We start from the raw sequence: 113,399 nt of genomic DNA on the forward strand, positions 1-113,399 counted from the left end.
GTCATTTTGCTTCCCTATGCCTCAGTTTCCCCACTTGTAAAATGGGGAGAATGGTACTCCCCCTGGCTTGTCACTGATTTGAAATCTGTAGAGGAAAAGCACTCTGTAAAGTGCCAAGTCTTATTAGAGTACCTGCTTGTTCTAGATTAACATCTCTGCAGCACACATCCCTGTGTCTCTAGACCTTCAGTGGACAGACCATGTCATCCCACTGCTCTCTCTTCCCGGGATTTATTTTTAACTAAGTGCATTAGTCTGCATCTCCCCTGGAGGTACCAACAATAAAGTGAAAGCAGAAAGTTCTCTGCTGTGCAAAACCCTCCTTTAACCCACTTTCTCTCCCGGGGCAGAGAGCTGAACGAAACTGGCTGAGTCACTGGCTGTTGTTTCGCAGCAGCAGGAACTCTCTCTTCTCCTCTGTCCCTCCAGCGTCTGCTTTGCAAAAAAGCAAGGGGTGCAGTCGCCTGACTAATCTGTGCTCCATCATTAGCCTGAATCTTTGATGCGCCTTTCAAGTGTCAGGAAGGTGCAGTGCACAGGCGGTGGCTTTGCAAATGTTGTGTACATTCGTGCATTGATTCCTGGTATTTTGTTGCTCAGAGTTCCAGTCCCAGCAGGCTCTTGGTATAGGATAGAAATAGCCTTGGCCCGAGTCAGGTGCCGCGTATTATGCTGAAATGTCCGCTCCTCCTTAAACATCCATTGATCTCTTCTGGGGAGCAGGGCAGTATCTGGGATACACTGCCTCTCATTAATCATGCAACTCAGGTGCTCTTGTCCAGCTTTTTAGCCACGGCTAGTGTTTATTCAAGCTGTTACAAATGTTTCTGCCTCTCTCGTCTTTCACATGGCACATTTTGCTCTTCCTGTTTAGGAGCTTCGGCTGCTCACCACGGTGGGAGCAATAACATCACGAAGGGCCCCTCAGTAACAGCAGGTTAGCCATCTGGCACTGGAAATACAACACTGTGGCACTGCGCTCTCCCAAGATGAGCTAGCTGGCCACACCGCCTCAGGAAGACGATAGGCTCACATTGAAACAGACAAATGCTTTGCTCAGCCCCCATGCTGACATTCCCAGCACCAACTTCTGATGTGGTTTGAATCTCAGCCACTTCCTTTCAGACAGAGCCTACTGGGAAACAACAATGACCCTAGTGGCCTGAGTCATCTTGGACGGGGCAATAGACAATCGGGACCTCCAGGCCTGCCTCTGCCATCGACTTGAAGGGTGATCTTGGGCAAGTCACTGCAGCTGAAATGTTCAAAAGTGGCTCTGAGTTTGGGTCCTTCTATATCTGATTGCCCAAATCTAGTCACCTAGGGCGTGATGGTCAGCGGTGCTGTGTTGCTAAATTTGGGTACCCAAGAAGCCAGACACCACAGAGGTGACCATTAAAATTACACTGTGGTTCCAGTCCAGTTCCAGGTGCCAATGCCTCAAAAGACACCGTTCTAGCTGGTGTTAACTGGCACCCCGTCAGCAGTCTCCTCGCAACAGGCCACATACGCACCCACACTCTCCCTGCCCCATGGCATGAGGGTGCCTCTGGTTGCTTTTCATAACCACTCCAAGCCCAGCTGCAGGAACCTGGCAGATGACAATGTGCAGGGAATAGGAGCTGCCCATGCTGTACCTGCTCTGTGGCTAAACAGAGGACTTGAGGTGCTAGGGCTGGTTGCTCTGGCATCTTTTATCAGGACTGAATTCCCACAGTCATTTAGGCAAGGCAAGCAACTGCCATGAGATGCTATAGCCATGGACTAGCTTGCTGGTTCAGTATTGATGGTGGTCGCATGGGCCTCACAATGGGAGTGCTGGCACCTATGTAATTGTATGGGGCAGTTCGTCTGGTTCGTCTTACATCGCAGTATCAGTGTCACTTTTACATCTGGCCTCTCTGCAGGATGCTGTTTGGTAACTCCCTCCAGTGCAGAGTCAGGCAGTCCGCGTGTCCCTGCAGCATCCATGGAAGCACAGGACTGAAGCCACGGTCCCCATGCGGTGGTGGAAGCGATCTCCCGGGATGCCATGTGCTGCAGCAGACTCTCCCCTTCTTGTGCTTAGAGTGCTGACCGAGTGGCTTTTGGAAGCCGGCTTGAATTGGCTTTGCTGAAACATGCGCTACCCCAAGTGTTGAGCTAGTCCTGGGGCTGGCGAAGGGCCTCTCCATTCAGCCTCCCAAGTCCTATGGTTTGGAATCTTGGTGTTTTCCTGCCTGGCACAGAGAGCTCCCTGGAGGAGGAAGGTGAATCATCCATGCGGTAAAGACTGCTTTAGGTAGCAATTGTATTAGTTGTAATTAATATTTCATATAGGTAAAAAATCTTGCTGCTGCTGCTGCAGCAACTTCAGGCATGCAGGCAGAGAGAGAAATGAGTACAATGAGAGAAGCTGGTGGGAAGCAGAGCTGAGCGGCTGACTCACCACCACAAGGGAAGCGGGGGCTGGATTGAGCTCTGCAGCCTGACAGTTTAGGGTTTCCATCCCACTGGCCAAGGCAAGGATTACAGGCAGGAAGGTTTCCAGGCCATCATCCCACCTGCCAGCAATTATGGTCTGCCATTGGTCAGGTTTTTGAGGGCTGACCATGCCCCAGAGAGGTGCTGAACCCCCGTGGAAGGAGAGCTGAGGGGCAGGCCCTTAGTGGGTGCAGTAGTACGGCGAGAGCACTCGCAGAAGGAGGCAGAGGGAACTGGGAAGAGACTGCCTGCTGCTACTTCAGACCACAGGGAAGATGGGCTTTGAGATCAGCAGCCAGGCCCCATTGTCCTGAGGGATAAAGGGGCCTCTGGGCATTCGTAGTTTGGAGACAGCATCCTCGGCATGTGGCACTTAAAGGGAGAACTGGAAACAGCCCCCTTGTCATGGGCGGCATGTGGCATTCTGACAGCTGCGAGGGGCAGGATCATAGCAACGCTGGGTGGCTCATGCACCTTGAGCTCGCTGAATGAGCAAGAGGCAGTAAGTGTGGGACGCAGAAGGCTGGGATAGCTGAGGTGCCCCTGTCCCACACAACACATCCTCTTCCCCCCCCCCCCAACACACACACACACACACACACACACACACACACACACAGCTGTAGAAAGCTCTCTCTGGTTTTTCAGTGCTGTGGATTATAAGTATTTAATGAATTGCCAGGTCACTTCCCAAGTAGGTTATGAATTATTCACTGTCACAACACTCTGGCAGATGCCCCTTGCCTTTGACTCCTAATCGGTGTCGAAATGATAAAACGCAGAAGACCTCCCCCCGCCCCCGTATCTCGCACTCCTCCTGCGCACTCCACCCCTCTCTTCCTCCCCCCACCTCCCCCCCAATTCCTGCCTGCTTCTCTCTGCTGATTTGGTTTTGAAATGTGGAACTTGGGGGCGGGGGAGTGAATCGCTCCATGGCCAAGGATCCAGCCTCTGCAGAGAGCGCAGCTCTTCAGGCACCATCTTCTGAGCCCTCCCAGACCTCAGTGCTGGGCCAGGAGCCTGCCCGGAGTCTCTCAGAAGGATTTCTGTAGCCGGAGGAACTCTTGTAAGTGACATATTCCTGCATTTGCCACAGAGAGGCTGGGAGGAAATGCAGGCCTTCCTGCCCAACCCCGATCAATCACATGCATTTAGACATCCTTCACACACCAGCGTGACAAGCCTACAGAGCCAGAGGGGCAGCATGGGCCATTGGTAGGGCGCTACCAAAATCACCATCCATTTTAGTCAATTTCACAACCATTGGATTTTAAAAATTGTAAATTTCATGATTTCAGCTATTTCACGGTGTTGTAATTGTAGGGGTCCTGACCCATAAAAGAGTTGTGGGGGGTCACAAAGTTATTGTAGGGAACACTGTGGTACTGCTACCCTTACTTTTGCGCTGCAGCTGGTGGTGGTGCTGCCTTCAGAGCCGGGCAGCTGGAGAGGGGCGGCTGCTGGCTGGGAGCCCAACTCTCAAGGCAGAGCCGCTGCCAGCAGCAGCGCAGAAGTAAGGATGTCTTGGTATGGTATTGCCACCCTTACTTCTGCGCTACTGCTGGCAGGGTGCTGCCTTCAGAGCTGGGCGCCTGGCCAACAGCCGCCTCTCTCCGGCCACCCAGCTCTGAAGGCAATGCAGAAGTAAGGGTGACAATACCATAACCCTCCTAAAATAACCTTGTGATCCTCCTGCAACTCCTTTTTGGGTCAAGGACCCCCATTCGAGAAACATTGGTCTCCCCCATGAAATCTGTATAGTATAGGGTAAAAGTACACAAAAGACCAAATTTCATGGGAGGAGACTAGAATTCACGATCCATGCCACGTTTTTCATGGCTGTGAATTTTGGTAGGGCTCTAGCCCTTGGGCTGGACTGGGCTTGAAGACCTGGATTCTAACGCTGACTCTGCCACTGATCTTGGGCAAGGTGCCTCTCTCCTCAGTGCCTCATCGCTGCGTGCCTCAGTTTCCCTTCCTGCCCTTTGCCTTTTTGGAGTGTAAGCTCTTCTGGGCAGACTGTCCCTTGCTGTGTGTCAGTACCATGCCTTGCATCATACAGGCCTGATCTGGATTGGGCCCCCTCAGTGCTACTGTAAAGCAAATCATTTGTATGATGAATTTTGGCTGATCCATATTGTAGGCTGTTCCCCTGGGGCCTCGGAGAACTCAGGGAGCGGCCCCTCAGGAAGTTTCCACCAGATCATTCTTCAGGGGGCACTGGTTTAAAACCACCCTGGTAGTGGAACAGTTTGTGGGGCTGATCCTGGCATGTGGCTATTAGGGGAATGCACAAAGGCACAGGTCCATCTGCACCCCTCAGTTCTCTCCAGGTCCCAAGAAACAGGATTCCTCAGCCAACCACTGCCCCTGGGTGCCCCTGAGACCCAGCAGGCGGCTCCGTGGGAGGCAGAGGAGGGTGAGTTAGTGCTGACCAGGCTCCCAGCAACTTCCCCTCACACAAAATCCATGGGCTGAAATGGAAGATCATTGGATCCTGCTTGTTGCAGATCCTAGCAGGCGCCCCTTCCTGGCCACCCACTAAGGCTGCTGTGAGGGGCCCCATCCTCTGTGCTCTGAATCCCCGACCTGTTTCAATCTCCTGGAACCTGAACAAAGCCCAGCCACTGCGCCTGTCTCAGGGTCCCTAGGCACATTCTGAGGGCACAGACCTTCCATCCAGTACCCCTCCCCCCCCCCGTATGGGTCGGGACCCGCTGTCTAGCCACCTGGCCCCTCAGGCACCCCTGTAACCACCCTTTAGACTCCCCAGTGGATGAACCACATCCCAAGGGGTGTTTAATGCAGGGGCGCGCACAGCAGTTGTGAAGCAGCCAACACGCACTTTGGACAAGCTCACCAGTGTATGCTGCTCTTTACAGTTCATTGTGCAAAGCACAGGCCAGGACAGATCACAGGGAACCATCTGTGATGGGTTCTCCCTGGGGTGCCACCTGGAACTGGGGTACCAGTGAGCCCCCTGACCCACCAGCCTGGGCTCCCTCTCAAACTGTACTGCTGTGACAAGCTGCAAAGCCCTCCAGCCTGCATTTTCACCAGCATTCATACAGGTAGGGACACACCCCGCTGCCATTACCTGCAGGCTCTCTGACCAGCCCCTGCTTAGGAAGGCTACAGCCAAGGCAACTTCCAGCTCCATAAGCACACACCCCTTCTGGAGTATAAACCCAAAATTATACTGTCTTGTCCTGCACAGGAAACTGTATAGCATAAGATCATAAAGTTCACCTCCTCCCTCAGCGTGGAGAGGAATATGCAACAGCCTTTGACCCTTGAGCTATGATTCCCACACACTTCACTCTGACTCATTGGTTTAAATAAAGCAAAAACAAGTTTATTAACTACAAGATAGATTTTAAGTGATTATAAATGATAGCAAACAGATCAAAGCAGATTACCTAGCAAATGAATAAAAATGCAAACTAAGCTTAATATACTAGATAGATTGGATATGAATTAGCAGATTCTCACCCTCAGAGATGATACTGCAAGTTCTTAAGGGACAAGCTACACTTGCTTTACAGCTTGGAGTCCCCAGGTGTTTCATTCACAGGCTAGAAATCCCTTAAGCCTGGGTCCAGCACTTTCCCCAGTTCCATCTTTGCTCCTCAGGTGTTTCCAGGAGTCTTCTTGGGTGGGGCGTGAATAACAACAGATGATGTCACTCTCTGCCTTATATAACTTTTGCATATGGCGGGAACCCTTTGTTCCAAAGCTCGGTTTCCGGGCCGGTTTGTGGAAAAATACTGACATCTCAAGATGGAGTCCAGCATCATGTGGCCTGGTCACATGTCCTTGTAGAGTCATAGCAGCCATTATTTACAGGCTGTTTGGAGTGTTCACAGGAAGGCTCACCAGGTGGGAGATAAGCTTCTCCAAAGGCCTATTGTTTTCCCTAATGGCCCATTGCCCTGAATAGGCCCTTCCCCACCCACTATCTAGACTAAAAGCATCTTGTCTAGTGGGCATCACCCAGGTTTAACTACATTTGAAATACAGATACATAGTGAATATTCATAACTTCAGATACAAAAATGATACATGCATAGAAATAGGATGATCATATTCAGCAAATCATAACTTTTCCAATTACATGACTTATCTTGTACAAAATGCATCATAATTATGTCATAATCGTATTATAATAATATGACTGTGAAGAATATGGGGTGCAGTGTCACACCACTAGTGTAAGTGCAACAGCCCTCACTGCTCCCCCATCCCTTGGGGGATCAGCCGTGTTCCATCAGGCAGGCAGGGGCCTCTCACCACTTACCTGCCTTAGCCCTGCAGCAGCCTCCCTCTCAAGCTGGTGCAAAATGGCTCCTTTCCCAGTCTCCACCCCAACCCAAGTGCTTTTATAGACCTAACTGGGGTCAACCTGCTGCTTTGTTCTACCTTCTGGTAACTTTCCAGTACTCCCAGCCCCCTTCCTTCAGGCCAGAGGAGGAAGTGTCTTCTCCCGGCTGGAGCAGCCATCTGCCCAAGGTGTTTGACTCTGCCTAGGCCATCCTGGCATGCTGATCGCTCTGGGTATGTCTACGCTGCAGCCAAAAGCCCACTGTCCCGAGTCCCACAGCTCAGCTCAGTTAACTCAGGCATGGGCTGTGGGGCTAAAATAGCAGGGTAGCTGTTCAAGCTGGGGCTGGAGCCCAGCTTGTGAAACCTGGGTAGGGGGCTCCAGCCAAAACATCCGTACTGCTATTTTTAGCATGGAAACTGAGTCAGTTGCCCCAGGCTCTGAGACTTGGTGCTATGGGTATTTCTTTGGAGTGTAGATACACCCTCCCCACCATTGGCTCTGGCCTGGCAGAGACATGACACAACCTGCCAACTCACAGAGAATCCACATCCATATATACTTTCCGTGCCCTAGTAACTTCCTGACACAATTCCATAAACTCATGCACAATCCCAAATGGTCACGGTGCCTTGGCCCCATGCCCACAGCAAGAATGCCTGACCCACCTGGAGTCTGGAGAGCAATGGAGGGGGTTCCGCATGGTCACAGAAGGGGAAGTGACAACACAGAAGTACCTCCCTATCCTACTCCCTGTTTTTCTGATTCCCATAGCCAATGTAAGTGGAGGGATGATTAGAGCCCAGTATGTTGTGAGAGGCTAGATGCTGGTCCCTGGATCAAACACTGAGCACAGGAGGAGATACAGAAAACATGTATTAAGGCCTGGCTCCTCAAAGGAATGTAGGCTTCTAACTTCCACTGAAATCAGCCTAAATAGCTTAGAAGATCTGGGCCAAAAGACCAATCAACCGGCAACTCCCCCGCTCTAATGTACATGCTACCCTAGCCCTCCAATCTCACCTCATTTCAACACACCTTTCTGCGATACACATTCAAATCCCATAGGAGTTCTTGAACATCCAGTGGCACAAGAGAGACATAAAGAAGACTCAATAAATTGGCACTTGCTAACCCACTCCAAGGAAAATATGGGTCATCCTATGCAAACTCTGGAGAGCTTTGAGCTAGCATTCCTTAAGCCATGGAACCTCTGCTCAGCTCAGTTCATGAAGCCATGACTTTTCGGTCTTTTGGCTTTGGTACAGACAAACATACCCACAGCCATTCAAAATAAGCCAGAGGTTTCACAGGATTCGGTACAGCCCCTCACATTCCAGCATTAAAAAATGCTGCTCTGTTGGTTTTGAAATGTTATAGAATCATAGAATCATTTTCAGATTACACTAAACTGGGAGGAGAGGTAGATATGCTGGAGGGTAGGGATAGGGTACAGAGGGACCTAGACAAATTAGAGGATTGGGCCAAAAGAAATCTGATGAGGTTCAACAAGGACAAGTGCAGAGTCCTGCATTTAGGAGGGAAGAATCCAATGCACCGCTACAGACTAGGGACCGAATGGCTAGGCAGCAGTTCTGCAGAAAAGGACCTAGGGGTTACAGTGGACGAGAAGCTGGATATGAGTCAACAGTGTGCCCTTGTTGCCAAAAAGGCTAATGGCATTTTGGGCTGTATAAGTAGGAGCATTGCCAGCAGATTGAAGGATGTGATCATTCCCCTCTATTCGACATTGGTGAGGCCTCATCTGGAGTACTCTGTCCAGTTTTGGGCCCCACACTACAAGAAGGATGTGGAAAAATTTGAAATAGTCCAACGAAGGGCAACAAAAATGATTAGGGGCCTGGAGCACATGATTTATGAGGAGAGGCTGAGGGAACTGGGATTATTTAGTCTTCAGAAGAGAAGAATGAGGAGGGATTTGATAGCAGCCTTCAATTACCTGAAGGGGGGTTCCAAAGAGGATGGAGCTCGGCTGTTCTCAGTGGTGGCAGATGACAGAACAAGGAGTAATGGTCTCAAGTTGCCATGGGGGAGGTTTAGGTTGGATATTAGGAACACTATTTCACTAGGAGGGTGGTAAAGCACTGGAATGCATTACCTAGGGATGTGGTGGAATCTCCTTCCTTAGAGTTTTTTAAGGTCAGGCTTGAGAAAGCTCTGGCTGGGATGATTTAGTTGGGGATTGGTCCTGTTGTGAGCAGGGGGTTGGACTAGATGACCTCCAGAAGTCCCTTCCAACCCTGATATTCTATGATTCTGTGATTCATGTAGAGAACATTTTTGGCAGTTTTAATGCTGCTGCTGCTGCAGCCCCAGGCCCCAGTGAGTCAGAGGGATGGGGCTTTTGCTCAGATCCCCAAACCCAATCACTTCAGTGATCCCAGAGTGTGTCTTCACTATCAGCTCCCAGAGAAGCCTAGCCCAGGTATGAGCAGCCACATGGCAAAGCCCAGCCCAAGTCACTGGGTCCTCACTGGTGCTGCGCTCTCTGTGCATCGCTAGGACTTCTGGGGTCCTTTGTGCTGCAGCCGGCTAAGCCGCTCTTGAGGCTTTCCTAGTGAATTGTGGGGAACCTGTCTGTCCTTCTGGGTACATGGGGGGAATTGTGGGAAGGCATCGGAGGATTAGCCACACTCAAATGATTTAGCCTGTGTCCTCACTGCAAAGCAGGTGGGCTACCAGCCTGAGGGAAAGCGGAACCCAAGTTCTAATCCAGCCCCCAGCCTGGCCAGCAGCTAGGGGTGAAAGCATCACTCAACTCGGCTGAGAGGCCTGTGTGTGGGAGCCAGGTTAGGAGCAACACCTGAGTAGGAGCCTGGGCTAAACTTGCACTGGAGACATATCCTCAGCTAATATACAGCCTTGTGTCCCTAGCACGGCCCTGTCCTCCCCTACTGCCCACTCCCCCCACCCCATGCGTCTTGTCCCTGTTTAGACTGTAAGCTGTTTGGGGAAGGGACTGTTTTCTGTCACAGAGCCCAGTGGAATGGGACCCACTCTTGCCAGGGCTTGTTGGCTACTGTTGTAATCCAAACACATGCTATTTAGGCTGCAAGCCTGGTGCTGTCTGGCAAAGGGGATTTGCAGAGAAAGACACATTTCAAAACCAGCAGGGCAGCATTTTCTAACATGGAGCATTTTCTAACATGGAGAAAGAACAGTAATGAACTAACACCAGGCCACCGGCTGCCAGGCAGAGGCAAGTTGCCATGGGTGTCATGGCAGAGGGAGATCGCAAGAAGGGATTTGGAAGAGGACAACACGGCTGTGGCAATTGATATAGAGAGGGTGTCCGGTCCATGCACAAGGGGCAGTGAGATGTCAGTGAGGAGGGGCCTTGGCTGCTTTCTAACCACAGGCAGTCAGTCCCAGCAGTCAGGGCAGGGGACTGGAAGCTGCTAGCCATGAGCCATCACTGATCTCTATCAATGGGCTGCCGTTGACTGGCTCCTTGCCATGGGCAACAGAGGCTGCTGTCTGAAGCCCCACACATTCCAGGATCACACCGTTCCTGAGGTGTAGGGCAGGTACAGGTACAGGCCCATGGCCTATCCCAACACCTGCATGTGGCCCTGCTCCATCCTTTGAGCACAGAGGCAACCAGAAGTGCCAGCAAGCAGATGAATGCAGCCTTAATTTCCTGCTCAGACTCCCGATTCATTTCTGTGGTCCCATTATAAAGGAACTTGGCTGTGGCAGCCTGTTTGGCAGCATTTACCTTAGTAATTCCAGATGCAGTGAGAAGGCTCCTAGGCCTTGTAAAGGCCCCTTTGCCAACGGCTTTCCTTGGTAGCCTCTGCCCCTGAAGGATTAAATTATTTATTGAGACAGGGAAAAAAGGATACTGCATTATAAATCAACAATTTGCTCTCGCAGCAGCTTAAGATGCAGGATAAAAGTCATATTGTGAAGAGTTGCTGCCTACACGCATGCACCCATGTGTGCACGCACAGAGGAAGGTCATTTAGATGATTGTTTCAGAAGCAGAAATGGAAAATTCCTGCACAGCGCCCAATCTAAGTGAGCCACCATGAACTCGTTTTCAAAAGGAGGGTGTTACCCACCAGATACGATGCCAAGGTGGCAGGATCCTCTCACAAGGATGGAACTTGGGTTGCGGGGGAGAGAGGCAGGAGCTAGGGTTGCATTCCTTCGGTGGGGATGCCGAGCTGTGACTCCAAAGTGCTGATCTTTCATGGTCACTAAAGATCCCAGGGTACTTTGTGTTGTAGGAGCAGCAGTGATCTGTATGCTCTGTATGACTATTCTCTGTATAACCTGTAGGTTCAAAAGGTCTGTTACACCTTCCCCCACTTTTTTTTTGTCTCCTCTCCCTCTTTGAATACCTGTGAAGTGGTTTTCCCCCTCCCTCCTGAAATGCTTGTGGGATGAATGAGCAGCTTGAAGATCAGAAGAGCTCCCAGGTAGACAAGATGTGTGGGACTCTGATTAGGCAGGGATCACATGCTTAATGCATGGACACTGCCCGAGGGGAGTGTGACCAACCAGAGGCGGCCAAGTCATCTCTAGTCACAGGCCATGAGGAGCAGGTCCTTAAAAGGGGAAGGGGCCATGTGCTCGGCAGTGCACTCACAAGATTGTACCTCCCGTGAAGGCCCTTCACCCGGACTGCCTGGCCAGTGGTTCAGCCTATTGCATTTCATTGTGCCTCGGGAAGACTTACCTTCATTGCACAGTCCATCGCTGCGCTGTGGGACACTTAGCTTGAAGGATCCTGACATCTCCAGTGCTGTGCCTGTCCTGGGAGTGTGAGTATGAGAGTGTGTGTGACACCCCCCCGCCCCGCCCACCTTCTTTTGAGCTTAGCTATCAATATAATAAACGTGCTGCTTTCTGCCAAACTCTGGTGAGTCATTAGTCCTCCCTAAGCTTACTAGCTGGCCCAATTTCAGGTACCATTAAGCACCAGCATTGGGGATTGGGAGATTGATTCTGATCTCACGCCCGTGTAAATTAGGAGTGATGTTACTGACATCAGAGGGGCTGCACCGGTGTAAACCTAGTGGGAGAGGAGAGTCAGGCCCAGGGCATGAAACCTGATGTGCCTCCTGGTTGAATTCCAGTTGGATTTGTTACATTGCTCCTCCCTAAATTCCCCTGGCAGTTTCAGTTTGAGGCAGCAGGCCAGCTCTTCAGCTGGTGCAAATTGGTTCAGCTCCACCAACTTCAATGGCATTCTGCCGCTTTGCACCAGCTGGGATTCCGGCCCAGGATCTTCTTCACTTCCTGTTCGAAAGTGCTGCCATGAGCTAGCAATCAGCTGTCACATTCCACCTCAGACTGGGCTGCCCTCCAGCCCTTGGGGATGAAAGGCACTCTGGCCTCATTCAGGAGGGTACTGAAGCATGAGCCTAACTTTAAGCTTACGAGTAATCACACTGAAGTCTTTAAGTGCCCTTCCTTCTGGTCACCTACAACATCATTTTGCACTTGCAGCACATCACCCCTTTCAGCTGAGGATGAGCATCTTTCATTTCCCTTCCCCTATAGCAGCGTTAGTTATATTTGTCTGTCATGTTCAGCTCCCCCTGCCCAACCGCCAGACTCCCAGACAGTGAGTGAATTGAGACAAGGGTGAAGCAAGTAACTGTATTTTAATGTACTAAGGAAGATTTTTATACAATATATAAATAGGAATGAGATATAAATCCTTTTACAGCCTCACCTATCTGTCTAGCCTTCTCCTAGACAAAGCTAGATAGATAGCCAACTGTCTGTTCCGTGGTAGCTGTGCATTTATGCCATACTGATCATAGTTGCATCTATGTGCCTAAGTCACTGGTTCTAATCCAGCCAGGTTTGTTAGTGACTGGTGATAATTATTATCCAACACCTGCGTGGTGTCCTGTGTAGAATGAGTTTGGGGAGGGGCTCAGTGCAGTTCTTGTGCACAGATCTCCCCACCCAAAAAGCACCACAATTGTCACCTATTAGCAACTTTGTTGGCAGAAAGATCAAGGTTTAAACAGGCCATTGGTTCAGAACTTCCCTCTGCTCCCTCCAGGTGGGCTGTGCGGATCACTGCTGAGGCACATTGGTGTCAGAAGTGGGAATGCCCGCCATGCTGCTGCTCCCCCAGCTGGGCCTGTTCTGGGAATGAAAACAGGATCTCAGCCTGCAGGGCTCCCAGTCGGAGATGTGCTTTGAAAATCCCTGCTGCTTGGCATTCACAGCTTTAATTTAAACTTTAAAGAGCAAACCCAGGCCCCCTGGTGAGCCAGTGAAATATCATGTGACCGGGAGCCCAGACACCTGACCCCTGGAACATATGGATATTGATAGATGGAAACAATTACACCGATCACAAGTGGTAAATGAGAGGAAAGTGCTTGGTTTGGCAGCAGGTTCCACTCCCTCCTTAGACCTTCCTGGGTTTCTTTTCCATCCCTGAAGTAACATTTCCAGACCAGGCTGTACCATCCTGGGCTGAGGGGAAGAATGGGGCATATCCCCCACCGGGCCAGCCAAACACAGCAATGTGTGAAAACGGGGAGGTGAAGCTGACACGGAAAGGTGCTGCTCCAAGCCAGTTCCAAGCAGCACGTAATAAACGTGACAGAACAGGGGGCAGGACCCGCCCAGCCTGCCCAAAGGAGCCCCAGTGCCCCTCACCCAGCCAGGCATAACTGGCTAGATCACTCACTGGGAATCATCCAATGCTTCAGGCCAATGTTTTCTCCCCCAGAAAAACAGGATCTACCAGCAGCGGTTTGATGATCTGTGAAATTAACTGAGCGTGCGTGCTCCACTGCCAAGGGAAGCTGTGTCCACCTCCCAGGCCCCCATCATAGCTGGGGCCCCTCCAGGTCAGGGATGCGGCACGTTGGCACAGCGAAGGAAGGATGGCCTCATAGTAAGGGGCTGCTTGGGGACTCCCAAGGCCTGCGTTAGCTTCCTGGCTTTGCCACAGGCTCCAGGTGTGACGTTAGGCAATCCCTTCATCTCACTGGACCACATTGTGCAGCTGTGACTCACATGAGCAGTCCCTTTGAACTTGGCCGGCCCTACCAGTGTGAGTAAGTGCATACCAAAGCATGCAGAACATTGCATAGCTCAGCCCTGCGGTTCCCAGCTGTAAAACAGGGACAATGGATCCCTGCCTTGCAGGGTGTGCGTGGGGATAACCGCGCTGATGGTAGGGAAGGGCTCAGAGGGCAGGAGCTGGAGCAGTACAGAGCTAGATAGGGTAGGGGCAACTTGCCCTGCTTGACCCTTGTGACTGGGGGTGATATGCCCTGCCGTCACACATCCAGGATCCCTACAGCTGTCCTCTGCAGACGTTGTCTGAGGTACTCTCCCCTGCCATCCTCTGACTCAACACCCTCCCTGCACGCTCAGTGTTGCTGACCCTTGTTGCTTTTTCATGAGTCTCTTGACATCTGAGATTTGACTTAAAGCCCCTGCTACTGGAGTCATGTTATTTTGTGATCACCTCTGTTTTCATGAACAAAAACAGAACATTCCTGGCAGAGAAAAGCTTGAAAGTGTGACCTGTAGCAGCTCTAAAGCCCAGGAAGCAGAGAAGAAAAACCTGTATGTGTTAATTTTAACAACCTCATGATTTTGGGGGGGGGCCCAACTCATGATTTGGGATTGGCAATACAATTGTCCCCCCACAATCTCTTCACCCCAGTTTCCTTTTAGTCCCTCCCTTTTGGGGGAGCGTGGTCAATTTCCCTTCCCTGGGCAGGGCCTCCCAAGACATCTACTGCCGCAACTGAGCTCCAACAGGCCAGCGCTCACCAAAAGTGCTAATGCTGCTTTCAGCAGAAGAGGGAGGAGGAACCTCTTTCTCGGTGGGGGACTGAGCCCTTCAGATGCTGCAACTTTATGCCACTGCCCCGAGCCTGCAGTGCATGTAGCCAGCCAATGTTACAAGCCAACTGCAGTCCCAATGAGAGGTTTCAGAGCTGTAGCTCACGAAAGCTCATGCTCAAATAAATTTGTTTGTCTCTAAGGTGCCACAAGTCCTCCTTTTCCCAATGTTACCGCAGTGAGTTTCCTAAACTCCCCCTCCCGCCACAGTAAATCTATAGGGCTGACCCCTAATGTTATTTTGAGTTAATGCAGCAGCTTTACGGGAAATCACCAGCCACTTTCAGTCTCTGCAAATGCAACGAAACAGCCTGTTAATGCTCCAAGCCAGGGCCTGAAATGACAAATAAAGTGACCTTGATGGGAATGCTGATGAGGCAACTATCGCCATCAGGGTTCGCAGCTCAGTTGTCTCCCGGCCAGGGGGAGTTTTCTAGATGGCAGTAATCATTAAGCATGGCGGGGCAGCCTGGTGGTGGAGCGGAATTAGCCGGTTTTGCGAGCTATAAAAGGATTAGCCCAAATCCATTGTTTGTTGTGAGATTTGTCACTGACACTCCTGGGAGATGAGGCCTTGAGTACACAGGCCCACCGCTGCGGGACTGCTCCTTCGGGAAGGGGTTACTGCTACCCGGGGGCCTGCTCCTGCTCCCCTGGCGACCAGGGGCAAAGCTCCCACTGAAGTCACTGTGGAAGAGTTCTGTTCTGAGCAGTGGCAGGAGCGGAGGGGTTGGCCTGTGGGGAAGAGGCGCAGTCATTCAGAAGATAAGGCTGGGGACTGAGTCAGGGACCAGCCTCCTGGCCCTGCTCTGTGATCCAGGCCACATATGCCCACTGATTCCGGGTACCTTGATTTTTGGCTGCCCAACTTGAGACACCTTGGGCCTGATTTTTAGAAAGGGCCGAGCACCCGCAGCTCCCGTTGGCTTTGAGTGGAGACACTATGTCTCCACAAGAGGGCACGAGCCATACGAGGGGGCATGATGCCATTACGGGGAATGCTCTGTCGCACGTGTAGCTTTCGCCTGTGGCATTTCCACTGCCACCTCTCAGGGGCATGAGTTGTCTCTGTTGTGAGGTGCTGGCTGGATGCCCTGGGCACCCAGCTGTAATCAGAATAATCCCACAAAAAAACAGATGGGGACAACACTACTCTCCAGACTAGCCCTATTCCTGTCTGCCCCTTCCCCAGGGGCCACCCAGTCCATGGGAATTATGGCAGCCCTAGGGCCGGATATCACGCCCCCACAAGGGAGAAAACAAGCCAGCTCTCAGCCTCCCAGGACTCTGCTTGCAAAGCACACAGAATACAGCTCAGAAGCAATGGACAGGCCCTTTCTGTGCGTTCCCAGAGCCCAGACAACAACCTCGCTGTGAAATAACTGGGAGTCAGAAGAGCATTCTGAGTATTGAAATGCAAATGAGCTCACCAAGGGAAAGGGAAAGGTAGAGGCTTTGGGGTACAGCTGGGGTTTTAAACAGGGGAGGAAACATTCCATCTCAGCTGGAAGGGTGGAGGGGGTTCTTTTTGCTCAATATAATGCCTGTGCTTAAACCTGCAGTGTAACCCAGGCCCCAGATAACCTGCAATTCTGAGGCCAGGGAATCCATCACAAACTCCAGCCTTGCTGCAGAATCTAGCTCCAGAATGGAAGCCTTTCCTTGTTTTGTAAAACTAAAGCTCCAGCCCTCATCAGTGCAAAATAAACCTCTGAGATGTGAACTGAGTGCAGCAATGCAGAAACATCTGCCAGAGTCTGCAGACAGCCTGAAACAATAGTGTTATGAACTGCCCTATTTATCTCACTTGGTTGTTAACTCTGAAATATAAGGATGACATTTGGAATGTCTGCATTGTTAGCTATTTCATTGCAGATCATATTAGCAGAACCATACAGTTATTATACTTACCACACAATCCCAAAGTCCCATGAATCTTCAGATGCCATGAAGCCCCAAGCACCTCCTATCCAGCTGCCCCAATGTCCACCTTCCCCCCTAACAACTTTAATAAGGCAACTCTGCACTCTCAGTTCAAATCCCTGCAGCACACTGCACATGGAAAATACAGGACTGCACCAAATAGATTCATTGCAATAGGAAACGAATTAACATCAAGCTACACTAAGCAAATGATTCATTTCCATATTGAATTTGATTTTTAAAAATCAGCGTTCAATTTTTCTGGAGCTGTGTCCGACTCTCCAGCGTGGAGTGATGCAGGAGTGGGGCTTGCCTCAGAACTGAGGTGGTGCTTGCTACGGAGTAGCTGGGGATGTCAGTGGAATGATGATCACAGCTAGTTTCCTCCCTCCATTTCCCTCAGTAATAATTCAATTCCCTCCTTGCCATAATAAGACACTTGGCCTTGGATTATTGCCTGGTAAGATGAATGCCAACGATTCCCCTCCAATTAGCCTTTATCTCATATTGGCTTACGGTAATAACAGTATTGCACTAATGTCCAGTGCATTAGCCTGCTGTATATAGTTGGTTTCATTCTCATACTTTGATGGATTCTCCATCGCTTGCAGCCTTTACATCACGGCTAGGTGTCTTTCTGTAGCTCAAACAGAAGTTATGGGCTTGATGTAGAAATTACTAGGTGAGGTTCTCTGGCCTGTGTCATGCAGCAGATCAGACTAGAGCAGTGAGACTCAGACTGAGGCTCCGGAGCCGCCAGTGGCTCTTGAATGTGTCTCCTGCGGCTCGTTGCAGCACAGAATTCTAAAACACTGCGTGATTTAATTATTAACCAGTCTGAGTTATTAACCAATCAGGATGTTTTTTCTATGTTATTAAGCGACTGTAGAATACTTGGCCAGCCATTTTGATGCGAGGAGAAAAAAATAGAGAGATATAATAGTAAATGAACCAATGAATTCTCACTCCTGTAGCCTTTTGGGTAATGCTGATTGCTAATTTGGCTCCTGAACCACTGAGGTCTGAGTTTCACTGGCCTAGATGATCATAATGGTCCCTTCTGGCCTTCATATCCCAAAGAATCTTAGGGTGACCAGACAGCAAGTGTGAAAAATCGTGATGGGGTGGTAATAGGAGCCTATATAAGAAAAAGACCCAAAAATCAGGACTGTCCCTATAAAATCAGGACATCTGGTTACCCTAATGAATCTGTGTGTCTAGTGTATGCTGCAATTGGGAATTTAACAGTGACGTCCAGCTAAGAGACAAGCATAGCATTCTCTGCAGAGCCAGACAGGGGCAGGCTTCTATACAGCTCATCTACTGCTCAGCTGCTGCTCACAAGCCATGGCCCTTAGAGCCTCTGGCAACATGCAGGGTACACTCTCCTGCCAGTTCATGCCATTGCCACTTCATTGGAGGCACTCCTGAGTCACACTGGTGAGAGGAGAATCAGGTCCAGCTAGGAGCTGCACTAATTAGGCTGGATCCGATGAAGTGAGCTGTAGCTCATGAAAGCTTATGCTCAAATAAATTTGTTAGTCTCTAAGGTGCCACAAGTCTTCCTTTTCTTTTTGCAGATAAAGTGTTCCCTACCCCCTTTCCCATACAGATGGCCTGAGTACTTGGCCTGTAAATTCTTTGGGGCACGGACTGTCTCTTTGTTCTGTGTCTGTGCCGTGCCATGCCTTGCACCATGGGGTCTTATGCAGTGACTGGGGCTTAAGACGGTGCTTCCACAATGCAAATAAATAATTATAATAGGAGTAGCAATAGCAAACTTCATTTCCTTCCTTCCAGCTCTCCCTGGCAGTTTACTGTTCTATAAAGTGAAGAATATTGTTAGTCACCTGCCTCCACCCCAAATATTTCCACCCACGCCCCTCAGGCTGGTTATAATCACTTTGGTTTTCACATGGTGGCCAACCACCATTTCAGTTGTACATGGGGAAAGACCTCACATTCTCCTGCTCCAAGGGCCCCAGCCACTGGAGCTGGAAGAGAATCACCTACTAGCACTAGCAGTAGGGGACCAATGACACACTCCTGAATGTGTCTGATTTCCATCCAGCAGGGATCAGTGAGGGTCATATTAGCAATTATATTACACTGTCTTCAATATCTAAGCCAGCCCCCAGGACCTCATTCATACTCCTGTGCTCTCTCCAGGCTCCTTGTTGTATGTTTCCCCTGCTTGAATCTAAAGAACAGAAATCTCACAGGGGATGATTTTAGCCAAATGCCTTCTCTGAGTGACTTAAATTTCACATCTCTGGATAGTTCCACCTTCTCCACCTGTGGGCGGATCCTTAGAGACCAGGTAAATTATCTCATCAGCATTTCTCACCACTGCACCTTCTGTCACCTCCGAAAACTTGACATGATTCAGCCTGACCTACCTTTGTATGAGTCCGTACTGACTATCCTGTATTAGTTCACAGATTCCTAGGTGTTCCCATGTCCTCCGCCTAATCAGCATTCTCAGGGTCTTCCCCACTGCTGACTGGCATCTAGTTGCTTTGATCTCCCTTAGGATCCCATCTTAAATTCAGGTGTGGCCTCTCTTCACAACACCAGTCCCCCCCGCCCCCGTTGCCAGAGAGTATAGGGACCTATCTCTTATGCCACCCAATTTTCTCAGGCGTGGCATCATCCAGCCCTGAGGTTTTACCAGTTTACCAGCCTTAATCACTTAGTGCTGTTCCATTCTTTAAAAGGACTGTGTAAAAATGTAAGAGTTCTGCTTCTTCTGTGTATAGTGAGGGGCAGATCCAGGTACATTAGTGGCATAAATATGTTTTTCACTGTGTTTCAGCCTCACAAATCTGGCCTGGAGTCTATTCCAGCTGGTGCCTCAATAACAGCGTTGTTTACTACATTGCAGTTGTGTGGCCAATGGCTTACACTTGTGCAATGCAACTGAAGACATAGGGTTGCACAGTGTCACTGAGAGCAGAGTCAGGCCTTGCAGATCTTACATCATTGGTGATGATGCATTAGATGGAAAGCACATAGCTTGATTCTCAGTCAGAGACCAGATGGGAGTGTGCAGAGCCAACAGTTAGAAGAAACAGCTGTTTACTTGTAAATTATGTAAGCTTAACGTGGAGACATTGAGACACAATGAACACGAAACCCCGCGATCAATACCATTTTTACAGAATCACTTTTCACAACAGAGCTGAGTTTTAAGTGCCTGAATCAAACAAAGACTGTTGTAATCAGTGGACAGACTTTCATGGCTTTGGATCAGGCCCTAGATCACCTTCTCTGGTATAATCTCATTGTCCAGCAATATCCCTTGGTTTTGCTATTCAAAATACGTGTCTGTTTCACATCTTTCCTTCCTTCCTCTTCCTCCTCCCTCTTTTGTGCAAACTAGGGTCCTGAATCAGCAAAGCATATTCGCCTGCACTTCACTTTAAACATCTCCTAAAGTCCTGAATCCAGCCCAACACACAGAATTCATATGTTTTTGTTTTTTAACCCTATCTGTCTCTTCTGTCAATAATTTCCACCTCAGGTTGGAAATTAATCAATCAAGTTGATTGTCAACTTCCTTGATTTCTTAATCCTTGCGCACTGAATAGACTGGAATATGATTGATAGGCAGCTAGTACCTTTCTCACTGAAGGAATTGTGACAGAAAATACTGTAGTTACATTAATGGGAGCTGTGGCATTTGATCCATTACAATACTTGGTATTTATATAACTACATCTGTATTCTTCCATGCTTTCCTTATTTGCTTGATTGTGATTTCTTAATGTCATTCTGTAAGTTCTCAGTTCTTCTTTGTCCTGGATAGATGCCTTTTTTGTTTTTTTTTACCCAATATTGCCAGCCCAAAACTCATGAGTCAGGCCCCTAACAATCATGAAATTATCTTTAAAATCATGAAAAGAAAAGGAGGACTTGTGGCACCTTAGAGACTAACAAATTTATTTGAGCATAAGCTTTCGTGAGCTACAGCTTACTTCATCGGATGCATGCAGTGGAAAATACAGTGGGGAGATTTTATATACACAGAGAACATGAAACAATGGGTGTTACCATACACACTGTAATGAGAGTGATCAGGTAAGGTGAGCTATTACCAGCAGGAGAGTTGGTGCGGGGGGGACGAGGACCTTTTGTAGTGATAATCAAGGTGGGCCATTTCCAGCAGTTGACTATCACTACAAAAGGTTCGCCCCCATTCCCCCCCCCCCCCGCTCTTTCCTGCTGGTAATAGCTCACCTTACCTGATCACTCTCGTTACAGTGTGTATGGTAACACCCATTGTTTCATGTTCTCTGTGTATATAAATCTCCCCACTGTATTTTCCACTGTATGCATCCAATGAAGTGAGCTGTAGCTCACGAAAGCTTATGCTCAAATAAATTGGTTAGTCTCTAAGGTGCCACAAGTCCTCCTTTTCTTTTTGCAGATACAGACTAACACGGCTGCTACTCTGAAACTTTTAAAATCATGAGACTTTAAAAAAAAAAGGTTTCAGAGTAACAGCCGTGTTAATCTGTATTCGCAAAAAGAAAAGGAGTACTTGTGGCACCTTAGAGACTAACCAATTTATTTGAGCATAAGCTTTCGTGAGCTACAGCTCACTTCATCGGATGCATACTTTCTGCATCCGATGAAGTGAGCTGTAGCTCACGAAAGCTTATGCTCAAATAAATTGGTTAGTCTCTAAGGTGCCACAAGTACTCCTTTTCTTTTTTTAAAAAAAAAGTGTAGTCATTTTTATTTATCCCTTGAATTTAGGATACATTCAGGTCACATTTTCAAGCTTTTCTCTGAAACCGTCAGGGCTAGAAACGTATATTTTTAACAAAAGCTTAAATTCTCATATAATCACTAGACTCCAGAAGCTGGCGCTTTAAGACAAACACCAGATATGTTGGCAACACTGTTAGGTTCAGCCACATTACCCATGTTTACACCCCATAGATATAATGCACTAGCTGCATTCCTCTGCTTCAATAATAATAATTAATCATCATTTAATAATACCTTATACGATGTGTAATTGCATTCATAAACAGGAATAAAATTACAGCATTTAATCTAGAACAATTTCCATTTCCTGTCTATGTCCTTCCCCTTCCCGCCACCACATCAGCAGGATTGTAGTGCTGTGATTGAATGACTGTGGGGACCAATAGAATAACATATGGGCCCAGATCTTAAAGGTATTTAGGTGCCTAACTCAACTCCTATTGAATCAATGGGAGTTAGGAGCCAAAATACCTTTCAGGGTCTGGGCCGTCCCTTTTCTGATTCCCATGCAGTAGGACACTGATGCAATCTTGAACTGCAAATATGTCCACATGTTTAAATCAAATTAATTATGAAACTCTTTTACTTGACATTTAAAAATATCCTAACTAACATGTATGCACAATTTGGGTCTAAAGGACCAGACAGTTCTCCTTTAACTATACTCACTGAGGGTATGTCTACACTACGAAATTAGGTCGATTTTTTGGAAGTTGATTTTTACAAACCGATTTTATACAGTCGATTGTGTATGTCCACACTAAGTGCATTAAGTCAGTGAAGTGTGTCCTCACTACCATGGCCAGCATCGATTTACAGAGCGGTGCACTGTGGGTAGCTATCCCACAGTTCCCATAGTCTCCGCTGCCCATTGGAATTCTGGATTAAGCTCCCAATGCCTGATGGGGCAAAAACATTGTCGCAGGTGGTTTTGGGTACATGTCGTCAGGCCCCCCTCCCTCCGTGAAAGCAACGTCAGACAATCGTTTTGTGCCTTTTTTCCTGGGTTCCCGTGCAGATGCCATACCGCGGCAAGCATGGAGCCTGCTCAGCTCACCGTCACCGTACATCTCCTGGGTGCTGCTGGCAGATGCGGTACTGCATTGCTAAACAGCAGCAGCTCCTTGCCTTCGCGGCAGATGGTGCAGTAGGACTGCTAGCCATCGTACATCTCTTGGGTGCTCCTGGCAGACCTCGGTGAGGTCGATCAGGGGTGCCTGTACAGACATGGCTATTCTCCTCTTAGAGCACCAAATGGGAGCCAGAGATTCCAGGTCATTCTCTTCTTTAAGTTTCGTCTCATGGAGATTCAGTCCTGCCTGGAATATCATGCAAGCTGGAGGCTTCTGCCACAGGCTGCTCTCCCAGCCGGCAGCACCGCACGGTCACACCTACCCCAGCCTACCCCTTGCTCCCATGGCTCATGAAGCCTGGACAGTAGTAAGGAGCAGTTCAACTATAGGCTGAGCAAGTGCAGAATGGTGGTAGAATGTGCTTTTGGATGTTTAAAAGTTCGCTGGTGCTGTTTGATGACTAGGTGAGACCTAAGCGCAACCAACATTCCCATTGTTATTCCTGCTTGCTGTGTGCTCCATACTATCTGTGAGAGTAAGGGGGAGACATTTATGGCAGGGTGGGAGGTTGAGGCAAATCGCCTGCATCCGATTTTGAGCAGCCAGACACCAGGGCGATTAGAAGAACACAGCAAGGCACGCTGCACATCAGAGAGGCTTTGAAAACCAGTTTCATGACTGGACAGGCTTCGGCGTGACAGTTGTGTGTGTTTCTCCTGGCTGCAAACCCGCCCCCTTTGTTGATTTTAATTCCCTGTAAGCCAACCACCCTCCCCCCTTCAAAATAAAGTAACTATTGTTTTGAAACCATGCTTTATTTCTTTATTAATTAAAAAAAAAATGAGATAATGGACAAGGTAGCCCAGGTGGGGTGGGGGAGGAGGGAAGGACAAGGCCACATTGCTTATTGTAGCCACAGTAAAAATCAAACTGTTTGAATGACAGCCTTCTGTTGCTTGGGCCACTCTGGAGTGGAGAGGCTGGGTGCCCAGAGCCTCCCCCTGGCGTTCTTGGTCATCTCGGTGAGGAGGCTATGGAACATGGGGAGGAGGGTAGGTCGTTATACAGTGGATGCAGTGGGGGTCTGTGCTCTTGTTGGCTATCCTGCAGCTCCAACAGACGCTTCATCATGTCCGTTTGCTCCCCCATTAACCTCAGCATCACGTGCTGCTGCCGCTCTTCGCGCTCACTTAATTCTTTCCTGGCCTCTGCCACTGAATGCCTCCATGCATTAAGCTGTGCCCTATCAGTGCGGGAGGACTGCATGAGCCTGGAAAACATGTCATCACAAGTGCGGTTTTTTCGCCTTATAATCTGTGATAACCTCAGGGACGGAGATAATGGGGGAGCATAGAAACATTCTACGCTCTACGATTCTGGGGGGACTGCATGGCCAACTGTGCTGCTGAGTTCGCCACGCTGACCAAACAGGAAATGAAATTCAAAAGTACACAGGGCTTTTCCTGTGAACCTAGCTAGTGCATCAGAGTCCAAAGTGCTGTCCAGAGCGGGCAAAATGGAGCACTCTGGGATAGCTCCTGGAGGCCAATACTGTCAATTTGCATCCGCACTACTCCAAATTCAACCCAGCAAGGCTGATTTTAGCGCTACTCCCCTCTTTGGGGAGGAGTACAGAAGTCGATTTTAAGAGCCCTTTAGGTCAATGGAACAGGGTTGGTTGTGTGGACGCAGTCATTTTTAAATTGACCTAACGCAGCTGAATTCAATCTACCCAGTCGTGTAGACCAGGCCTGAGACTTGGTTTCTGGTGGGCTCCTAAATCATCCCCAGATTTTAACTTCCCAGCTTCCAGAGGGAGACTCACTATTCCCCTCTTTTTGTGAATTTACAAACATTTGCTTTATGATACTTTTCAAGCCAGATGGACTGGGCTTAGAATTCAGACTTTAGTGATGGAAATTTGCCATCTCCTGAAATTTTCCACTGGGGACAAACACATCTGAGTCTCACGGCTGCACAGCACTGGTTCCCAGTCACGTGCAGAGCTGTAGGGCTCCCAGCCTGGCCTGTGAGCAGCTTTGCAGTCTCAGAGCCTCCCTTCTCCAGCTGTAAAATGAGGTTCATAAAACTTCCCTTTCCCAGCTTGAAGGCGCCCCAGTTGCGCTGCGGCGGCGGCAGCGGCTCGCCCTGCGCGTCAGCAGCCTTGCAGCCCAGCATAGCTGCCACCCTGGCCGCAGGCAGCTGTGTGGACCCACAGTGCTACACAGCTATTAATCCTGTTTGATGGCTCAGCTGAAACTACAAATCCCCGCATGCTGCGCTCAGCCCGACCCTATGACCTGGAGCAGGGTGCCGCGTTGCATGCCGGGGTCTGTAGTCATGCCCTACGCTCTCGATGGGCTCAATTTCCCGCAAATGAGGTAGAGTCCTCTGGTTCCTGATAGGATGATGCCGGAAGAGGGCGGGGAAGTTCGGAAAGGGGCGCGGATAGGGCGGGTGTGCTGTTGATTGGCGGGGGCGTTGGCCTATGGGCTTGAGGCAGTGGGCGGGCGCTACGAAGCGGCGGTGAGGAGGAGCGCCGGGGCTGGCGGAGCTTGTGTTGGAGCTAACAGCCGCCTCCCGCGGCTCGTGTCAGCGCGGTGGGCCCGACTGGACGGTGAGTCTCGGCGGGAACCCCCTGGCCCATGTCGGCTCGGGGTGGGGACCCTCCAGCACGGCTGCGTCCCAGACTCCGGCCCCCCCGGGCTTGCCCCCAGCCGCTCCCTGTACCCCTCGGCGCCTTCCCCCCCCCCGACTCCCCGGGGCCTGCCCCCCACCTCCCTCTACCCCTCCTCCGCCTGTACCCTTGGGGCCTGCCCCCCGCCTTCCTGTACCCCTCCTGCCGGCCCGGAACTGCCCCCCACCTCCCCCTCCCCGGAGTCGCGCCCCCCACCTCGTTTTGCCCCTCCCCGTTGGGCTTGGCCCTCCGCTACCTCCTCGGACCTCTCCTCTGTCTAGGTCCTGCCCCCCCCCCCCCCAGCCCAGCCTGATCTCGGGCCTGGCATTGCCTCACTGACGACCCCCTTTCCAGCCAGCCCTGGGACCTGGCACCCAGCGGCCCCACAACGGCATCCGGCCATGGCCACATCAGCTCCCCCCCCCCCCCCCCCCAGCCTCCCGCTGCCCTGAGGCCTGGTCCCCGGGACCCTCCCATCCTGTCTAGATCAGTCTCAGGCCTGGCACCCCAATCCCCAGCTTGCCCAGACCCTCTCCGCCCTAGGGCCTGGCACCACCGGGCCTGGCTCCCTGCTCCAGAGTAGAGACCCCCATCCCAAGCCCTGGGAGCACCCCTCTTGTTATACTTCCCTCCATTCCCCCATCCCCTGGGGTTGGCACTCCCCATCCCTCTGTCCTTGGGGGCTGCATGCCAAATATCATTTTCCCCCTGTGTCTTGCTACCCCAGGGGCTGGGTGCCCCTGGTCTCCACCCATCTCTGTGGGGCCTGGCATTGCCCCGACTGAGCTGTCCCTGGCATCCTCAGCCCCGCTGCGCTAGCTGGGCCTGGCACCCTCAGCTGGTGTCTGCAGTGGCTGACTCCCCTTGGGGCTTGTCTTTTGGTGTCCTCATTTTTGTCCCAGGTATGGCTGTGCCCCCGTCACATCTACCTGAAGGGGAGGTGTGAAAACTCTGCCACTTCATTTCAGCTTCCTGAGTGCCTGGCCTCCGGTCTCCTGGCTCAGATTGATGTGTGTAGAGGGGACCCTCTGTTTTGGAGTGGGGGATTAGGCACCTTTAATTGTGGGAGGGAAGAGAACAATGAGGTGAGGATAGCACAGCTGCTGGGAGATGGGCATGAATTTAAATTAGCCACTTGATTGATCTGGGCAGTTAAATCTTAACAGATCTGATTTCCCTCAGCATTTAAAAACAACCACAGCAGGTTTCCTAAAGGTGGGTGTAGGCTGGAGAAGGAGGTAGTATGGAGAGGGTGGGGGAGAGATGGGAAAAGCTTAAGAAGTTAGCCATCTGCTTGTCTATTTCTACCTATGCAAATTGCCGTTTTATTTTTCTGGTGAAGCTTAGCCCCAGTGGTCCAGGAATGGTTTCTTTCCACGCTAGGGAGCGGTCACACTTGCTCCCCATATGCCTGACTGTTTTGTTTGTATCAGAGGATTTATGCCTTTTCAGAATAGGTAAACCTCTGACTCAGAGGCTTGGAGCAGTATTAGCTTCTTGTGTGAGCGTTTTTACCAATAATTGCACTTTGCCCCAAAGGGCTGTAGCAGTCTGAAGGGAAAACAACCTTTATGCTAGAACCTGGCATTCTAAATTAGCTACCTTTCAAAAAAAAAAAAAAAAAGTGTGGGTTCTTTGTTGGCAGCTTTGAGAATTTAACCATAATTTGTGTCTGGATATTGAAAAGGTGCTAAAGGCAAGCAAAGAAATGAGGACCCTCCTTTTCTTTTCTTTCAGGCTCCCAGCGTATCTTGGTACAGAAGACCAGACATAAGGTGGAAAGGATGAAAGGTTCATTCTGAGGTTGACTCATTCTTCCTTAGCCTTCCTGCCCCCCTTTGAAGGGGGAGACAAAAACCTGTGCTCCTAAGAGCCTCTCTAAAAGTGAGGAAGCTGGCATTAGTGCTCTTTTCAGTCTGGCTGCATGTTTAGTATGCGGATTGTGCCTCTTCACTAATGAGAGGGAGAATGGGAACCCAGGGAAGCCCTGTGAAGAGCTATGATTATCTGCTCAAGTTCCTGTTGGTAGGAGACAGTGATGTTGGGAAAGGAGAAATCCTGGAGAGCCTTCAAGATGGAGCATCTGAATCCCCTTACGCCTATAGCAATGGTAAGGATTTTGGAAGGGGTGGTGGGAGGATGCTGTACCCGGTAAAACTGCAGCCATAATTATAAAGAAGCTATTTGATAAACCTTTTTTCTAATTATTATTGAGTTTTTCTTACAAATTGACTTATTGAGGAAAGGAATTGTACAGTACATGATGCTCAATGGATGTGTCCCATGTTTTGCGTTGTACTTTGCTACAGTTTGGCTTGGTGGCTTATCAGTTCAGCTTCATGGGACTTTCTTTGGTGCTAATGCAAAGGTGTTGTGACTTAAAATCATAAAAATCTACCTCCTAGTGTCATAATGGAGAAATGATCAGAAACGTGTCCTGTTACCTGACACGTTCGTTAGATGTGCAAGAAGGACTGTTCACAAGCATGGCACTTCTTGTACATCGTTTAAAAAAAATTTTTATTTTGGAGATTGTTGGAGGGTTAGTACAGGCACTGAACTATACTCATAGTTAGTACTCAGGCACTTGTACCAAAAGAACTATGAGATTAGCTCATATCTAAAGCTTTTGGTGAGTTGCTACTTGGGTACTCAGGAGCCTAAGTTTTTACTCTCTACCTCCTGCAAAATCAAGGTTTATAATGGAAATCCTGACAGACCATTAACTATAGTGTCACAAGACTATAATTAAGAGCCAAGGAGTGGTGCTGCTCTCTCTCTTGCATCCCCTCGCAGTAGGTATAATGTAATGCTGCCTGGCAGGGTGTAGGTCCTGTGGTGACTTGCAATCTGTCATAGTTCTCGCCATTTTCAGTGAAAATTGTGGCTCCAAGGGCTTGACAGAAGCAATCTAATTCAGATCCCGGAATTCTGTATCTTCTCCAGGACCAGCCTGGGGGCTGTAATAGTTGGCCCTTGCAGTTTAATCTGCAGACAGGAGTCTGAGAGAATCAGGTGCTTGTTAACATTTGGGGTGAGACAGATTGAATTCAGAATTTGGAGGAGCAGTACAGCTTGACTCCTGACAGTTTTTGCATAGTCTTTATAAGAGTTGCTGTACGAGTACATGCAAAACCTGTGCAGCAGATAGATGGCTTGGAGAGGGCAGGATAGCTGTGAGATCTAGACTTATAGTAGCAAATTAAGAGGCTGTAGACAAGACTTGACATGAGCACTAGCATTCATATATTAAGGGTTGCTTCTGTGAGGTACTGGGTACCTGCAAAAAAGGCTCCACACCCAGCTTTAAGTGAGAGTGCTGTGTCATCGAGAACTGGTGTACTTTGCACCTAGTGTTGACTGACAAGAAACAAATGAAAAATACAGCAGGAATAATTTCAACAGGTGCTTCTAAGGTCTGAAAAATGTAATTAAAAATCTTTTATTTGATAAGGCAATTCAAATCAGTTGGAAGCCAGGAATGTAGGAAAAGAACTAGTGACTCAGTAACTTGGCCTGATTTTTACATTATAACCATTACAGTAAATGTATGTAAGAAACCAATATATCAGGAATCTATCAATATGGGCTGTGCCTCCCGCACTCTGAACTGTGTACCCCAGAAAATACTACAACTCTCTTTATTTTAAAGAAAACTCAAAATACCCCTAATAGCTTTAAAATTTCCCATGGCTGCTTTCTGTGTGCTCTTGAACCCATTTTTATGAAGCTAATTTTACTGTCATATTTTGAGTCTTACTCAGTGCTATTGCATTTTTGGTATTTACACTGCTTAATGGTTCATCTTGGTAAATTACATACCCTGTGACTAATGGGATTGGATAGCCTTGCAATTTGAGTGAATTTCACTCCTAGAAAATCTTAACAGTCCTGGCAATCAAATTCCTCTGGCTCCATAGCAGCTAGGGTGCACCCACAAAACCCTGCCAACATGCCTCAGCTGTGACCAGGCAGGGACCATCTCTAGCTGTAAAGGAAGTTAAGCTTCCATGTGCGTTCAGGGCTTCTCTCCTGAAACTGGCAGCTAAGGTTAATTTTGTATGTTTGTGGTGTTAGTGCTTGTCCATTGAGAACTTGGCTGAGATCACTAAATACTCCATATATGCCCCCTGAAGAGCAATCCAGTTTGGCCAGTACTGGTCCAGATGCAAACCAATGATCTGCAGGTGAAACACTGCATATTCCATTACCAGCCCCTCAAACCATCTGTCATAAACTCGAGACACATTTCTAATACTGTCCAAAACCCACCAAACTGAAACATTATGCAGAGGCTCTTGTGTAAAACCTAGCAATTTCTATACACATGCTCTTTTTCCTATAAGCAGATGTTCATATTGTGCCATCCGTTTCTCATTTTAATTGTCCAGAAAACAGAACTTACCATTATCTGAGAAAAAGGAATAAGCTTTGATGGGCTGGCCTTGTGGTTAGCACAACAACTCATTTCTCCTAGCCCCGGCTGGGTCCTGGGGGGAGTTCTGCAGTGCCCATGTGCTTAACCTCTGGTGGGGAGTGGCCTTCCTGGTGGCTACTGTTCCTGAGCAAGGAGCAACGGGCAGTTCCACATCCTTGGCCAAGGAAAACCTGTGGGGAAGAAGGTGGGGAAGACACTCAAATATTGAGAGAGAAACTTTTAGAACTTAAAAAAAAAAAAAAAAAAAAAAATTCTAGAGCTGATCATTCCTTTTTGTGGCCTAGGACCAGGGCCTTCTATGCAGCTGAGCTTTGGTTTGTCCTTGCCCTTACCCTATCTGACTTGAGCAAAGGCCTGCACCAGGAGAGTTCTTGGCAGTCTATAGGAGTGACTTGACATGGGGCCCAACTGAGCGGGGGGTGTCGTCTTCTTTCATTGCAGATGACTATGCAGACCATGAGAGAGAGAACCTCAGAAGCTGCAATTCCTGCTTATGTGCAGCAGCTAAAGGGCCTTTGATATGTAGAATGGACTGCATCCTTCCTGGAAGCATGTATGCAGTGACATAGTTGTTAAACTCTGGAGGCTGGCCTCTGTGAAATGAATTGGTGGATCTGACTCTAGCTGTGGACAGGTGGCCCCATGGCAGGTTACTGCTGTGCATTGGCACTGACACACACCCTTGAGCAGTCTACGACTGCAGGAGCCAGGGCTACTGAATAGCCTTGCTGTGCCTAGAAGGTGGCAGCTTGAAATCAGGGCTGAGGCACGGTGATGTGGAAGCTTCCCCTGGTGTTCCCTATGCTGTTCATCTTCAGTTAATAGTTGACGTCAGCCACCAGGAATGTAAAGGCTGATGGTGTCCCTGATGTTTGCAGCACCCCCTGCTTCCTGTGGGGCAGTTACATTCCTAGGGCCCTGGCCTGCTCCTGGGGTGTATTTACTGGCGTCTGTCACCAGGGCTGATTTCATAAAGGAAATCCTTTAAGGGAGGATGAGTTCATAGAGCTCCTCTTCTGTGGGTGTGGACTGCATTCTGACAGACTGCTTGGTCTGGTCCAAACTGAAAGGCTTTCCTTCCAGGATGGGCCGTTTGGATACAAAGGTTCTGAAGCAATCACCTCCCTGGAATGTTTGGGCAAAGAAAGCCCAATGCAAACTGGGGAGGGCATACGTCTAAACAGTCCCAGGTTTCAAGGGGCTGAACTGCTTTGACCCCCCCCCCCCCCAAACCCATTATCCCAGTTGAAGTGGCTCCTGTCCTGAGGGGCTGGCTCGGCTCAACTCCCTGCCTCTGTCTTTGCAACCTGGTGCGTGGGGACACAGTGCCACTCCAGTTTCGCCTGACCCCCTAGGGTGAGGTTATGGAGTGGGAAACTGAGCCCAGCCAGCCTCACAGGACAGGAGTTGCCAGTGCAAGGTGGGCTTACTCCGCAACTCTGTTCCACCCTCTCCCCGGGTCTCTCACCCCCTGTGGGCAGTCCCACTTTAGCCACTTGAAATGCTGGGAGGTATGGAGGGAGTGTGTGGTCTTTCCTCCTGTTCTCCCCGATTTACACCCCACGCCACGATTACAGGCTGCCTTCCTCCTACTGCAGAAGCAGGACTCCCTGGGAGCCTACCTGTCCTGTTTCCTTTCAGCTAGAGGGACCTGCGAAGAGGGGTACAAAGCCTACCCTTTCCCTCGAGGCTACACATGCTCTTTCCTCTCTGCCTTCTGTTCCTGCTACCTTGGGCAGAGAGAGGCTAGCATGGCACCTGCACTCTGAGCCCTGCTTAGCAGCCTGTGCTGCAGATAGACTAGCTAGACTAAAAGCAAAGCTGCGTGCCTTGTCCTGCGTAACTGATGTGTGCCCTGAACATCTGTCACTTCATAGAGTTTGAGGTCAGAAGGGGCCATGAGATCATCTAGTCTGACCTCCTGTATAGCACAGGATCCCAGTTCCCGCACATGAAAGCCAACAGCCACAATGAGACCAAAGTATTACAGCCCACAGGAGACTAGACTGTTCTGTGCCACAGGAAAAGAACAGGAGGAACCAGGGTGCACCAATGCCTGAAGCCCCTATAGTGGCAGGGAAATGATTAAGTGAGATATACCCAGATGATCCTGGCAAGCGACCCATACCCACACGCTGCAGAGGAAGGCCAATGTCCCTGCCAGTCTGACCTGAGGGCAAATTCCTTCCTGATACCACATATGGTGATCAGTTAGATCCTGAGAGAGAGAGAATATGCTCAGCACCAGAGAAATGCTCAGAGTCCTGACCCTCCCTGTCCAATGTCCCATCTCCTGCTATGACCATCCCTGATGCTTCCGAATCAGGAGATTAAACAAAAACCTAGAAGACATTGGTGGGGGAAGATCCCTTCCTGACCCCTGCAGATGACTGGCTGCCACCCTGAGGCAGAGTATTTAGGACAGTGGAGCCCAAACTTTTCCTGTCGTATCCCCCTTACTGTAGTGGAATCTGTCCACGTCCCCCTCCATTCCTGCACAGTTGGCTCAGCAGAGGAGCTTGGGCTGAAAGCAGGGCTGAAGGCTGAACTGGAGATGGGGGAAGAGCTGGGGCTAAAGGCAAAGCTGGTCTGGGGGTGGAAAGGGAATGAGGACAAAGCTGGGCCAGGGCCAGAGCTGGGCTGGATGGCATTCCCTTCTTGCTCCCCATGGGGGCTGCCCTGGGCCCTGCTGTACAGCCCACTGAACGTTCCTCCGTGCCTCCCTAAGGTGGCGTGCCCCACAGTTTGAGGATCACTGGTTTAGGAACATAAAACTAACTGGAAATGAGTCCCATGGCTGTTGAGTCCTGCCCCTATCATCACAAGCAACTTGTCATACAGTGCATTTATAAATTTGTCCAACCCCCTCTTAAAACTAATTAAGTTGTTTGCATTACTCGAATCACACAGTTGTCTTGTCCTTGTCCTCCCCACAAATGTTGCAGTAGCCAGGAGTACTAAAGCACAGCAGAAATGCCCCGATTGCATTTCTTGGCTGTTCAGAGCTGTCAGGCGTCTGGGCAAGTGGATGCAGTGTGTGTATAGCCCTGAGCCAGGGTGTGAAAGGCAGATCTGTTCAGCTGGGAAGATACTTGTTCCTTGCAGGAATGCATGTCATTTAGACAATGCTGTGTCACAAATCAAACCTCTTACTGAAATTCAAGCTGCTCATGTGCTTGCACTGAAATAATCTTGTCCAGCCTGTTCCTTTGGCTGAGAAGACTGATCTGTTATGTGCTGCGTCACAACCAGATGAGTCTTGTGAATTTCTCTTTGGATTACTTGACAGTGTGCGCAAGTGACAGTGCTGCCATGTGAGCAGGTGATCAGCATCCACAGGAAATAGTTTGTCTTAACGCTGGTGAGGACCTGCCTGCAGCATGCTCTCCTGGTGGGCACGTGCTTCAAAACATTTTGCATGCTCCCGTGGAAAAGGGTCCTTCTCGTCCCTGCTGCTAGCCCCCATAGGGAACCCATTCTACTCTGTACCTGACTTATCCTTTCCTACACAGATGGGTTTGGACTGGAATGGGATAAGAAGCTTTCTTTTCCTACTGGATCAGAGTGTTGAGCATCAGTTTGAGCAGGTTTCGGGAAAGAGGTGTCTGCTAGATATAATAACCCTTACAGTACAGAGAGAAGCACTGTTTCTACGTGCTCTAGAACCCCATAAGGCATCTCACGTTTATTCAGAGGGCTGTAGTGAGCTTTCCAGCAGGGTCTTTGTTATAAAATGGCCAAAGGTGGGGGTATGTGGAAAAAACTAAAATAAACTAGAGTCAGATTCTGACCTTCCACAATATAGTTGTTCACGGGCTCCATTGCTCTGAGAAACTGTTCAGTCTTAAATGATTAGACTTAATAAAAAAGAGATTTAATTGAGCTTAGGGGGTGTGCTATTTTTGATACCCCTCTTCTCTTTCCTTCTCTCTGCGGGCTTTCCAGTTTAAGTAATTTTCTAGTAAAACTCAGCTAAACAAGTTAAGGGGACTTAAAATGAGATTTCCCTGTTTCCATCCCATGCTATGTTCTCCACTCTTTTTGAGGTATCCAATGTAGGGTCTGGTCATAGTTCTATACAACTGTGTACACTGCTGGCCAGGACTAGGGTACGAAGAGAAGCAGGATATAGCGGCGGACTTGCCAATTACAGAAATAATAAAACTCAGCACAGGGTGGACACGGATGCTACTGGCTGGAACTTTGACTTCACTAGGTGCAAGAATCTAGGCCAGTGTTACTCTAATGTGCTGTCTCTGGGTAAGAGGGCAGGCAAGTAGTAATGCTGTAGAGCAGGGGTTCTTTTTCTTTCTGAGCCTCTTCCCGCCCCCCCAATGGTATAAAAACTCCACGGCCCAGCTGTGCCATAACGACTCTTTTTCTGCATATGGAAGCCAGGGCTGGCCTTACGGGGTGGCAGGCAGAGCAATTGCTCAGGCTTCGGCTTCAACCCTGAGTGGTGGGGCTTGGGGTCCTGGGCTTCAGTCCCATGCAGTAGGGCTTTGGCTTTCTGCTGTGGGCCCCAATGAGTCTAACACTGGCTCTGCTTGGCGGATCCACTGAAACCTGCTTGTGGCCCCTCAGGGGCCCTGGACCCCTGGTTGAGAACTGTTGCTATGGAGAATAGATGGATGTGCTGGTGAATCCCCACGAGGGGGTAGGGCACTTCACTGTGATATGAGGTTTCCCCCAATACCTGCAGATTCCACCACGCTATCTTTAACCCCATACGCTCTTCAATTAAAGTTTCCTCTCATTTAATCAGCAGTAATCCATTCAGGTTTTTCTCCAGAGCAGATCTTGTCTTCTGCCCAAGTCACATAGAATCGCAGAATATCAGGGTTGGAAGGGACCTCAGGAGGTCATCTAGTCCAATCCCCAATTTCTGCCCTAGAACCCTAAATGGCCCCCTCAAGGATTGAACTCACAACCCTGGGTTTAACAGGCCAATGCTCAAACCACTGAGCTATCCCTCAGTGCTCCCTTTGTCCCCTTCTCTGACCCGTCTCCATGTAATTCCCTACTCTTGGAACTACCCTCTTTACTAAGTCTTATGGGCTTTCACCCTCTGCTTCAAATCCTCCTTTAAAATATCCTCTAAACAAACATAATCTAACCTACAGTACCCCAGTATCCTTCTACCTTGTCATCACTCAGTGCATTAGCTGCATATTTTGATTGTTTATGTAGCAATCCTCAAATTATCCTATAGGTCCCTAGCCAAAAGACATATCCTTCTTGCAATCAGTGCATGCAGGAGTGGAAAGGAGGGAAAGATTGTCTCCTTACAGTAAGGTCCGAAGAGCTTCATCCTCTCCTCCACACGCCTATTCCTGCCAAGCTTCTGAGATCCACGAGAGAGAGGCAGCATCCTTCTCCTCCCATTGTATGTGTTGCCCCCCCACCCCACCCCCATGAGGTCTTCCTGGGGCAGAGTCCTACAGTGAGTGGGAGTGCTGCTCTGCCACTGTTTGACTTGAGAAATATTGGAAGCATCTGTCTGACTTACACCCAGTGTTTACTAAAATCTTGGAATGGGGCAGTCAAGATATAGTGCCCTCTTCTCTGACCAGCACCAGTTCTCTAGGCATAGATGCTGTTGCATTGGTTGGGCAGACTTGTACGTCCAAGGCCCCGATTTTTAAAAGGTATTTAGGTGCCTAATTCTGATTGATTTTTTTTTCAGTGGAATGTGGGCAACTAAGTACCTTTTGGAAATCAGGACCCAAGTGGATTTTTCTTTACGATATTGCAGTGATGCATCAAGGACCCATCAGCAGCATGTTGGGGAAGTGGGAAGGAACAGCTATCTTGACACCTGTTCTCTGCTGCTTCCCCTCTTTTTTTTTTTTTTTTCCTGGCTGAATGCGGTTGGATGTGTTTCATGGTGTCTTGACAGAACAGTATTTTCCATATCAATATAGACATCAGCTGTCAGTTTGGGCTGGCCCACTAACAGGCCAGTGGCTGCAGTTTTAATAGGCAGGGAACTCTTCAGTGCAGCTGCATTGGCCATGCTTCTAGGCATCTCCTTCTCTTGCAATCACTTGAAGTACAGGCCAAGTGGAGAGCGATTGTTACAGTAATCCCTTCCTGATAGCTGAGCTGATAGCACTCACTCCAGTTCCCTTCAAGGAAATGTTTATCTCCACTACAGTAGGGGAACAGAGCTCTAATCTAATCAGAGCAAGCATTGAATCCAACCACTTCCAGCACCTCTAGTTTTTCCTTGTCTCCTTTTTTTAGTTCTTTTTTGTGAGCAAACGTTCCTCAGATTTTGCACTCCTTGTAAGATCTATTTTCTGCTTGATGTGAGTTGGGTGGGGCTAATTCTAAACAGAGGTTATAGGCAATCCTGTTCCCACTTAAGTTATTAGGAGTGTGACCATGCAAGGTGCTGAACATCTGCTAAGATCCTGAACATCTTCAACTCTCATTGAGGGTTTTTGAGGGTGCTCTGCACATTATAGGACTGGGCTGAGGTTACCTCTTTGGAAGGGACTGGTTGGAGGTAGGTTTTAGAGTTACGGAACAGATTTATAATGCAGGGGATGGGGGAAGTGCTCCATGGATGCTTGGAAATGCTAATACAATGAATCACAGATTATAACACACCTCCTTTTATATGTCTGTTTATCTGTGATTAAGACTCCTGCATCATATCACTATGGATTTATAGCTTATACAGCTGAAGTTAGAGGTGTATATTTAATAATTAAAAGGAAAAGTGCTGTTCTTTTGTGTGTTGTTTTTGCTATCTTGCTCTTACAACATCCCTATTAACCAAGCAGTGCTTGTTTGATGAAAAAGCTAAACCTTTGTCTTGACACAGCATTGCCCAGTTCTTTGTGGAAAGGCTGCAAGCTCAATACAAAAGTTACATGTACTCTGCTATGGAAAATCTTTGTCTTCCTTCTCAGTCAGCTTCTGTTACCAAGCAATTCCTGACACACTTTCCTCAAGTTCTACCCTTTGCAGAGGGAGGGGGAAGGCATCTTCCTGTTGCATCTGTAATGGTACTTGCAGTAGCCATGCAGAAAGTTTGAAATACATTTGTGGGTAGCAATAAGTGTGGCTCTCAGACTTCCCTTCAGCTCACTTCTGCATTTCCTTCCCCTGATAAGTCAGTCTGTGCCTCTCTCTTTCTCTTCTACCTTCCACTGCCCTCCAGACTTATTTCTCAGAAACTTTCTGTATGTTATCTGTTTTCTTAGCAGCAGCATTACGTCACCTGGGCTTCTAGCCTATTCCAGGCTTTGGGTGAGTAGGAAGAAGCTGTCTAACTTGGAAAGCGTTGGAACTGGTGTCCCTTCCCTTCCTATAAATATTCTGGCGCATGTCGGGGGGCACCTGAAACCCCATACACTAAAAGGAATTTCCTTAGAGAATGGTGGTCTGTGCCTGAAGTCCAGTGATTGCATTTGGGGCGAAGTTCTGTTTTGTGGGAGGCTTTTCTTTTTTGCAGATACCATTCCCCCCATTAATTAAGGTATTAAAATATAATGCTAAAACATACGTGATTCTTAAAGATCCTTTATTTCTTTGTTTACACTTCTGAATAGGCATCTATTGCCATGTCTAATATTTTGATCTATTTTGACATTAAACTTGTACCCTTTTTACAATGTTGGGAGCTGATGTTCGCATTAAGATGTATCATGAAGTGATTTGTTTGTCATCCATACTATGTGATGTGGTGGTTATCTCAACATAAGACCTGGTATTTATTGTGACAGGATTTTGTTAAGATTGACACAATATATTTGCTGTTGGGCCATTTTAGGGAGGGAGGCACACTAAAATAAGAATTGAAAAAGATACATTAAACAAGTGACAATGTTTAAATGGAAGGCAGCAATGCAATTCTGGGTTCATGCTTAGTTACTCTGTCAAACCCTTCAGACTTCTGTGTATTCCTAAAGGGACTTCAGTTGAATCTAGTTTAAGAGCTAAATACTTCCAGGTTCTACACTAGCTAGAGTGACCAGATGTCCTGATTTTATAGAGAGAGTCCTAATATTTGGGGCTTTTTCTTATATAGGCACCTATTACCAACCACCCCCTGTCCCGATTTTTCACATTTGCTATCTGGTCACCCTAACACTAGCCCTTGAATCACCTGCCAGCACTTGCGGTTTTACAATCCCACTTTACTGTCTTTTAAAATGTTGATTTTATTTTTTTCTCCCTTCTGCTGTTTGAGATCGACACACAGGAGAAGCTACAAAGTTTTCGATTTACAGAAGAGTCCAGAGACTCCAGTTGGCATCAGGACCCCTTTAGTCAAGAGTCTAGAACAAACAGCGATATGCACACTGCATCCCAAGGAGCTTGGGGAAACTGACTAAATACAAAGACTTATTTAACAGCAATGCACTTTGTTTCCTCTCTTTCAAGTTTGTTTCATCTTAGACTGTTTCCACTGCCAAAAAGAGGTGGGTTTTTTTTTTTTAGAGAGAACTAATATGCATTAGTTACCTTGCTGGAAAGTCCAGTGGAAACAATGCGCAGGTAGTTTTTACAGTGATGTAGCTGGGTGAGGTCAACACTCCCATACGCAGATGAGCTCGCATAGCTTCATCATGGTAAAAATTAGAGCCTTGTTTCCACAAGGATTTTACAGCGAGATAGCTTACATGTTAATTATCTTACTGTAAAAACACATCTTTTTTGGCAGTGAAGCCATAGCCTCTGTCCTCTTAGGTGTTGCTTTTAATGTTAGGTTAAAAACTCATAGTACAATTTTAAAATATACAATGTTCCTTTAAAACTTAAAACACTGGCATCATCTAGACTTACAGCCAAACAAATGTTTAGCCTCTCAAATGAGGGAAGTAGTTAGGGAAGTAGTTCCATGATTGCAAGTATGAGTGGCTCTTTTTCTCTTTGTCTGCCCCCATGCATCTTAATTCTCTCCATTCTTTCTCTTCCTTGACACTACTGCATCCCTAAAGAGACCTTACACTTTTATTCTTTCTTTTAACCAAAGAAAACTGAACTGAACTCTTCACAGGCCAGAGCTGTGCCCTGACTATAGATCAAAAGGAGGGCTCATGGAGGTCTTAATTAACTGTGTAGTCTCTGCTTGAGAGTAGCTTGCTTGGAAACAAAGTCTCTCCTATTCAGATATGAAGCAATATTGCTGGAACACTGCAGAATTCATAAAGGAGAATACAAAGGAGTGTACCTCTAATTTTAGAGCAAGTTGGGGGGGTCAAATACCTTGAAGTGGTGTATGCAATGTTGTAGCCTATGTCAGCAATTGGAAATGCAAACTGATGTGTGAAACTTCAGCACTCACACCCCTGTTCCCGTAAGCCAAGTGTAGAGGTCACAGTCCTCCAACTGTGGGAGCCACTTGAGGGTGCTATAAAGAGAACTGCAGCCAAGAGTAGGGGTCCCAATCTCTTCCTGTATTCATTATGAACACACTGATCTCTCCATAATTATGATTGTGCCATTGTAAACCTGATGTTTTTGATACTTTTCCAGACCTAACCAATTTACCTGAAATTCCCCAGGAAACTTGCATCAGCTGTGTTGCCCAAACTAGGCATTGATGCCATACACAGGTTTTGAAGCGTACATCTATGAATTCTGCATGGTGCCTGTGCTCCACACTTCCAAAGTACTACATGCTGTCCAGCGTTCAGGGTGTTTTGTTGTTTTTGTTTTTTTAAGAAACACAAACTTTATCTCTAAAGTTTCAGGCTTTGGAACATAGCTTTTCCCCAAAACACAAATATTTGTGTTCCCCTGAAATTATTTTGACTATACTGAATATTTGTCTAAGAACAGATCTATAATTGCATCTGTATTGTAATCTAACAATGCAGATTGTTATGATGTTCTCTGATTTCACTCAGTCTGTTACCAAATGCAGCTGTATAATTTTATGGCGACCTGAACTGTAAATCCTGGAAAAAAAAAACCTGTGTGTTGCTTCTGTGCATAAAATCAGTCTTGATTTTTTTTTTTTTTAAAGACCAAATCCACTTACCATTCCCAATTCTAGACTGAGTCTTGACTGTTTCTCTGGCTTCCTGGGTGTTCACTGAAATTGTTTGGAGCTTTAGGAACAGATTTGCTTCTGGCTCAGAACACAATTTTCAGATGCAGTTGCCATCCTTAAATGAGGCCTTGAACAAAGTTCTACTGTGAATGGAAACTGTAGCAGCTTAAGTTCTCTCTGCTGGATTGCAGAGAGAGAAACTAAAGAATGAGGTATTCCACAAATCTGGACTCTTTACCTGGTGTGTCAGAACATGCATTCTGCTGCTGTCCGTGTACAAAACCCAATTTGCAATACTTATTTGTATTGTACAGTACCTGGGAACCCCTGCCATGAGCCACAACCCCATTGTGCTCGGTGCTGTACTCTCATCAAACAAAGACAGTCCATGCCCCCAAAGTTTAGATTTTTAAGTGGAAGATGAAAAAAATTGTTGGATACAGACAAGGGGAGAGTTCAGAGCATGTTTTGTTTAAAATCTTTCATAACTTTAGTAACTCCAATTCAGCAAGTAAGTTGCTATCCCTCATTTCCAGGATCTTCTGATGCCCCTGATGCTAAGCCTCTTGTCAGTTTGTTCTGGGTGCCCCAGTTTCCCAGACCCAAGCCCACTTTGTGCATTGCAGTCCAAGCCATTCATACTTTAGTTGGAGGCAGCTAATATGAGGCTTCTGCAGATCCTTCCAAAACATGGGTATGTTGCCGCTTGACCACTTCTAGGGATAAATTCCTAGGCTCAAAAGAGGAAGAGTCGTAATTCCTAATGGGCACCTGTAGTAACAAAGAATTGAATAGATCTTGTATTTGATGTTCTGGTGAGCAGGAAGTGCCACAGGCTTTAGAGCAAATGGCTACAGGATAGACCAGGCAAGAGACCGAAACCAACATGCTGCACGGTAAGAGAGCGTAATTGCCATAGTCACTGTGGTTCTTCCAGAATGCTTGGTGTAGACTGAGACCTTCCCTTGCTGCTATCAAATTAAAGAGGCTTCATGAACTGTTTCCAGTGTAGTGACATTATCGGTAAATAGTTTCCACTCCTTCTAATCTGACTGCTATTTCAGTCCTAGCACTTCATGCACTATCCTGGATTATTCTGATATTATCCTACCTGGGAACTTTACTGTATCTTTTAAAAAGAAAATATAACCTTGGTTGTATTTATTTTGACCATAGAAAGCACAGGCCTGAGTTGACTGGTTGTGGTTGTTAACCTGTTTAAAAGACACAAGGTGGGAGAGGTAATATCTTTTATTGGACCAACTTCTTTTGGTCAGAGGGGCAAGTTTTTGAGCCACACAGAGCTCTTCTTCAGGTATTACCTCACCCACCTTGTGTCTCTAATATTCTGAAATCGACATGGCTACTGTTGTACCAATAAATTAAAAACCAGCAGGATCTTATTAAAGGGAAAAAGGCAAAATACCACATTTATTGTGAATACAGAAAGAATCATAGTAAGCAGTTAGTTATAGCTATAACATTCCATTCAATCTCATATTTCTTCACACATTCATTCATATACACACACACACACACACACAGGTTCTGCAAGGTTGTTATCATAGTTACCAGCCTTAGAGTTGCTCATGCCAAGCCACTGGCCAGGTGGCCTGGACATGAGGAGGGAGCAGGGCCTTGTCAGATGCTCATCTGATGCTCCTGGAAGTTGGTTTGCAGAATCAGACCCCAAAGTTCTCACTTTTTAGAGTCTCTTTTTATAGGAATTTCTTCCTAGGCCAGTCTGTGGGAATTGCTTCATCATGCTGTTGCTGAATCAATCAGCAGATGGCACATTCCTGACGGCTCCGTGCTGCTAGATGTTATCTTGTTCTTTGGTTCTCCCATTCTTGAGGCTGTTGGGTGGATTCCAGTCTGCCCTCCGGGGGTCCTCTGGTTATTTCCACTTGACGCCTTCTTCAGCCGATGGACACTGGATTCTTAGGCTGGCACCTCCCTGATCATTCAGTTATTATCCACACCAAGCATCCATCCACATACATCCTCTATCTCTATTTTAATCACAGTTGTTAATACAACAAAAGGGCGGGGAGTCTCTGGGTGCTGTGTCTGTTGTTAGAGTATTGCTTTGAGTCTCTCTCTGTGAATTGCTTTGAGAACAGACTCTGTCTTAGAATGTACTAACGCAATTAGCAGCTTGCAAGTTTCACATACAGAGGGAGAGAAACAGTACCAAAAACCAAGAGACCTCTTAATTAGTAATACCCTGGAATTTAAACTATGGGGAATCAAACTCATTTGTGATTTTAATACAGAACTTCTTTAATATGATCCAACATAATCCCCCTTTTGACACTAAGATTTATAATCGTCAGTGTCACTTTCTATGTAGCCAATTCAAGAGAAGGTACTGTGAGGCAATTTGAGTTTGTGATTCCAATTCATGCCACATACATGATCCTAGTGATGTATCTTTACTACAAGGTTCTGGGGCAACAGGCAAGGTGAGGCACACCCACTTTTGAGGAGTCCATTCGGTACAACCTCTAGTGTCCAATAGCTTCCCTCCCTCCCCAGCCCACTGGCTCGAGGTCCAGGGTAGCCAGAAGGATCCCACGTGTAATATGGGGAGTGGGCTAACCTTCAATACCTTTGCCTCCAGGGACTGTTGGTGTGCAATTTTGACAACAATTTCTCCCATTAACAAGTCTGGTTTTACAATACTGGAAACATATTGCATCCATTCATATTGATAAGTGTCAAACAATGATCTCTTTCTTTGTTTTAACAAATGCATCAAACCCTTAATATTTCCCAATATGACCCAGAACATTTCGTGTTCCAAAGTAGCTAGTGCAAGTATCTGCATTTCAGTGCATCCCATAGCTATGGCTGTGTGGTTTCCTATTTCTAATATTTTTTTTTCTTATGCATAAGCCATGTGGTAGTATTAAGCCATTGCCAAAGATTCCATCGGGCTTTTAGGTTACCCAGACCAATTTGGACCAAGTCTACATTGGCATGTACTTGTTTTTGTGTCAGGCTGTCCTGTAGCTGGGTCAGAGAGCTTAATTTATTTTTAAGTACCTGCAGGTCTTTAGTATTTTTTTTTTTTTTAAACACACAACAGTGCTAGCAACAAGACAAAACATAGAACACAAAACACAATTTCTATTGTGACAGTAGATTCATGGTATTGGGTTGCTTTTCAGCTGGCATCAGCTTTTCCTGATTTTCTGAAAGACAAAAAGAACATGTTTCTACCCCTTTTTGGGGTGGCAGATTATTGCTTAAAATATTTCTTTTACAAATACCCTTGCTGATTGCAGGCAAAACAGAGGAATTGCCCCCGTATTTTCCTGTTTTTGTTCTATAGGCAGGCCAGGTTTCAATGGCTTTTATCTTTTAAGGGTTATGGGGAAATTATCCCACTGTTTAGTCATTAAATCCCTGAGTTTTCCTTCTTATACAGAAGACCAAGTTTATAATGTTTTTCCTGCTGTGTTAAGCTTCAAGTTTTATTTACAGGTAATAACTGAGAAGCATCATTACCATACGACCTTAAAGGGTTTTTCCAAAAATCATACACACTATATGTTGTTACAGGGATACTTATTATCATTAAATTTATTAAAATTATCTTGTTATCCCATGTCTTTTATTTAGACAATTTGTTTGCTGACCAGGTGTGTCCTTTATCTGCAGCTCCTTTGTGCTGCTAGTTCTTTCCTTCCTTTATCATTTAGGTAATTTGCATTTTCACAGACACTTCCTGCTTTTGGATTTAAAGCCATCAGCAGCTCAGAGACTCTATCTTAAAAGGGACACAATCAACTTTCACCAGAGTTTTGATTACTTTTAACTTCTGCTTCCAAAACACACAGCAATCTGAAAAAGAAAACCCAACCTATTGTGGCTCCCTTTGGAGCCCTAATAGCATTTTAATTAAGTAGCATGGTACGTTTGCATTTCTTTTGCCCCTTCTACAATATACCCTGCGCATGTTCTGGGGCAAATGCACATTCCTTCCATAGTTTAACTTCTATAACATTATCCATATCAATTTTTACATAAGGTGTAACTATTTCTTTTTTTTTGCTTACAGAGTTTTCATGTACCTTTATCAAAGTGACAGTCTGATTACTCAGAGCCATTTTAAGACTCAGTGTTTCTAACATTGCTTCTTTTTGTTTTGTGCACCTCACCCCTGCTGTTGCTTCAGAGGGCCACTGTCTTTTTTAAATTTCGTATTTATTTATTTTTTTTTTTACTACAGCTCTCATCTGCTATTTTGTTACAAAATCAAACAAACAAACAAAAACCAACCAACCAAACAAAAATAATCCAATTTTTTTTCTATTCTCCAGATTTTGACTGCCCTGCTGCAGCCACAACTTAAAAACATTTTAAATTTTGTAAAGCATTGAGTTACCTTTTAAGGGTTAAATGCCAAATCCCAAAGCCAAACAGCACTAATTACCTGTGTCTAGCAAAAAGGTCTGTCAGTTTTGCAACTTTGAATTAAAGAGTCAAATGGATTTTTAGTGGCATTATTTAAAACAAAAACAAAACCAACTGGTCCTTAGAACTTTACATATTTACACACACACAGATAGATACATACACATTTTCTTTTCTTTAACATCCCTTCCACGTTGCTCTGTTTTTTTTACATCTTACATTCCCTTTATACATTTGAGGCAGTTAAGTTCCAATAGAACCCCCTTATGTTCTTTTAGCAAATTTGACTAAATTGTCCAGTCAAATGATTTTAATCAGTTTCTTTTGCCTGGCTAATTTATAGACATTCCTTTGGAAAAGGGCCCATTTTTCCCTCAGAATGGCTGCAAAGAAACCAAGAATGCTCTTTCTCTAACACTTTTTTTTTTTTCCTTTTTAACATTTTCACAAAGTTTAGCTGCTTAATTCCCTCCAGCCTCTGCAGAGTTAACTTTTTTTTTTTACTCTTTCTCTTTGTAATTATGCCTGGGGGTGCCATACATAGGACCTTCTCCCCCTTTACCTGCCTCCCTCCAGCCTCTGCAGAGTTAACTTTTTCACTCTTTTTGTATTCCTGGAGTGCCTCTTTCACTATTTTCAGCTGGCTTTGGGTATTTGTAGCCAGCACCTTCCAATTGTCTGCTCCCTTTTCCGTTTGTGCCTTTTCCTCTTTACATGAAGACAAGCGGAGGGAAGAATCCTTACATGCCTCCCACAACAACCAAATTACTGCTGCATCTCTTTTGGCAGCACTAGAAGGTTTGTATATGAGGATATACTGAGCCAATCTATCCTCTAGGTCCGAAATAGTGCAGAGATCAGCTAGGGCTTGTTTAGTCCAAGGACTGTGCCCAAATTTTTGAAGGTTTTGTTTAAAAGGTGTAATTTCTTTAACAAAAGGTGAGGTTGGAGTTCCTTCTGACTCCATTCCTCCCTCTGGTACTGGCTTACCCTGTTTTCTTTTAAACATCTTAACATGGATATTTCAATCTCTTTGTCACTGCTGGTATTACTTAGCAAGTGACACAGCCTAGATTCTGAAATCATAGCTTAATCTATGCGTTTTTCCCCTGCTACCTTCCCGGAGGCCAGCAGGTCCCCTGCTACCTTCCCAGAGGCCAGCAGGTCTGGTTAACCTATTTCTCCCTGCTACCTTCTCGGAGGCCAGCCGGTCCGGTTAACCTGTTCTTCCCTGCTACCTTCTCGGAGGCCAGCAGGTCCCCTGCTACCTTCTCGGAGGCCAGCAGGTCTGGTTTAATCTGTTTTCCCTGCTACCTTCTCGGAGGCCAGCAGGTCTAGTTTAATCTGTTCTTCCCTGCTACCTTCTCGGAGGCCAGCAGGTCTGGTTTAATCTGTTTTTCCTGCTACCTTCTCGGAGGCCAGCAGGTCCCCTGCTACCTTCTCGGAGGCCAGCAGGTCTGGTTTAATCTGTTTTTCCTGCTACCTTCTCGGAGGCCAGCAGGTCCCCTGCTACCTTCTCGGAGGCCAGCAGGTCTGGTTTAATCTGTTTTTCCTGCTACCTTCTCGGAGGCCAGCAGGTCCCCTGCTACCTTCTCGGAGGCCAGCAGGTCTGGTTAACCTAATAGAAATGCCTAGCTCACTAGAACTGGCGGTGTGCACACCAATATTTACAATAACTGAGGTTTTTTACCAATATTCCCCCTTTCGCAATTCTCCACCAAAATGTTGTACCAATAAATTAAAAACCAGCAGGATCTTATTAAAGGGAAAAAGGCAAAATACCACATTTATTGTGAATACAGAAAGAATCATAGTAAGCAGTTAGTTATAGCTATAACATTCCATTCAATCTCATATTTCTTCACACATTCATTCATATACACACACACACACACACACAGGTTCTGCAAGGTTGTTATCATAGTTACCAGCCTTAGAGTTGCTCATGCCAAGCCACTGGCCAGGTGGCCTGGACATGAGGAGGGAGCAGGGCCTTGTCAGATGCTCATCTGATGCTCCTGGAAGTTGGTTTGCAGAATCAGACCCCAAAGTTCTCACTTTTTAGAGTCTCTTTTTATAGGAATTTCTTCCTAGGCCAGTCTGTGGGAATTGCTTCATCATGCTGTTGCTGAATCAATCAGCAGATGGCACATTCCTGACGGCTCCGTGCTGCTAGATGTTATCTTGTTCTTTGGTTCTCCCATTCTTGAGGCTGTTGGGTGGATTCCAGTCTGCCCTCCGGGGGTCCTCTGGTTATTTCCACTTGACGCCTTCTTCAGCCGATGGACACTGGATTCTTAGGCTGGCACCTCCCTGATCATTCAGTTATTATCCACACCAAGCATCCATCCACATACATCCTCTATCTCTATTTTAATCACAGTTGTTAATACAACAAAAGGGCGGGGAGTCTCTGGGTGCTGTGTCTGTTGTTAGAGTATTGCTTTGAGTCTCTCTCTGTGAATTGCTTTGAGAACAGACTCTGTCTTAGAATGTACTAACGCAATTAGCAGCTTGCAAGTTTCACATACAGAGGGAGAGAAACAGTACCAAAAACCAAGAGACCTCTTAATTAGTAATACCCTGGAATTTAAACTATGGGGAATCAAACTCATTTGTGATTTTAATACAGAACTTCTTTAATATGATCCAACACTACAACTACACTGCATTTAAAAGACAGACCTGTGGAGAACCCTGTTACTTGGCAGTGAAGATGAGTATTTGTATATCTACTAAATATATTTAAAGAGTACACAAATTGGATGAATATGAACATGATTCTGGCTGTAATAAATCTTCTGTCACTCTGTAAATCCATTGGAAACCCCATCTTTCCATGGCTTATAATTCCGAGCTGAGATATTCCTTACCACTGGTAAATCTAGGTTCAGATGTCTTCAGTGTTTATCCATTATTTTAACATAAAGCTTCACCTTTTTAGCTCAACACAATGTTTATCTATTTTTCTGGAAGACTTAGGGTCACTCACAGTTTATGATCTATAGTTGGAAAGTAGCTCCTCAAAGTTAACTGCATTTTCTTTTGCTGTGCATTTATGCCATGCAATATTTTCTAAGTAATAGCATTGTTACTCCATTATCAGGGAGTAACCTAAATACCTGCATCCTGTCTGCACAAGGGGCATCTATACCATTCCCATCAGCTGTTTTCATAGCCGATAGAAAGTTCTGAATGTATAACTAGCACTCATTGCATACCATAGTGTAAAATACCCTTTAAACTGATAGCAGGTAAGCTTCATTGTCAGTGTGCAAGAGTGAAGAGGGCCATATGGACTCCTCTGACAGTTTTGTTAGAGAAATGGGATGACAAACTGTTAATGTTTTGTTAACTTATGCAAACAAGCAAGAAACCATTCAAAGCTCAGTCTCGCAACCAAGACTGATAACTCCCTCCTTCACTCACCTTCTTGTGAAGACAAGAAGGGAGCAGTTAGGAGTGGAAGATCAGTCAGGATTTTGAGCGTTAACTCTATCCTCCTGATCTTTTAGGGTTCACCTTCTGTTTTGTTTGATCTAATGCATCGGTTTTACTTCAGAGTGAATCTTATCATGGACCTTTCTGGCTACAGATCTGTAAACAAGCAAACAAAGCTCAGATGAAAATGTACAAACCTGGAAAATGGGCCATATTGTGTGCCAGGTAATGCACATTGAAACTGTTCCTCTGAGTGAAAATTTAAATGCAGAAGAACGGCAGATAAGTGGCCATTTTTAGAATCTGACTTCATGCTTTATTTTATAGTCCCTGAGGGCTATGCTACCACAGTGTGTCTATCTGTAGTGGTGCAAAGGAAGACTTTCCTAAAACAGTGCCAGGGAAATAATAATTACAAGGAACTTTGAAGCCTCTATGGACCTTTGGCGGAGAAGGTAGTGAATCTTTCCTGCTGCCAGTGCAGAAAGTCCCCGTAACAGCAGACATCGCTTCCTGTTGTTCACTGCAAGCCTCTCTGACTCCATGGGGAACAGCCATCTTTTCAAAGCAGCCCTCTGTTACAGCTTCCACTTCCTTGTGGAATATAGTCATTATGCAGGAAAATGGTTCCCAGGTGGCTTCTGCCTGCTGTAGAGTATCAAATTAAAGGATTTGTGGGGAATGTGATCATTCCATATAGATGACATGTGAAATACTGATTGATTGCTCTCATTTTTGTTGCATATATAATCTTGCACCCCTTCTTCCCCACCCCACTTAATACATACTTATTGGAGCATCTTTAATGCTGGACATGATAGAGAAGCTGGGGCCAGGACTGCTGCTTGTGGATCAGCCAGTCTATGGCTTTTTGTAGACCAGCTCTGCTATGAGCATCTCAGTTCCTGGGTGTTGGAATTATTGCTACCACAGGGATGGGCAAACTTTTTGGCCCGAGAGCCACAGTGGGGTCACAAAACTATACATGGAGGGCCGGGTAGGGAATGCTGTGCCTCCCCAAACAGCCTGGCCCCCGACCCTATCCACCCCCTCCCACTTCCTGCCCCCTGACTGCCCCCCTCAGAATCCCCGACCCATCCAACACCCCCACTCCTTGTCCCTTAACTGCCCTCTCTTGGGACCTCCCACCCCTAACCAACCCCCCTGTTCCCCATCCCCTGAACCCTATCCACACCTCCACCCCTTGACAGGCCCCCCAGGACTCCCATGCTTATCCAACCCCCCCAGCTACCACCACCCAGGACCTTTGCCCCATCCAACCGCCCCCTGGCTCCCTTACAATGCCGATCAGAGCAGCATGTCTGGCAGCCGTGCCACCCGGCCAGAGCTAGACACGCTGCCACTCTCCCTGGCAGGAGCACGCAGCTCCGCCGCCCAGAGTGCTGCCCTCATGGCGTAGCTGCAGGGGAGGGGCTACTGCTGAAGGTCACTCACCTAACTTAAAGTTTTGGATGAACAGTCTCTGAATTTTGCTCTGTCATCCAGAACATGGGTCAACATGTGGCATAAGGAGTCTGTCACTGTGTGAAAAGCATAATTAGCTGGTGGAACTGACAGCCACAAGATAGTCCAGTGTTTCAGCACAGTTCCACATAATGGGTTAGACACTTTGTGGATAATGAGAACCTCTGCTGTTGCATGAGAATTAAAAATAAGGGATATAAACACTCATACTTCAGAGCATAAGCTAGTTAAGTAGAGAGATGAAGTAACGCCTTTCCTTGTGTGCGAATATTCCTTATTGGGTTTCTTGCTCTTCTCTCTGACGTGTCTAATATTGGCCGCTTGTAGGGTACTGGACTAGACAGCCCATTGGTCTGATCCACTATAGCATTTTCTGTGTCCCTAAGCAGAGCCATTTTACGGCATTACATATAAAACTCACTCAAATTCTGTAAGCTGCGAAAATGCCTTTTTAAATTACCCTTTCATGTTAGAAAGATCCTTCTGAACCCAGGTGTGTAAATGTCACCTATTATATCCACTCTGTCCCTCTGCCATCAGCTATGAATTGGAGTAGTCTGTGACCAGATTACTTAATATGAATTAGTCCTGAGCAGCCAGTAAAGTGCTCCTATTGAGGATCAAGTATTTAAATTTGCTTTTGGAACTTGTCACTCAGCAAGAACAAGACTGGCTTGGAGTGAAGATACCATCAGTTTGTTAATAAGGCAAAGTCGTTGGCTTTATGAAAGCCCATCCAGAACATCACCTTTGCTACAAGTCTGACCTTCAAATAACCTTGCTGCTCTTACACACACTAGTGAAACTCTGTCCTTAACATCTGAAAAGCAATAGATTGTAAAGCACTTGGGAATATTTACCTACCAGATTGCCGGCTTGCTTGACTGAACATTCCTAACATTGCAAGCTCTGAACAGAAGGCATCTCCTGCATTTGATACATTCTGTTAACAGACCTTCACAATGGTGCTGCACCTGCAAGACACACTCAACATGCTCTATACTGAAAAATCAGTTGCTTTCTCCAAAAAAAAAAAAAAAAAAAAAGGACTTGTGGCACCTTAAAGACTAACAAATGTATTTGTGCCACAAGTACTCCTTTTCTTTTTGCGGATACAGACTAACACAGCTGCTACTCTGAAACTTGCTTTCTCAAAGGTCGCCTCTTTCACAGCTCATCAAGAGAGAATCACACAGCCTTCCTTTTCTGGTCCTCATCTTGATTATGCTCTGCTTGACACTGGCACGACAATACAAAACAAGGTAGCCTCCAAGCACCGCACAGTAATTCTAAGGCTAATACTTTGTAACCTCTAGTTCTTGGAATCTGAATAAAAGGCAGAGATGAATTTGTGGAGAGTTTATCCCTGGTTGTTCTATAATTTGCATTGGACAGAAAATAGTTAAATATAGCCTACATTAAAGCAGAAATTTAAAACTGAGAACAAGTGACTGCTACAGTGCTGTAGCCTTTTAGATATGCAGGAGGAGCTAGTTTAGATGAAGTGTTTGTTTTTTAATAAGTACTCCTGTGGGAAAGGAGGGGAGGGAATTTTCAGCTGCTTGAATCTAGTGCATACAGTAAACATACATTTCCCAAAGATTCTGCCAAGGCATAGTACACCTCTCAAATGCGAGCAAATATGCCTTTTGTTCGTTCCATCAATTGCTTGAGCTGCACACAGATTCCTTGCTCAAGTGATTTATTCCCAATTAGTGACAATATTTTCAGAAATCTGAAGGAAAAAATCTAGGTTGTAACTCTCTGAAAATGTAAAATTGTTCCCTCCTGTACGCTTACTAATATATTCTCCAGTCCATTGTTTAAATGTCTCAAGAGACTGGTCTTCCACTCCTGACCTTAAGTACAGTCTAATCAATTTCACTGTTGGATAGCTGTAAAAACTTCCTAACCTAAATTCATGTTTCTTAATTTCATCCAATTATTCCTAGTTAATTCCCATTGGATCACCTCAATTTCCTCTTTTCTCAATGTTTACATGATTCAAATAGTTGGAGTCAATGTCAATCTCTTCTTCCTCGCTCCTCCAACTCCCAAATTGACCAAGAACCAAAGTGTGTATCATTAGCTCTTCTAATCTAGTCTCATTCATCAACCCCGTCTCCTGACTTTTGTTCTTTTCTGAATTCCCTTAAATTTGTCAGCCTTTTTGGTAATGTGGTACATAGAACTGAATGCAGTATTCCAAATGCTCTTGCTCCAGAGCCATATGTGGTAGAAGCAGGATTTGTCAAACCCTTTCATGGACCATATAGTGTCATCTGGTCTTATGGCTGCTTCCACTCCCATTTGCAATCGGATGGCCTGCCGCTTTTCCTGTTCACTGTCAAATCATAACATTTGTGACAGCTACAAAAACTACTTACAGGGAAAAGTTACATCAGGAAAGTATATGTGTGGCTGCTTTAGTGCACTGTGTCCCTTCTATAATCTCCCATGTGTGCTCTTTCTGTACTGGAAACCAGGAGATTTTTTACCATGTGGCCAGCCAGTTTCCCATGGATTACCAGTTGTCCACAGTTTAGGAAACTCTGTCTTAACTCCCTGCTTCATAACATTCCAATGGGGCCCAAAATTGCATTGGCTTCTTTCTTGCTGTCACACATCTAACATGCTCGCTATTGTTCTTCCTTGTTTTTTGGACTCTAGGGCTGGAAATTAGGTTTTTCTCTCCCATAGAATCTTTGAAATTGCAAGCCACGAGACATGGAAAGTATCTCTTCCAAAAATGTGACTCATCTACTTTCTGTTCATATTTCCCTAGCTGCCCTCTTGTATGTGTCCTCCCTGAGACTGACAGTATCTCCCAGTTAAGGATGTGAATTTTAGTAACATTTCAGATATTCATGAAAACTTCAGTAGAGATCTAACTCAAATCCCTGTTTGTGCCCCACTTGGCACTTCCCCAACTTGATACATCACTACTTTTTTACAGTTGTACTGCAAGTTTTGACTCCATAAAGAAATTTTTGTAACACTATCAAATCTATATAATGTTCCTTTTAACCTCTAATTCTGTTGTTCAGGTCCGGGGATGGTAATGGGAGAACTGTCAAGGCTTACTGATTATAAACCTGTCCTTACTGATCACAATTCCATTGACTAGATGTTCAGAGACTTTCCCATTTGTTTCATTGTATGGTGCGTGCCTCAAAGAGTTTACCCTTATACATATGTATTCTGTGAATATATTCCTTGTAGTGATGAATTCAGATAGCTTGTGGTCACTGGTAGCAATTTTCCATGCGACTCTGAATCAGTTCTTCCTTGTAAGAAAGAAATAGATCCAGGATGGCTTATCCTTTGTGATCCAGAAAATATGGAATCCCAAAGTTGTGCGTTCTGTGTCATTTAGCTCTTTACATGTTTGATTGTATGTTAACATACTCTGACCTGCAGTATAGTAGCTCATTGGCATTGTAAATATTAATAACATAACTATCCTGTCTAAGCAAAGTTCAGAGAGACAGGGTGGGTGAGGTAATATCTTTTATTGGACCAACTTCTGTTGGGGAGAGCTCTTTGAGAAGTTGGTCCAATAAAAGATATTACCTCACCCACCTTCTCTCTAATAACTGACCTTGGCTCCCAGGATATCTATATTCTTCTTACCCCGTGTCTCTTCCTCCTTTGCAGCAGAGCACTGTCACAGCATCTCTTGTTTTCTCTTGTGACTGAGACTACTAGATGGATTGTGAGGCAAGGATAATACATCCCAGTGCATCTGATTCCTTCTCCAGAGGCTCAGTGGGCTTGCCACATGTTGTTCATTAGGATTTGCCAGCTGAGAGTCCAAATCCATTCCAGTAGCTGTCTCTAGAGTCCTGGAGTCGTGCACCTTCTGTTCTAATTATGTCTGCTGTTTAAACAGCAATCTGCTAGTTCTGGAGAGCCATATGAACAAGACTAGGTTACAGAATTCTACTTAGCTTACCTTATTTCCCATCTGCTTACTGATGCACTGAAAGGGGTCGTCCTTTGCTCTTCTAAGGAGGGTAGAACAATGAAGCTTTAAAATGTTGATCCTATATAGGATAAAGTCAAATGAGCCAATTAACTTTTTTCTCCTTCTTGATTTCTAACTGAGCCAAAATGAATAATAGTTTATTTATGAAGTTGAACAATTCTTATTTTGCAGATTGTGTCTTTGTATAACATTTTGAAATCTACTGTTGAAAAGTGATATGTAAGAGCTAGGCTTTTTATTTTTAATGAATTTTAGCAGAGATGTTTTGGTTCTGGCTTTTTTGCTAGTGCAAAAATTTTATTAAATTAAACTACTATGAAGACCAGATTCACCAGCCCCTGAGTGGTAAAAAGCATGTATGTGAACATATGTAACAAAGCATTTCAGATCAACATACAATTCATGCAACAAATATACATTCCCCAGCAACAAATGACTAAGAATTTCTGGGAAGAAAGCAAGCATATGTTAAAGCTATAAATAACCCAGTACAAGGGGGGTTGGTTTGTGTTTTTGGGGTGGGGTTTTGGGGATTATTTTCTTTGGTCCAGAACATCACAATGGCTCTCCAGGCCCAGGCTTATGGATAGATAAGCTATAAAGCTTTTTCCATTTTGCTCAAAGAAATTTCAGGGTATGGCAGCATTCAAACACTGTGCTGGAACTGTTTATTACAGTGTTTTGTAGACTACTTATAGGCAGTGTGGTCCTGTAGATAAAGCATGGAGACCACTGTTCATCGTCTAGCTAAGCAATGGCATCTTCAGTGGCGTGATGCAGTTCTTCTAGGCCACCGCGGACCTTAGTCGTCAGGCATTCATCGACACTGTGCGTCATCGCCTGTACTGCACCACAGCTGCACAAAGGGCTGTCACAAAAGCCCCAGCGATACTGGTTGGCTGCACGGAGACCTTGCCTGGTCCAAAACCTGTTCAACAGGGACCATTGGCGATGGGGCAGGTCAAAACCAGGCGGGCAAATTATGGGGTTGGCGACGAGGGACTGGTTGGGGATTATGTTTACTCTGAGCTTGTCTAAGTCACTTTACTTCTGTGCATGTTTCCCCATCTGTAAAATTATATTTGCCCTCCTCTGTAAACATGCTGTGTAGATATAAGCGGGAAGTATTACCTAGGGCTATTAGCCTTTAGGGGCTGGCTTAGCACAGCCCTTGAGGGAGGGAAGAACAATCTGTTCACATTGATCCAAAAAAAGCACTATCATGGTGCTAGTAACAGTCATGTTTAAACAGGGATATAGGGTCATTCTTTTTCCATTGTGAATAGGGCTTCCAGTATGATGTACAAAGGAGAAAAAGGGCATGCACTCATTTCTACTGCTCTGGCCATAGACTTGGACAAAAATCTTTTCAGTCCTAAAAGTTTAATCTGATTTCTTTTAAAGGGAAGAGGACCCTTGCCAGGTCCCTGTCATGAGAACCAGTAAAAGGCGCAACTTCAATTCAACAACAACAAAAAACGTTTGCAGTTCACCTTTTAAAGCATCCAAAGTTTTAAAAACAAAAACAAGACCTTCTGTCCTTCTGAGCAAATACTGGGCTGAGAGCAGTGAGTATTTACAGGGACCGTCAACTAAAATATTTTTTTACTGAGTAAAAGAATCTGATTTTGATAGTGCACCTATTCAGTATTCTGGCTGGAGTTGATTTTTCTTTTTTAAGGGACAAGTGTGTGTGCGTGCACGCTTCCCTACTGATCTATTTAAAGATATTTTGAACAAGGGAGAGAGGATGGGCCCGGGAGCAATATCACCAAGCATAAACCCTCTCTGTCTCCACCACCACCCTCCTGCTCTGTGCACATACATGCCTGCGGCCTGTTGGCTGCAGCAGCAAGCCAAACCAAACTCTCTTGAAGGGCCTGGTAAAAGTACATAGCTGAGCTCCTCCACAGCTGTGCATGCTAATGGACATGAAACTGGCAATCAAAACCAGAGACACTTATTAAGTGTTGCCAAATGCATGGCATTTTAAGTCTTGGAGTTAACATTGGCAGGTACACAATTTTATTTTGGAAGTGTAATTCTTCAAAAGTTGATGTCCCATTTACCATCAAGGGTCCTGTGTTCAGTTTTGGTATGTTGGTCAGAGAATCCTGCAATGTATGACTGATCCCGCTCTCCTGAAGGTGGCTGCATTTTCCCATGAAAAATGCTGGCTTTAACTTTCCTTATAGCTAATGGCTGTTCTTATCACAGACAAACCAAAAGAAATCACATGGGTTTGGAATCCTTTAGGAGCAGGGTCTGGAAGCTTCCATAATACTGGTAATCCCTGGTCCACCTAAAAGTGCATCAGGGATTCAAAATTTACTAGTCAAAGGGGAGGAATTAGGGTTGCCAACTTTCTAATTGCACAGAACTGAACACCTTTGCCTTGCCCTGCCCCTTCTCTGAGTCCCTCTCCCCCCCCACACTCACTCCATCCCCACTCCCTCAGTCACTTTCACGGGGCTGGGGTGTGGGAGGGGGTGAGGGCTCCGGCTGGGGCAGGGGGGTGGGGTGAGGGAGCGGGTAGGCTCTGGGGTGGGGCCAGAAACGAGGGGTTCAGGATGTGGGAGGGGGCTCTGGCATGGAGCCAAGGGGTTTGGACCGCAGGAGTGGGCTCAGGGCTGGGGCAGGGCATTGGTGCGGGAGGGGGTTCAGGGTGCGGGCTGCAGTCGGGCAGTGCTTACTTAGGTGGCTCCCGGTCGGCGGTGCAGCAGGGCTAAGGCAGGCTTCCTGGCTCCACGTGGCTCCCGGAAGCAGCTGACATGTCCAGCTCCTAGGCACTGGGGCGGCCAGGTGGCTCTGTGCAGTGTGTGGTGTGAGCTGCCTGTGCCAGCAGGCACCACCCGTGCAGCTCCTATTGGCGGCAGTTCCCGGACAATGGGACTTGTGGAGCTGGCGCTTGGGGCAGAGCCAGTGCACAAAGCTTCCCTGATCACCTCTGCGCCTAGGGGCCACAGGGACATGCCGGCCGCTTCTGGGACCCTTGTGGAGCCGGGGCAGGCAGGCAGCCTGCCTTAGCCCCGCTGTACCACCAACTGGACTTTTAACAGCCCAGTGAGCAGTGCTGACCAGAGCCACCAGGGTCCCTTTTCAACCAGGCATTCCGGTCGAAAACCAGATGCCTGGCGACCATAGGAGGAATGTGTCTGATATGGTGGTCTTTCACCTTCAGTTACAGCATCTTATGCCAAATAGTTTTAGTTACTTACAAAATCTCAAGTGTCTAGCGGGCTGTAGTTGAATTAGAAAGATAGCAGAAGAGCTAGCATGCACTCTGGCCTAGAGGCAACAGCTCACACTGGTTTTTCAGGCTTCATCCATTGCAACATGTCCAAAATATTTCCAACAAGATATTAAGTGATCTTATCCTCAACCAATAAAAAGACATAAGCCTTACATCAGAATATATTTTTCTTGGTATTGTGCACCCTGAGGGTAGGAAAGGTCTACCTAGCAGCCACAGCTATCGGACTGTTTCATAGATATTGCATATGCCACAATAGTAGCAAGTATGGGGCTTGTTAGTAGATATGTTCGGCATGGAATCAAAACTAGTTCTGACTAACCTATGAGACACCTATTTCAAAATGAGCTGTAGTGTGCTACTGGTAGACTGTACGTTCAAAGGGGGGGAAAACTCTGTAACCACAGTTGAACTCTCTCCGAAATCAATTTCAAACTTTCTTTAGAAGCTGACCAATTAAGATCAGCCCTCCTCTGGACCTGAGAGAAGTAGTGGCATGGCTGAGCAGTAGGCTGTTGCATTGCCAGAAGTTTCTGTGCGACAGTGGCACCTAGTGGCCGATGAACATGAAAATACTGTGTCCTGACTCATCTCTCAGTTGCAAAATCAACGGGACAAAAAGAAAAGCGTAACCCTGCACACTTGAACAGTGGATCTGTTGTAGCAAATGTGCAGCAAATCAAGCATGACTCCACCTGGCTCACTTGTCTGGTCTAGCCTGATGCTTTCAACGGGGAGCAAACGCCTGGTAGCTGTAGTTAGACACATGCTGCCTAAGGGAACACCTCTGCTCTAATAGGATTAAAACATGTATAATCTTTTAAAAATTAAAATGGTAACTATTGAGTTGAATGAGCGTGATGTGTGTCTCGGTTTCAGACGGGAATGCGGTAGTACATACGGGTACATGTATGGAACAGGGCTGCAGATTCCAAAACCTTAAAGGAGTGTTCTGCTCTGTTGTGCAATAGTGAGTCTTTAGATTATTGCTGCAAGGCTGTGTCAGTACCAGTCTGGCAATTCCCCTTTCCTGCAATGGCTCACATGTGGACTCTGTCAGCAGATGGGGCATACAGCTGAATAACTGCCTCTGGTTGATGGTTTCTCTAAAAACAAATAATAAAGTACAGATGGGTGGGTCCTGCACCTAGCTGTGGCAGTGCCAACAGTGTTGCAAGATAAGACTTCAGATGCCTCTGTCATCACTGTAACTCCCAGGAGCAGTAAAGGATACCCATGGATTTGATGGGGCTGCCAGTGTTCCTGCATGGTTGTATGAGCATTAGCCTCCCGCCAGCCCAGCAGGAAGCTGCAGACACATGCAGCATACTGCTCGAACAGACTGAGCTACCTACAACAAGGGCATGAAAGGCACAATCTCACAGGCTAACGCTCTTGAAGGAATCTTATTTAGTCCTATAGGCCAGACCTGTACAGCTCTGTGCAGATGTACATGTTTTTCCAAATGACACCTCTGAAATGTTGCAATTGCATGTAACATATATATTCCTCCACCCCCACCAATGACGATCAGGTACCTTTTAGATTGGTGTTGATACAGGATGCGGAAATTTTGTGACTGCCAGTCATGATTGGTGATAAGGTCAGCAAGAGCACTTGAAACTATGCAAGCTGTAGTGGTGGTTCAGTTTACTAAGACTCAAGTTACCAGTTAGTATTTAGACACCAATATATTTTAATAGAAGAGTCTAGCAGATAGAGAAGTGTCTTGATTTTGACTTGGTCGAATACAAATTCCTGGCTTCTCAAACTTGCAGGGTGCTGTGATAGTGGTCAATGGGTGTGGCTGGTATGCAACACTAAATGCAATTTCCCTTTCCAGCACTTAAATACCAAGGAATAAGCACCACAGAAAAATATATGGGCTGCCTTTAGGAGTTAACTAAACAGTTGTAAACAGAAATTATTGGGCAGCTGCCTGAACCTTTAAGTGCAGAGTTGGAGGCAGACTTGATACTTTCCTTGCTGTGTACCATTGCATAAGACGTTTAAAATTTAACTGAGCAAAGCACTAGAAATACTCTAGGGACCCTTCCTCAGTTGGCAGGAAATGGGACTCCATCACCTAAAAAGAGAGGAAACGTTCTGATGTCTGGTCTGATTCTATTTTAGTACAGTCTTAGGAGAATGCTGTCACATTTTTCACCAGCCAGATCTCTGTTACACACTTAATTTTTCTATTTTACTTGTTTTAATGAGTAAGACTGTCATTTGCCTAGAGTCAGGCTTGGTGGGAGCAGGTGCTCTTAGCTTCTGCTACACAGCTTTGCCAATGTACCTCTATCATGGCCCACTCTTTCTATTGTCTGCTTGAGTGAGGCCCAGACTGCCAGCTGCGTCTTAACAGTGTCTGATTTAGTCATGTGGTAAGAGGCCTGCTGGGGGGGAGGGAGGCAGGCTAAAGTGAAACCCCCAAACTCACTCATTTGAACAAAGGCTTTGAGATGAAGGGCTACTGCTTTAACCCTCTGCCTCTATCTAGGCATCTAACACACCTATGTCTGAAGTAGGAGTGCAAGAGGCTGCTAGGTAACCTCCTGATAGAGATGTTTGCCCATTGCTTAATGCTTTTATTGTAAATGTGCTCAGGCCCAAAGACCTTCTCTTAGTCTGTTTTGATTCTTTAAAGTACACAGACTGTTTTTACATAGAACTGCAGCAAGTGCTGGTGCTATGACTAACCAGCATAAATTCACAACAGGGTAATTGCTGCCTGTTCAGGATGTACTAGGAATTTTTTTTCATGTACAGAGTAGGCGGCTAATGAAAGTGGAGGCTACATATAGCGCTTTTTCTTCCTTTAATGGGCTTGTATTTTTGCTGTTTGTATTCGAGCCTGCGTATTCCACCCTCCCTGAACCAATCAAGCACTGCTGGCTTTTAAAAGAAACAATAGCCAAGTGATTAGTTTCACCCTGGCAAAGGTATTTTGGAAACACATGGCCTTTGCACCCATAAGAGTATGCTGCTATTCCCTGTAGTCAGCTTGGTTTAGCACTTTTACAAGTGTTCCATTAATGCAATTGAATGCTGGCACAGAGGGCTTTCCATCTGAGTGCTTTCCTTATGCAAAGAGCTGTGGCGCATGAAAAACAGCAGGGCACCTCTGTACGGAGCAGAGCCTCCAGGGGCATTACAGCTGAAACAAGGCAGCATTCTTAATTAGTTCTGTCCCCCAACAGAACCCCCTCAGAGTAATGCTGTGTCTGGGGTGGTCAGTGTTCCATTAAGGGATATTTGGTAGGATGTTTTCTTACAGTGTCTGTCCTTTATGGGCGGGAGCAAGCTTTCACCAGCATTAATGCTGTGGGACTGGACTGACAGTTCTCAAGTAGCGTGTGGATTGGGACTCGAGAGATCTTTATCTATGGAAGTAAATCCAGATCAGTAGCTTGTCTCCAGGTGAAGCTAAAATATAAACTGTATGTACTGTGTGGTTAAGTACTGGAAATAGTTGGAATTCAAGATAATTATCTTTATGGCTTTTTATAGCCCCCCAATCAGAGCTCAAATCTAACTTTTCATCAGCAGAAGTCTGATAGCGGGGGGCGGAATACTTTATTGACCAAACTTGTGGCTATTAATAGGTTATCAGGGAAGGACTTTTGTTCCAGGAGAGAGGAAATGCACTTGGTAACTTGACAGCTGGCTGTTTTTTAATTCCAGACTTGAGAAATCTAGCTGGAGGGGAAGAAAGGCTGAGCCCCAACATGGTAGGTTCTGTCTATGAAGATGGCACTCTGCTTGGTTAAACAGGGTTGGACTGTAGCCTAAGCTCTCTTTACAGTGCTGCCACTGGGAATGTAAACTTCACTACCCTCCAGGCTCCCTAAATCCAGAGCGCTGAAGAGCAGCAAGTTGGCTCCCTCCACACCTGAAGCCAGCTGGCTTTGTGGGGTGCACTCTGTTCCCCACATACCTGTGGTGTGATGAACAGCATGTTGGCTAGTTTTAAAAGGGGGGTGTGTGCTCACTGGGAATGTTGTAGCCTTTTCCATTCAACCACTTTGGAAGGAGATTCAGCTTCCTCTAAAACTGAGGGACACGGCAAGCAGACTGGCTCCCTGATCTTTAACAAAAATCCTTGTTTATCCAGAAGTTTTCAAATATGTTCACATAAATGGGACTTAACTCTTGAACATGGTCTATGTCAGGAACTTTTTGGATATTTCTATGCTGTTGAGCCTATGGCTCAATAGAATTCTGGTTCAGATTTTTAGCAACATTTATAAACTGTGTCCTAGTTCAGACTGATCCTTTTCCAAGCATTTCTAGAGGAAGAGTGCTCATTGCCCTACTTGACCCAAGTAGCATACGAGTCGCATGGTTCGTCTTAGACTAACAACTTTCACTGCCAAGTGACTAAACTATGAAGAGTTTAAAACAATGTGTTGTAGTCTAAGGGCTTGGCTACACTTGCGAGTTAGAGCGCATTAAAGGAGCCCCAGGCGCACTAGCTCACTACCCGTCCACACTGGCAAGGCATGTAGAGTGCTCTGACTCCGCAGCTAAAGCGCTCCTGGTACTCCACCTCGGTGAGTGGAATAACATTTGGTGCACCCTCGCTGGAGCACCGCGGCACCAGTGTGGACACCCTGGTCTGTTAGTGTGCTTTGATCGGCCCCCATAAGTGTCCCACAATGCCTGTTCTAGCCACTCTGGTCATCACTTTGAATTCTACTGCCCTGCCCTCAGGTGACCAACCGTCAGACTCGCCCTTTAAATTCTCTGGGAATTTTGAAAACTCCCTTCCTGTTTGCTCAGCCAGGCTTGGAGTACTCTCAGCGAATCTTACCCGGTGACCATGCTTCCACTCACCAGGCGATCCCCAGTATGGAGCAATGGTGAGCTGCTGGACCTCATCAGTGTTTGGGGGGAGGAAGCTGTCCAGTCCCAGCTGCGCTCCAGCCGTAGGAATTATGATACCTTCGGTCAGATATCAAGGGACAAGATGGAAAGGGGCTATGACCAGGACGCACTGCAGTGCAGGATTAAAGTGAAGGAGCTGCGGAATGCCTACCGTGAGGCAAACCACTGCTCCGGTGCTGCCCCTTCAACCTGCCATTTCTACAAAGAGCTGGATGCAATACATGGGGGCGACCCCACCTCCACTCCGAGGACCACCATCGACTCTTCAGAGTCCAGTGCAACAAGGCAGGGGGAGGAGGAGGAGCAGCAAAGTGGGAGCGAGGGTGCTGAGGTGGAGGAAGACACCCCGGAATCCCTAGATGCATGCAGCCAGCCCCTGTTCTCAAGCCAGGAGGAAGGTAGCCAGTCACGGTGGCCGGTGCTTGGGGAAGGACAAACACCAGAGGAGGTTCCCGGTAAGCAGCTTTTATTTTGGGAAGGAAGTTATTCGGTGCGGGCTCTTGGGGCGAGGAGGGTTTGGGCTGCATGCATGCCTAGATGCAAAATAGGGTGTTGATGTGCTCTCTCACATCGTGGTAATCGGCCTCAGTGATCTCTTCAAAGGTCTCATCCAGAACTTGGGCAATGTGCTTGCGCAGGTTTCTCGGGAGAGCCACTGTGGTCCTTAGCCTTACTGGGACAATTTTTCTACACCACTGTGCCATGAGTGGTGGGGGGACCATTACTGCACACAGGCAAGCTGCATCTGGGCAAGGGCGGAAGCTACACTGCAGTAGAAGACCCTCCCTTGCTTCCCAGGTCACCCTCAGCAGCAAGATATCTTCCAGGACAAACTCCTGTGGAAAATGTGGGGACAGTGTTCAGTATAGGGGCCCCCTGCCATTGTTGGCTCTCCCCAAGGCACAGAAACCCAGAGGACAGTACAGCCGTGAAACAGTCACCAGCACCAGTCACACTTGACCCTGTGCTTACTCACCATTTTGTGAGCTGTGTGCTCGCTTTGGAACGGGCAAATTATGCTATTGTGTAGACTGTGCTTGCCCTTAAGTACGGGGGAATCATTGCTCTGTCTGGTGTGAACAACGCTGCTTCTGTTAAGTGTTGCATTTTGCCTTTACAGATGCAACCTTGAGATCTCATCCATCCATGTTATCACCGGCCAAAAGACTCGAAAGACTCAGAAAGAGGCCACGTAGAAGCAAGGAAGACATGTTGCATGGAGTAATGCAGCATTCAGGTAACGAAAATCGAAAAGTGCAGGAGTGGCGGGACAGTGAAAGGAGGATCCGCCAGCAGAATGAGGAGCACCGGCACAAAAGCGCGGTACTCCGGCAGCAAAGCATGGATCAGCTGATAAGCATAATGGAGCACCAAGCGGACTCTATCCCAGCGCTCGGAGCCATGCAGGCCGAGCACTACCCCTCCCCCCCACCCACAGCCCTTGTCCCAAAACTCTTTCCCTTGTGCACCCATGTCACCTCCTACCCACTCTCCCCAACATCCGGGTTCTTACTGCCACCAACTGCCTCCAACACCTGTAGCTTCACCACCCGGCCTTGAAAACTACGACCGTTACCCACTGCACTCAACCCCCATCACCATGCAGTGTAGCCATCCTGAAGTGCAGCACTCATTGCACAGCACTCCAGACAGAAAGTCTGAGTATGAGAACAGGACATACACAAACTTGTGATTGTACTGTTACCCACTCCACCCCCTTGCCCTTTCTGTTTCCCAAGCAGTTTTTTATTTTCAATAAATGGATTTTCTTTTCAATAAATGGATTTTTTTTGGCTTTGAAAACATTCTTTATTATTGCATAAAGTAAAGGATACCTTAGCCCAGGAAAGAAACAGGCATTGCAAGTCAGCATAGCAAACACAGATTCCTACTAATATTGGAACCACTGCACTTCACTCCTGTGCGGGGCACCAGACATTACTGGTGGCTTTCAGGCTCAAATTGCTCCCTCAAGGCATCCCTAATCCTTGCAGCCCCGCGCTGGGCCCCTCTAATAGCCCTGCTCTCTGGCTGTTCAAATTCAGCCTCCAGGTGTTAAACCTCAGAGTTCCATGCCTGAGTGAATTGTTTGCCCTTCCCTTCACAAATATTATGGAGGGTACAGCACGCGGATATAACCGCGGGGAAGCTGTCATCGGCCAGGTCCAGCAGCCCTTTAAATGGCCAAAAGCAACTCCACAGTCATTCTGCACCAGCTCAGCCTGTTGTTGAACTGCTCCTTGCTGCTCTCAAGGCTCCTTGTGTAGGGTTTCATGAGCCATGGCATTAAAGGGTAAGCTGGGTTTCCAAGGATCACAATGGGCATTTCGACTTCCCCTATGGTGATCTTCTGGTCTGGGGAAAAAAGTCCCAGCTTGCAGCGTCTTGAACAGGCCAGTGTTCCGAAAGATGCATGCATCATGCACCTTTCCGGGCAAGCCTGTGTTAATGTCAGTGAAACGCCCACAGTGGTCCACAAGCACTTGGAGAAATACCCCTTCTCATTAACATACTTGGAGGCTAGGTGGGCTGGTGTCAAAATTGGAATATGCGTGCCATCTATTTCCCCTCCGCAGTTAAGGAAACCCATTTGTGCAAAGCTGTCCACAATGTCATGCACGTTTCCCAGAGTCACGGTTCTTCTGAGCAGGATGTGATTAATGGCCCTGCAACATGATTCCAACGGTCGACTTTCCCACTCCAAACTGGTTAGCGACAAATCGGTAGCTGTCTGGAGTTGCCAGCTTCCAGATTGCAATAGCCACCCATTTCTCCACCATCAGGGCAGCTCTCAATCTCGTGTCCTTGCGCTGCAGGGTGCGGGCGAGCTCCTCACACAGTCCCATGAAAGTGGCTTTTCTCATCCGAAAGTTCTGCAGCCACTGCTCACCATCCCAGACTTGCATGACGGTGTGATCCCACCACTCAGTGCTTGTTTCCCGAGCCCAAAAGCAGCGTTCCACGGTGGTGAGCATGTCTGTGAATGCCACAAGCAAATTCGTGTCATATGCGTTACTCGAGTTGATATCGTCGGAGCCCTCACTGTCACTTTGGATCATAAGGAATAACTCGACTGACAAATGTGACGTGCTGGCAAGACTCGTCAGCATACTCCTCAGCAGTTCGGGCTCCATTCCCGCAGACCGAAAGGGAAGACAGTGTGCGCAGTACAAAAAACTTTGAAAGATGGTGCCAAATGTGGATGGAAGCACAGGGATTGCTGGGATGCGAAGTGATGCATCACAGGGCGTTGGGACAGGACCCAGAATGACCCGCCCCCTTCCACAAGCCACAGCGCCAGAATGGGAAGAGGTGCTCTGTGGGATAGCTGCCCATAATGCACTACTCCCAATGCCGCTGCAAGTGCCACAAATGTGGCCATGCCAGTGGACTTGTTCCTGTCAGTGTGGACAGACTGCAGCGCTTTCCCTACTGCGCTCTCCGAAGGCGGGTTTAACTCAAAGCGCTCTACATCTGCAAGTGAGGCCATGCCCTAAGTCTAGGTATTGTGAACACCACCTACTGGTGAGTTCTTAAAACTTAAACAAGGAGCAGGCAAGGTGAAATGGTATTGCAACTTGAGCAATGCACGAATAGCCTGGAAAAACACACTTCCACAGAAATCTGGGAAAGCGTAACTTTGAGTTCAGCTCTCCATTGTAAGGAGTCTTGGAACAGAAGAGGTTCCTTTTTAAATGGATATCATTTTAAGACTTCATCAGTTTAAGCAAATGGAAAAGAAACACAATTCCTAGTTGCATCAGCCACCACCAGTCCCTGACATTTACAAGACTTGAGATGACTCTCCTACAATGATCCTTTCTGCAGAAACAAAGAAGCCGTGAGGTGCTGCAATACATTTCTGACTTCTCAGCAGATTTAGCCGTAGGAGTTTTTGGACTCGCCCCTTGTGGTTTGGAGCATGGTTCTCAAACTGATTTTGATGTAATGCTGTGCGATCCTGTAGTGTGTGTTGCAGTCTCCTTATCGTGACATGAATGTAGGTCAGGGTGGGTAAACGTTTTGGCCCGAGTGCCACATTGCGATTTGCAAAACTGTATGGAGGGCCGGGTAGGGAAGGCTGTGCCCCCCCAAACAGCCTGGCCCCCGCCCCCTCCCATTCCGGACTGCCCCGCTCAGAACCCCCTACCCATTCAACCCCCCTGCTCCCAGTCCCCTGACAGGACCCCTGGGACTGCCACGCCTATCCAACCCCGTCTCTCCCTGTCCCCTGACAGCCCTCCCCCCGCCCCCCAGGCCTCCCACGCCTATCCAACTCCCCCCGCCCCCCCGTTCCCCATCCCCTGACCACCACTCCCTGAACCTCCTCCCCATCCAACCCTCCCTGTCCCCTGACTGCCCCCCAGGATCTCCTGCCCCTTATTCAACCTCCCCGCCGTCTTACCATGCTGCTCAGAGTGGTAGGAGCTCGCAGCCCCGTTGCCCGGCTGGAACCAGCCATGTCACCGCACTGCCTGGGAGGAGCAACGGGCCAGAGCGCTGGCAGCGCGGTGAGGTGAGGCTGTGGGGGAGGGGGGCAGTAGGGGAGGGGCCAGGGGCTAGCCTCCCAGGCTGGGAGCTCAGGGGCCAGGTAGGACGGTCCTGCGGGCTGTAGTTTGCCCACCTCTGATGTAGGTGATAAGGGAGGCGGTAACTGTTCTTCTAATATAGTGAAATTGAGCGAGTGCCTTTGTCACTAAGTCTGTCTTTTTAGTGAGATAACTCGTTTTTCTTAGAAGTACATTTGCAATAGTAGTTTCTCTAAGAGTATTCAGTTCTGTTGCATGTTCCAGTTTCATCTTTTTGAACATAAAATCAGTCTCCATGGTGAACCTCTCAGCATCAATTTTAGATCATAGTTACACTTAGTGAAAGTTGCGGGAGGTGATGTCCTTTCACTGAAAGGAAGACTGTTGGTTCTCAGGCTAAATAAATTAAAAGCTCCTCTGATGTAAAGTTGCCAACGCTCCAGTTAATCAGCATAAAAGCTTGAACTTAATACTCAGCACTGTCATTCAGGGTAGTGGTACAAGTTTATAAATTCCATGTAACCAGGATCTTCAGTTTTTTCTCAAAGACTGGAAGACCTGGATACGATGAAAAGGGTTAAACATGGTTGGGGGAAGGGTAATTCTTGCATCAAAGCAAAGTGCTTTCCAGTGGAGCTACTTTAGTGATCATTCTTCTACTTCCAAGCACTCCATATGTACTTGATGCTGCTTCATCTCCGATACACTATCTTCTGCAAACCTTTGAACCATAGAACTGTCAGCAGCTGGGGAAAGTAGATTGCATGTTTGTGTCTCTAAAGACCTGCTCAGTGTTTGTTCAGCTTTTCTTGGTTTCTTTGCAGGAATTGACTACAAGACCACCACTATCTTGCTGGATGGCAGAAGGGTCAAGTTGGAACTCTGGTGAGTTTACGTTTCTAAGCTATCTTGGCAGCAGGCCCAGTGTCTCCGAACATGGTGACGGCTCTGCGTGACTAAAGAGGGAATATAGATAGCTTTTGAAAGCATGCTTCAATTCACTTGTAATGCTGTAAGAAATGCTAGCCTACTGCTCGTTCCCCTTTTCATTTGAATCAGAGGAGTAGCCCTGTTAGTCTGTATCCACAAAAACAAGGAGTCCGGTGGCACCTTAAAGACTAACAGATTTATGAAGAGTTTAAACAACGTTTGTGTTGTAGTCTGAGTCTAGGTATTGCGAACACCTCCTAATGGTGAGTTCTTGAAACTTAAACAAGGAGCAGGCAAGGGGAAATGGTATTGCAACCTGAGTCATGCATGAATAGCCTGGAAAACACTCTTCCACAGAAATCTGGGAAAGCATAACTGAATTGAGCTCCCCATTGTAAGGAGTCTTTGAACAGAAGAGGTTCTTTTTTAAATGGATATCATTTAAAGACTTCATCAGTTTAAGCAAATGAAAAAGAAACACAATTCCTAGTTGCATCAGCCACCACCAGTCCCTGACATTTACCTCTGACATTTACAAGGCTTGATATGACAAGACAGTTTACCTAAGCTGCTTTGGTGCAATTAGTGTCCCTCTTCATCATATAACTCACATTGTAGCATTAATACAGATCCTCTTTTCAGTATGTGGCCCATGAAAATTTGGGATACATAACCAAATTTTTTTGTTGGCTGGATTCCCACACTCTAAAACTATAGTCAGCCCACACCATCTGCACATCCAGTCCCAACAACCAGACCACTATCCTCTATTCCCAGTGTGGTCCCCTTTTAATCTCCTCCAGCATGTCATCCGATTCCCACACAACCTTCCCGCGCTTAAAAAAAAAAAAAAAAAAAAAAATCCTTTTTCGGCTACAATGCCTAGCTTCCCAGATCACACAGGGAAAGAAGGAAAGGAACCTGGTTGTGGGGCTCCACATCTGTTCCCAGAGAGCTGGCGCTGGATTTTGTTGGGCCCCGGCTTCCACCCTTTAGGTTAAGAGTTGGAGTGAGGGGGAACCCTATGATGAGAAGGGAACAGACCCCAAAACTAAAAGGGCATAGACTGCATTCAGTTTCTTGAACAGGGCTTACTTCAATAACTTGACTCTGTAGCAGAGAACAATGAGAATGGAGAGTGATATTTGCATGAAGAGTCCTTGGTGGGCAAGTAGGAATTGCAAGACTGGATCAGACTTGTGGTCCATCTAGTCTAGTATCTTGCATCAGGGGCTTGCACCAGGTGCTTCAGAGGAAAATCTAAGAACCCTGAAGCATATAGGTCTCACCCTGATCTAATAGAGATTGACTTAAGCCCTGAAGCATGAGGTTTTAATATCCTTTCCACAAATTGTGTACCATTATGAAAACACTGGATATTTGTTGTTCCTGTAAATGTTCATCTCTTTTTGAATCCTGTTAAGTTCTTGGACTCTGTGTTCTGTTGCACTGAGTTGTATAGTTCAATTACATGTGTGAAAAGATGTTTCCTTCTACTAGCTTTGAATTCCCCTTTTCATTTGATTGACTGTCCTACTGTTGTTATGTGACAGGGAGAACAGAAGTTCCCAGTCTTCCTTTGCTGCTTATATAGATAGGGATTGCTATGTATCATGTCCCCTCTTACTCGCCATCTTTCAAAGGTAGCAGTCCTAGTCTTTTCAGTAATTCTTCCTAGGAGAATTTTCCTAGGCCTTTTGTTTTTTTTCATTGTCCTTCTCTGAACCCCTCTAATCCTGAAATATCTTTTTGGAGATGCAGTGAGCAGTACTGCACGCACTATGCAGATGAGGCCACACCTTTTCATTTATATAACAGCATTATTATAATCTCAGTATTAATCACTATCTTATTCCTTTTGCAATCTAATATTTTGTGTGCTTTTTTTTTTTTTTTGACCACAGCTGCACATTAAGCAGAAGTCTACATTGAGCTATCACAGTGATGCCCAGGTTCCATAATGTGACATTTCAAAGCTTAATTTGAGTGCAGTGCTGTGTTGAAACTTAAAGCACAGCTGAGTCTATCAGGCAGCTGATGAGTCTGAAATTGAGTCTCTGGGAAACTTGATCCAGGGTGATCAGAATTCCCATTGCTTGTTGACGTGCACCTCCTAGATCAGTATCGAACGGACACAACAGGCGCAGAAGATCTCCCAGTGCACTGTCTGGTTAGCCTGACCTCGGATTGTACTTCAGTAGACATTGCTTAGATCACTATGCTGTGCTCCAGCATAATCTCCCAGATGTCCACAAATGCTCATTGAAATTCTGTGTTAATGTCAAGTTTTAAATAAACTTCAAGGAATGACTTATACCTACAAATAAAGAGTTGAGGTGTTTAGTGTCTGTAATGCACCCTGTTGTGCCTGTGTGTGCTGCAGAATACGTTGTATTGCTGTGTGCTGTTCCCAGTGGTGGTGTGTTGTGAAGTATCTGCACACATGGTGGATTTACACCCAAGGAGGACTGGGTGTAAAGGTCTCTCCTATAGCCAGAAAGGGTCACTGATACAGCTTCCTTTCGTAAGGGCTTCTGAATGGATGAGCTCAAGGAGGACTTTCTCATTGCCACTTCAAAAAAAAAAAAAAAAAAAAAAATTTAAATACAAATGTTAAGAGCATAGGCTAGGTCTGCACTATTGCCAAAGAAGGGATTCCTAGGCCAGTCTCACTTGGAGCTGAGCGAAATTAAAGAGAAGATGCCCTGCCCTTTTGAATAGTGACTCGGTTTGCCTCTTGGTTCGTCATGGAGAGGGCTGCAGGTTTGTTATGGATACGTTGATTTTCCTGTTTTGTCCTTGACTTGTCTTTGTCTTGGTGACTCACCCTGCAGCGACAGCTCCTGTCCTGTGGGACTGGGCCTGGCTCCGGCTTCTTACTCTGGGTATGGTGACCTCGTGTGCAGGATCACAGCACCGCTCCTGTTTGGCCCACCCATCGTGACAAGGGGGCAGCCAGTCCAAACCTGAGTGGTGCTGTCACCCTGTGTGCCAGGTCACCATGCTCAGAGTGGGGAGCCGCCGCTGCAGGGTGAGTGCAGGATGGGCTTGCTCTTCAGCCCCATTGCTGCGACCCCCTCCTCATCAATCACAACATTTTCTATTAAAAATCTCAAAATCCATGATTTTTACTAAATTTACCATGACTGCTTTGTAACTTTTTGATTTTAAAAATGCTGTGATAAAGTGGCAGCCCTAATCATGGAGTAGTGCTGAGAAGGTGCAAATAGAGTACTGCTCCACAGGAAGGATGATGACTGCAGCAGGGGACTTCCTGGTATATCCTAAAGATGGTCACCTGTTGGGGAGGAAAAACTTTCCAAAATCACGTAAAAGCATCTTGCAGAGCAGCACACATTCCCTCCAGCTGCCAGGTACTATGCACGTACAAAGAGATCAGGTGTGACTATCTGATGGGTTGGTTCATACTTAAGTCTGGAGAACCCCCTACTAACGAGAGACTCATCTGTCTAACTCTTCTCAATTTGTTGGATTTTCTGTTTCAGGGACACATCTGGCCAGGGGAGATTCTGCACCATTTTCAGATCCTACTCCAGAGGTGCTCAGGTAAGCACTACCAGCATTGCTGCCCTGGACTAGGCCTGCTCACCATCAAAGTTCTCCAGACGAATGGGAAACAAGTTAATGCCCGACAGCACCATCCAGCATCTCATGTTTCCCTTCTGATGTCCTGGCCCTGCCCTTCTGATCAGCATATGCACAAATGGGGAGACTTTCTCCAGGGTGTTGACTTATGCTATTGCAGTGGAATACAAACAGTGCTCCACTCTACGAGGTAGCACACTGTAGGTGGTCTGAGGAGGTATGGTTACTAGTATAGATCATGTGGGGCAGTCTTTGAACTGGATCTGCGTTAGGGTTAGGTTGGAGTTCAGGATTTTGGCTGAAAGCTGACTTGGTAAGCCTCAAATGACAGGAAACTCATGAGACCAGCTTTACCTAGTCTGTTCCAGTTCCAGAAAATGAGCCTCTTCAGTTTATGTACTTGACCTGGGCCTTAAACCAGAAGGGCTGGTTCAGATGTGGTATCTCAGCCCTTAAAATGTGGGGGTGAAGGCTTAGAATGTTACTGCTGGGGGAAGTTTACGCACAATATTTTAAAATTCTGTATATTTTATTTGTCAGAATAACACAATATAATTTCAGTTTCAATTATTTTGGTATTTGATTTCAAAATAACTGTCAACAAGTATGTCAACAGTACAGACAACAGCAAAAAAGATTCCCTCAGGAGTAGAGAGTTAATGAAACCCCTACAACAATCCAGTTTCAGTTGGGGTGCTGGAGGGGACTGTGTGAGGGCCCCCTAGCCCAGACACCTGCATCTCCCACCCCACCCCACCCCCCCCAGAGCCGAGCCACTGGGCATCTCCCAGCCCACACACCCACATTCCCCCTCCCCCAAGAGCCCAGCCGCAGTGCAACCCCGAGCCCAGACACCAGTATCCCCAGAGCCTTTACTCCCCCCAACTTCTTTACTGTCCCGCCAGGGGACGTGGTGTGGTGCAGCCCTGCCTTTCCTCACCCTTTGTCACAGCTGGCTGGGTCCCCCAGGCCCTCTCCCTCCTGGGAGAATGAGGTTCCAAGAACGTGCAGCCTCCAGCCCTGCCAGGCTGGGCGTTCTGCTCATTGGAAGCTGAGCTCTGCGGAGTCCAGTGGCTCCTAATGGAGGCCAGAAATTCTGCAGGGGAAACAGGGAATTCTTCAAAATTCTGCATTCCTCAGTGGCACAGAATTCCCCCAAGTGTAGAATGTGAGCCTCTGCTTTGGGCCCAGCTCCAGAGTAGAGACTCGGTCTAACCCAACATCTCTCATTGACGTCTAAGATCTCATGACTCAGACCCTGCCCAGTTCTCTGAATAGTTGTCCCTAGTTACCACAGCAGTATGGCATCACTAACTAAATCTCTCTGGTAAAATGATAGGCTCCATGGAATAAAGTCCCCTTAAGCCAAATAAACTTAGGCTGCTCATTTCTCTGGCCCAGAGGGGCTCTGGAAAATATCCCTCTGATGCCTTTTCAAGAACCAGTTGTTGTCTAAAGGCTCACTGACTGGACCAGTACATCCAGCAATTACCTAAGGAAGGCCTCAGCCTCTGAATTTCTGCCACTTCAACTTAATCTCTCACTGTTTTTGCTCTTTGGATTTCACTACCCAGAGCTGTTAAGCTACTTCTCCAGCTGGGAAGGCCATCATGCCTTCTTTCCTTAAGACTTCCTACAAATGTACTTGAGATCTAGACATGCGAGCACGAGACTGCATACCATGCGTGGTCTCCTCCAAGTGTCAAATTTAGTTCTTTTATGTACAAACCTCTAGTGTTGTGGATGGTTCTGTGGGGTGTGTCTCTGGCTGCTGCTCTCTATGGCTCTCTCAATGAGGAGCAGCAGCACTTCATGCTATGATTTGTGTGTGTGTGGAATGGGGGAGCACAGAGTTCCTGTACATGCACACCTAATATAATACAGGAACTTTAAGAGTAACTCCCCTTCCTGCCCCTGAGAAAGTTCTGCCCCAAAGTTGCATTCCAGAGGGCTCTAGAAGAACTCCACTCCTGGTAAAACATGTGTAGTCAGGACAGGTCTTTGTCCCATCCAACTTCTGATACCATGTGGTATTTTGATGATCAAATGAAATTTGACCAAAGCCAATCTTTTCCTGTTCCTGAAACCTTATTAGAGTCAATTGCACAAACCAAACTCTTGACAGACAGAGATGGCTGATTACAAACCAGGGTTAGAACTAGACGATGAGTCCCTCTAGATTTCCTAATCATCCTGACAGGAAACACCAACTGACAGCTCCTACCTCACTCTGCAGGATTCAAAGATACAAGCTGCTCTCCAAACTATTGCTGTTAGAAGCTTTCTAACTTACAATCAAAGTTTTTTGGAGCAGGGACATCTCTAGGTCCGTGTACAGTGTCTAGTGCAAGGGGGTCCTGATCCATGACTGGGGCCTCTAGGCGCTACTACAATACAAGTACAAAAATGAAGGAGAAACAAAAGGCTAAAGAAGCAGCCTTGCAGTGTGTAGCAACCTGTTACCATGTCAGAACTGGAATGGAGTTATACCTAGGGTGACCATATGTCCCATTTTGACCAAGACAGTCCCTTTTTTACATCCTGACTTTTTTGGCAAAAGTGGGCATTTGTCCCATTTGCTCTTACTAACTGGTGATCAGCTGGCACCAGCAAACGGGACAAATGCCCACTCTTGTCAAAAAAGTAGGGTGTGGAAGAATGTGCGGGGGCGAGCGGCAGTGCCAGCCTCTGGGAGGGGAAGGCAGGGCTTGAGTGAGCGGCGATCCCAGCCCCGCATAAGGGGCAGGCAGGACTTGAGTGTGCAGCAACGCCATCCCCAGCCCCATGCAAGGGGCAGGCAGGGCTCGAGCGAACAATGATGGGGGGGCCGGGGGATACAGGGCTTGGGTGAGCAGCTCAGGCCCGTGTGGTGTCCCGTTTTTCCCTTTGGGAAATATGATCACTCTAGTTATACCACTAGAAATCAAAATAAATAACGCAAGATGGCTGCATTGGATAACCACTTAATTCCTGTAACTAGGCCTGTCCTCAGCACTGCCGTCTGTTGGAGTGACTTGTGGTGTGATAAGGTGCCACAGAGGGGCAGCCTCTTATTGAAACTGAATTGGGAGAGCTGACTTTCAGTCTCAAATGGAGCATTTTCTTAGGCAGTAGCTTCCCTCCCTCCCCTATACAAGAGTGTTGGGTGTTTCCTTTGAATGGCAGAGTCTGGAACTGCTGGTGTTTGCACACATCCAACAATGCCTGCACCAGCACCCCACAGTGACTAACAAAAGCTTGAAAGTGTTTATCTATATGGAAAGTATGCCTCACTTACCTTCCCTGCATACCTTGCCACCAGGGAGCAGTCTGTGAGGGATGTGATTTGATTTTTTTAAAATTTTTTTTAGCCCAGACCTTACAGCTGATCTGGGTGGCAGGGGTCATTTTAGTATAGACAAAGGACTGTGTGCAGGGATGTAGATAGAGCTGCCAGTCATCAGAGAGTTTATGTGGCAAGGTACAACTTCTGTCTTTCTCAAAACTTCCGGATTCTGCGTAGCTTGTAACTTCCCTTTCCACAGGTGCACCTCTTTTGCTTGTTAAGTGATCCTAAAGGTTGAGTGTAAATAGTGAGTGAGCTGACCTATTAAAAAGCAAAAGGATACAAAATGAAAACCTCTCTGCAGCATGTGAATGCAATTTCCACTGCAACCTTATAGCATTGTTCTCATGAGACAAGCGTTTGTGTGTGAAACTTGGGCACTTTTTGGAGGCTAAGGACAGGAAGCCCAGGGATCCTTCCACTGTGGTTTGTAATAACCCTTCATTCAATACTAGTAGCTGAAAGCCCATGCTGTAATTTGTAAAGTCATGTGTTTAAAAAAAAAAAAAAAAAAAAAAAGCTGAGAATTTAGAAATTAGGCAGTTTCAGACGGCAAATCCCTGTGATTGCACCTGGTCATATTCTAAACAAAAATAGCTGTTAACTATGGTTGTAGCTGTTTCCTTCAGTTCACACTGATTCAACAGCCGTTCTAGGATTCAAAGCGACACACAGCATGATGTTCTTGAAATCCTACTCTGTAGAGGAATAGATTAACATAGAGCGATCACTAATTCTAAATTTTAACGGCTGTCTTGAGTTTGGTGCCTACTGTCCTTCATGGTAGAATGAACTGTGTAGCCTGAGCTTTCGCTGAAATATTTGTGCAGATCTCAGGGTGTCTTTGTATCGAGACTAAAACATTGCAGAATGAGGTCCCTTTAAATAAATCATGCCCGCTGTTTCTCATGAAGCTGGCCACATGTTTCAGGAAAAGGGCCATCCTAGTTTAAACTGCTCTTTAAGTAGCCAAGCAAAGGGAAGGGACTGGTTGCACCAGAAGGTAGAATTTTCTGCAAGGATGGGCTTTGGTGCATTAATTTCTTAGCACCACCTTCTGGCTCTTGAAAAGGCTCCTACAGACTTGGCACTAGACTGGCATCTTTGCCCTTTCCTCTGTTTGAAAGCTACCATTCACCAAGAGCCAAGTTTCAGGCTCCTAGCTATAAATGCCAAGCAGCTGCTTGGTCTGAGAAGCATCTCCTCTTCAGGGAGGTTGCACCTGACTCTGGTGTGGAGAATGAATGGAGTGGGGAGAGCAAAACCTCTGTGGAAGTTCCCTTAAGAAATTTGGCCCTAATTACCATGGACTGGGAAGCAATCTCAGAATGGGAAGAGAATCTGCCTTGACAATTCCCTTTCCCATACCATACATCTTCTCATTCAGCCCGAGCTCTGGACTGTGAGAGGAGATTAGTCTGCATTAACAAGGAGGCATGTGTCTTGAACACTTTGCAGTATCTGCAGATTGCGCACTATCAGCGTGTCTGGGTTACTGGACTTGGTAAACAACGTTACATACTTTTATGGGTCACCTCAGTTGGGCACGTGCATTGTTCTGGAAAAAGTCAGTCATTGGAAGTATAAGGATTGGACAAACCTCATTGTCCAAAATTAACCAATTTCAGATATTGGGCAATGAATAGTCCCCTTTTCAGCCTAAGCAAACAAGCCCACCTGACTAAGTGATGCTTGGAGCCATGGACAAATGATTGGAGTACAGTAGGGCAAGTGACAAAGCCACACCATCTCCTTTGACAAGGAATAGGTGATTTAACTCACTTTGCTACCTACTGCTTTAAAAAGGTAAAAGATTTGTCTAGGCTTGAAGGAAAGCAGTACCAAGTTGCAGGTTTAAGAGTGTAGCCAAAAGGCCTTTAAAATGCAGTAACAGTGATGTAGGCCAGTAGACCATTAGGCTAAATTCTTTAGGCTGTGGTCTGACATGCTGCCTTTGTCTGTTAGTGTTCTTTAGTTAAGAATCGTGCATTTCTCCGTAACTGGGTCATCATCAGAATTAGCAGTAGCCTGTTGCAGGCAGTGTTGCCTAGTGGCTGGAACAGGTGACTCTTGGGACATTTGCATTCTGGTCCTAATTCTGCTCCTGAATGTAAGAGATCTACAAGGCACTCCAACCTATATGTGCCTCCATTTTCTCATCTGTGAAATCCTCACAGGGTTGCTGTGGGCTCTCCCCATCCCATACTTTAACAGCCTCTTTTTAAGTAGCCCTATACCTATCCCTGAGGCCCCCGCCAGTTTTTGTGGTGGTAGAATGTCATTTTTCCTCTTCGTTGTTGGGTGAAAGGTGCATACAGACAGGGGAAACTGACTACAACGAAACGGAAAAGCAGAGTAGTCACAAATGGCAACATTTTCAAGAGCATATAAGTCCCATTTTCAAAGTGATTTGAGCACTGTGAAAGTCAGGGAGATTTAGGTACTCTTGTAAACTTTACCCAAAGCTCTGCTAAACACACTCTCAATAACCTAACTGGAAATACTTTTGTCTCTAATCTTTTCTGTTAATAGTGACCTTGGATGGTACAAATAATAGTTACAAACTGTTCAGATAGAATGTGTGATTGATAGTGTCCTAACTTGAACAGCCCCCTATTGCCCCTTCCCATATTTGGGATGGGGAAGATCCAAAACATGTAAATCACAGCCTGGGGCTGTGCATCTGTGTAGTAGGGGCTGCCATTCATATCGTAACTGTGCCAGATAGCTCACCACCTGGAATAATTGTCCACTGAGGGTATAGCGCTCTAATCTTTCTGACCTCTCTCTAGCTTCAATTTCTGCTTCTACTGCAGAAAGGTCTTCATGGAAGCTATTCTGTAGTACCTCAGTGTTCCTAGCCTCTGCTCTCACTACATGAATTTAAATTCTTGAGGCAGGGAAGAATGGGGAAGCATCACTGAAACCTGTGTGAGCAGCTTCCCAGCAGATACTGTCAGTGCAGCTCAGGCTTCAGGAATTCAGGCAGAGAAAATAAATAGGAAAGAAGTGGTGGTGATGGCTAACTCAGTTGCTGTCATGTCAGAGGAGTGCTCCTAACTGACAGGCCAGGATGTCTGGAAAAGCAAACTGATCTCTACCTTCTGGTGCTGGCTTGCTTTTTCCCCACCCTACCCTTGCATGCTCTTTCTGATTTGAAATGGGAGGGTGATGAGGGCTTTTGCTCTTCATGCTTGACAGCTAGCTGTTCCAGTTCTTATTTTTCCTTTTTTTCTCATGCCTTTTTACAACAACTTCATCTGCCACTCATGTAACTAAGGGCTGATCTACACTAAGCTGTGTGAGCTATGTACGTTATGTAACTGAAGTCGATGTTACTTAGATCAACTTACAGCGGCGTCTACACCATGCTGTGTCAACGGGAGACGCTCTTCCGCTGATTTAGTGGGTCTTCACCAGACCCACTAAATCAACACTGCTGCATCAATCACAGCAGTGCCAATTTAGCCATAAGTATAGACAGGCCCTCAGCTACTTAGACCCACCATACTGATTTAACACCTTGGGACTAGTGAGTTTGGACAGTACATAGATGTTCAATATCCTACAAGGTTGTATTCTAATCAGAAGTGTGAGCAGCTAGCACGGGGCGGGCAAACTTTTTGGCCCGAGGGCCACATCAGGGTGTGTCAAGGTCCCTTCCCCACTCTGAACTCTAGGGTACAGATGTGGGGACCTGCATGAAAAACCCCCTAAGCTTTATTTTTACCAGCTTAGGTTAAAACTTCCCCAGGGTACAAACTATTTTACCTTTTGTCCCTGGACCTTATTGCTGCCACCACCAAGCATCTAACAAATATAACCGGGAAAGAGCCTACTTGGAAACGTTTCCCCCCCCCCCCAAATACCCCCAAGCCCTACACCCCCTTTCCTGGGGAAGGCTTGATAAAAATCCTCACCAATTTGCATAGGTGAACACAGACCCAAACCCTTGGATCTTAAGAACAATGAAAAAGCAGTCAGGTTCTTAAAAGAAGAATTTTAATTAAAGAAAAAGTAAAAGAATCACCTCTGTAAAATCAGGATGGTAAATACCTTACAGGGTAATCCGATTCAAAATATAGAGACTCCCTCTAGGCAAAACCTTAAGTTACAAAAAGACACAAAAACAGGAATATACATTCCATCCAGCACAACTTATTTTATCAGCCATTTAAACAAAACAGAATCTAACACATATCTAACTAGATTGTTTATTAACTCTTTACAGGAGTTCTGACCTGCATTCCTTCTCTGGTCCCGGCAAAAGACAACACAGACAGAGAGAACCCTTTGTTTCCCCCCCTCCAGCTTTCTTGTCTCCTCCAGTATCTTGTCTCCTCATTGGTCATTTTGGTCAGGTGCCAGCAAGGTTGTCTTAGCTTCTTAACCCTTTACAGGTGAAAGGGTTTTTCCTCTGGCCAGGAGGGATTTAAAGGTGTTTACCCTTCCCTTTATATTTATGACAGGGTGCAAAACTGTATGGAGGGCCGGGTAGGGAAGGCTGTGCCCCCCAAACAGCCTGACCCCCCCAGCCCCAAACTGCCCGTCCCCTGGGATCCCACCACCTATCCACACCCCTGTCCCCTGACAGCCCCCCCGGGACTCCCACGCCCTATCCAACCCCCCCATTCCCCGACCCCTGACTTCCCCAGAACCTCTGCCCCATCCAACTGCCCCCTGTCCCCTGACTGCCCCCCCCGGGACCCGCTACCCAACCCCCCCCACTGCCGCGCACCACCCCCTTACCATACCACTCAGAGCAGCAGGATCTTGCAGCCCCACTGCCCGTGCAGCGGCGTGGCTGTGTCGGAGGGGGAACAGTGGGAGAGGAGCCGGGGGTGAGCCTCCCAGGCCAAGAGCTCAGGGGCCGGGCAGGATGGTCCCGCGGGCCATAGTTTGCCTGGCTCTGAGCTAGCAAAAACCCTCAGTAGACCTGTAACTGTCACTATTAGGGCTCTTGCTAGTTGGCATTTGTACCTCACGCTAAGATGCTCCTGACATTAAAGGGTTAAGTGTGTGAATTAGGATCTCTCACTCTGCCAGGTTAATCTGACTTTTTGTTCTTAACCAAGGTATCAGTTCTGGAATTTATGGCTTAGTCTTCAGTAGCACCTCTTATTCAATGATCTCAAAGCATTTTTCTATATAAACATCAGTCAAGCGTCAAACACCTTGTTTCTACCCCCAACAAGGTGGACATTTAGTTCCATCTTATAGAGGGGTAAATTGAGGCAGCGGAACTGTGACTGGATCAAGGTGACCAGCAAAATGTCGCAAAGTCAAGAACAGAATCTAGGGATCAGGCTACCTAGTCCTGTACTCCATCTGCTAGACCACATACTAAAGAAAATAGACTTTTCCCAGAAGAGAAATAGCCAGTAGTAGCATACCTTGAAGCATCTGACTGCCTCTGAACTGATCCATGTTAAGCCTGCCATGGTGCAGTTAGCAAGCAATGCCATGGTTTCACCATATTTGAATAATTGTAGGATATGTGGCAGTGTCCACACTGCAGTTGTAATTGTAGCGGATTCCATAGGGGCCAGCAGATTACTGTTTGACTTTTAAATTTGTCTGCAGCCTAGTGTGTGTAATAGCATTTCTCAGGGCTTAAAAGCAAACAACTTGAGCAAGGGCCTGCTATCATTATACACTTTCACATCTCTGACAGTGGTGCAAATACAATCTAGTCTGCCAGATCAGAGTGACCTGGGAAGCATTTTGACAGCAGTAACTTGTGGCACATAACTGGGCACTAAGCACGAAGAACAAACCAGCTTCATTAGCTGAATTTTCAGAATTCTGATTAGCTGTGGTCTAATAACAATCAGTAGAGCGCCAGTCTTCCCCTCCCTTCTGCAACCAGGGGATTGGCACTCTAAACTGCCTTCTTGTTCATGGCACAGCTTGGGCGACACTGTCACTTGGGATCCTCTGATGCCTGTGAAGATCAGATTCTGCTTACACTAATGAGCAGAAATTGCATCCTGTTAGGAAATCACCAGTCCTTTAGAAATGCAAATCTTGATTTTGAAGTTGTTTTATTTGCATGGGTATGTATTAAAAATAATGCCCAACATTCAGCAGGATGTAACAAAGTAGTTGTTAATGTTGTTTAACCTTTGCAGTGTCATACAGTACACCTAGCATATTTAACTGTGTTTAAGATGGTACAGAAATCTATATGCCATTTTGGCTTCTAGTCTTTTACCCTTCTCTATTGTAAATCGTTCTAGTCTGATGCTCACAACTAGTGCTCCTAAGCTTGTTATGGGAGTAAATAACATTGCAGCAATCATGTGGCTTTTTCAAGTATTGGATAGTTTCTAGTCTGAGGAGGAGCTATTCTTTTCAGCACCCTTGCGCATGCCAATAACTAAACTTGTTTCCACAGACGCTGTGGAGACTCGACCACCACCCTTCACATGGCTGTAATACACAGAGGTTCAAAGAATGTGCTACATAAATTGTTCCAGACAGCTGTCTGCAGTTCATTTTTAATATGCATTCTAAGATTATTCCATGGGCAGCCTGGATCGGAGTCTCCAAGCTGCAGCCATAACACAATAAAAATATTGCTGAGCTCTGCCTAGTAACAACATTTCTGATGGGTTGCCTGTTTACCCAGTTGATGGTTTAACAGTATTTGGTGGGATACTGGAATTTTTGGCACCTTTTGCTGTTTCTCAGATGCTGGCTGGGCTCTGCCTTACAGCTGGTTAGATCACAGCAGATACATGGGTTGTGTCAATCATTCAACTCAAGCCAAGGTGAGAGGAGGGGGCAAAGGACAAAATGTAACCGCTCTGGTTGCAGTAAATGCCTTCAGTCCTCCAGTTCAGAGGATTTTTCTACCCAGCTTACATGCGGCTTCCTCTGAACCAGAGAGAAGGATAGGTGCTCTTCCAAGCCTTCCTTCCCAGCAGCCTTCTAGGGACAGGGTTGCTAATGAATATCAAACTCCAGACAATCATACTATTAAATAGCATGTACCTGGGTTAAGCGGAGTCCTTTTGCAATCACGTAATTTCCTAGTGCCTTGTTTTTCTCTTTGTTCTCTTGTATGCTTCTCTCTCACAGTCTCGAAAGCTTGTTTTCCAAGCCACAATTTGCTCACTCATTAAATATTCAAAACGCCATAGCAGAAATAACGTGCATTGCATTGGTAGCCAGAACAAACACCCTGTCAAGACTTCATAGACCCTTACTCTTCAGTAGGCCCAATCTAGTCCTCTCTAGCTAATGCAGTAGCAGCAGCTCTCCCTGGGACTCTGATTTCCCCTGCCATTACAGGACTTTCCTGATGCCTCCTCTTGGTTATGCAGAAATGCCTTTTGGTGGTCGAGTGAAAATCAGCTTTAACTTTAGCACAGTTAAAATGCTTTAAAAATAAATGTGTAAGCACACTGCTTTCTTATACAATAACAAATGACCATTCCTTTTTCATTGCATGCGTGTGCACATATACATGACATGGACACTTCCACTTAATAGAGAGGGGCGGAGACAAGCACACATTCATTCTTTCTGTGTGCTGTATTGGTGATACGTACACATTTCAAAAAGCCGAGCAGAACTTCATTTTCAAAGTGCATCAGAAAATGTGGAATGAGGCAGGCTTAGATGGAAGGAGGCTGGTGCATTCCTGAGATGAAGGTGAGTGAATGGATTGTGCAGGACAGGTAGGAAGGATGATCCAGTGGCTAATGTATTGCCTTGGGAGTGAGGAGATCAGGATTCAGTTCCCACCACTTCCTGTGTGACCTTGGACAAGTTACTTAATCTCCCTGTGCCTCAATTGGCTCATCTGCAAAATGGGGTTAATAACAATCTTTTACCTCTCAGGAGCACTATGAGGTTACATACCTTTTTTTTTCTCTCTCTCTCTCTCTCTCCTCCCTGTGAGGTGTACGATGATGAGAACCGTATAAGTACCTAGAGTGACAGACTGTACAAATAGTTGCACATTATGGCATTCTTCTGTTCTTTACAGTAACCTAAGAAATGCCATACAGAACATTATTTAGTGCGGTTGTAAATTGGAAAAGGGACGCAATCAGTGAAGCAATGTCTAAGTTAGGATTGCCTGTGTGTCTCTATCCCAGGCTCCGTTTGCATGTGTGTGCATAATAATATGGCTCTGTCACTACTTTTTGTTCCAAATTAACAGTGAGTGAAGCAGGGTTGTGTAATAAACAAAGCTCATTTCCAAAGCACGCCTGCCAAACTCATTGCATGGTCTATAGGGTGTCAGGCGTCGGTCAGAACAAAAGACAGGATTTTTCAAAAAGAAACAGGTGCCTCATGCAGACAGTACCATCCATCCTGTGCAGGAAAAAAAGAGTATGTGCTTATTCTATCCTAATGCACATGCTGGGGGAGTGGTGGCAGAGTTAAGGGTCACAGACAACCTTAACTTTGGTATTTCTTGATTTCTCAAGAAAGGAGAGCAGCAGAATACAGACCCTGGACTTCAGAAAAGCAGACTTTGACTCCCTCAGGGAACTGATGGGCAAGATCCCCTGGGAGAATAACATGAGGGGGAAAGGAGTCCAAGAGAGGTGGCTGTATTTTAAAGAATCCTTATTGAGGTTACAGGGACAAATCATCCCGATGTGTAGAAAGAATAGTAAATATGGCAGGCGACCAGCTTGGCTTAACAGTGAAATCCTTGCTGCTCTTAAATACAAAAAAGAAGCTTACAAGAAGTGGAAGATTGGACAAATGACCAGGGATGAGTACAAAAATATTGCTCGGGCTTGCAGGAGTGAAATCAGGAAGGCCAAATCACACCTGGAGTTGCAGCTAGCAAGAGATGTTAAGAGTAACAAGAAGGGTTTCTTCAGGTATGTTAACAACAAGAAGAAAGTCAAGGAAAGTGTGGGCCCCTTACTGAATGAGGGAGGCAACCTCATGACAGAGGATGTGGAAAAAGCTAATGTACTCAATGCTTTTTTTGCCTCTGTCTTCACGAACAAGGTCAGCTCCCAGACTACTGCACTGGGCAGCACAGCATGGGGAGGAGGTGACCAGCCCTCTGTGGAGAAAGAAGTGGTTCAGGACTATTTAGAAAAGCTGGACGAGCACAAGTCCATGGGGCCGGATGCGTTGCATCCGAGAGTGCTAAAGGAGTTGGCGGATGTGATTGCAGAGCCATTGGCCATTATCTTTCAAAACTCATGGCGATCGGGGGAGGTCCCAGATGACTGGAAAAAGGCTAATGTAGTGCCCATCTTTAAAAAAGGGAAGAAGGAGGATCCTGGGAACTACAGGCCAGTCAGCCTCACCTCAGTGCCTGGAAAAATCATGGAGCAGGTCCTCAAGGAATCAGTTGTGAAGCACTTAGAGGAGAGGAAAGTGATCAGGAACAGTCAGCATGGATTCACCAAGGGCAAGTCATGCCTGACTAATCTAATTGCCTTCTATGACGAGGTAACTGGCTCTGTGGATGAAGGGAAAGCAGTGGACGTGTTGTTCCTTGACTTTAGCAAAGCTTTTGACACGGTCTCCCACAGTATTCTTGCCAGCAAGTTAAAGTATGGGCTGGATGAATGGACTATAAAGTGGATAGAAAGCTGGCTAGATTGTCGGGCTCAACGGGTAGTGATCAATGGCTCCATGTCTAGTTGGCAGCCAGTATCAAGTGGAGTGCCCCAGGGGTCGGTCCTGGGGCCGGTTTTGTTCAATATCTTCATAAATGATCTGGAGGATGGTGTGGATTGCACCCTCAGCAAGTTTGCAGATGACACTAAACTGGGAGGAGTGGTAGATACGCTGGAGGGTAGGGATAGGATACAGAGGGACCTAGACAAATTGGAGGATTGGGCCAAAAGAAATCTGATGAGGTTCAACAAGGACAAGTGCAGAGTCCTGCACTTAGGACGGAAGAATCCAATGCACCGCTACAGACTAGGGACTGAATGGCTCGGCAGCAGTTCTGCAGAAAAGGACCTAGGGGTTACAGTGGACGAGAAGTTGGATATGAGTCAACAGTGTGCCCTTGTTGCCAAGAAGGCCAATGGCATTTTGGGATGTATAAGTAGGGGCATTGCCAGCAGATCGAGGGACGTGATCGTTCCCCTCTATTCGACATTGGTGAGGCCTCATCTGGAGTACTGTGTCCAGTTTTGGGCCCCACACTACAAGAAGGATGTGGAAAAATTGGAAAACGTCCAGCGGAGGGCAACAAAAATGATTAGGGAACTGGAACACATGACTTATGAGGAGAGGCTGAGGGAACTGGGGATGTTTAGTCTGCAGAAGAGAAGAATGAGGGGGGATTTGATAGCTGCTTTCAACTACTTGAAAGGGGGTTCCAAAGAGGATGGCTCTAGACTGTTCTCAATGGTAGCAGATGACAGAACAAGGAGTAATGGTCTCAAGTTGCAGTGGGGGAGATTAGGTTGGATATTAGGAAAAACGTTTTCACTAGGAGGGTGGTGAAACACTGGAATGCGTTACCTAGGGAGGTGGTGGAATCTCCTTCCCTAGAAGTTTTTAAGGTCAGGCTTGACAAAGTCCTGGTTGGGATGATTTAGTCAGGGGTCGGTCCTGCTTTGAGCAGGGGGTTGGACTAGATGACCTCCTGAGGTCCCTTCCAACCCTGATATTCTATGATTCTCTGTATGTGTTTCACTTGGCAACCTAAACTCAGTCCACGTGTGCATGGAATTATAAGGTACCTATGTTGACAGTGGAGGAATACTTACTTACTTTCTTGAAGTCAAAGCAAGTATAGCCTTGATCTTTCACTCAACTATAGATAGTTGGGCACCATCTTCCTGGTGATGTATTGCATTGATATTCCTCTTTGGGAGCTGTGGTCCAAGATCTCCTTAGAGTGCTTAAATATGCTATCCTACAGCATGTGTCCAGCAGAAACACTCTCTTGACAAATTAGGCCTCATGATTGTTTCTACTGGCTAAGGCAATTTTGTCCACAAGTAAACAAGACCGCTGCATAATGTCTTCTATCTAATTGGTTTGCAGTTTAATCTTTTTTTTAAAAAAGAAATCCCACTTTCTGCTTCATAAAGGAAAAGTTGTTTTCTCTTTTGGCTGCTTTGATTTATGAAGAAATCATGAAAAATTCTTCCCCCCAATTTCCCTCCCATCCCCAAATAAACAACCCCAAACCCTGCATGTTTACTTTGGGAGCACCTTAATTTTTGTTTTCTCTGTTTTAGTGGATGACTCCATAGAAGGCCACAGAACTGGAGTGATTTTTTAAATTTTAATTTTTTTTTAATCCTTACTTGGTAGGAACTTTGCAAAATTGTTGAACGTTTTCTTTTCTACCCCCTCCTCCCTCTCCCCCTACATACATACACTTTCTCGATCTCATTGCCTACTACATATGACTGTGAAAATAATTATCAATCAGGTGCCTTAGGCAAAACTTTCGATTTTTAAAATGTTAACTTTTTCCCATTTAGGTGATGTAAATAATGCAGATGGTGGTGATTTTTAACAACTTTCTCATGACCTTAACCTTTGGCACACTGGGTCTTGGATAGACATTCACCTTTCTGCAGGCAACAAAAATTCCCCAATAGTGGAGACTAATGATGAGGAGCGGGCAGACTTTGTAGAGGACAAAAGATACTATGGATCAGGGCTATTGGACTGTATAGAAAGAGGAATTTAGAGTTGCTTTAAGGAATATAGTAAAAACTGGCCAGGCCCTGGCCCTTCCCCCACCCCACCTCCAAAACTCTCTCCATAATCAAGGAGACACCTATTTAAAGGAAAGTCCATTGTGAAAACACATGTTCTGCTGCACCCAGCATATGTTTGCCTTGTGCTATCCATTACTACAGAAGGGAGGTAAATATTGTAACTGCTTTATAAAATGGCTGGCAAATTTTGACTAAACTAGACAATAACAGTGGTACATGTTACAAATACAGAGCTAGAATGTCCCAGCAGGCATCACTCCAGTGTAATCCAAACCACACACTCTGCTCCTGCCCTGGGAGAACAGGAAGGAAAATCCCACCCCCCTCCCTATATAGCTTTGTACAGTTGACCTGGTGCATTGTGGGATTTTGTTTAAAGTATTGGACACAGAACAAAAATATTGGAAGACTAGGTGGAGTAGCAGTATGATCTGGTACAATAAATCCTGTGTTTCTAACTGAATGAAGCAGTGATTTTGTGCAGTAGCACCAGTAACCCGCCTGGTATGTTGGAATATCCTGTAGATTAGTTGACTTCTACCAGTTGGTACGTAGAATCACAGAATCTCAGGGCTGGAAGGGACCTCAGGAGGTCATCTAGTCCAACCCCCTGCAGGACCAATCCCCAACTCAATCATCCCAGCCGGGGCTTTGTCAACCTTAAAAACCTCTAAGGAAGGAGATTCCACCACCTCCCTAGGTAATGCAATCCAGTGTTTCACCACGCGCCTAGTGAAAAAGTTTTTTTCCTAATATCCAACCTAAACCTTCCCCCACTGCAACTTGAGACCATTACTCCTTGTTCTGTCATCTGCTACCACTGAGAACAGTCTAGACCCATCCTCTTTGGAACCCCCTTTCAGGTAGTTGAAAGCAGCTATCAAATCCCCCCTCATTCTTCTCTTCTTCAGACTAAACAATCCCAGTTCCTTCAGCCTCTCCTCATAAGTCATGTGTTCCAGTCCCCTAATCGTTTTTGTTGCCCTCCGCTGGATGCTTTCCAATTTTTTCACATCCTTCTTGTAGTGTGGGGCCCAAAACTGGACACAGTACTCCAGATGAGGCCTCACCAATGTCAAATAGAGGGGAATGATCTCATCCCTCGATCTGCTGGTAATGCCCCTACACTGAAATGTCAGTGCAGTCTTCAAAACTTCACTGCACTGCTTACAGATGCAGGGTGGAGGGTGAGGCAAGACTCTCTTTTCTCACTGAGGGTCGAGTTGTTTTGATTTGGGGCACACCCTTTAACTCTAACCCCAGAGCTGACTGTCCTTTGGGGACATCAGGCTGCATTTGCTTGGAAGCCTGGCTATATACACTATGCCTGCTGCAAGACCTGGATTTTGTAGCCTGGACCTGTTTGTTTTGCACTTACATTGGCCTCTGACCATTTGTATCAGTGCTGGGTTTTTTTCCTTATGATGTAGTTATTTCCAGCTGAGCCTCTGTGTCATAATAATGTTGGTTCATCTGTTCCTACTCTAGTTCCAATCAGTATCTTCCACTGTGACTCTTCCTATGCAACCCAGTTACAATAACAGTAGCAGTGGAGCGGTAGGAGTAGATTATCTTGTACTTCCTGTTTTCATTCAAATACCCTTGGTGAGAAAGGGGAGAGAGAGAGAACAAATAAAGTAGACGCGTTCGAAAGCACTAGTCAGGCCTTAGCTGCCCTTTAAGAAGAATCTCTGCATCATTTACATGTCTGCTCACTTTCTGGTAAGTACAGGGAGGGAAGTGTGATATTTTAGCTACTAGGTAGTAACTGTTAGCAACTGTCAGCTTTCTGACAGTGATAGTTGTAACTTCAGTGGACTACCTGGAGCTAAAAGCAGCATTGTGTAGCTGTCTTGCCAATCCATTGCAAGCAGCAGGCTGTTGCAGTACATGAAAACAGTAATTCTGCCCTTTCCTCTGATTAAATAGTTCATGCTTTTATTTTTATTTTTGAAAGAGGGGATAGATTTCTTTGGGATGTGTGTTCTCATCAGCTGGTGACTGGGATGCTTTTAAATGCTACGCTACCTGCGGTTAACCTGAGATTCTTCCCTCTGGGCCATCTTTAGTCTTCCTCGTAAGCTTTATAGTCTCTGTTTTGACTCTAATGCTTTTACCTTTTGATGATGTATCTTCCAAGGCTGGCTTCTTTTCACAATTGCTGTCTCCCACCACCAAGACGGCTTATCGCAACCTAAACAGGATGTCCTGCAAAGTGTACTCCCTTCAGCCCAGATGTGTGGCCTGGTCCTTTGAATCTTCAGAAATAGCTAGAGGTTACTCAGTGTAAATATCCAAAGGGATTGTCAACAAAGTCACCTCCTCTCCCATCACACGCAGTCACATTTATATCTACCACCTTATTTGCTTTCTTTTGTCACAGCCTCAGGAAGAAGGCATGAGCTTAAAAATTGTCTTTCTGTTGGACACCAAAGGTCCATTAAATGAAGGCTGCTCTGCTCTGACTGCAGGACTGAGGAAGTTTTATTGTGAACTATCAAAAATGAAACTGAGCTGTAAAACATTTCTAGAGAAGATAGTGTACGCACCAGCCCCAGGGCCAAAGCTAAGGCACTAGCACAGTATAAAGAGCATTCCCTGAACTTGTATTAACTTACGTAGCATGACTTATTTAATGCTCTCTAGTACAGCAAAGTCTTACAAAGCCAGGCCTGTCTGTCATGGGCATTTATAGTACCCTCGTTATCATTGTAGCTAAGTGCCATCAGCAACCAAAAGATCAAGACAGGGAGCCCATTCATAAAACTCGAAAGAGTAGCCTAGGGAATGTCCCGATGCCTGATTTGTCCCACGTGGATGCATTCAGAATAGTGATCTGTCCTGCACACCATGCACAAGTGACGGTTGTTTGGGAGCTTCCATGGTACCATGTCTTGTTTAGTCTAGTCCCTTGCTTTTCTAATTGGTGAATTCACTCAAATGTAAAGTTTTCTCCACCAAAAGAAAGGCTGGACAAAGAGTGAAACCATTTTTGGCAAAAGAAGTGCAGGCAGTGCACTAGATGTGCTGTACTGGTTTAACTTTGTCACCAACATATCTTCAAGTGAAGTTGTTCTGTGTAAAAATGACATGGTTTCTGCTTCAGATATTCCATTTAAACATGCTACTTGGCAACTCCTGCCCCCACCCCCACCGCAAACTGCTAGTCTTGTAAACGTGCCTCCTGGGCTGGTGTGTCAGTCCCACTGTGTTCATCCTTGCTCATTTCGGAAGTCAGAATAGAATTGGCTGTCTTCCCCAGGGCAATTTACAGTATCCCCATACTTTAAACTCAGAGGACCAAGGTAAACAGTCTTTAGCCTCTCGTGCTGAGTGTCAGTTTCTTTCAGTTGAAAAATTCAGGGGAGAGGGGTCTTTCCAGCTGTATCTCCCTTTCAGTTTGCATAGCATGAAATTCACCAGGTTCACATTCATTTCCATACAGGGAATTCTCTTGGTGTATGACATCACTAACCGCTGGTCCTTCGATGGGATAGACCGCTGGATAAAAGAAATAGACGAGGTAAGTGTGACACTACAGCTTGTTTAGGATGTGTTCGTACAGCGTCTCTCACAATAGGACCTGGTGTGACTACAGTAATATAAACACTGCAGCTTCTGGTGCCAGCACAGAAATATCATTGTGCCGTAAAAGTGGCAGGTCTCCTTGGATGCTGAATAGCCTGTTGATGCTGACACCTCTGATTTTACTGAGCCCCACAGATGGCACTTGCTGGAAAGCAGAGATTAAAAATATAATCAAAAGAGACAAGGTAGGTGAGGTAATAAGGTCTTTTATTGGACCAACTTCTGTTGGTGGAAGGGACAAGCTTTCAAGCTTCACAAAGCTCTTCTTCGGGTCCAGGAAAGGCAACCAGAGTATCTGTGGGCTTGTCTACGCTGAAAACGCTGCAGTGCTTCAGTAAAGATGGTACCTACACGGATGGGAGGGGTTCTGGCGTTGGTGTAGGTAATCCAGCCTTGGATTCCAAGAAGCGGTAGCTAGGTCGATGTGAGAATTCTCCCATCGACCTAATGCTGTCTACACTGGGGGTTAGGTCGGTTTAACTGTATTGCTCAGGGGTGTGGATTTTTCGCACCCCTGAGCACTGTAGTTCTAGTGACCTAATTTCCTAGCGAGACCAGGCCTGGGCTAACTACAGGTTGGGGCAGACGTTCAGCATAAGGGGTTCATGTATGCTGTAGGAGGCCACTTAAAATGAAGTGGGCAATTGAGGGTTAGCAGGCAGTAGGGTGTGTTACAAACTGTTGTAATGAGCCACAAAACCAAGGTCTGATGCAGAGGAGTCGAAATCTCTGCTGTGTCCAGGAGACCTTTGGGGAGGAAAGAAGGACTACCCTGTGGAGAGGAAGTACTTGCAATTCCCTAGTTAGAGAAGAGACGAAAAGCCTCTATCTTGCTATCCATTTCTACCAGGCTAAAACTGTGCAGGCAATGGGGAGCAGGATATCCATACAGCTGAGTTGTGGGCCTGTTAACTAAGGCGTTCCGGGCAACGCCCTGTAAAATCATGAGTGGAAGCGTCTGAAATGGAGTAATCTGTATGAGGAGTCCCTGCTTAGACACCAGCGTTTATATCACAGTGGCCAGTCCTAGCAGAGGCAATTTCCCTTCCTTACAGTTGCTTCAATACTGTAAGCTAAGCAACCCACTAGGTATAGTCTGTGTTCACTGGTGTCAGTGAGGTTTTTGATGCTCTGTTCTAAAGATGGACTGTGTTCTTTTAAAGCATGCTCCAGGTGTCCCCCGGATTTTGGTTGGAAACAGGCTTCACCTAGCCTTCAAGCGGCAGGTGCCCACGGAGCAGGCCCGTTCCTACGCTGAGAAGAACTGCATGACGTTCTTTGAGGTCAGCCCGCTGTGCAACTTCAACGTGACCGAGTCCTTTACGGAGTTGTCGCGCATCGTGCTAATGAGGCATGGCATGGAGAAGATCTGGAGACCTAACAGAGGTGAGTGGAGACCTGCTCTCGCTGTGCTGATGAGGTGCTCTGAGGGCAGAAGAAACTGCCCACGTGGAAGGGGTGGGTGTTTGCCTTCCTGCTCGGAGGAGGCAGTATTTAATAACCATCTGGACCTCCAAGCACTTCACAAACACAAAGTGCCTCAATCCCCACACACCTCTGTGAGCTTGGTAAACACTGTAGCCCTCCTTCACACAGGGAAACTGAGGCACACAAGGTAAGTAGTATGTCCACAGTCACAGAATCAGTTGCTATCAAAGCTGGGACTAGAACCCACGAGACTGGATTCAGTCCCCCCCTACTCTAACCACTAGGCCATGCTGCTGCTGTATTTGAGTACACCTGTGTGACTGCTCCAAGCTGCGGTGATTCACTAGCTGAACGCACTTTGTCTGATGCGGCAGCCTAATGGTGCCAGTTCAAGCCAGAGAAGGCTTGAGTAATCCACCCCTGAACTTCCAGCACTACAGGCCCTTTGCTCCATATACATACTCTGTGTGGTGAGCTTAAAAGAAGCAGCACCTCAGTTGGCCTGTGTTGCATGAGCTCAGTCCTTTGATAGGCTGGGGGAGAAGCAGCACTTGGCTGCTGGCTCTACTCCAGGTAAGGCTCGTTCCACCCTCTTCCCCACGTAGCTGCAGTGCAGTGGGGCTGCAGTGGAGGTGGCAGGGATTGTTGGTACACAGTGCCCTGGGGAGGAAGAAATAGGCTGTCTTCCCCTTTAATGGTGGCACGTTTCCTCCTGCAGATGGGGGGGTGGTGAATGAACCTGGGTATCCAAGTGTGGGCCAGGTCCCATTATCTGAGACCCTCCCCACTCTGTCCTGGGCACCGACTAGCCATCACTGAAGCACTGCTGCTTCAGCCAGAAGGGATGAGAGTGTCCCTCTCTTCCAAGGCAATGGTCAAGTTCCCTGCAGCTGGGCCTGTTGGCACACTACTGTTTGATGCATATGGAGGGTCAGTGAGATACTAGAGGGGATTCAAACCCAAATCTTGCTGGAGGCGGAAGGCAATGCTGCTGCGGTTTCTGCAGGGGGATACCTTGCTCTGCAGTGAAAGCTTTCCCTGCTTTGAGAGCCAGCATACACAGCTGGCTTGATTTAAAGTTCGAGCCACTCTGGTCGCTCTGTTGCCCTGCAAAACAGTGAGGATTTAAAGCTGAAGTCTTCTGTGCGCTGCAAATCTATCCTAAACGCCTTCCATGGGCAGGGTCTACAATCCTTGCCAGCTTCTTGTGTCCTATTCATAGCACTGCTTCGTGGCTTTGCAGGTTCAGTCCTTGAGTAGACTGAAGATAGGAGTGTGCCCCCGTGTGGCCAGCTGTAAGGAAATCCCGCGTGAGCTGGGGCATTCACAAAGCAGTGTCGCATGTTTTTACACTGAATTCATGGCAGTAAGGGTCCTCTCAGGGAGAGGCTGAGTCTTGCTCTAGCTATGGAGCTGGCAGTTCTGCTGGATGATGGGGTCAGAGTTCAGAAGATCCTGCCCCTAGGCTTGTACAGGTCCCAAACAGGAATGTGCTCTGCCTCGCTCCAGTAAGGCTGTTGCCGTCCTCCAGACCATGTCTGCTCTTTGTATCTTGGAGTGGGGAGAAGGGGGCTGTGCAACTGAACTGCCAAACACTTTGCAAATACTGAGTAAATGAGGCCTCCCAGCACTATATATGGGGGAAGGATTAATTATTGTGCTGATGGTTAAACCGAGGACTGGAGGCAGAGCTCAGAGAACGTGGGAGTCCTGTCTCCTAGTTCCTTGTTTTCACCATCAGATCCGCACTTTCTAAGGCACCGTATTGCCACCCCTAGTTTCTCTCTCCCTAAGAAATTGGTGATGTACAGTGCAGGCGAGATGTGCATCAGGGCAAGCTCTCCCCTTGGAGGTACAACCTGGGTGTCACTTGCCTCTCTGACTGTACTTGATTCTTTCTGTTCTGACAGTGTTCAGCTTACAGGACCTCTGCTGCCGTGCAATAGTCTCCTGCACACCAGTCCACCTCATCGACAAGCTGCCACTGCCTGTCACCATCAAGAGCCACTTAAAATCCTTCTCCATGGCCAATGGAATGAACGCGGTGATGATGCACGGCCGGTCATACTCCTTGGCTAGCAGTGGGGGCGGGAGCAGCAGCAAAGGTAACAGCTTGAAGAGATCCAAATCGATCCGCCCGCCGCAGAGCCCCCCACAGAACTGCTCACGCAACAACTGCAAGATCTCTTAGCAAGACTGTAACACTGTGAGCTCCAAACACACCCACCCACCGATGTACAGATGTTTGCACACGTAACCCTTTTCAATAGGATCCTTTTGAACGTTCCTGGGTCACTTTTTTGATGACGAGCATGGCTTTGGGAAACGAGTTCAGCTTAACGTTCAGACCATCATATCGACTGGATCCCACATCGCTGGTAAAGGGGACGGTGCCAAGTGAACGTTCAGGAATGCTTTGGGATTTTCCTCAGCCTGGGTGGAAAACTCGGCAGCTGCTGGCATGGGGGAGGGACAAGCTCGTCCAGTCTTGGCAGAGGAAGGGATTTAGCGGAAGATCAAGAGGCTTAGGGGGTGGTCAAGGGAGAGTCTGTGCTGCAACTGTAACTCTTGAACTCACAGATGGATTGCTGGTGCGATAGCGAACAGTGGACTTCTAAGAATAAACAGGGCATAAGATGAAGGCAAATTCTACCTGGACTTTAACCTGCCATTGCCAAAAAAGAGGCAAGAGTTGGCCGATTGGGAATCTGAAGGAAGCAGTCCTGCTTGCCGTTTTCACTTATTTATATCAAAATTATATAGAGAGCTCTCACTTTTTCTAACTTTTTTTTTTTTTTTTTTTTTAAAGAAGCAGTCAGGGAAAATTTATGCAGCCATGTAAATAGAAGCATGGGACCTCTGTTCGCAGTGCACCAGCTAAAGGGGAGAAAGGGAGAGGGGGATTTTAAGGTGAATATCTACAAACACTTTGGGGGATTGTACAAATAGCCTCACAGGATTGCTCTGGGTTTGTTTGTTTCAAATACTATCTATGTGAAAGGAGAGAGCGATTTGTATGCTACATGCCGGATCCTTCCTTTTCTGAACATTCCTGGAAACAAGGGTGAGGGCCTAGGAGGAGGCTGATTGTACTCTCACTTAAATCAAAACCCAAACAGAGTTGCAGCTGTGAGGCTGCCATGGCCTGCAGGAGCCTGAAGACAAAGATTTGGTCAGACCAAATATTAGAGACCAAAAGTCAGCTGGTACCAGGTTTATTTTCCCATGACAGGCAGCATCTTCTCACGTGAGGGTTGTTGATCATTGCTGGCCTTGAGGAGCTGTAGGCTTAGAAGTAAAACACTTCTGCTGGGCCTGCGTGGAGAGAAACACAAAGCTTGATCACAAGCTACCCTTCTGGGGTCACTGTTCCTTCCCCCATCCTCCCCAATACTGCTATTTATCCCTCCTACTCTTCTGGGCAATGGGGTCAACCCCCTAATACGCATGAGAACTTTGAGCAGGCCCTGAATCCAGAGTCCTTCCTGCACCTGTAAATACACACTTCACCTTTCCAGGGAACATCTAATCTTCAAGCATTGCCCATGGCTCCTCTTCTAGATGGGGGCAGGAGAAGGGAGAACACACTTCACACTGGAGTGTGGCATATTAGAACTGATCAAGACTGGAACACTAGTAACCATTCTAAGTGGTGTTAAAATGCAGCCTTGCTAGTCTGGAGTTTGCCTGCATTGGATGACCAAGCAAAGCTATCTTGCTGTACCCTCAGACAGCCATGATTGCTGTTCAGTGGCAGGAAAATGTGAAGGCAAATGCATTGGCTTGTTTTTATTGTCACCTAGGTTTTCACAGCTTCTAGAGCAAGCAATCTCTCTAGCTAGCAATTTGCTTGGGATAGGCATGTGATGTTAGAGAAATCCCATCTAGGACAATAGCAGCAGCTTCACTTACTTAGTCCCATAGCAATAGGACTTCTAACTTTCCACTAGGGCTTCCAGCAGAAGTAGTGCCCAGTCCTTGTTAAGCTAGAGAGGCTGATTACAGTTTGGTGTGAGGTTCAGTCATAGATGAGCGAGACAAAGATATGGTAGTAGGTTCTTGTAGGCCACCAGGACGTGTAGTTTTTCAATGTATGAACTGCTTCGGTTGCTCTGTTCTGCCTCATTATACCTCTCTCTTCATTAGGAAACTAAACCGGGCACGTGTCTGCTGTAGGATGCTGGTGCTCTACTGTTACAGCCTGTCTCCCATTAGTAACAGTTCCCCAAGGCCAGGCTTAGTCTGTCACCCTAAAGCAGCTTGTTACGTGGGCAGGATGAAGCTGTTGCATTTCCTGCACGGCTGACCACCCACTCTGTTCAAGCAGCAACTAAAAGACGGGTGGCAGGGAAATGGCACAGCCCCTTCCCACAGCAACACTCCCTGCTGTGCTTTTCCCTTCCTTCCCTGACAGGGCCTGGAGACGGAGTCTCTGCACTCTCTCAAACCCCGGAGGACAGATTTCACAGATAGCCCAGCTGCTAGGCAATAAACCGGGCCACCAACGAAGCTCAAATGAGGGAGAAGGAGAAAATAAACCGAGGGCTGGGGGTGTCTTTTGTAGCTGTGATTCAGACTAAAAACTAAAGCTGTAGTCAAGTTCAGTGCCGTCATGGGGAAGCCAGGGAATTTCTAGAACCTGTCAGCAGTATTACACCCACTGCTCCATGTCACTTAACAGGGAACAGAAGCAGCCAGGCAGCCTAGGGATATATGGCTAACAGGTGACGGCAGGCAGAACACACCCCTATCCGTCAGCGTAAAACCCTCTTTGAATTTGGTTTCCGTTAAATAGTTAGTTGTGGCAGCGCCTCAGCAGCCTGTAACTCACCTATGTTGCCTCTTCCGTATCTAACATCTGGTAACACAGCTGGGATGCGGAGGAGATGGAAGATTCCATTCTGCATGTCTAGAAACTCTTCCAACTACCTGTGGATGGTTTATGCCCTACAAATAAACCCTCTCCCATCTCTTCTCCCACTGTACATTTTCCCCTGTACAATCTCAGCAAATCCTGTCCAAAGGAAAGATTCCTTGATCTGGAATGTCTGCTGATCAAAACTGAACTCATCTTGTTTTCTTTATTTGAAAAGAAAGCCGTTCTGGCATCTGATATCAACACTAGTCTTTAGCTGCTGTCTGACACTCAGACCATTCCAATGTTATTTTGGATTCTCTCTTTTATTCCTTTGTACAGTCAATGTTGTTCAATTGATATACATGTTTTGTTTTATATAAATTAAAGTCTTTGTTGTTTTAAACTATCAGGCGGGATGTGGACAATCATGTCAGTTTCAAATGGGGCTGCGGTTTTAGCAGGTCTTTAAGCGGGTTTTTCTGGGGTTGCTCAAGGGTGGGGGTGGAATGTGGCAGAGCTCATGGTGATTGATTGGGAACTTGCCAAAGGAGGGGCCTTTATACCAGTGTTCCCAGGATTGCCCTTCCCAGCCATTCAAAAAAATCACAAGATTTGGCTTACAAATTATGACATTTCAATTCACATTTGGTTCTATTCTTTGTCTTTTGGTGTTTTGAACCTTTAGGGGTCATTTTTCAAATGTCTAGTCTCCAAAACTTGTTGGTTTTAATGGAAGCAGAAATTCTCCCATAATCACGTGACTTCAGGAGCTAGTGCTTAAAGAAAAACATTGACTCTCCTGAGACTTGTGAGAAAATCACAACAGTTCGCAACGCAGGTGTGTAAACTCCACATCAAGCCCATATAAGCTCTGACTCGTGTTACAAGTGGGGTAAAACTCACCCTGTGCAGCTACATCAGTTGCTAGCCACCAGAGCTTCAGTCCCAGGTAGGGACCTACTTCTGCTTTGTTACATCTGGGGTAGCTCCTCTGACAGCTGTAACGGAGAGCAGGGTTTGACCTATACTATCCAAATTGGAGTAAGCTGCTAATGAAATTGGTATAAAGATGGCTTCAAAGTGAATTTTGAAAGCAAGCTATAGACAAAGGGGAGGCGCTGTCTTGTGACTTCATAGTTTGCCTCACTTTCTGTTTTTGTGTAACGATGGCAAATATGGCAGTCACTACACTCCAGAGTGAACAGGGGCAATCAGAGAGATGGGGTCACCGAGCATGCCAAGGCCCCCAGCTAGAAGAATGGCCTGTATGGTCATCACTGGGGATGAGATCCTAGATCCCAGAGAAGCAGTCACTTTTTGGGAGAGGGACAGCTTCTCTTGGCCTAATCCTCTTCTCATTCATCCCCTAAGGGAGCGGGGGATACTGGCCCTCCCTTAGACCTGCCTCTTCTCCTTCTCCCCAACTTCTGTAGGATTATATCTCCATTCTGAACCTGGCTGGCCAGGCTTGTTTTAGCAGTTTAGAACTTGCTTGGGGAGGGAAATCAGATAGCAGCTTGAGCGTGGAAAACCCCATCATGGGGTAAAAGCCTGGTCAGGGAGGAGTGAGCAGACGTGCCTCTTGTTTTTCAGGCGGGTTCTCGGAGTGCCCTGTGCTCTCTCACCCCAGGAGCCTAAACAAAGGACTTGTGTGATTTCAGGTGCGGAAGGATCAGCAGGAGTCAGTGACTCTCCAGCAGCAGGTTCTGTTTTCATGCAGATATCCTTGTTCGGAAAGAACAAGGCAAGAAAACCGCCCAGGACAAATTGATTAACACTGTGCCCCGCTAGCTTCTTTCTGCCCGAGTTCGAATGACTCTCACAAACAGCTCCTTGAGCCTCACCCCCCACGGAGAAGTAGGCGGGAGAAGCACGTTGCACTGGGATCACTTTACTAGTTTCCCAACACTTGTGTTAGCTGGTGGTTTACTGAAAGCCCCAGCTCCTGGAGTCATGTCACTAGGTAAGAAATGGTTTTCATTTAAACAAACTTACCCTTCTGGTTGCACAGAGAAGCTTGCCAATGACACCTGAGTACAGCTGAAAGGCTCAGAACCAGAAAATTTAAAAAAAATCCAAAATATATTACTTGGGCTAAAAAAGAAGTTGTATTTTTGTATTGTTTTCTTTAACTCTCATAATCTGGGGGAGCCTGGCTCCTCTGGGTTTTGAATGCTGTGGGTTGGCATTACTGCTTTCATCACTGCTAAGATGCAGCCAGCTCTGGGGTAGAACTGCAGAATAGCTTTCCATGACCTGTGAAAGTCAGGTGACTAATAAACAGCTCTTTAAAGGTGCTGAGCACCCCCTCCCTACAAAAGATCCTACTGAGTAAGCCAATCGTCTTATGAAAATGAGGTCATAAGAGCACAAAGTCAGCTGTGATTTCTAAGCAGGTACAGCAAGAACAGTTTTTGGTTACACAGGCCAGAGGTGCACAGATATGTCACAGAGAGCCAGAGGCTCTGACGCTCCTGGGAGTCTTAGAATTCATGGTGCAGTGGTGAAGAGAAGGCTCTGTACTGGTGACTTGGAAAAGTGTGTGTTTTTAAAAAACAAAACAGCCTTTGCTCTTTATGATGTACAAAGGCTTGAAAATTTATTTTTGAAGTTCTATTGGGTAGGGTGGGTGGCCCTGTTTTAAGGATTATTTTGCAGAAGAAATGTCAGAAGAGCCCGGACTTGACTTTTTTGGTTTGGTGTTTTTGGCGGGAGGGGAGTTTCTGGAGGTCTCCTCAGAGAACTAGAGAGCGGGAGTGCACGTTTTCTCCTCTCTCCGTGGAGGAAAATAGATGGTGAATTTTTTTTTCTCCCGTGTATTTTAGGAGCGTGGATTTTGTAAGTGTTGAACTTTTCAGGCCTCCTCTCTACACTATAAAAATGCAAAAAGAACTCACAATTTTTTGCTTGGCAGGTCCCTTAGGAATCCTGTCTCTGTAGCTGAGAGTTTCCTATTGTGCCCAGCACTGGAGTAGCTAGATGCTAGCTTCTACCTGCATTCCAAAGAACTGGAGCATGGAAGGTTCAATAAGCCTGACATGGGAATCAAATTATCTTGCTAGTGACTCCAGTACAAAGCCAAGATACGTTAGTTAAGAGATTACCCTTCTTTAAAGAGGCTGGGAATGAGACCTTGGCTCACTTCCCAGTTCTGCCACCGACTGAAGAGACTTGCCAAAGACACACAGCCTCTCCCTGTGCCTCGCTTTCCCCAGCTTTAGTCTGCCCATCTTTCAAATGGGGACAATGATACTGATGTGCCTGTGTCAAGAGCTGTGCGATACATCAGTCATCCCACAGGGCTCTGTAACCTCTATATATGCAGCACTAAAGAAATGCAGCCACCTCTGGGGTGGGGAAGTAGCAAGTGCCCAACACCCTGCATAACAGTGGGAAGGGGATTTGGCCAAGGACATCAGCAAATTCCTGGTCTTACATGCAGTGCCAGGGGATTTTATTGCCCATGCAGAGCAGGCAGGACCTTGGTTTTCAAGGACAGCTCACAGACCTAACTCCAAGCATCTTCTCTATTGGTCCTTGCCTTGGTTAAGTGCTTTGATTTGTGGCTCTCATGCATGTGGCCAATACCAGGTGTAACCTATAGTGAAGGTGTAAGAGCCCTGCTCTCACCAGTGTGGCTTTTAAACCCATTTCACTGTATTAAGGATTTGCAAGGGAGCGTTTGGGTGTTGACCTCTGGCTGGAAGCGACCGGCACTGAAGCCATGCTGCTTCCCAGTGGGGGCTGGTTTGTCAGCCACTGCGAGTAAGTGGTTTAACATTGCCAACAGCAAGAGTGAGTGAGCTAGTGACGTAGTGCCACAGGTGTGCACAGCATGTCACCAAAATCAACATGCTAGGCTCTGTAGAGCCACACGTTCTGCTGTTTAGTATGTGCTTGACTGTGCTGCTGAATCAAGGCCTTAAAGTCCCATTGACGACATAAGCATCTGCTTTGCTGAATCTGGATGTGAGCCCCTGAGCTGCAGGCTTGGTCGGAGCTGCTGCAAGCCCAGAGGAAGTGTTCCCCTGGCCTGGAGTGTTAGGCTCTGCTGCTCTTCCCAGTAGCTGGGGGTTAGTTTGTTGCTCTGTCTCTGAGGTCAGGCATCTCTGCTCCCGTCTCGTGGGCCAAAAGGTCATGGCAGAAGTCACTGGAGCTTTCAGATCAAACAAGAGAGGAAATCGCTCCTGGGTCTGGGGGCCTCTCCTGGGCTTGCCTGATGCATGTGGAAACAAAGGTTCTTGTCAGCCCTTTATCCTCCGTTTGCTTTTGATCTTTGTGACCTGAGTGTGAGACATCTCAGGAGTGCATGTGAAACAGGGCTGCCTTGGGAGGCTCTCCTGGCCAGGGCGCTGGGGCTGCACTATGTAGCCAGTTGTGCTGCTGAGAGCCACTGCTGTGCTCCCGTGCCTGGACGTGCCTGAAACAGTCTCTGCAGCAAACTCCCAGCTTCCTTTCCTTGCTGTTACTAGCGAGCAAGAGATGGGGGAGCTGATCTCAGGTGGTGATGCCTTTTTTCCCCGTTCAGAAGTACTCCAGGTGGCTATACTGCTCTCTAGCCGGGATTGTGTGCTGCAGCCCCCAGTGTGGTGCCCGCTGCCCCACCACCTGCTCCCTCTTCTGCTTGGTGGCTCTCTGTAAGAGCAGTGGCCTCACTGAGGATTAACTCTTTGCACTTAGCGCTTCTGTTTGCAAAGCGCTCTGCTGATGCTAATTGGTTTTAGCTCCCTCCCCCCCCCCCCCGGGAAGTATCGTTATCACCCTTCTCCGGCTGGGAAGACAGTCCCCCGAGAGAAGTGGCTTGTAGACCTGGGCTGTCGGCCCCATGCTCTGACTGGGGGATTTGTTGGCTGCCCTTACTATGGATGTGTGGATGGAGGTGCCAAGGCCACATCTCCCTCGCACACTGGATTGTTGTTAGTCCAGCAGTGGCACCTGGACGTGGCACTCACAGGCCAGAAGTGGTCCAGCCTAGGCCGGAGGTAGCCTGTGGGCTAGCAATGCCAGTATCTGACTGGGAGCCAGGAGATCTGGGTTCTAGTCCCTGTTCTGCTACTGACCTGTGACCTTGGGCAAGTCACTTTCCCCTCTGTGCCTCTTGTCTATAGAGATTGTGAGCCCTCTGGGACAGGAACTGTCTCCTCCTGTGTGTTTGGTGCAGGGCCCAGCACAGTGGGACAACAACCAGGGTCAGACGCTGCTGAGATACAAATCGGGTAAAGAAGATGCAGTGGGTGGATGCAACAGACCTGAAGTGTGGGACAGGGCTTAAGGTATCAGTAAAGTGAGCAAGCCTATGGACTACGGGCAGAGATCTCGGCTACCCAGCCCTGCCTAGCACGAGCTGTGACACTTGCCCAGGTTAAATGAGCTGGGTTATATGGCTGCTGGCAGCATTCCTATGCCACAGCGTTTCTGCTGGTTCCTGCTGGGGTTCCCCTTCAGGCCTCTATTAACACAGGGTGAGGTCTTTCTTTCTCTTCGGCTGCAGTTGCTCTATCAGTGATCTGGGTGTGTCATGGGCTGCCTGCGGAGGGAGACCCTGGTCACTTGCTGCACTGCCCATGTTGCACCCCTGGGCACATCAGCACATCAAGGATAGGGTGTAGCTGAGATGCTGTGGGACAGGAGAGGAGAGGGGGGAAGCCAGGAGCTTGGCGGGACTCGGGCAGGTGTAGCTCATGGCAAGAGGCTGCTGCTGATTATTGAATCAAAACCAGCTCAGCCCCATGCAGCTGGCATTTCCCTGCATCTCCTGGCTACTTGATCAGACAGACGAGGGAGACCCCAGTGTGTGACAGAGCCCTGGGCGCCCCCCCCTTGGGTCACTATTGCAGGTCTAAGGGAAGGGGATAGATCCTAAGGCAAAGGACCTATGGGGAGGAGGTTGCCAGGCTCAGCTCTGGGACATGTTCGATATGACAGGCTGGGAGCCAGTCCGTCTGCTCTCCTCTGGCTCATTGGGTCACTGCCCCTAGAGAAAGACTTGCCCCTTGCAAGCCTTCCCCTACAGAGGTCCTGTGAGGTGCCCCTACCATGCACATGCCATCCAAAACAGACATGAGTATTTCCCAAAGTCCCCAAGGTATTTCCTACCCCCCAAACCTGAGCATTTTCCCCTTTGTGATACTCGTGTTCACCCCATGCAGCCCCCTCTCTGTGAGCATTAAGGATCAGCCTCCCCCGGTAATGTTCTCCTCCCACTAGCCTGGCCTCAACTGCTGCATGGTTGTTGACCAGCTGCCATATTCTACCCCAGAAGCGGCTGCATTTCAGCGGTGGGCAAGAGAGTCCCTCCAATGTGTAACTTGTCATTGTGTAGCACCCCCAGCTGCATGCGGAGGGCACTAGGTGATCCAGTGTATTCGACTGATCAATATCTTCACCACATCAGAGCCGTCAGGGCTGGGGACCGGATGATCCTGGCTCTCCTGCCCAGTGAGCCTGGGGCAAGAGGAAAGCTCAGGAGCAGATGATGGAGACTGGGTGAGGCAGGAGGAACTGGAAACGAATAACTCACTGGCCTCTGCATCCAGAACTCTCGGAAAGACCCATCCCCCCATTTGTTTTGTTGGCCCTGCTGCTGGGGATGGGGGTGGGCTGAATCAAACTGCTATAAGCTCGTCCCCCTAGCTCTCTGGAGGATGAGGCAGCAGCTTTGGAGGGGAAAAGTACACAGACTTGATTGGATGGGGACTGGTGAGCCATGCAGCCCCTTTTCCGAGGTGCCCACAACCTGGCTAACAAAGTCTCTGGCCCACCGGACTGGAAAGGTTATCTGGGCCTTGCCCTGTCTGTCCTGGGATGGGAACCTTGTTACACAAACCAAGTTTAAATGGACTCGGGCCTCTCTGCTTAAACTCGGGAAGCAGTATTGTCCTGTGGCCAGAGCAGGGGACTGAGCGTCAGGATTCCTGGGTTCTAGTTCCCAGCTCTGCCGCTGACTCACTGTGACCTGGAGCATGTCATGTCCTATCTATGTGTCTCTGCTTCACCATCTGGGAACAGGAGCAACGAGATTTACCAGCCTTCTGTCAAATGCTCTGGAATCCCAGTGTAGGTGCTAAGAATTATTCCAGATTAAACCCAGATTGGCTGGCCAGTGGAGTTAGGCCACGTTCAATCAAATATTTGAGACCAGCAGGGACCCGGTTTCTAAGCACTGTCTGGCTCTTCCCAAACTGTTATTTCCTGTGTTAACACAGCTTTGGGTACCATGGTTTCTGGCCTGTCCTATATAAACCTTCATGCCTCAGGGCACAAGATGACCTCTTAATTGGGGGGTCAGGAGGAATCCACTTGTGAGGCTATATAGAGATTCTTGGATAACTTGTCCACTGCAGGCTTTCCTGTACCTTCCTCTGGAATAATGTACTGGTAACTGTGGGCATCCGGATACTGGACTAGCAAGTTCTATGGTCCTACACGGTGCTCTGCTGATTGAAATGGGACATCTTGTGTCTCCATTCATGGGCCTATGATGACCATCACTAAAATGGTGCATTTGCCCTCAGCTGTTGCTGTTTGTTCCTAAACATCCTTCTCCCGGGGCCCTGTGGCATTTAGATGAGGAGCAGCTCGCCTTGAGGCTGGCCAGCCACAGTGGTGAAATCCTGTGTCATGGCCGTGCTGGTGGCTGGTAAATACAGTTTTAGCAGACCTGTGAGTTCTGGCCCATGGAGCAGCTCCGCAGGGCTGAAAATCTAGGAACACAGGTTCTGGCTGCTCAGACTGACAGCGGAGTGTCTGCGGCTGGGCGTCTCTGCTTCCATGGCAGCCAATGTCACCTTGCGTTGAGGCTCTCTCGCTGCAATGCGAGGCACATCAGGAGAAGCTGAGCCTGCAGTCTGCACATGGGGCCTGAGAGGCAGCACAGTACGTAGCCTACTGCTGGGGGCCTGAACACTGGCCTGTGGGAGCGCAGGGCACCAGCTCCTCTCAGCCCGTTGGCCCTCATAAGAACAGCCATATTGAGTCAGATCAAAGGTCCATCTAGCCCAGTATCCTGTCTACCGACAGTGGCCAATGCCAGATGCCCCAGAGGGAATGAACAGAACAGGTAATCATCGAGTGATCCGTCCCCTGTTGCCCATTCCCAGCTTCTGGCAAACAGAGGCTAGGGACGCCATCCCTGCCCATCCTGGCTAATAGCCATTGATGGACCTATCCTCCATAAATTTATCTAGTTCTTTTTTAAACCCTGTTATAGTCTTGGCCTTCACAACCTCCTCTGGCAAGGAGTTCCACAGGTTGACTGCGTTGTGTGAAAAAATACTTCCTTTTGTTTGTTTTAAACCTGCTGCCTATTAATTTCATTTGGTGGTCCATAGTTCTTGTGTTATGAGAAGGAGCAAATAACACTTCCTTATTTACCTTCTCCACACCAGTCATGATTTTATAGACCTCTATCATATCCCCCCTTAGTCTGCTCTTTTCCAAGCTGAAAAGTCCCAGTCTTATTAATCTCTCCTCATATGGCAGCTGTTCCATACCCCAAATCATTTTTGTTGCCCTTTTCTGAACCTTTTCCAATTCCAATATATCTTTTTTGAGATGGGGCGACCACATCCACACACAGTATTCAAGATGTGGGTGTACCATGGATTTATATAGAGGCAATAGGATATTTTCTGTCTTATTATCTATCTCTTTCTTAATGATTCCCAGCATTCTGTTTGCTTTTTTGACTGCTGCTGCACATTGAGTGGATGTTTTCAGAGAACTATCCACAATGACTTCAAGATCTTTTTCTTGAGTGGTAACAGCTAATTTAGACCCCATCATTTTACATGTATAGTTGGGATTATGTTGTCCAATGTGCATTACTTTGCATTTATCAACATTGAATTTCATCTGCCATTTTGTTGCCCAGTCACCCAGTTTTGAGAGATCCTTTTGTAGCTCTTTGCAGTCTAAGACTTAACTAGAGTAGTTTTGTATCATCTGCAAATTTTGCCACCTCACTGTTTACCCCCTTTTCCAGATCATTTATGAATATGTTAAATAGGACTGGGCCCAGTACTGACCACTATTTACCTCTCTCCATTCTGAAAACTGACCATTTATTCCTACCTTTTGTTTCTTATCTTTTAACCAGTTACCAATCCATGAGAGAACCTTCCCTCTTATCCCATGACAGTTTACTTTGCTTAAGAGCCTTTGGTGAGGGACCTTGTCAAAGGCTTTGTGAAAATCTAAATACACTATATCCATTGGATTCCCCCTTATTCACATGCTTGTTGACCCCCTCAAAGAATTCTGGCAGATTGGCAAGGCATGATTTCCCTTTACAAAACACATGTTGACTCTTCCCCTCCAACAATTTATGTTCATCTATGTGTTTGACAATTTTGTTCTTTACTATAGTTTGAACCATTTTGCCAGGTACTGAAGTCAGGCCTGTAATTGCCGGGGTCACCTCTGGAGCCCTTTTTAAAAACTGGCGTCACATTAGCTATCCTCCAGTCATGTGGTACAGAAGCTGATTTAAATGATAGGTTACAGACTACAGTTAGTAGTCCTGCAATTTCACATTTGAGTTCCTTCAGAACTCTTGGGTGAATGCCATCTGTACATGGTGACTTATTACTATTTAGTTTATCAATTTGTTCCAAAACCTTCTCTCATGACACCTCAATCTGGGACAGTTCCTCAGATTTGTCACCTTAAAAGAATGGCTCAGGTTTGTGAATCTCCTTCACATCTTCACCCATGAAGACCGATGCAAAGAATTCATTTAGTTTCTCCACAATGGCCTTATCCCCCTTGAGTGCTCCTTTAGCACCTCGATCATCCAGTGGCCCCACTGGTTGTTTAGCAGGCTTCCTGCTTCTGATGTACTTAAAATTTTTGCTATTACTTTTTGAGTCTTTGGCTAACTGTTCTTCAAATTCTTTTTGTCCTTCCTTCCTAATTATATTTTTACACTTCATTTGCCAGAGTTTGTTCCTTTCTATCTTACTCACTAGGATTTAACTTCCACTTTTTAAAGGATGCCCTTTTGCCTTTCACTGCTTTTTACTTTGTTGTTTATCCACAATGGCTCTTTTTTGGTTCTCTTACTGTGTTTTTGAATTTGGGGTATACATTTAAGGTGAGCCTCTATTACGGTGTCTTTAAAAAGTTTCCATGCAGTTGGCAGGGATTTTACTTTTGATTGTGTACCTTTTAATTTTTGTTTAACTAACCTCCTCATTTTTATGTAGTCCCCCTTGCTTAAATTAAATGCTAGAGTGGTGGGCTGCTGTGGAGTTTTCCCTGCCACAGGGATGTTAAATGTAATGATATTATGGTCACTATTACCAAGGGGTCCAGCTCTATTCACCTCTTGGACTTGATCCTGTGCTGCACTTAGGACTAAATCAAGAATTGCCTCTTCTCTTGTGGATTCCAGGACTAGCTGCTCCAAGAAGCAGTCGTTTAAGGTGTCGCTGGGCAGGGGGAGGTGAGCTGGGAGGCCTGGGCCGTCTTTCACAGCCTGTGCATGTGCTAGAGCCTGCCCTGGCTTGGTTGGCTGTTCCAGGGACTGAGCGCAGCAGGGGGCTGGGCTGATCCTGGGAGCCCCACCGGCTGCCTACGGTTCCGTCTGCCAGGAGGTGGTGTTCACCTGCCAGCAGCCCCTGGCAGGAGCAGACGTTTAATTTAAGAGGCCCTAGACTCAGGCAATTGCTCATCTGCCCTGGTGCTCTCATGGAGTGCGCAAGGCTTGGCCCTGTCACCCCCTCCTCTTGTAGGCCATGGAGTGGAGGGGAAGAACTGAGGCTGTTGGCTTGGCACCCAGCTCTCGGTCTCCAGGACAGCGAAGTGCTCTGCTTTCACCGGCGTCTGGCTGAGGACAGGGATAAGAGCCGGGGCAAAGGTTCAGCTCAGACAGTGGTGAAGTGATGCTGGAAGGAGGACAGAGTGGACAGGTGGGGTGCTGCCCAGTTAGGCAAAAATCCAGCCCATTTACCCACCGTGTGAGCAAGGGCAGTGGGGAATCAGTCCAGGGATGGGAGTCCCCCATTAAGGGGTCAATGGGTCTACTATGGCCTGTACCTGTAGCGGGCCTGTGACCCAGCCAGACTACCCTAGCACTGATCCAAAGGTAGGTATTTCCCAGCTGTGGATACGCTACCCGTGTGCATCGTGCAGTGTTAGGAGCTGGGCTGCTTAATGCAGGAGCCCTACGTTTTGAGTGTCTCTCACTCCCCAGGTAAGAGAGTGAGCCAATGACATAAGGATGCTATGCAAGCACGGTTGTAGAACTGTGTCAACTAGTGTCAGTAACTCGCCTTCGTATATTCTTCCTCCCAGTATCACTGCTACTCGTGTGTAAACGCAGGAAGCCCCATCAGCCCTGCACCCAAAGGGGCCCCAGTGTCCGCCATACCGCTGTCCTGTCAATGGCCCTGAAGGACAGGCAGTTCGGAGGGGAGATAACTCCCTGAACTAGCTTTCTTGGGCTATGAATCTGAGCATGAATCTGAACTGCCACAAGTGAAATGAGTCTGTGAGTCTCAGCTCAGCCCTTAGCCTGCATTTGTCAGTGTTGCAGGAAGTGCCCGTGCCTTTTCCGCCGTCCAGGATTGTCTCGGATTGGACTGGTTCTCTCTGAGTAGTGTGCCCCGGAGGTGAACACACCCTTTAATCTACTGCTGGCAGAGAATAGTTAGTGACTCTCTTATCATGGCCAAACTGAGCCAGCAGAGGAAATGCGAGAGAAACAAGAACTACAGCAAAAATGGCTGGGAAGCTGACAGCCATGCTCTTGGGAAGCTTTGAAATCCTATAGCCTGTGCCAGGCAGGAGCTCAGACTAGAATGACGAGTGGGGTCTCTTCTGGTCTTAAGACCTTTGCCAGTAAGCAGGCAGCTGCATCCTGCACTGGCTTGGGTTTCCAAGCACCTTCAAGGTGCAGCAGCCCCATGATCAGTGTGGTGCAGTAACATAACCAAAGGTGCGAAGGCCAGGCTTGGTACTGTGCCTGGCAGCACTGACCGTAGTGGCCTGTCAGAACAGAATTCCTTCTGGAGTGGAAAGCTTGTGATGATCCCTGGTCACCGGAAAGAGCCACTACTCCATATGCGGTGTGGTGCTGTCACAGCCCATAAACCTTCCTTTCTTATCATAGAACAAGTTGCATGAACTATGTTAAGGCAACCACTTGCCAGAGCACCAGGTTTCCCATTTACCTCCCTGCTGAGCAAGGGCCACTCAGGCCTAGCTCCAGGCGTCAAAGACAGCCGTTGTGGAGCTGTTGCTGAAACCATCACAACCGCTTTAGTGTGCATGGGCCATGAAAACACCTGTAAGTTCCCTTGGGACAGTAGGACCCACCCTTCCCTGCCCTGTCCTTAGCTAGCACCTTGTAAATCCTAGTCTAGCCAACGTGTGTTAAGGCCAGCACAGAAAAGGCAGGGGGTCCTTAACAAGTGTTGCCTCGATCCGTTTAACATATGTTAGAGGCTCACTGCTCTGTCTCCACTAGGCATCTCCCACAGACTCTAGGGCAGTCCAAGCTCATGGGCAGAAATAACATGGAAATTGAAGGTGGGGCTTGATAGCTCCAGGGATCAGTGAGGGGACATGGAGTTTTGCTCCTATACTGGACCAGGCTGAGCCTAGCCAAGCCTTGTTTCCATCCGATGGCTGCTTGGTAGCCTAGCTAAAACGAGCTGTCAGTCCCCCGTAGGATCCCTGCCATTTCCATTAAAAGAGACTCTCTCTCCACTTTTAGCAGTATGAGGCCTATGACACAGCTGAGCCATTCCAATTCCATGCAGCAGCCTTGTCATGTTGGCATTGCCTGCAGAAAAGCCAAAGACTGGCGAGGTTATGGAGATGCTCCGAGGTCCCCCTAGAAGGGGCTGATTCAGGTCAAGGTTGAGGTGCGTTGGCAATGTGCAGGCTCCCCCCACTCCACTGTCTCCATTCCTGTTCTGTGGGTGCAGGGCTTCAGCCTCCAGAGTTAGTGAGCCACCCCAGCTCTGTACTTGCAGAGAGCTCCTCTCCGGTCCCTCCTTTGCCACCTCTAGGTTGTGCTGGTAATGGCCACACGTAGTATAATACAGACGCATGTGGCCAGGGCAGGTTACCCGAGGCCCTGTGAGCAATTTCTCTGGCAAAGCCGGCTGTTTGGGGGAGTGAGATGCACGTCAAATATCAAAACAGAGTCAAGGTCACTGTGTTTGTGTCACACGCTCCGGCAGCGGCTGCCCCAGAGCGCACATCTGTTCTCTCCACCCATGCTGCGGGTCACTAGTTTGGGGTCAGTATGCTGGGGCACATTTGGCTCTTGGCCTGCACTCTGCTCACACAGGGCGTTAACATGCCTGTCTAGAACTCTCAATTGCTTTCCCCTGTTCATAACCCATTTATCGTACGTACCCTGTGTTCTGCCATTCTGTAAATATTGCAGTGAGCAGGGTAGTCTCTCGGTGCTACCACTGCCTTCTACTGGATGGAATCAGAACTGCTCAACAATGTGTCATAGACCTTATACTGCTAGTAGCCAACATAGATTCTCCTTTAGCTCCAGTGAGGCAAGAGGATTTGAATGTTCTCCCTGCCATTGGCATGATGTTCCAAGCTCCCACTGTCTGCAGTATAGTGACCATGTAAACTCCTCAGGGAAGGGTCCAGTTTCTATTCTATTTGTAGCTTGCTAAGCATGATGGAGCCCAGTCTTGGATGGGACTCCAGGTGCTACAAGAAGACAGGTGACATTCCAGACAAGCATGGTTAATTACGTTCTCTCTTAGCAAGATTCAAAGAGTCATAAGGATAACCAGAAGATCCAGGGACAGAATGCCACCAAAACAATGTGGGAAGAGCCATAAAACCAATCTCCAGCTATTTGGGATTACGATAAAACCGAGGTGGGTGGGTGTCTTTTTTCAGCTCTGACTCTGGCCTGCTGGGTGACCTTGGGTTAGTCACTTCACTTCACCTCAGTTTCCCCATGTATAAAATGGGGATGATGATACTGACGTCGTCTGTAAAGCACCTGGAGCTCTATGGATGCAAAGTGCTATGTAAGAGCTAGATGAGATGAGTACTGCAGGGTTCTCACACCTTTCTCTGAAGCAGGTGGTACTGGCCATGTCCGATCCAGCCTGACAATTCCCATACGCCATGTATCATTTCTGGTTAATTATTTACTTACAGTCTCTAAAAGGCGGAAAGTGCTTTTGTCACAGGCAGCATGGAAGTTACTATCTAAACTCAGGTTAATTTGGATTCTCCCCAGGGGAGGTTGGGGAGTTCGGGGGCTCCCCTGAGTGGCTTCTGGTCAATCACTGCGGGAGCGATGGGCACAGATCCCACCTGTCCAGTGAGTGGAAGCTGAATGTGGCAAGGCAGCTTGGTCACAGTTTGTTTCACTTGAGAGAGGGCATTCTGGTGGGTAATGCATAGGACAGGGGGTCAGCAAGCTCAGATTCTATCCCCGCCTCTGCTGGGGGCATGACCTTGACCAAACCCCTTTGCCTCTGTATGCCACAGTTCCCCCATCTCTAAGGAGACATTGATCTGTCCCACAGGCAGGCAGTGAGGCCTAGCCTCTGGTCCCGTGCTTAGCACTCTGGCTTGAGAGACCTGCTTTTAACTCCCTGCTCTGTCACAGGCTTCCTGTGTGACCTTGGGCGGGTCTTGTCTACCTGGGGAAATTGAGTGGCAAAGCTGGCAGAATAGCTCACTCTGCAGTGGCTCTGCCGGTCAATCTCCTTGTGGAGGCAGGGCCTGAATCTCTGTGCCTCTGTTCCCACATCTGTACAATGAGGATAATAGGGCAGGGTATCTTAAAAGGGGTTTGTGAGGTTATTACCATAACGGGGTCCGTATTAGTCCCTCAGATAGATGCAGGGAATCCTCTCTATTCAAGGGGGCCCAAATCCACACCCTACTGAATTATCCTTTCCAAAGTGCTTGGCTGCAACAGCACCAAGTGATCTGTAACAGTGTTTGACAGGGTGTAATTGCAATGCATGATGCCATGATGGTCCCGTTTGCATGGATCTGGGTGGGTCTCTAGAAATAGTCATTTTTATTACTACTTTATTTTAAGGCCCCCTTTAAAATAGTGTATCTCACCTAGTGTTGCCACATCTCACCTCAGAATTTGCTGCATTTCAGTGCTGGGTGAAGGGATTCCTAGATGGGACCAGTGAATCCTGGTTTATGGGACCCACCCCAAAAAATCCAAGTTGCTTAACGGGATGAATTTGCAGCAGAACTGGAGTCACTAGGGCCCTGATCCTGCAGTTGGATCCATATGGGCAGATCCCTGCACCTTTGCAGAGACCCATTGCTTTCAATTCTGCTCTGCATTGGCCCCAGGGGTCCATTTGTGCTGATCCAATTGCAGGAGCGGGACATGTGCGGCGAGACTTCGGCGCAGTCTCTTAGATAATAGTGGCATCTTCCTTGGATTTCACTCAGTGTACGCTCTAGGGAAACTTGCTGTTACAAGTTATTAGCAAGGAGCTAATTTCTGTCAATTCCAAATGCCTTATTCTCTGTGTTGTTAATTTCATCCTTAATTCTCAGAACCTGCAGTTGTGAAATCACTTCTTTTGGAGCCAAAGAGATGGGTGATATAGTTTCCTCCTGCTGGTTTCATCCTGGGACCCATACAGGATGTTTACCAGGAAGGGGCCTGAGTCAGCTAACAAGTCACTCATTCTGGCAGTGACACACAACCAGCGTGACCTGGAGAAGTTGGCTTTAAAGCACTGTTGTTGCTGTTGGTTTGCTTATCACTTGATCTCTGTCGGAGCAGGACATTTCTGAGCTGTGGGGAAATGATTGCTTGTGTATTTCTGCGCAGAGGAGGTCACTGGTATTTGGAAACTTCAGCTGCAATCAGGTGGCAGGCCTCCCTAAGAGGAAGGACAGAGCAGTGGTTAGTGCACTAGCCTAAGATTTGGGAGACTAGGGTGGCCTTGGGCCTTGTGTGCAAGGGGAAATCGACCAGAATAAGCTCTTCTGCAATAATGACTATTGTAAAGGGACCGCTCAAAGCAACAAAAACAAACTCTCTCCTCCCAGGACTGCAGGCGGGGAACTCACTGCTTCATTCTGCTGCATCACAAAACGGGCAGTAAGGGAGGGGGGAGGGGAGCACGGCTCCAGCCCACAATACTCTGGGAACCCAGTTAATCCCATTAGGGCCACTTGGCTCAATTCCAGAATACAAGTGACTTTAATTCCACAATAGCTGCTGGTTAATTTCCCAACGTAGATGAGGCCTTGACATCTCTCTGTCCATTAGTATCCCAGCTGTACAATGGATACAAGAGCCCTGCCGCACCTCCCAGCGTGGGTGAGGATAAATACACCACAGATTGTGCTCAGATACTATGGTCAGAAGGGCTGTATTAGTACCAATGATGGACAGGGTCACAGCTAAAGGCTGGATCTAACGCCCTTGCACTCTGTTGTACAGTAGTAAACTGGTTAGTAAGTATGTGTTACCACTGCCCTCTACTGGATGGGGTCAGCATAGCTCCACTGTATGTCATGAGCCCTATGCTAGCTATTGTCCTTTAGCTCAAGTGGTAGGTGCCTGCACTTTTGGGGATGGAGGAGCTGAGTCCTAGCCCTGCTGCTGTTGTGTAGTGCTGTGATTGACCAGAGTGTGCCCTATAGCAACAACTGTGAGGCATCCCAGGGGCTGTGAATTTATTACAGTATTGTAAAGGCTTCTGCCTTAAACCCACAGGCATGCTTTCCAAATCCATCCCTCCTGCATGGGCTGCAGCTGTCGTCAGGGCCGGGCTGTTCGTCTAGAGTAATAACAATGGCACTTAGCCCTTTATAACCAGGAGGGGCTGTGCAAACACGAACGAGTCTTCATAGCTCTCCTGGGGGGAGATCAGGATTGTTAGCTTTGTTTTATGGATGGGGAAACTGAGGCCCAGAGATAGGCAGTGACTGCTCAGGATCACCTGGGGAGTCCAGAGTAGAGCTGGGGAAAATAAATCAGGAATCCCTGGCTCCCAAACCCATGCTCAGTCCACTACCATGTCACCACCTTCTCCTTCTCCATTGGCATTGTTGGCATCCATCCAGGTGCTGATCATGCTGGTCTCATTAAAGAGATTCCAAGGTGCTGATCCTTTGAGCCAAGCCATCTCTCGGGGCAGTGAGCTAGTCTTCATCATGCCTCTGGAAGCCTGGTCATCGGCCGCTCCTTATGACCATTAGATCCAGCAAAGACTTGACCAGGGGCAGTCACATGTTGTTCCCGTGTCTCGAGGATGCAGCCCCTGGTAGCAGGTGTGCGTGTGCTGGGAGGAAGATGGGTGCATTGGACACAGCACACGCCATTTTGACTGGGTTTCTCCATTAGAGATACACATTCCCTCCTCTCCAGATCTGGGTGCAGCCCTCACACTCCAGCTCCTTGGCTTGCCAGCTAGGACAACTGGGACCAGATGAACAAAGCTCCAGGTATCGCAGCTTCCCCTTTGGCTAGGAAGGCTTGAAATTCTGCCTCGCTGTGTACTATAGGAGGCCTTGGTCAGCTGCCCCTAGCATCGCTTGACCTCCCTGAGGCTCCTGTTTCCCAGTGAGGATAACAGTGCTGGCCCCTCTGCGATGGGCTGGCAGATCTGTGGGTGGAAACCCATGTAAGCTGGGCCCCCAGCAAGTCAATGCCAAACTCCAATAGACATCAGTCCAGGATTTCCCCCTAGGTATGGTTGTCATTTCCTAGTGTGCTGCATGGGGTGGTGGATGGTACATGTGATGTGTGGGTGACTATCTATTTCCTGGCTCCAGTCACCCAACAGGGGCCAAGGTAGCAAACGGGCCTGCCTCTGTCGCAGGACTGGATCAGTCCTGATGTGTCCAAAGGCTGAAGCTCCCAAGCTTTCAATGCAGCCCCTGAGCTGGCTGTGAATGGCCTCGGGATTAGCAGCGTAACAATGCACTGCAGCCCCTTGGCGAGCAGGCATTGTGCACTGTCTTGCTCCCGCAGCCAGGGCTAAGCACCGAGCCTGTCCCTGAGCAACTCCCCCTGCCCTTCAGAGCAACTCAGCTGGGTCGCCGCTCAGCAAAGTCATCGCCCGTGGATTGCCCTGGCAGCAGCAGTCACTCGAATGTCTGTAGGGCCACCCTTACTGACACAAGTTGGGCCCCACCAAAACACAGAGTGTTAGTTGCTGGAGCCCACTTCCTGAGTTCGGGTTCTCATATGGTGCCCATCACCGTGGTATCTGGCAGCCCTTCGAAACAGAGCCCAGAGAGCACCACTCCAGCCCTGGGCCCCTGGAAACAGCTTTCCAATGAAAAGGAAGCAGGGGGAACAGCTCAGCAAACTGGCCAGGCACCTGGCGAAAGGTCTGTGCTTGTCTCTTGCTACTGGGCCCGGCATGGTCAATCACACTCCAAATGGGCAACGTGCTGGGGTGATTTTCTCATCCCGTAAGAATTCATTCCCTAGCTGAAGGT

The 113,399-nt window shown here is 47.2% G+C and overlaps 1 protein-coding gene across 1 annotated transcript; it reads left to right on the plus strand.

Moving 5' to 3' along the window:
- The first annotated feature begins 24,909 nt into the window (after positions 1 to 24,909).
- On the plus strand, positions 24,910 to 92,937 carry RAB40C (RAB40C, member RAS oncogene family). Its single transcript, XM_074965724.1, has 7 exons — positions 24,910 to 25,030; positions 26,828 to 27,200; positions 66,373 to 66,433; positions 69,985 to 70,045; positions 88,536 to 88,613; positions 89,842 to 90,064; positions 92,017 to 92,937. Exons 2-7 carry the CDS (start codon positions 27,047 to 27,049, stop codon positions 92,295 to 92,297), a joined length of 858 nt encoding a protein of 285 aa, XP_074821825.1. The 5' UTR covers positions 24,910 to 25,030; positions 26,828 to 27,046; the 3' UTR covers positions 92,298 to 92,937.
- Positions 92,938 to 113,399: the final 20,462 nt, after the last annotated feature.

Source organism: Natator depressus, chromosome 10 (assembly GCF_965152275.1).
Source record: "Natator depressus isolate rNatDep1 chromosome 10, rNatDep2.hap1, whole genome shotgun sequence".
Lineage (NCBI taxonomy): Eukaryota > Metazoa > Chordata > Testudines > Cheloniidae > Natator > Natator depressus.

Bases quoted from the DNA above. Each gene is read 5' to 3' on its own strand.
- RAB40C (XM_074965724.1), top strand. From the start codon at position 27,047: ATGAGAGGGAGAATGGGAACCCAGGGAAGCCCTGTGAAGAGCTATGAT. The intron at 27,201-66,372 runs GTAAGGATTTTG...GTTTCTTTGCAG, and splicing joins CCCTTACGCCTATAGCAATG to GAATTGACTACAAGACCACC. The intron at 90,065-92,016 runs GTGAGTGGAGAC...CTGTTCTGACAG, and splicing joins GATCTGGAGACCTAACAGAG to TGTTCAGCTTACAGGACCTC.